General features: G+C 48.6%; 3 protein-coding genes across 3 annotated transcripts; all 3 read left to right on the top strand.

Moving 5' to 3' along the window:
• Window positions 1-1,069: 1,069 nt before the first annotated feature.
• On the top strand, window positions 1,070-1,999 carry LOC128854498 (olfactory receptor 14A16-like). The gene has a single exon (XM_054088061.1). The coding sequence runs from the start codon at window positions 1,070-1,072 to the stop codon at window positions 1,997-1,999; it is 930 nt and encodes a 309-aa protein (XP_053944036.1).
• Window positions 2,000-39,579: 37,580 nt separating this feature from the next.
• LOC104057256 (hydrocephalus-inducing protein homolog) lies at window positions 39,580-114,935 on the top strand. The gene is made up of 50 exons (XM_054088060.1): window positions 39,580-39,687; window positions 42,186-42,311; window positions 44,411-44,530; window positions 46,091-46,225; window positions 46,922-47,121; window positions 48,467-48,591; window positions 51,518-51,719; window positions 53,328-53,496; window positions 55,824-55,923; window positions 57,408-57,526; window positions 59,781-60,004; window positions 62,108-62,175; window positions 63,051-63,286; window positions 64,112-64,212; window positions 65,453-65,588; window positions 66,012-66,176; window positions 67,382-67,534; window positions 69,749-69,987; window positions 70,962-71,217; window positions 72,740-72,883; window positions 74,512-74,655; window positions 75,622-75,935; window positions 77,983-78,121; window positions 80,251-80,460; window positions 81,113-81,250; window positions 81,667-81,844; window positions 82,370-82,500; window positions 83,222-83,355; window positions 84,386-84,522; window positions 85,354-85,481; window positions 85,593-85,784; window positions 86,164-86,313; window positions 87,388-87,627; window positions 87,907-88,075; window positions 88,574-88,756; window positions 89,755-89,931; window positions 90,619-90,819; window positions 91,903-92,024; window positions 92,827-92,970; window positions 94,132-94,315; window positions 94,751-94,892; window positions 96,082-96,241; window positions 96,979-97,605; window positions 98,070-98,270; window positions 98,695-98,993; window positions 102,011-102,170; window positions 102,370-102,481; window positions 109,949-110,365; window positions 114,042-114,272; window positions 114,706-114,935. The coding sequence occupies exons 1-50, from the start codon at window positions 39,580-39,582 to the stop codon at window positions 114,933-114,935; spliced, it is 9,120 nt and encodes a 3,039-aa protein (XP_053944035.1).
• An 8,744-nt stretch (window positions 114,936-123,679) lies between these two features.
• LOC128854497 (olfactory receptor 14A16-like) lies at window positions 123,680-124,609 on the top strand. The gene has a single exon (XM_054088059.1). The coding sequence runs from the start codon at window positions 123,680-123,682 to the stop codon at window positions 124,607-124,609; it is 930 nt and encodes a 309-aa protein (XP_053944034.1).
• The last annotated feature ends 17,829 nt before the right edge of the window (window positions 124,610-142,438 follow it).

The raw sequence follows: 142,438 nt of genomic DNA, 5'->3' as shown, positions 1-142,438 counted from the left end.
GCTGTCAGTGTGCCCGGCTGCCTCTGCCCTGGACTCTTGCAGCCAGACTCTAACTCTGTTCCTCCCTGTTTTCCCCCATCTCTGTTCTTGCTGTTCTCTCATTCTTGCTGCCAGGCTCTCTGGGGATGGGAGTTGCAGCTGCAGAGTAACCCACTGATCTGGTGGCTCCTTTCCTGCAGTTGTGTCCATGGGAACCCATGTCCCATCTTTCCTGTAAGCTGTGGGGCTGAGGGCAATGCAGTCAGTGGGACTGGGGAAGGAGCTGAATCTCCCTTCATCAAATGCCATCATGAGGACACTTGACTCTCCTTGAGTTTTCCTTCCAAGCTGTGAGCTTTCCTTCAGGATGCAAACCTGTCCTATCACATCTTTGTGTTTCCCGAAAGCCCCATGGAGAAGAGACGCTATGAGGGAGAAAATGCTGCTGGGTTTGTGAACTGAAACGTGAGTGTCCTTGGCTGAAAGTGAGTGCTGAGACCTTAGGCAAGGGTGAGACATTGAGTGGTGTGAGGTGGATCTCTCTGCTCTCAGCTGGGCCTGGCAGCTTTTCAGGGTGACACAGGAGTGTGATCCCCCTCCATCCCAGAAAGGTGCAAGCCCAGGGCAGCTGGGAAGAAGAGCGAGGGACAGAGCAGCTCCCCTTCCTCTGCATTGAGCCACAGGCAATGCTTTCGCCTCGCAAGACTCCCTCTGTTCTCCCTGAGTGCAGCAGAGATGCTGAGGGTTTCTGACATCCAAGAAAATGACACCTCAGGGTGTCAGAAAGAGTTGTAAAACCCCAGCCTTCCCTCTGTTCCTCAGTGTCCCCTGTCCCCACCATCCCCATCACCCCCTGCTGCAGAGCAGGGCTGACTCCTTGCAGCCAGAGGGCAGAGGCCCTGCTCCTCCCGGCACATTTGACCAGCTCCAAGCAGGGCTCCAGCTGAAGGAAGGGCTGTGAGAGAAGGGAGAGGATGTGTGCATCAGGGGAGGGTAATGAGAAATGGCTGTGATTTTGTTCAGGAAATTCTTGCCTAACTTCTCACTGTCTTTTCCTCCTGTGACAGTGCCCCATGCCCAGAGGCAGCAGATGTCCAACAGCAGCTCCATCACACAGTTCCTCCTCCTGGCATTCACAGACACACGGGAGCTGCAGCTCTTGCACTTCTGGCTCTTCCTGGGCATCTACCTGGCTGCCCTCCTGGGCAACAGCCTCATCATCACCACCATCACCTGCGACCACCACCTCCACACTCCCATGTACTTCTTCCTCCTCAACCTCTCCCTCCTTGACATGGGCTCCATCTCCACCATTGTCCCCAAATCCATGGCCAATTCCTTCTGGGACACCAAGGCCATTTCCTATGGAGGATGTGTTGCCCAAGTCTTCCTGTATGTCTTTCTCATTACAGCAGAGTATTCTCTTCTCACCATCATGTCCTACGACCGCTACATTGCCATCTGCAAACCCCTGCACTACGGGACCCTCCTGGACAGCAGAGCTTGTGTCCACATGGCAGCAGCTGCCTGGGGCAGTTGTTTCCTCTATGCTCTGCTGCACACGGCCAATACTTTCTCCCTGCCCCTCTGCCAGGGCAATGCTGTGCATCAGTTCTTCTGTGAAATCCCCCAGATCCTTAAGCTCTCCTGCTCACACTCCTACCTGAGGGAAGCAGGGCTTCTTGTGGTCAGTTGCTTAGTAGCATTTGGCTGTTTTGTTTTCATTGTGGTGTCCTATGTGCAGATCTTCAGGGCCGTGCTGAGGATCCCCTCTGAGGAGGGACGCCACAAAGCCCTTTCCACGTGCCTCCCTCACCTGACCGTGGTTTCCCTGTTTCTCAGTACTGACATATTTACACACCTGAAGCCCCACTCCATCTCCTCCCCAACCCTGGACCTGGTGGTTTCAGTTCTGTACACGGTGGTGCCTCCAGCAGTGAACCCCCTCATCTACAGCTTGAGGAACCAGGAGCTTAGAGCTACCTTATGCCAACTGCCCCAATGCACGTGGTTTCACTGATAATAACCTGCCTTCCCTTCTCTGCTCCTTTCCCAGAGTTTATCTCAGGCTAGAGTCTGTTCTTTGCCCTTGTGATAATCCCACTCAGAGGTCATCTTCTGGGCTGGTGTTACTTGTCTTGAGGTTTTATCCAGTTGTGTCTGACCATGGCACAACACTGTACCAGATGTGACCTCCCCAAACTCAGCTCTTCAACAAAAGGGCATCTCCCAGGTGCGGTGCCTTAAGGCTGAGCTCTTCCTCCAGAGGTGCTGCCAATAAAATACCCAAGGAACTGGTCTTTGAAAGAGTCTTTTGTTCTTGTGCTCTCCTTTCATTTGGGAACCATTGGGTTCCACTGGATGAAAAGTCCTGTTTTTAGAAGTTCTTTTCTTGGTGTCTAGTGCAGTGGAGATGGTGCGTGGGCTCCCCATTACCTCCTCGGGCTGCTTCACGTATGACAGGACTGATGGCACATACTAGTCTCTTGCGAAAATGGGTTTGGAGGGGTGAGGAGAGGATGGGGACTCATCATCTGCCTTTGGTTGGGGGCGAATGGAGACTCAGAAGGTGAAACACCCTCAAAGGTGATGTTCCCCAAAAGTGAAGCACTGAATCGAGGTGTCCACAAACAAGGATTGTAAAGCACCAAGGGAGTGAGTGGGGACCCAGCAGGCAGAGGGAAGGGGGACTGGAGATATGCGGTAGCTGTCTGAGGAGGCCCAGGGGTCTCGTGCTGTCCTGGGCAGTGGGGCTGGTGGGGGCAGAGAAGAGGTCAAATGCAGCCGGGGATGAAGATCACCTACAACACGAGTGCAGGAGAGCCTGTGAGTGCCTGGCCTCTGTTTCCTTGTGTCATTACTGCAAGCAGCAGCTGATGTGCGAAAGCTGACAAGGGGGGGCTGGGAGCATTCATTAGAGCTTGGCGTTGTTCACCTTGAAGACCTTGGAAGCTGATAATGAAGGAGCCAGCTAGCAGAAGTTTACTGATGAGTAGGCATTGGAATGCAGAAAGCTGGTTGCATTTGGTTCAGGAGTTTGAAAACAGCCAGAGGAGACTGAGTCTGCGCAAAGTTCAAAAAGCAAAGTTCATCCCAAGCAAGACTTCCTACTTCATCCCTAAGACCCAGCTGATTCACAGAAGGCCATTATTCTTCTTTTCTTCCCATCCCCTGGTCAGATTTTGGGAAGAGAGGAAGCAAAAGCAGTTGAGCAGCCTGGTCTGACCTGAGCTCTGGCTCTGCTTCGAGGTGGGCTTTGGACTAGAGATCACTTGAGCTCTCTTATTCCCTAAGTTTTCCTATGCACAGAAGGTGTAGAGACCCACTTACTAGGCTGCCCTGAGCCTCCCCCAGCAGGCCAAAGTGTGCCCTCACACCTCACTCTGTGGGCCCCTAACTCCATCCTGGCAGACCTCCTCCAGATCCTCTCCAGTTTCTCCATTTTCCTTTTGAAATGTGAGACTCTTTGGGTCCTGCGGCATCGTCCTGGTGCCAGAAGAGTGAGGGCAGTGATTGTCTCCTTGGCACAGTGTCAGGAGTTGCTCACTCTGCTCAATTCCAGTGAGTGGCTGGGGGTGGGCAAGAACTTGCCAGGGGGACACAGACAGGACAGCTGACACCAGCTGACCAGAGGGAGATTCCATAGCATTAATGCCACAGTTAGTGATAAAACCTGTGGCAGAAGAAGAAAGAAATGGAGGATTTTATCGTTTAAGTATAAAACTTATATATGGTGGTGGTAGACTGGAAAGTGTCATTCTGCTTGAGGGAGGTGGCAAAAACAATGCAAAGGCATTGCAAAAACAATTTGCATTGGTTTTGGTTTTGGCTTATGTTGTTTTTTATCTTTTTTCTTTCACCTATTAAACTATTTTCAGCTCAGCCCACAAGTCAAAAAACATTTCTGTGGAGCAGCACAGGCAGAGACCTGGCCAGCTGAGGAATGCCGGGGAACCGGCTAGCCCAGAATGCTGCTGGTGGTTAGCTCTTTCTGCCGGGATCGCTTTCATTGCAAAAGGCAAATCTCGAATAGAAGAACACTGTACTGTAGATCCTTTGTCTGTGACTTTACGGTTCACAGCTAAACCTGTCTGTCTAACTAACAATGAGAAGTAACTTCTTTCCTAAAAGAGTGCTTGTGAATCACATCTCTTCTAGAACTGTCAATGTAAAATGCACAAAATGTTTAGGAATCTGTATAAGTATTGCTTTTTTAGGTGCGCAGCAATGTGCTCAGGAGAGACCTCCACCAATGCCGAGGCCTTTCAAAAGAGATTTTCTGAAGAAATATTGATCTTCTCCTGGAACTTCCTCAGCCTGGAAAAGAGAAGGCTCTGGGTAGGCCTTATAGCGGCCTTCCAGTACCTGAAGGGGGTCACAAGGAAAGCTGGGGAGGGACTTTTCGCAAGGGCATGGAGTGATAGGATGAGGGGCAATGGCTTTAAATTGGAAGGGAGAAAATTTAGATTAGACATTAGGAAGAAACTCTTCACAAAGAAGGTGGTGAGACCTTGGCCCAGGTTGCCATGATCATAAAATTTTCGCAGAAGATTGGGGTCATGGACACATTGGGTCATAGAATAGTTGAGTCATAGATGGGTCGGGTTGTAGAAGAGGCAGCTCATATAGGAGTTGGGTCATAGAAGAGTGATAGAGGAGACAGGTCATAGAAGGATCAGGTCACAGAAGGGCCGGGTTATAGAAGAGATGGGTCATAGAAGAGTTGAGTTGTCGAAGCATGGTGAGGCACAATCTGCTGAAGGGAAATCCAGTCCCCTTCTCTTTCAGAAATGCAGAAAAGGGTTCTGAGTGGACAAGGGAGAGGAAGAACCGTTAGTTCTCTAGCTCATCCTTTGGGCATTTCTGAAAGGGTCATGGGATGTGTGAGTGGTGCCAGTGGTCAGGGAGTTCCCCCAGTGACCATGACCTTTAGAAGATGATGCAGAGCAGCTTCACTGCGACATCATCCTGCTCACACTGCCTCTCGTGATGCTGGCCCTCCTGTCCCATAAACTGGTAAGGATGGTGTTCGCTCAAGTGACCTTTGACTTGATCCCCACCCACCACTGGATGCTCTACTCCAGAGTCCTGTCCTGAGTCACAGAGGCCCAGGAGACCTTGCTGGGGAAGACAGAGGCAAAGAGGACACAGACAATTCTATGATCAGACAGAGTTAAACCCAGACTTTTTTATCACCTGACTCTTCTGGGATCCGACCCTTCCATGACCCAACAGTTCTATGAGCCAACCCTTGTATTAACTGACCCTTCTATGATTGGACTCCTCTACAACTCCTCTGTGATCCCGACTCTTACATGAGCCATCTCTTGTATGACCAGACACTTCTGTGACCTGACTATTCTATGACTTGACCTTTCTATGTCTGGATGCTTCTATGACCCAACACTTCTATGATGTGACCTTTCTTTGGTGCAACACTTCTATGACCCTTCTATGACCCAACATTTCTGGGTACCTTCTATGACCAAACTCTTCTATGACCCATCTCTTCTATCACCCCACTGTTCTATGATCCCACTGTAACCCAAGACATCTAAAATCTAAACCTGCTGTGAACCAAGTCTTCTATGACCCAACTCTTCTCTGACCCTGTTATGGCATTCTATGACCCGACAACTCTAGGGATCTATGACCCAAATCTTCTGTGATCTACCTCCTTTATGATCCAAATACTTTATGGCCAAATCATTTTATGACCCAACACTTATATGACCCAGCACATCTATCAACTGATCCTTCCACGACTCTTCCATGATCCAGTTCTTCTATGACTTGATTGTTCCTTAACACTTCTATGCTCTAACTCTTCTATGACCAAACCCATCTAAAACCTAAAACTCTCAAACTTGTATGACTTGTCTCTTACAAGATCCAAATATTCTATCATCATTTTATGACCTTGATCTTCTACGACCCTAGACTTCTATGACCTGACTCTTCTCACATCCAAGTTTTCTGTTATTCTTTTATGACCCAACTCTTCTGCAACTGCATGGAGCTGTGGGAGAGCCTTGGCATCTCCCATAACTCTACAGGCCTGTGTTTGGGATTCCATGGAATAACTGCTCCCTATTTCATTCAACGGTGTGAGACTATTCATGACTCAAGTGTCTTTGTGGTTAAAGCCAGATGTGCCTTCCCAGGGCTGGAGATCAAGGCTTGGCCTTTCTGCTTCATCAGAGACAGGCTTTTCTCAGCGCTATTGCCTGCTGCAATCATGGCCTCTCGTTCTCAGCTCTAACAAGTCCCTGGGGAGGCTTTGTCAGGAATGATCCTCACTGAGACAAATTAATACTTCAAGATACATTGAGTTCTGCTTTAGACTTCTTGAGAGCTTTGCTCCATCTCTTTACAGCAACTGAGGTCCAAGGGCTCAGCAGCAATCCACCCTGGGTCTCATTAAAATAGAGAAAGCTGACCCTAACCCGTACGACCCTAACCCTAGCAGCTAACCCTAATGGTCTCCTAACTCTAACTCTAACACTTAACCCTTAACACCTAATGGCCCCGGCCCCAGCCCCAACGGCCACCTAACCCTAATCCCTAGCCTTAACAGCTCACCCTGATTCTAACGCCCCCCTAGCCCTAAAATTAACTCCTAACCACCTAACCCAACCTCAACGGCACCCCAAACCCCAACGGCACCCCAAACCCCAACCCTAATGGCCTGGACCCCCGACCCTGACCCTAAGCCCTGACCCCTAACTTTAATGGCACCCTAACCTCTAACCCTAGAGAGCCCCCAAACCTAACGGCTCCTAACCCCCAACCCTACTAGCCCCCAAACCTAAACCCTAATCGTAACCCAAACCCTAAAGACAATAACGACCCTCACCCCAATGACCCTAACCCCAACGACCCAACTCTAATCCTACCCCCTAACCTCTCACCACTAGCCCTAATCCCCAAACCAACACTCGCCCCAAACCCTAACAGCCTCTAACCCCAACTCCATAACCCTAACCCCCTATGCCAAACCCCTCATAACCCTAACGCCTAACCCCTAACACCTAACCAAAACACTAACCACCAAAGCCCCAGCAGCCCTAACCCCCAAACCCTACCTTTAAACCCCCAACCCTCAGCAGCCCCTACCTTTAACCCCCTGACCCCCTAACCAAAACCCCCAACCCCCTAACCAAAAACGTAACCCCCTAACCCCCAGTGGCCCTAACCAACACCCCACCCACCCCCAACTCCCCCACCTTCCCTAACCAAAACCCTAACTGCCTACTCCCAACCAAAACCCCAACCCCTAGCGGCCTCAACCCACAACCAAACCCCTAACCACCTACCCCCAACCCCCCCACCCAAAACCCCAACCCCCAGACCTAACTGTAAATCTTATGACCCTAACCCTAACAACCCCAAACCTTACCCCAACCCAATTGACCCGAACTCTAACCCTAACATTCTAGCCCCAACCCTAATGACCCTAACCCTAATAAACCTAACCCCAGCAACTCATTCCCCAAACCCCAAACCCTAACATCCCCAAACCCTGGCCCTGATGGCCCTAAACAACCCTAACAGAACCGTAGTCCTTACTCTAACGACCCTAACCTTTACCCAAACTTTAACCCCACCTTAACCCTAACAACCCTAACAGTTTAACCCTAATGACCCTAACAACCCTGACCATAACCCTAACCCCTAATAGGTTAGGCTCCACAGCTCCCCAGAAATGGCATTCCTGAGTGTTGGAAAATTTTACCCTTTCTCAAAAAAAAAAAAGACAAACAAAGAACGGGCCTAGCTCAGCCTGCACCCAAACATTGGTGATGAACATTGCCTTGCAGACTGGCTGGGATTGGCAAAAAAACCCTACCTGGGGTGAAAGAAATAACCTCCAGCTGGGTTTGGGTTTTTTTGTTCTATTGCCTGGAAAGCAAAACAAAAGTAAAAGGAAACAACAATAAGTGACACCCACTTCCACAGACCCAGACACCCCTTCTGCTACACACACCCACCCATGCACCCACCAAAACACTCCCCCAGAGACACGTTCAGACATACCAAATGCTTGCACACATGCATCAAGTGCTTCCTTCTAGGCACCAGGGGCTTGCTTGCTTGCATGCACCAAGGCCAGGCTTGCATCAAGTCCTTGCTCACACCAACCTCTTGCATCACATACTTGCTTACATGTAAACACCAAGGACCTGTTTGCTTGCATACAATTCATAACATCACGGGCCAGGAGCCAAGTCCTTGCTTTGGGGGCTTCCTTCAAGTCCTTGCTTTGGGACCATGCACCAAATACTTCCTGACATGCTTGCACACCCGCATCAAGTCCTTTCACCTAGGGCAGGTGGGCTGGCTGGCTTCCATCAAGGGCACACACCAAGGGTGGGCAGGCTGGCTGGCTTCTATCCAGTCTTGGCAGAAAGTGCTTGCTTGTATGCACACACCAAGGGCTTGCTGGCATCAAATGCACACACTAAAGGCTGTCTTGCTTACATGCCTGCATCAAACTCTGGCTTCAAGTGCTTGCATGCCTGCATTAAGTCTTTGCATCAGGTCCTTGCTTTAAGCATACACTCCAAGGGCGGTCCTGCTTGCACCAAGTCTTTGCCTCAAGTGGAAGCACCAAGGCCTGGCTTGCACACAAATGCTGGCTTTCCTTACACCAAGGGCTGGCTTGCCAGTACGTATCAAAGACTTATGTTCACCAAGGGCTGGCTTGCTTGCATGCATCTGACACTTGTGTTCCCTTGCCTATCCATCACCACCCTTCCCCACACAGATTATCCCCCTGAATCTGAAAAGCAATATTGAATGAGTCACCCTAATACTCAGCAATAGCTTAACAATTCCAGACATCTTGTTTCCATTTGGGAATAGCAACTATTTCACACTACAAGCAGGCAGAAAAAAAAGAATCAACAACCAAACCAAAATGTTAAGTCCCACACATACCATAAGTAACACCCTTGATTATAAACTGCTCTGCTACCACTCCAATGGCTTATCCCACACAGCCTTGATCATCCACCTGTAGAGCTGCACAGTCAGGCAGAAACTACTCTCCTCACCTGCTGCATCTATGTCTACTTGTTCAGCAGTGTACTCTATCACCTTAGACTACAAGTACTGAGCATATCGACATATTAAGCATAGAAACTTACTGATATACTTCTGTTGACAATTATTACTTTTGTGCCTCAGGCAGAGCAGCTCCAACCAGACAAATACATGGAACAACAGTGCACATAAGACCAATGACAACCCAGAGACAGAAAGAAAACTCTAAGGAGAATGACCCCCAGACCAGAGATGCCACAGGGCAGGACCACCTAGGGGTTGCAAGGAACACTCAATGGCAGTTCTGGAAAAGTGGGAGACCATGGACCCTTACAAAGGGATATGGCTGCAGGTGGGAGGATGCATATGCAAGAAGCCATGCCTAAAGGCCTTAGAATGTTGAGGATGCATGGGAGAAGTCCCAAAACAGGGGTTCAAGAAAATAGATGAATAATGATTGAGGATGCTGACGTGTCCTGCAATGCCTGTGCAACAGATGACTGAGCAGAAATTTCCAAAACTCAAGACCGATCCATGCTTTAAGACTGTGATGGAAGACGTGTGGTGCCCAATTGGCACCTTACCAATGAGAACAGACGTTTGGGACCATAGAGATAATGCCCAAGGCACACCCACGTGCCTTAAGCACAAAGACGACATCAAGACCCACAGAAGATTTAAGACACAAAAGTACATAGACTAAACACCACAAACACAGGCTGGAACTGCCCTGCCTGGTGCATGCTAGCTCTGGACTGAAAAATAAACCTCTCCCTATACCTGCACAAAGGTTACTCTTCCTGCACAGCCCTCCACCCTACACTAAATCCCCTCCCTACCATTCTCAACATTCTGCCCTCTTCCCAGCCCCACAACCCAGCCCCTCGACTTAACTTTCAGAGGGCTGAGGGCCTGAAGCTATTCTTGGCACAAAAAATCTCAAATCGCACTGTCTAACTGGAACAATCTTGGGTCACCAGCTTCTTCTTTATTATCATCTACAGGAACACCAAACAGACAACACACACAGGGCCAGTCAGCATCACACTGCTAAGTGCCAACACCTTGCACTACACCCCCAGCTAAATTGCAAAGGTGTTCTGCTCATCTGTTCTGTGCTTATTCAAGCATCAGATGCTGCAGACATTCACCTGGGGCAACTAGGATAGCCAGACAAATTACTGTTGTGCTTCTGAGAAATCAGTCTCATGCTCCTTCTCCCTACAACCCAGCTCACCTCAACTTCTCTTCCCATTGCAAAGGTGGCTGGCACAGCACCTGCGAAAACAAATATAAATGCTCAAGAGAGTTACTGTGTAGTACTTTGCTCTTATACATCAATTTGGACAACAACCTCCTCATATTCCAAACCATTTGTTGGCATGAAACTTCACTCCTCTGAGGCTGCATGTGGCATCTGCAAAGAGATGAGTTTAGATACTACCAAAATGCACAGGCTGTGCCCAGCAATTCCCATCTCCCGCTGTTACCTTGACCGCTCACCCGTCCAGCCTCCATCATTTTGTGCTGTTGTCTCGGGGCTTGTGCTCCACCTGTAACACACAAACAACAAGGGATGCATGTAACTTCATGGACTAAAACCAATGCTGCTCATATAGCCAGTAGTCACATCTTCCCACTGACACTACAGCTGACCCTCCTCAGTATGACACTCTACTCACAACTCTATCAGCAGCCTTTGGTGCACAGATCATCCCTCTGCATCTGAAAAACAGAATATCAAAGAAGTCACTCCAATGCTCAGTGACACCTTAACAGTTCCAGACCTCTCACTTCCACGTAGTAATACCATCTCTACTGCACACTACAGCCAAGCAGAGTAAATCCACAAACAAACCCAAACATTAAGCTCCACTCCCTTGGAATTTAAACTGCTTTGCTACCACTCCACTGGCTTCTCCCACACAGTTTTGGCCCCCACCTCTCCGTGGCTGCATAGCCAAGCAGAAACTACTCTCCTCACCTGCCGCATCTATGGCTACTTGTTCTGCAATGCAGACTACACCCCTAGACTGCAAGGTTTAGTCATATCAGCATATTAACCATAGAATCTTGCCATTATACCTCTACTGACTCTTATCATCCCTATGCATCAGGCAGAGCAGCTCCAAACAGACACAAATACACACAGAACAATACCACATGTAAGACCAATGTCATGAACCAGGGACAAAAGAAAACTTGCCATGAGAAGAATGCACCTGGACCAGACATGCTGTTGGGCAAGACTATGTACAGGACTACGAGAAAATTGATGGCCGCCCTGGAAAAGTGAAAGACCGTGGCTCGTTACAAAGAGATATGGCCACAACTGGGAGCATGAACGTGCAAGAAGCCCCATTTAAAGACCAAAAGACGCAGAAGATACACAGAAGAATTCCCAGAACAGGGATCTAAGAAAAAGGATGCCTAATGATCACAGATGTGACATAGGCTGCAACAACCTGCATCCCTCTCTTTTCCCCCACAATTTCCCTGGCCTGATCCCTGGAGTTCTACTTTTCTCTGCACCTGCAGGTGCATTGTTTTCCTTTCTCTCTTTCCATTCCTCTCTCTCCACCTATCCCTTTGTATTGTTCACTATTGCCATTCCAGTTTTTCCTTTCATTCTGTATCTAGACAGTCCCCTTTCCAGCTCCTCTTGCTATTTCTGATCCTTTTTGCTAATCCCTGCCCTTTTTTACAATCCTCTCTCTGCAGGGCTCTCAGTTCCTCTCTTTTTAATCCAGTGCCCTGTGCTTCTCAAACAAGTCAGCTCCCTTTTATGTACACATGTGGCTTTATAAGATTCCTATGCTGAAATTTTCTTCCAAGCTTCTGCTCAGACAAGTGTTGGTCAAATGATCTGTGCGTCAATATCTTCAGGATGTCTCAAACGGCAAAACTTTAGGGTATTTTCTTCACTTCCCTCCCTGCCTCAGCGCTCTGTAACTTAGAGGCACAGGACTGTAGCTGACTAGCTTTTTGTATATGCCTGGGATTCACAGATCCCTGCAGTCGGAGCCTGACTAATGATGTTGCAGCAGTGACCATATTGAGTTAGTTCTGTGAGAGGAAAGCGTGCAACTCAGCTGATATATGCAAAGACTGTGTCTGTACTTGGTGTAAATATAAGAGTTTCACAGCTTTTCCTCTTATGTCTGGGGTCTGCTTTTGTTTTTAGCTTCTCTATGACTGCTTTATTGTACCTGTCAGCCTGGACATTTTATCCTGATGACTAAAAGACATGGCTGTATGCGATGGTAAGACTGGTGGGTAAAGAGCAAGAAGAGGATCAATATCAAACAGTTGAAAATGCGCTTTAGTGTTTGCTGCTTCTTTTGCTGCTGAGAAATAGGATGGTCTCTTTGATTTTGCTACTGCATGAGACAGATCAAAGATGTTCAATTCTATCTAAATGGTGTATGAGAATATGATTATGTAATGCATATGGTATGTAACTTATGGATATGCTTCTGAGAACTGTATCTCAGTATGGAATAGAATATTCACTGTACTCTGGACAAGTTTTTAACAGGGGTTATTGGTATTAGTGGATAAATAATGTAGCCAGTTACCCTATATAATTTAATCAAGCCTGGCTGCGCTACTTATGTAAAAACTTCCATTAAAACACCCCAACATTATATTTAAGTCACTCAGTGGTAGCAGAGAGCTTGGCTCTCTCGCTCCACTGTACGTGCAGGGCATCGGGGCAGCAGTACCACATTTAGGTCACTCGGTGCCAACAGAGAGACAGGTTAACCAATTCTCGCTGCAGTAGCACATTTTGGTCACAGCAGAGAGCCAGGTTGGATGACTCGGGCTGCACTACCGCGTTTTGGTCATCCGGAGGCAGCAGAGAGCCGGGTTGGACAGTTCAGGCTGCAGTACCGCGTTTTGGTCACCCGGTGTCAGCAAAGAGCCAGGTTAATCGATTCAGGCTGCAGTACTGCGCATTTCAGTCACCTGGTAGCAGCGGAGAGCCTGGTTAATCGACTCAGGGTGCAATTCCACGTATTGGTCACCCCGTGGCTGCGGAGAGCCGGTCTGGGGGACTCGGGCTGCAGTACCGCGTTTCGGTCACCCAGTGGCAGCAGACACCCGGGTTAATCAATTCGGGCTGCAGAACCACTTTTCATTCACCCAGTGGCAGGAAGGGGCTGGTTTGGATGACTCGGGCTTCAGTACTGCATTTTGTTCACCTGCTGGCAGCAGAGAGCCGTTCTAATCGACTCGGCCTGCAGTAGAGTGTTTTGGTCACCTGGAGGCAGCAGAGAGCGGGATTGGAAGATTTTGGCTGCACGTTTTGGTCGCCCAGTGGCAGCAAAGAGCCAGGTTAATTAATTCTGGTTGGAGAACAACTCTTGGGTCACCCGTTGGTGGGGAAGAGCCGGGTTTGATGACTCGGGGTGCAGTAGTGTGTTTTGGAAACCCCATGGCAGCAGAGAGACGGGATGAATGACTCCGGATGCAGTACCGCCTTCTTGTCACCCAGTGGCAGCAGAGACCCGGGTTAATCAATTCGGGCTGCAGAACCACTTTTCTATCAGCGGGTGGCAGTAGAGATCTAGGTTAATATACTCAGGCTGCAGTATCGTGTTTCAGTCACCCGATAGCAGCTGAGAGCCAGGTTAATGGATTCAAGCTGTAGTAGCACGTGTTGGTCACCTGGTGGCAGCAGAGAGCCAGCTTAATCGACTCGGGCTGCAGTAGCGCCTTTGGGTCACCCGGTGGCAGCAGAGAGTCTGGTTGGACCACTCGGGCTGCAGTACAGCATTTCTGCCACCCAGTGGAAGCAGAGAGCCATTCTGATCAACCCGGGCTGCAGTACCTCGTTTCAGTCGCCCGGCGGCAGCAGAGACCCGGGTTAATCAATTCGGGCTGCAGAACCACTTTTCTATCACCCGGTGGCAGCAGAGAGCTTGGTTAATTGACTCGGGCTGCCGTAGCGGGTATTGGTCACCTGGTACAAGCAGAGAGCTGGGGTGATGGGAGGGAGCGGCCATCGGCCCCAGATAATAATGCTTTCTTCCTTCGCACACAAGTCCTTCTCTGTCTTTCCAGTCCCCCCCATCCTGGGATGTGACCCATCCAAATAAAAATGATAGGAGAATGTCCTTCAAATTAGTGGCAAAAGTTTTCACTTGTGCCCCTGAACGGAAACCATGAGGAAGGTTCGGACTTGCAGAGTGTAAGCAGCGTCACTGGACTAAGTTTTATAAATAACCAGTGAGAATCGTATTTATTTTAGTATATATTCTGTTATTTGTACATGATTAACAGTTATTTAATCCATACTGAATCTTACCAAATAGAAATGCTTTCCACTAAGATGTTCTCAATCACATTTGTGTGAAAGTTTGGCATAGAAAAGCAGCCCAGGCACCCTCCTAGTGTTAAAAAACACTATATCTAGCAATGTTTACAGAAAGGTGCAGCAAGAGGAACAATTCTTCCTGACTTTACCACTCAAAATTCTTTTACAGACAGACAGTGCTGCAGTGAGCACACGTGCTCTGGGTTTGTTTTAGGGGTCACAGGGCTTGTGTTGAGGTCTCTGGGCCCATTTTGGGGGTCTCTGTATCTGCTTTTTTGTGTGTCTGTTCCCATTTAGGGAACCACTGTTCTTATTTTTGGGGTCCTGAGGCTCCTGTTGGGAGACTCTGTGCCCATTTTTTGAGTCTGTGCCCATTTAAGGGACCTGGGATTTTGGGTCTCTGAGCCCGTTTTGTGTGTGCATTTTGAGGGGGCCTTAGGTTTGGGGTTTGGGTCTCTGGACTTGGTTTCAGCATCTCTGTGCCCATTGTTGTTGTCTCTGGGATCATTTTGTGGGTGTCTCTGCTCTTTCTTTGGGTCTCTGCTCCTATTTTTGTGCTCTCTGTTCATGCGCCACCCCAGGATCTCTATTAATAATAGATCTTACTGTTGTTCTTCTCTTGACTAGCACTTCTATGCTTCAGGCAGAGCAGCTCCAACCACACAGAAACACCCACAGATGAGCCTTGTCAGAAGAGATGGTGACCAAGAAATGGCCACGAGTGTTGTTGGGCTTCTGGAGCAGGAGTGCAGAGCCTTTGATATCTAGCAAGCTGTCAGCGTGAGAAAAATCTACATGGGTGGCAAAACCAAGAAGGCATGAAAACAATAACAGTAGTCATGAGGAGCTTAGAAAGATGTAGGACAAGGTCTGACAGGCAGTGGAAAAACCCAAAGTGCAGAAAGATTGTTTAAGGGGGATGTGTTGGATAAGCTTGGCCACAGACTTTGGATAAGCTAAAACCAAGAACTCCCCTCAAGAAAAGAAGAGCAAGGAGTAACAGCTATGTGGGCTACGTGCAAATGGCATAGCAACCATCTAGATAGGAGGAAACCTTGTTACTGTCTAAAGAAGCTAATGACCTGCAAAAAGAGTAGATATCTGTAGCTATGCAGCAATGCCAATTAGCTCATACAGCAATGGACTATAACCAATCAGCGTGAAACGCATCACTTGTTAAGTCATTTATAACTAGTATAAATATATGTTAAGAATACAATAAAATCAACACCTTGCTTGCATCAGGCTGTGTCCCGTCTCTCAATTGCGGCAGAAGGAGAAAATTATGCTGTGGAAATTTTTCTGAAGGGGACCGGTGTTGACATTTTTTTGTAAGGTATAAATATGAGCTTGTAACAATAAACTTGGTCTTAACTTGAAATGAATGCTGAGTCTGTGCATGTTAATAAGCCACAGGGCCTGGCTGAGTAAACAGCTCTGGATGGAAATCAGGAAAAAGAGGAAAATATACAAACTCTGGCAGAAGGGGCAAGTAATTCATGAGGGCTACAAAGATGAAGTGAGATTGTGGAGAGAAAAGAATCAGAAGGGCTTAGAACTTACCAGTTAGAACTTACATTGGCCCATTCTGTGAAAGATAATTAAAAAACCTTCTAAAAATACACCAATAACAAAAGAAGGACCAAGGAGTATCTCCACCCTTTACTGGATGCAGAGGGAACAATAGTGATGAAGGCTGAGGATAAGGTGCTTAAGGCCTTCTTTGCCTAAGTCTTTAATAGTAAGGTGAGATATTCCCTGGATACTCCACCTCACAAGACTGCAGGCAGGGAGGAAGAGCAGAACAAAGGTTCCCGATCCAAGTGGAAAGGGCTTGAGACCTACTAGGCAAATTAGATATTCATAAGTCTATGGGGCCAGAGGGAATTCACCCAACGGTGTTGAGAGCTGGCAGAAGTGCTTGCCAAACCTCTTTGCATCATCTACCAGCAGTCCTGGCTGACGGGTGAAATTCCATTGGACTGGAGGCTGGCAGATGTTGCACTCAATTACAGGAAGGGCTGGAGAGAGGATCTAGGAAACTACAGACCTGTCAGTCTGACTTCAGTGCAAGGGAAGGTCATGGAGCAGGTTATCTTGGGTACCACTTCACAGCACATACAGGACAACCGGGTGACCAGACCGACTCAGCATGGGTTTATGAAAGGCAGGTCCTGCCAAACTAACCTGATCGCCTTCTATGACAAGGTGACCCGCTTGATGGATGAGGGAAAACCTGTGGATATGGTGTACCTGGACTTTAGGAAAGCCCTCGACACAGTATCTCACAGTATTCTACTTGAGAAACTGGCTACCACTGGCCTGGAGAGGCATACCCTCTGCTGGGTTAGAAACTGGCTTGATGGCTGGGCCCAAAGAGTGGTAGTAAATGGTCTTAAACCCAGCAGAAGTGGTAACAAGTGGTGTTCCCCAGTGCTCAGTGCTGAGTCCAGTGCCGTTCAATATCTTTATCAACAACCTGGATGAGGGGGTTGAATGTACCCTTAGCATGTTTGTGGATGACACTAAAGTAGGAGGAAGTGTCAATCTCTTGGAGGGTAGGGAGGCTGTACAGAGGGATCTGAACAGGCTGGATCGATGGGCTGAGGCCAATGGGATGAGTGCAAGCATTCGGAACCTTAGAAACAGTGCCAAAGGCACAGGCTGTGTGTCTTGAGCACAAAGACCTGCAGAAGATTTAAAACACAGCAGACAGACTACATAAACTACAGAACAACACAGACACAGGCTGGAAATGCCCTGCCTTGCACATGCTAGCATTGGGCTGAAAAGTAACCTCCACTCACCTTTACCTGCTCTAAGGGGACTCTACTTGCATAGCCCTGGTCCTTCAACTTAGCTTTTGGAGTGGCAAGAGCCTGAAGCTGCCCTTGGCAGGAAAAGCTCAAATCACATGGCCTAACTGGAGCGATCCTACTGCCTCCCAGTTCCTCTTCATCATCTGCACGAAAACCAAACAGAAAACACACACAGTGCCAACAGTCAGCATCACACTGCTCAGTGCCAACATCTTGTACTACACCCACAGCCAAACTGCCAAGGCACTCTGCTCACCTGCTTCATGCTCACTCAAAATGTCAGACACTGCAGCTGTCATCACCTAACATAAGAAGAGAGAAAAAAATTAATGTTGCACTTGTGCAAAATTAGGTCTGTGCTCCTTCTCAATACTACCCAGCTCACCTCACATGCTCTTCCCTTTCCAAAGGCAGCCTGCATGGTACCTGCAAAACCAAAGATGAATGCTCAACTGAGTTGCTGTGTACTGCTTTGCTCTTAGACACCAATTTGGACAACAACCTCTTCACCTCTCAAATCATTTGTTGAAATGAGGCTTTGCCCCACTGAGGCTGCATGCAGCACCTACAAAAGAAGAGAGGTTCTTAGATACGACACAAATGCACAGGCTGTGCCCAGTGACTCCCATTCCCATTCCAATACCTTGACTGCTCGCCTGCCCAGCCTCCACCATCCTGTTATGCCATGATGAGGCACGCGCTCCACCTGTAGGAGGCAAATAGCAAAAGCTGCTTGTAACTTCATGGACTCTAAGACACCTGAACAATAACCATGACTTCAGGTAACTAACCATTGCTCTCGTTGACCAAGTCCACTCCAGTGCCTCTATGCCACATTAGCTGGTCATAGAGCCAGCGGTCACATCTTCCCACAGACACCACAACTGACTCAGCTCACTATGTCACTCTACCCTCCACTCCATCAGCAGCCTTTCACGCACAGGTCACCCCTCTGCTTCTGAAGAACACAATATCAAAGAAGTCACCCCAATGCTCAGTGACACCTTAACAGTTCCAGACCTCTCGCTTCCATTTAGCGATACCATCTCTACTGCACACTACAGCCAAGCAGAACAGATCCACAACCAAACCCAAACATTAATTCCCACACCCTTGGAATTTAAACTGCTTTGCTACCACTCCACTTGCTTCTCCCACACAGTTTTGGTCATCTCCTCTGTGGCAGCATAGCCAAGCAGAAACTACTCTCCTCACCCACTGCATCTATGGCTACTTGTTCTGCTGTGCAGTTTGCAGTGAAAGTGCTACCAGAGAAGTGATTAGCAAGCAGCATTCGGAGCAAAGAGCTTCTCTGTGGCAGATATTCAGACAGGTTTTGCTGGAGAGTCACAAATGAAGTAACTATACTACAGCGTTCTTCTATTCACGATCTGCAGTTTGCAATGAAAGCGCTACTGGGAAAAGGAACTAACAAGCAGCAGCATTCGGTGCAGGCAGCCTGCCTTTGGCTGCTATTCGTGAATGTTTCCATATTTGCAGCAGAGGTTACCTGAGCATATTCCAATCGCGGATGACCAATCAATACTAAAGCAGTCTCCTATCCGTGCTGTGCCCTTTGCAGTGAAAGTGCTACCAGAGAAGTGACTAAGAAGCAGCAGCATTCGAAGCAAGCAATTCGCTTGCCCAGATCATCATAGTCCTGCAGAAGATCTGCAATCTCCTCATCGAAGTGGTGGAGCCCCAGCACTGGCAGCAGCTCCAGCGGGAAGGGGCAGAGCAGCACCAAGCCACCACCATCTCCTCCCGCTGCCCTGAAGAAGGGGTAGACACGGGGCAGGTGTGGGACCCCCGCTGGGGTGACGTATAGAAACCCCAGCCAAGGGACCAGCAAAGCCCCCATGTAGGGCTGGATGAGGTTTGGAGCAGGCATGGGCTGCAGGCAATTGCCAGAGGCACCATCAGCTGGAGGATGGATGGGGACAGGAGGAGGCCCCCACGCTCCCCTCTGATGATGGTCCCTGCCTGCCTCTGTCTGTCTTAGACCCACACCTTCCTGAGTCCTGAGGACGTGATGAAGGGACTGCAAGGAGAAACTGAAGAGACCGTAGAGGGAATCAGACTGAGCATTTCTACCATAGAGAAGTTCTTCCGTCCTACAGCACTTATTTCACTCACCTGATTCCCACGTGCTCCCAGTGGGTAAAGGGGGTTGTGCGGGTTTGCCCGGCCCTGTATAACCCAGCTCTGCTTGCTGATGGCCCTTCTCCATTTCCAGGAGGAGCCACAGCTCTGGCAACTCCCTCCCTCCCTTGTGTTCAGGAGAATGGACTCCTTCTTGCAGAGGCTTCAGACTATTGAGGTACTATTACAGCCTTTCGGGGCACAGTGCTAGGCCCATGTGGGCTGCCCCTGCCCGGATGGTGCTGAGAGCGGCACAGTAACAAGCTATGCTCTGGCCCCAGAGTGGGCTGGGGCAGTGCTGCAGGTGAGGAGCAGAGGAGAGCTGGGAGCCCAACAGTGGTGCACTGGTTGGAGCACAGCAGCATCGTCCCCAGCGGGACACCTGTGCCCCAGTGCCCTTGGGGCCGGACAGGCGCCCCAAGACAGGCTGCAAAGCCTCTCAAGGAAGGATGCTCCTTGGGCACAGTGACCTCACAGGATGCAGCCCTGCACCAGTGCTGCAGCTCCTGCACCCACAGTGCCTGGACAGAAGGAGCCAGGCTTTACCACTGGGAATAGATGGGTGAGACGAAGGTTTGTGCTCACCAGGAGCTGTACCAGACAGCTACCGAGTTTCTGACGCTGGGGAAGGCAGAGCTGGAAGGAGTGAGGGGAAAAATCTTCAGGATCCAGACATTCCAGATCTACAAGGAGGTCTCAGAACTCATCAAGGCTTTTGTAGATTGCAAATACGATTCCTTGGATGCCATAGAAGGAGTGAGTGAATGCTGGTGCAGAAGGGTATGCATGTGCTAAATGCGTTGTTCCCTGAAAAGAGAGGAGCTGGGCAGGAATGTTGCATCTCTTAGCTTAAAGATAAGAGATATTCAGCTGCTTCCTCCTCTCCTTTCCTGGGATCCTGGCCATATTCTAGGAGGAGGGAGTGGGCAGTGAGCAGCTGGGGCCAGCTACCTTTTTAAAAATGGGCACAACATGCTGTTCTTATTGACCGGTCATAAACAATGTTGTATAGGTATATTAATCCAGCTCAAAAGAGTGGTTCTGTTTGTGTGTATGCGTGTGTGTGTTTAAAGCGCTTCAAACGTTTGTAAGATTTGCAAATTGGGTTTTGGTTACATTGAGCCTCTGTTTTGATTAATCTTAAAAATGTAACTCTGAAACCTTTCAATTTCAAACGTCCACTAAGCCGGCAAACAGGGAGATTTACCTGGGACCTTTGAAGTGAAAGGCTGCAGATGACAAGATTTTAAAATACATTAAAAAACAAAAATAGAAAAAAGAAAGAAAATATGAAATACAGAAAGAAAACCAGAAAAGAAAACGGAAAAAAATAGAAAAAAGAACGTAGAAAACAAAACAAAACAAAACAAAACAAAAAAAAAAGGAAAAAAACCCAGCCCTGTGGCTGTGTGTGTGAGTTCCCCCCCCCCCCCCAGCAACCCAGCATGCGGCGGAGGTGTGTGACAACAGTAAATGCTCCTGCTTGGATCTTCTTCACAGCCTCCTCAGTAAGAAGAGATTGAAAAGCACACAAGGTTTCGCTCCAAGCTTTTGGTCTTATTGGTAACGGTTTAAGTGGTTTGGTTAGTAGGTCATTCGAGTGTCACTTTGCAAAGTCTTTTTGTGTAACCTGGTGTTATTAATTCTGATTTTACTGGACAAATACAAGCTATGGTTTATATTACTTTCCTACCTGTGTATATCACCCAAAGCAGTTGTGTTACTTAATTAACACCATATCAAAGATTGTATTAGAGAAAATAGGCCTTCAAGTCGCACGTGGAAAAAATTCAAACCTGGAAATATTTTGAGTGGAAAATTTTGAATACCACAATTGAACCCCAGCAAGCCAAATTGCAAATAGTAGTTAAAACAATTTACAAAAGCTAAACCTTATTTGTGTATAACTAATGCAGAATTAAGTCCATTATTTGATCTTCTTAAGGGAGGACATGGCTTTAACAGCACCTCGAGTGATGCACAACAAATTTTGAGCAAAATTGGAAAAACCATTGCTCAGAAAAAAAAGCCCATAGACGACGTGATGGTCATCCAATGTGTGTTTTTGTTATTCTGTGTCAGGCATTTGCTGATCATAGACTTAAAGGACTGTTTCTTCACTCTTCAGTTACATCCTAATGACACTCAACGCTTTGCAAGGACCTGATTTGCGCTTTGAATGGACAGTATTGCCGCAGGGCATGAAAAATAGCTCCACTTTGTGTCAGTTGTTTGTGGATAATGCTTTAAGAGAAATAAGGCATGCATGGCCACAAACCATGATCTATCACTATATGGACGATATTCTTTTTGCACAGAACCAGCCATTTACCACTCAACAAGAGAAATATTTGGAGACACAACTAACCACACGTAAATTGATTATAGCAATGGAAAAAATTCAACGTTCCCCTGTTTGGAAATATCTAGGATGGAACATAACGAATTCTCAAGTACAACCACAAAAATTAACCTTTTGCACCTCGCTTACAACAGTTAATGATGCTCAACGACTTTTAGGACACCTGCAGTGGTTACGACCTATAGCAGGAATCACCACTGATGAACTAGATGTTTTGCGTCCTCTTTTAAAAGGAACTGATCCAGCACGGAAAATTACTTTAACAATCGAACAACGACAAATGATACAACGCCTTAGTGAAACTCTTGTCGACCGCACAGTGGACCGTATAGATCCCAACTTGCCTGTGGACCTCATAATTCTCCAAGAGCGATCCCAATTTATCGGAGCCCTTACTCAAAAAAAGAAAAAGGGGGAGATTAGAGTACTCGAATGGATCTTTACAATGGATGCATCATGATCTGAATGTAGTAACGGACTCCATGTATGATGCCAATATAGTGAATCGTGTAGAAGATGCTCGAATAAAAGAAATACACAATCAACGCTTGTTTGATTTAATTTGACAATTACAATCAGCTATCCGACAACGCACGTGCCCTTTTTGCATACTACATATTAGAAGTCATATGTGGACAGAAGGACTTGGAGAAGGAAATTATAGGGCAGATCAACTCGTATCTTTGGCCACACCACTGAGTGATTTTGTGAAGGCACGAGAAGGACATAATGCCTTTCACCAAAATGCACGAGAACTACATCGACAATTCAACATTACAATGGAGGAAGCAAAAGGAATTGTCCGCGCCTGCCCTACATGCAGTCATCATGGACCTGGTTTAGGGTTAGGTGTAAATCCAAGAGGTCTCAGATCTCAAGAATTATGGCAAATGGACGTGACCCATTTTGCTGCATTCGGTAGATGGAAATATGTACATGTCACCATAGACACTTATAGCAAATATATATGGGCCTCTGCGCAAACGAGTGAAAAGGCACTCCATGTTATAAGACACTTAACACAATGTTTTGCCATTATGGGAGTGCCTCAGGTGATAAAAACGGATAATGGTCCAGCATATACTAGCATGAGGGTTGACGATTTTTACAAACATGGGTAGTACGGCATACTACTGGTATTCCACACTCGCCCACAGGTCAAGCTATTATTGAAAGGGCTCATCAAACCCTAAAGCAGTATCTTCAAAAATTTATGGATCTATCTGATGTTCAAGAACAATTAGCAAAAACTCTCTTTGTTTTAAACCATCTATGTATATTTGGAGATCAGAAAGAACCATCAGCATGGATCCATAGTCATGATAGTGATGAGCAAAAGAATCCACCAATGTTTGTTATGTACAGAGATCTAACAACGGGAACCTGGATGGGGCCAGCTGAAGTAAAATACATGGGTAAAGGGTACATGTGTGTACTTACTCCCACAGGACCTAAATGGATTCCCAGTAAATGGACCAAAGCAGCAATAACTCAAGAAGTCAATGACCAACAGATGGATTCTTCCGACGAAAAAAGACAAGCAGAGGGTCAATGACAAACTCTTGTTGACTGTAAAACCTATTATTGAAAGGTTCTATCAAAAAGAGATTGACGACATAGTTGAAAGTTGCACATCTTTTGAAAATATTGTAAATGGGATAGAAGAATTAGCAACATTTAAAGTCAAGGGACCAGCTAAGCAGAACTGTCTTGGATGCAAAAAGCCACGATGTGTAGCATGGGTAGCTTTACAATGTGGAATGTGTAAAGAAATATTTTGGATAAGGCAAAAATTTTTTGAGAGCACTATGGTGTTCAACTTGTGAATTTAAATTTGGTTTTTATAATTGGCAGAGAGAGCTGCAGAGACAAACTAAATTACCTTTGTCCATTTCCATAGCCTTGTTTGAATCACCAGAACAAAAAATATTGGCCTTTTATCACTTTGAGGCTGAGGCCTGTGTAAGAAGGATTCAGGCTCAGTTAAGTTCAAAAATTTTAACTGAACTTATCTTAACTTTTAGTTAAGTTTAAAATTTTTAAATTTTAATTGCTTTATCACTCACACTGAGTTGTCCGCTTGCTTCCCTTGCCCATCGCATTTATAGTACAGACAGATGGGCATTCGAGAGTCACCTTGCCATTCATTCCCATCTTGGAAGGGATGTGTTTGGCTATTTCTGCTCCTGGAGCAGAGGGCAGGGTGTGGCAGGTATTTCTACACCCCAAAGCAGGGGGGTGGCATACTGGCTGTAGAGGAAAGACCAAGGGCTGCCAGCTGGCAAAGCGCGCAAACAAGAAGTTTCATTCATAAGGTATTCCTGTGAGTTCCCTAAAGACAATGTGGTTTAGAGAAGAGAAACAGCATCCTGAAGTGTTCTTCCTCTTGTGCCAGTATGATGGAGGATAGGGAATCCTGTCTGAACTTGAAACTCACTGAGCTGTTTAGCACCTTGCCAAATGCTCCTGGTTATCTTCCTTGGTCTGTTTTTACCCCAAGCGGACATCTGTGCTCCAGGTTTTATTTCTGTATTCCTGAGATTTACGGAGGACAGAGAATTGTGTTATTGATTGCAATTACAGATGTTCAGTACTGAGTACCAGATTATTGTCAGTGATGCATTCACAGAGCCCGGCTCTACATCAGCGACACCAGCAGTGTGGATGGTCCTGTTTCCCAGCCTTCTGACAGATTCCCCTTTCCAACCCAGCCAGGATATATTTTTAGCTTGCGGTTTTGCCAGGTCTTGCTGATGTTGGTTCTCAATTAACAAAGCCTATGGATGAGTTACAGTGTGTCTGGAACAAACAGCACAGCAGCGTCCTGATACCCATGAGGCACTTGCAAGCAAAACCCCCTGAACTTATGTCTCTGCATGTAACCTGTGGGCCTGTCACTGCAGTGGCTGTTGCAATGCTTTCAGGCGCTCCCTAGGAAGACTGGACACCACAGCCTTGTGCTTATAAAGAGGGTCTGGCTCTGGGGGTTAATTTCAGTAGGCATGCTCAGCGCTGTCCTGTCAGTGCATCCTCTGGGACTGGTTGGATGGTCCCTTTCCAGGTACTGCAGTGCTGCCCTAAAATGCGAGGAGAGACGCTGCTGGCATCGAAGGTAGCTTTGTTCACTTAGGCAAACTTGCATTTGGAAGCGTCCAGACTATCACTGCTCTTTCTTAGAAACTAAGGGTCTGTGCCTGGTACGTCTTTGTAATGGTGATGATTTGAGAACACAAACTGTTTTACAGACTTCGTGGTTTTGATGCTAAAGTAGCAGAGACACTACTCTCTGTAGTGTAGAGTACTGTAGTAGAGTAGGGAGGGCTTCCCCTTGTACTGTTGTCTTCTGAGTCTGTCAGTCTCATCGTCATTGGTGAAAAACTAGAAATGGCATTTGGGTTATATACGTTTTTCAGTTGCACTGAATGCACCATGAGAGAACAGTTTCTGCATGTGAAGGAATTTCCATATTCAGTGGACTATCAGAACATAATGTTTGATGCTCAGGGTTTGTAATCGGTTTTCTCTGCTATACATTGGGTACGAGTGGGTACTTTATTTTAGGCTCTGATTGCCTTTCTTTCTAGAAGTGGAATGGAGCCAGTACGTGGAACAGCAAAAGCAGTATGTAAAAACACAGCTTCACCCTTTTCTCTGCACTCGGCACTTATTTCTAAATAATGAACCCTTGTAGGCATTTTCCAAGCATGGACTTAATATATTTTCCAGTAAAACACAGAATATGTTGTAAATACAATGGATTGGATTCAGCACCATAGGAATGGAGAAATGCCATCATTTGCAATGTTCTCATGTCAATATTGGTATTTGTGCCGTTATATTTCACCCAGAATACGCTGGAATATTCCCTGTGTGGCTCTGTGTCACACAGGCACTGTGCGATCGTGTTTAGGTCTTTCACGTTCAAGATTTGCACAGTTGAACACAGCACTGTGCTCTGCAAGTATCTGTCTGCATCTGTCTGTCTGTACAGCTTCTGCTGTGCTTTTTGTTTCTGGCTATTCAAATGGTTTGGAGTGGACTTTTGCCATTTGCACACTATCACTCAGCTTTTGGTTTTCAAGACTACTTTTGCAGGATGCTTTTTGAAAAGGATAATAAACCCCACAGAGGAGTAGTTCTTCTTGAACTCGATGCTGTTTCCTCTTAGTTCCCCAGCGTGTGTTGAAGCATGATCTCATGTTCATAAACAAATAAACTGCAATATTTTTAAAAATATTTTTTAGCTGAAAATTGGCAGTTGCCTCTCCCCTTTGACTCCAAAGCTGTTATGAGCGTTGGACAGGCGTCCCTTGCTGAGCTGTTCTGGAGCAATGAGCTGATCTCAAGTGGGTGTGGTTCTTTCAGCCTCTTCTCATTAACCTCACTTACGCTGCTGTAGGTTTGGGCTTTGTTGTGAACAAATACAAATCACAACCAGGCTGGAAATGCCTCTTTCAGTCCCACGCGGAGGACACAGCACAGATGTTCAGAGTACAGCAGAGGTTCACTGTGGCTGCATTTGGGTAGTAGAGCTTGACTCTGTGTTTGAATATCTCGGCACAGGTTGATGTCTTCTCTGCACCAATGGCTCTCGTCCAACTTATTAAGGAACATAGATAATATTCTCATTAAAGACTAAAAAAACAGTGTTTGCTTCATATTTTTAGATCTTATACTGCACTCTGTCACTGAGAACTGCTGCAATGTGCACAAAACTTTATTTTTTTATGATTTAAGTTATGTGTTTTAACTTTACAATGAGTGTCTGCTCTGAAACTGCCCTGTAATGAGCAGTTCCAAGATGGGAAGAGAGAAGGGGAGCACCTTCTCAGCCTTAAAGTCATGTTGCAGTGTTCCTCATCTCCAGGACACAAAGCAGCAGCACTGCAGAAGCTGTTCATTGGTCTTCATTCATTTCATTAATTTTGCATTACAGATGAACCCAATTCTTACAGCAGAATTGAATTGGTGTGAGTGATGAACATTTTGTGGGGGGGAGAAACTGCCCAGCCAGAAAAAAAAGCATTACTGGAGCTTGGAAAATGGCATGGCTATTTCTGAATTTCTAGTCATGACAGTTCTAGATTCCTTCCTGTAATTCTGCAGTTTCATCAGTTGTAGGACACAAACTGCAGACAAGGCAGTAGGATTTGTTTAGCCATGCACTCTTTGAATTGTGTCCCTGTCCCTCATTGTTCTCAGGAATGCACCAGTATGTGTGTGGTGCATGAGCAGACATGACTGCTGAAAATGCTGTGATGCCGTGTGTTGCTGTGCAACTGATTGTGGTTTTGGCTCTGCAATGTGTAACTTTCTCTGGGGCAGCACTGGTCATCGCTCTGCAAGAGCAGGCACAGGGCTGGCACATTAAATGACGAGTCTGTCAGGTTGCAGAGATGAGAGAAGGCAGAGCATTCCTCCTGCTGAATAGAAAGGCTAGAGTTTTTTTCCAAGACTGAGAAATGTCTTCCTAGTGGGAACTTCTTCCCTCTCTCACTGCAGAAACGAAATTGGGTACATTTTTGGGAAAAGAACAAAATTAAATATTCCAGAAAAATACAGGAGTGGAAGATAAAACAGCTAAAACCTGTGAGTGCCTTTGCCCTCTCAAGCACGAGCCGGCTCAGTGAGAAGGCAATGGGTTGTAAAAGTTTTCTGTTTCTTATTCTTATGTATTCAAATGCCTTTTTTGAATTTGCGTCTATTCCTACTGATGTTTTATGGGTTTGGATGTGTTTTGTAAACCGTTTGTGTTCAAACAGATCTGTGAAGTACCTGTAAGGATTTCTGTCATTGTTATTGGAGTAATTTCATAGATGTTGATCTGGGTTCTGTTACCGATCAGGAAAAACGACGTCTATGAAACAACAAGGTATAAAATGTTGAAAGGCATTTCTTGCTTTTGCAAGTGAATGCAGACAGAAACAAAACCCGGAGTGGTGGGTCTGAAGGAGCGGTACTTGAAGGTCCAACTAATATGCAGTCATGCCCTTAGACCCTGGTTGTACCTGGACTAGTGTGTAATAAAACCAGCTATTGAACACATAAGCCTTTAAAGAACCAGCTGGCTTCAACAACTGGGAAGACCCAGATCTGTGTAAGGTTTCTGTTTCACTTTGTGTGTCAAAAGGACACCGTCAGCTGAGAACAGCGCAGGTTCTGCTGTCTGTAGTTAAACGACTGAATAGGATGAAGTTTGTAGAGGAGAAAATGCCATGTGGGCTGCCTGCAACACCCGATGGGAAAATTTCTACTGAAAGGAACTTTTGTCTTGCTGAGGGATTATAAAAAGTTTGATTCCTTTTAATGGTGCTGTGTCTGAAGCTGAATTCTGGCAAGAGAAACAACTCCCCCGACTCCTCAGTTGTGTCCTTCAAATGCTGCAAAATACAAACACTGACACTTGCATGCGTCTTTCTGGCACAGTGCCTTCTCCCTCAGACAGTCCGGAGCTGAACAATCAGTGTGAAAGTACTGGATCATATCGTGTTCTCCACACGTAGCTCCAGTCCTTTTGGAAGAAACCAGGGTTAGTCACACAAGTCTTTATGGAAGGGGCAAACCCAGCCTGAGGTTCTGAGTGCCCAAGGATGCTCTTTGCCCATAGGTGAGCAGGAATAGAACCAACATGAAATGGTTTGAGGGCTCCCAGAACATCTTCAGGACATCTCTCTTTTATGTCAGCAGCCGTTTTCACACAACTTCAGCCCACGCTGTGCTGCTCTTTACAGGATGGGGTGAGTGGTGCTGTCTTTGTCCCTGTGGGTTTAAATGTGTGTCAAACGTGCGTGTCCAATGATTCCCTGTTACACAGATGGCTGATCTAGTCAGAGCTCACGTGCCTGAAGAAGATAAAATAAAAGTGATGATGATCCAATCTTGCCAGGACTATGAGCCCATCAAGTAAGTGTTGATAATGTCCAATCTGTCCCTTCAAGGTGATGGAAAAATGGTAGAGATGTTTGTTTGAAGAGGACAGACATATACACATCTTTTCTTTTTTTTTTTTCCCCAGACCTTTTATTTACGTGAAGACACCTCTGTCATCAAATGCTTGGTTACGTTGTGGAAAACCTGGCCACTCCATAAGGAACAGCCCAGCTGATGGAGTAAGATTGTGGGGCACGGCTGAGGTCACTAAGCTTTGGATTTTCTCATCTGGGCAGGGAGGTAACAAATCCATAACCTATCCTGGTAAGAGCTGTGTCTCCTGGGATTGAGGCCAGAGGTTACACAGCAATGCTGCAGAGTCCTTCAAAATTCAGGGGAAACCTTGAATCTAGAAGTGTCAAGTTTTCTTTATTCCATAGGTCGTTCTGGGTCTTTCTGTGAGCTTTCATGGGGTTTTTAATCTATTTCCATATTCCTGGAAATTTGTCTGGTTTTAATTCTTTAATGACAGTTCAGGGTATTAGTGTTTCTTGTACAGCCAAGATGTTTCTGTTGACTTGTGTACTGAATATCTGCATGTTTTAATTACCCAAGTCTCTGGCTGAGTGTTGCTGCCATTGCACATCAGTCACTGACTGCAGATGCACGACGTATGACTTCAGCCTTCGTACAGAGATGGGGGATATCAGTCCCTCCAGGGACTGATTCAGGGCCCCCGATTCAGCTCTCGCTCTGAACTGCACTGTGGGGGAAGAGCGGATTTGTGTCTCTGCTCTGAGGGGAGGATGAGCTGAGGGATATTTCACCCTTAAGAATGTCACATTAAGCCAAGGAACTCGATTGAGTTTGAAACACTGCTCAGGCCTTGGGAACATCCTGTCTGTATTCATTCAGGAAAACAGGTCTTTCAGTCACGCAACCCTTGTGCTGGGTAAAGGGAGAGGATTAATGGCTTTTGCTGCTGACAGAAATCATTGAAATATTGTTTGCAGTGTGAGTCTTAAGACAAGATCTGTCCGCATTTCTGTTCTGATTAGGGCAGACATTTTGGGTCTGTTCCCAGAATTAAAAAGTGCACAGGAATTCCCAGGAGTTTCCTTAAGGAGATGGAGGATCCCAACACAAAGGGCGCTATGCTGACGAACACTGGGAAATATGTCATCCCAATCATGAATGCCTAAGTATGGAATTGATTGGACTGAGCAGAAAGGGAAGGAGAGAAACCATGTGCAAAAGTCTGAGTGGCAGTGCCACTGTGATTGGTGCCAGCGTCTGTAATTGCAGGGCAGGAAGCACTGGCGTTTTATCTTAACCTGGGACACCTTCTGATCTTACAGGCAAGGGGGCTGCTGTGGCTGCCCTGAGTGCTGAGAATTCTTTCTGCAAAACATGCCAGTGATGTTCACAGTGGAGTCGCTCTCTGGGAAAGCGCATTTTGCTTCTGGTTTGTGTTTCAAAGGCATCTTGCAAAATTTAACAAACAGCTATTGGACCGAGATTTCCTTACCCTCCAGCTTCTGTCAAATCCCACATGGAAACAGGCTGAACTGCTGTTGCTTCTACTCCATGCTAATTTCTCAGTTGATCCTCTGAGTGGGAGAGTTCTGCAGAGGGAAAATTGTTTTCTGCTCCCTCTTCTAGTGCTGTGGCTTTACAAAAGGAGGAGAAGGACTGCCTGTGTTTTCACGGGCTGATGTGGAGAGGGAAGAATTCCATCTATTCTCTTCCTTTGATAAATCCAGAGCTTGAAGAAGTTTTCCTTTACCTATCTTGAACCTTTTTCTTTTTTCCTTCCCCAACCCCTCGAGGGAAGCTTATGCCAGAGAGAAGAAGAAAAAGCCTCCCTTGTTACCGGTGGAGCCATCCTCCACCTCCTTAGATCCTCTTCCAGAGGAACAGCCGCCACTGACACTTCCTCCCCCTACCCTCCTGGCTGTCAGACCTCCTGCTGCTCCGGTGTGTGCCCCTGAACTTTCTCCACCTTCCTCTCAGTCAGTCAGACACTTGTTGGATGACAATGGAAGTTTTATTTCAACACATGCAGTAATTCTTTTATTTCAGCAGAGCTTGTTTTCCAAATGTTTGCATTTACTCCCAAGGTCTGTCCTGTCCAAAACCAACCGGCAGCGGCAGCACCAGTTCTTCCAGGTGCCCAAGGGCAATCCATGTCCACACCTGGTGAGTAACCATCACTGCAGGATTGCTGTAAAAACATGATCTTCAGTTCAACTGAATGAGATCTCTTTCTTTTTCCTCTTCCCAAAGCTCATCCCAAGCGAGGCAGGAGGAGGCACTCAGCAGGTAGAAGAGCAGGCTGGGAACTGTGAGTACCTACAGGCACTCACTCTGTTAACTGCTTGTAACCTGTGACAGGAGGCCGTAAGACAGAGCCTCTATCACAGCTGATTTACAAGGGAATAATTGTGCACAGAGGGTGGTGGAGAATGCAAGTGGTGATTAATTTTTAAATTGCTTAATTGGAATTGGCTTTTACAAAGGGGAATTGTGCTTGCAGTAAGAGTATTCAAACTGAACCTCCAGTGCAGGACTGAAAAAAGGACTCTGAAAAATGAAGGCTTTTTGAGGAAACTGTCATTACTTATAGAAACGACCTATAATTAAAGGATGAGATGGAAAGCCACCCCATTGAATAATGGATGAATAGGGCTGAAGATCTCCTGAGCAACAACTTGGTTGATACTAATTGAACAAATGGCTGGAAAAGTCAACACGGTTCTTTTATGAACATTTTGGATTTCTTCAATTCAGCCATATCAAACGGCCAAGCTGCCTTCTGTCCACTGGGGACTGAGGGGCCTGGTTTATCAGTTTATTGTGTTGTGGCTGATGCAAGCCAGGATAATATTGCCCTTCCTTAAATAGTAAGAGGACAATGGAGACGTAAAGAAGAGGAAATGTTTGGCTCAAGGAAGTTGTGTTGGTTTTCACTTTTTTTTATTCCAATAATGAATCAGGCTGCAGTTACATTAATATGTGTCTGACACAAGTGCAAATGACTCAGTCTTTTTCCCAAAATTATTTTGTTGCAGAGGGTGAACATGCCAAACTGAAACCTTTCCCTAAAAGTGGTAGGAATTCTAAACTGGTTTTGCTTAAACAGGATCTTCCCCTTTGGCCTTTGCAGGCAGGAGATAGATTGTCATATTGGCCAGTTGGGTTTTTTTTCTTGATGTCTTTTTGTAATAAAGGTCCAATTTATTTTGACGGGGAAACAAAGAAGTCCAAGCTTGACAAATTTACAAATGAGTTTGCTGAGGAACCAATGGAATATGAAAAGATTCCAAAGGCGTGGAGGTGTTCAGTTTCCAGGTAACTACTTTCTGTGTCCGTAACAGAGAGGCAGAGTTTCGGGAAGAATCAGGAGGAGCCCCACTCTGCCTTTTAACTGTGAGATGGAGTGGATGATCCAAGGGATTAGCAGGGATAGGTGTTTCCTATGGGGGTTGCCAGTTCAAACACGGCAGAGATGACGGTTGATGGAGAGTTAGAACATGGCAGCTGTTGTGAAGAAGCAGGCATCTTTTCTTCCTGAAGCTTCTCTGTACAACTGGCAGGAGCTGGAACCGGAATAGGGGCAGTTGCTGCATTTCCTGTGTCTCCCTATTCTGGTTGTGACCATGACCTCAAAGCGCTTTGGAGCAATCACATGAGAGAAATTGTCTTCATTTCCTTTTCTCACATGGTTCTCTGCTGCTCCGTCTTGTAAGCAGAAACTGAAATATTATCAAGTTCTTCAGTTGGCAGCGGCATTATGTCAGTAGCTGAGAGAAGCTTTGACAGAGGCGCATGGAGAGAATAAAAGAAAACTTGGGAGGCAAAAATTGAGGAGAGGGACTCTTTGGAACTAACTTTAATTTTTTGTGGGTTTTTGGTTTTTTTTTAAGGTCCAAGTCTCCCTCCAGTGCTTCATCTCACTCTAGAGGTTCATATTCCTTCTCTGAGTTCAGAACAGGTTCTTCCTGCAGTCACTCCTACTCAAAGAATCACAGAATCACCATGTTGGAAGGGACCCACTGGATCATCGAGTCCAACCCTTCCTAACACTCCCTAAACCATGTCCCTAAGCACTTCATCCACCCGTTCCTTAAACACCTCCAGGGAAGGCGACTCGACCACCTCTCTGGGCAGCTGTTCCAGTACCCAATGACTCTTTCTGTGAAGAATTTTTTTCTGATATCCAACCTGAACCTCCCCTGGCGGAGCTTCAGGCCATTCCCTCTTGTCCTGTCCTCTGTCACTTGGGAGAAGAGGCCAGCTCCCTCCTCTCCACAACCTCCTTTTAGGTAGTTGTAGAGAGTAATAGGGTCTCCCCTCAGCCTCCTCTTCTCCAGGCTAAACAACCCCAGCTCTCTCAGCCGCTCCTCGTAAGACTTGTTCTCCAGCCCCTTCACTCCTGAGCATTCAATCTCACTCCCACTCACCATCCCCGCCGTATCGTGGCAGGGGCAAAGGGAAGAGTCACAAATCCGGCTCGAGGTCCACGTCCCATGGTGATCCCCATTCAAGATTAAGGTCACCCTCTATAGAAGACACCATTCACGGCCAAGGTCACCCTTATAGAGAGGCCACTCTCACACTCAATGGACAAGACCTCAAGGAGAAGGACAGAGGGATTATTTTAACAGATACGCAGAAGTTCCACCACAATATGAAAGCTCAGAGGGGCAGAGCTGCTGAGTATAGAGATCCATTGTCAAAGGAAAGATACAGAGAATGGGAACTGAATGATATAGAACAGTATGAGCAGTTTTCCAAGGACTGGGCTGTTGGTGCTTGCCTTCACTCTCCTGTAACCCGCGAGAATTTTTCTCCACATTGGTTTTGACCACTTGGGACCAGACGAAAATATCTGCCATGTGCTTGGGGACATAGGCAGGATTCTTCAGGTGGGCAGAGACCCTGCTCTTTAATTCCAGTTGGTATAAGTTTATAACAGCTTTAATCTCAGTGATACAGGACACTTTTTTTTTTGTTTTGCATTTAATAAAAATATTATTATTCAGACGTTATTAATCAGGACCTGATTTCGAACAGCAAAAAACACACAATAGAAGGAAACCAAATTTGGTGTATTTTTAATTAGCTGTCTTGTGTATGACAAGATTTGTCAAGTCACTGGAAATCAGCTTGGTTGGCCAATGCAGTTGACAGCTTTTTGTACCTTTGTTTTCTTTCTCCTATTGGATGCATCAAAAACCTCAGGGAATGAATGGTAAGGAAAAATCTTGGTAGGTAAAAACAAAAAGAGGCAATAGTTATTAAAGACATAAAGCTAAGAGAATGCACAACAGCTGAGTTGCAGAAGTGCACCTGCTTGTTGCTTGACTGAGAAATAGTGGGCAGCTGACAGACTCAGGATGCAGCAAGGATGTTCCCTCTCCGTTGCTTAAGGTTTCTCACTGCTTGAAATGAGACTTGAGAGACTGCTATGGTTTGTTCCTCCCAGGGCTCCAAAGTAAGGTCTTTATCACTTCCTCATCACTTTGTGCCCCAGTGTTTTGGAGAAGGAAATAAATCTGAGGGCTTTGCAAGGCTCTTTGAAAGGGAAAAATAAATTGCTTTTTTGCTTGCATGAGCACAGGAAAGCACTGTGTCCAGGGAGGAACCAACGAGCCTCAGGAACTCTTTGAGAAGTCCCTCCTGAGACGCTGCAACTTTGCCTCCTGGGTCCCCAAGGGCTTGGTTGTGGGGGGCAGCAGAGGGGCTGGGGAGACACCATGCCCAGGGCTTGCTGCTGCCTGGGGGTGCCCCAGGGGTGGGGGTGGCCATGCTGGAGGTGTTGCTCTGTGCGGATCAGCCCTAGATGTGCTCACTTTGTGTTGGCCCCACATGAACCTGGATTTCTTGGGCCCCTTGGCTCAAGCCTGCATCCTTCTCATTTCCAGCAAGGGGAAAAGGTCCAGTTCAGGAACCACTTTGCCTGGAGAGCCCGAGCAGTGTGTCACACAGAAGGAAAATGGCAAGAATGGCAACTGAAAGAGTTTGGGCTGAAAAGGAAGCTCAAATCAGAAGCTGGCAGGACAACGCTGACTGGAATGAGACCCAAGTTCCTCGAGTCATCTGGAGGTTCTGCCATAGTTGGCAAGGTTTCTCACACGGGTCACCGAGGAGGGGAGGGTGTCAGAGAGAGAGGAGCATGGTGGAGTTTCCAAATGCCCAAGGCAGTGCCCAGATGCAGGACTGACATAAAACCCAGAGACAGCCACGTCCCTTGGGCTGGCAGAGCCAGGCTACCAGTGCAGGTGCAACCATGACACTCTCGGTGCTCACAAGCGCAGTCACTGTCAAGGATCCCCCGAGTTCTGGCATGGCCCCTCTGTTCCTCAGTGCCCCTTCCTGGATCCCAGCCCTCTTGCCCACCCTATCGGTCCCGTGCTCGCTGGCTGGTCCATCCTGGTGCTCCCTGCAAACAAGCAGCCCTCACACATTTCTCCCACAGGCACCCCACACTCGCCCATCTCCCCAGGGACCAGAACGGACTCTCTGCCTGCCTGACAGTCCAGCGCAGACCCCAGCCCCCCTAGAGCCCAACTGGGCCAGACTGAAGTTTGCTGGGGAACACACAAAAAGAAGTTAAAACAACTACAAAAAAATCCCCTGAAGTCAAAAGAAAAGAAAAATAAAATAAATCAAAACTATTCAAAACAAGTAGAAACAAGTCAAGTAAAAAAAAAAGTCAAAACAAGTCCACTGAATTCCAAACAAGGCCAGTGACTTGTTTTCAAGTCAAAAGAAGTCAAACCAAAATGAATCAAAACTCATCAAAACGAGTGAAAATGAATCAAATCAAGTCAAAACAAGTCAAAGCAAGTTGACAACATCCCACTAGATCAGGCTGCCCAAGGCCCATCCAGCCTGGCCTTGAAGACCTCCAGGGATGGGGCATCCACAACTGCCCTTGGCAACCTGTTCCAGGGTCTCACCACTCTCATGGTTAAGAAATTCTTCCTAATGTCTAGTCTAAATCTACCCTGTTCATACCCATTCCCCCTCGTCCTATGACCACAATCCTTTACGAACAGTCTCTCTAGAGCTTCTTGAAGCCCTGAACCTAATCAGTAGCTAAAGGTTCTGTCACCCTGATAGCTGGCAGGAATTACTGCCAAAAAAAAAAAAAAAAAAAAAAAAAAAGCCTGTTAGACTCATTTTGGAGTTCTAAAATGCAAGCATCCTTTATCAGGCCTGGGCAAGGTGCAGGAGTAGTCTCCATCAATCATGTATAGGGAGACAAAGGCTGAATACAAAATACTTCCCATGTAAGTGTATAGTTTTCCCCAGAAATCTTATGCATATTGTATTACTTTCCAAGGTCTAATTTTAATGTTATGAAACTCTGCAACAGTCAAAACTCTTGCTAATTTGTAGCTGGCTCCAGCTCTCTGCTTGACCTTGTATTTGAGATAAAAAATACTGTGAACAGAGGTGATAAGAGAAGAAGAAACATCTGTCCAGACAATGTTGGACAATGTCGGGGAAAACACTGTTATAAAGAAGGCATGCTATCAGAGGGACATTTTGTTTAACTTTCAAAAAAAACTACACCTGCTTAGATGAAACTTAACTGTACTTTCGCTTAAATCAAAATATTTTGCTTGTGAAGTTTCAAAATATTCGACATATTGTAGCACTTGGGATCCCTGTCCATCCAGGTTCCTGGGAAGGGCTGCATTTGGTCGCCCCATTGGCCTCGTCCCCAAACACTCCTGACCTCCTCAGCCCAGCCCAGTGCAGCAGTGGCAACGGAGACCCCAGCAGCAGGGAATTCCTGTGGGCTTAATGGAAAGAGGACGGGGCAGCAGGAGGATTCGCTGTTAATTCCTGTCAGGCTGGGGCAATGCAGCATGAATCCCAGCTGCTCTGCAGTACTGGGGAATCTCTTCCTTAGCTCGGGTTTCTGCATGACCTGGAGTTCCTGGAGTCTGCAGGACCCAAATGTATTGGAAACCGCTCTTGCTGCTGGGAGGGAACATTAGGAATATAATACTTGAGAGTTCCAAAGTGGCTCAGCCAGGAGATGCACAAACCCCCTGGTGTGGGAGAGGAGTTGCTGCAGCTCAGGATTCACCTTGGAACCAGATTGTCTTCCACAGACAGGCAGGCTCGGTGCTGAGAGGCTGCTTGCTGGCAGCTGAGAAAATCTGTTGTTTCCAGCCATGTCCTGCCAGCTGGGGGCTGAGGATGGGAAGGGGCCTGGAATGCCCTGGGTGTGCAGTGCTCCAAGTTCTGATTGTGCGTGGCTTTCTCCCTGGATTCTCTGAGCTGTTTTACTGACAGCATCAGTGATAGACCCACAGCAAAGGCTGCTGGGTAGCAAATCCTGGGCGAATCTTTCTTGGAAGCAGGCAAGTGGTTTGAGTTCTTTGGGAGCTTACCTTGAGACATTTCTGATCTTTGAGGTCATTTGTGTCACTGTGCAGAAGAAAGTGATGCAGGTTCACCAGCTGCTAAAAACCTGCACCTGAGGAAGAACAGACCCCACAGAAAGCATTGTTTAGAAAATCTATTGGATGTAATTTGACAGGAATGAAGCAGGGAAGCGCCAGGGCAGTGGCAAGGGAGCCGGGAGCTCTGGCACGACATGGCCGTTGGCGCAGCCATGTGAGGAGGTGCAGGGGGGTGGCCTCACTGCACAGCCAGGAAGGGAGTCCAGGGGGAATCGTTGCCCTCTCAGGAGCTGAGCTGGGGTGCCCACCCGGCGGAGAGCTGCATCCTCTGCGCTCACCACAGTGAGTGCAGCCACCCAGAGCAAGCTCCCAGGAAAACATGCAGCCACCCATGTCCCAGGCTGCAGGGAACGCCAGAGTGTGTCCCTGGGAACTGACAGCAGCGGACAGAGCGGCCCGGAGAGAAATAACAGGATGAGCTGCTGGGGCAGAGCGACCTGAGGAAGTAGAAAGTTTCAGGAGAACCAGTGAGACTGAGAGAGAAGGGCCGTGGAGCCCTGCTCTGCCCTCCCCAGCACATAAAGAGGAGCCGCCCCCAACACAAAGCCAGGATGAAGAGGATCCTCCCCCTCACTAAGGTGTGAGTTGGGGCAAATTCACACTCAGAGTGGCAGGAAAAGCCCGGCCTAGCCCACCTCGCTTTCCCAGCTTCCTCTACACAGCAGCTGTGAGGCCCTGGAGGTGGAAGGCCAGGCAACAGACGTGGATGACAGCCCATCTACCCCAGAGGTGTTGCCACGGTCAGACAGGCCCGACCCCCATACTATGGCCACCTCTACGGGGAAGAAAAGACAGGTTATAGTTGTAGAGGACTCCATTCCGAGGGGAACAGAGGGCCTGATATGCCAGGCAGACTCTCTCCTTAAGGAAGTCTGCTGCCTCCCTGGGTCCCAGGTTAAGGGCATCCCTGGGCTGTTCCTAGCCTGCTACAGCCCTGCACTATTGCCCATTCCTGCTCTTCCATGTGGGATCTTATGGAGCTGCAATGCACAGTCCAAAAGAAACTTCAGGGCCTTGGGACAGTTGGTAAGTTTGAGAGTCTGGCTGCTTGTGTTTTTACAAAATAGAAGTTTTAGCATTAAGATGGAGGGCCTTACTTAATTGAACTTGCAACACTCCTGCAAAATATGATTGCATAAGTTGTTTTTCAGCAAGAAATGGCTGAACAAGTGTTTTGGAGATGAGAAATATTATCTCCTGATACCTTTCTGGTACAGTACAAGATATGCTTAGGAATGTAAGAACTTATAAACAACAGATTGGGTAAAGAAATTTAATATATTAGAAGTAGCCTATTAATTGCCTTGTAATAGCTTTCTGATAGGCTGTAAATTTGGGGAGAGGGTGGTCTTGCCCTGAAAAGAAATGGTCTACAAACTTCTTTGGTTTTCGACAAAGGTTGAGAACTTTCCTGCTTGCCAAAAGGAGCTGCTCCCGCGATTGCAGTCACAAATAAATAAATGAATAATGTTGTTTCACACGTGCCTCAGTTTACCTATTCGACTTGTGAGCGATTCTCACATAAGGGAGCTGTGGTGAAGAGGAACAGATGTCATCTTCTTGGAGAGAGTTATTTCACACTTTGCAGCAGGTGGTTGGGAGCTCCCTGCTGGAGCTGTGTGGGCATTTGCAGCAGTCTGGGAGACCTGGGCTCTCACGACCTGTTCAGGCTCTCCCTTCCCTGCCCTGAGCTGGCAGGCACTGCGCTGGAGCAGAGTGGGGCACAGGCAGGAACCACTGCTCTGTGGGGACCTGGTGGGTGCTGAGCACCCCTCCGTGTCTGCCACTGCACTCCACAGCCCCGCCTCCCTCTCTGTGACCTCACTGTGCCGGGTGAGTTGGGGCAGGCTGAGGAGCACCATTGCCTCAGGAACCAGGTCAGTAGCCCAGTGGTGGTGGAGCTGCTTTGTGTGTGTCACAGAATCACAGAATCACAAGGTTGGAAAGGACCCATTGGATCATCGAGTCCAACCATTCGTGTCCGTCGTGACAGCCCCTCCTCCCTCTCTGTGACCTCACTGTGCCGGGTGAGTTGGGGCAGGCTGAGGAGCCCCGTTGCCTCAGGAACCAGGGCAGTAGCCCACTGGTGGTGGAGCTGCTTTGTGTGTGTCTGTCGTGACAGCCCCACCTCCCTCTCTGTGACCTCACTGTGCCGGGTGAGTTGGGGCAGGCTGAGGAGCCCCGTTGCCCCAGGAACCAGGGCAGTAGCCCACTGGTGGTGGAGCTGCTTTGTGTGTGTCCGTCGTGTCCCCGTGTGTCCCTTGCAGATTGGAAACATACAGAGCTCCGACTGCTTCAGGAGTGCACAGATTGCTTGTCACAGGTTGTCCGGCCTTGCTGCTTGGCTGAAAGGGTTGGGGAAATAACTCAGGGTTTTACTTCTATGAATCTTAACTCTGCAGCTTTAACATGGTCTGTTCATGAAACGGTGTGGGGAGGCCTCCTGTTCACATAGGAAGGATGCCAAAGCCTGGAGCCACAGGGGTATCCGATCTACCGTGAATGGTATTCTGGATTTTCAAAGTCCCATTATTGTTCTTTCCAGGTGACTGAGACATGGCCACTCGCAAGATCTGTCAGCCCATGGGGGCTGATCGATTCCAGAGCAAGGTGGCAGCACCTCGTGATCAGAAGCTGGTCAGAATGGCAGGGAAACCTGTAACTGTCAGTACCTCCTGTGTCCAGGTAGGAGCTGTGTTCAGGCTGTGTTCCTCCTCTGCCCACCCTTCCTGTTGTCTAGAAGCACTGGGAAGCTGGGTGCCGGCTACTATTTCTGTGCTGCTGTGCTTCTGTCAGAGTGCAGTGGGGTTTAGGCTGTGTGCTGCTTCAAGGCAAATCCAGAATCTTGCCTGAACGCGCCACTGGAGCAGTGCGGGAGAAAAATGGACAATATGCATATCAATGTGATCAAGGTATTGGAAAAATGGACAACACGGAGACCAATGTTATCAAAATGTTGACGCCTTTATTAAACCCAGATAGCATCTTATATATCTTTTCCCTGTGATCATGCAGCTAGTTCTAACAGTGATTGGTATACGTTTACGTATCTTAGCGACTGGATAATGCTTACTTGGTTAATTAGCTTTGCATATTTTACATGCTTTTCCCCTACGTTATCATGATTTCTACTTTTCTAACTTACACCTCCCTCTCAGCTTCTGGGCATACAGCCATAGCTTACTGTTGCTATCTGTTGTTTCCTCTTACCGCACTGTTCATGGTCCTTCAAGGGCACCGTGGCTTATGCTAACCCATAGTTAATAACATCTTTAGCTAATATATACAGTTTCTCCAACAACGTAAGCTGGATTGCTCACATGTCTGTTAAGGGCAAGATATTCTTCCACAGAGCAGAGTTAAATGAATGTCCTGGGCATTGATTTGGGAATGCTGGAGCATGAGCATGTGGCTCTTTCCATCCTCTGTGGGTGGGCAGTGATATCTCCTGTCCTGCCAGCAAACTCACCAGCGCTGCTCTGGCCGAACTGGCCTTCCATAAGCTGGGCATTTGGTGGGTGGCTCCAGCTCTCCCTGAAGATTTGGAGACTCGGCTGGTCTCAGATGGAATGGGTTCCAAAATGGTTATTATACCTCATCTCCTGTGTGGAGCACAGATCCAGCCCTGCAAACAGTAATGGAGGCAGGGCAATTCCTCTTACCCATCCCCAGTTGTCCCCTTTACTGACTGGAGTTCACTTGGCTAGTGCTGAGGCTCTGTCAACAAGATATCTCTGCATACTTCTGTAGGGGGAACAATGAGGCCAGAACAGAGAGAACATGTGCTAATTAAAAACAGTGAATGAAAACTTGGACCAGTTCCTTTCCACATAAGTCCTGGCACAAGGCTGCTTTCCTGCATTCCTCTAACTTACTCAGCAGTGACATCTCCATATGCATGTTGGATTTGAGCATTGTGCAAGGATTGAGTTAGGGGATTTCTGATGGCTCCTCCCCACTCTCTCCAAAGTTCACTGACTCAGTCCAGTGGAGGAGGAAACAAGCGTCCAAAAGGCAGTAATACCCCAAAGTGTCACATCAGATCATGAAGGAGACGATAATGGGACACAGCCACTTGGTTAGATCATCTGCATTCTGCTCTGTATCATTGATTTACCAAAATATTTCAGCAGAGACCTTAGGAGATTCTAGGATGATCCTAGCATCAGTGGCACTTCAACAAGCAGAGCCTTTCTGAACCAATTTCTGTAGCTCTTGCTGATGTTTTGTGTTTCAGATGACTCCTGCTGCTTCCATGAAAGAGAAGTCCCTCATTACCAAGCAGAGGCTGGCTGCCACTCAGGAGGTGAAGCTGCCCCAGATTACCCAGCTTCGAGACATGAGGGAAGCATCTCATCCCAAGGTAGCCTTCCTTTTTCCGTTTAGTGTGGCATTTGTAGAGGCTGCTGACTCAGTCCAGCAAAACTAAGAAGGAAACAAATGTCCAAAGAGCAGAGATACCCAGAAGTGTCACATCAGATCATGAAGGAGACGATAATGGGACACAGCCACTTGGTTAGATCATGTGCATTCTGCTCTGTGTCATTGATTTCCTGTTGTTAAATATTTCAGCAGAGAATTTAGGGGATTCCAGGATGATCCTAGTGTCAATGGCACTTCAACAAGCAAAGCCTTTCTGGACCAATTTCTGTAGCTCTTGCTGATGTTTTGTGTTTCAGATGACTCCTGCTGCTTCCATGAAAGAGAAGTCCCTCACTACCAAGCAGAGGCTGGCTGCCACTCAGGAGGTGAAGCTGTCCAAGGGCACCCAGCTTCGAGACATGAGGGAAGCATCTCATCCCAAGGTAGTCTTTCCCTGCCCTTCCTCTTGCTGTTTCGTGTGACATTTGTAGAGGCTGCTGACTCAGTCCAGCAAAACTAAGGAGGAAACAAATGTCCAAAGAGCAGAGATACTCAGAAGTGTCACATCGGATCATGAAGGAGAAGCTAATGGGACACAGCCACTTGTTTGGAGCATGTGCATTCTGCTCTGTATCATTGATTTCCTGCTGTTAAATATTTCAGCAGAGAACTTAGGGGATTCCAGGATGATCCTAGCATCTGACAATTTGCCTCTGACAAATTATCCATCAGTGGCACTTCAACAAGCAGAGCCTTTCTGAACCAATTTCTGTAGCTCTTGCTGATGTTTTGTGTTTCAGATGACTCCTGCTGCTTTCATGAAAGAGAAGTCCCTCACTACCAAGCAGAGGCTGGCTGCCACTCAGGAGGTGAAGCTGCCCCAGATTACCCAGCTTCGAGACATGAGGGAAGCATCTCATCCCAAGGTAGCCTTCCTTTTTCCGTTTAGTGTGGCATTTGTAGAGGCTGCTGACTCAGTCCAGCAAAACTAAGGAGGAAACAAATGTCCAAAGAGCAGAGATACCCAGAAGTGTTACATTGGATCATGAAGGAGACGATAATGGGACACAGCCACTTGGTTAGATCATCTGCATTCTGCTCTGTATCATTGATTTCCTGCTGTTAAATGTTTCAGCAGAGAATTTAGGGGATTCCAGGATGATCCTAGTGTCAATGGCACTTCAACAAGCAAAGCCTTTCTGAACCAATTTCTGTAGCTCTTGCTGATGTTTTGTGTTTCAGATGACTCCTGCTGTTTCTATGAAGGAGAAGTCCCTCACCAAGCAGAGGCTGGCTGCCACTCAGGAGGTGAAGCTGTCCAAGGGCACCCAGCTTCGAGACATGAGGGAACCATCTCATCCCAAGGTAGCCTTTCATTGCCCTTCCCCTTTCTGTTTGATGTGGCATTTGTAGAGAGTGTGTGCTTGTGACAGGCATGCCTCCAGCTCATTCAAACACCTCAGTGACTGGGTCCCCTTGTCCTTTCAAACTGCTGATGGCAGTGGATTCCTTCTGCAATCTGCTAGGGGAGAGGGAAAGCAGAAAGTTTTTCACCAGTCAGACGCTGAAGTCCTGCTCAACGCTAGACCAACATAAAAAACCTCAAGCTGGTGGGTCTTGCTGGAGTTAGCTCCCGTCTTAGCTACCATGGCTAAAGCATGGTGCTGTGGGAAGGCTGCAGCAGTACACACAATGGCACAGCCTTGCCATTTTCCATCCTCTTGCTGGAACAGCCGCCTCCCGCTTTGCTGTAGTCACTATCAAATGCCTGGAATTACGACTCCCTCAGGGGTGGCTGCATTGGTCTTTAAAGGCTGTGGGTGCTCTGGTAATCACTGAAGATTTAACAACACAGATTGCATTAATGTTTTGGGTTGTAACAACTTATGGGACCCTTAGAAAGTTGTTAGCTTTGCACGGTGTGGGATGCTGCCAGATACACAGGGGAATTGCCCTGGGCAGAGTGGAGTGGATGTGCTTTATCTGGATCAATGGTTTCTCAGATGTACGTTTAAAGCTACTTTTCTCACGTGACTGCTCAGTGTAGCTGATGGTCCAAACAGGTTGATGACTGAGCTGGGCTGCTGAGCAGAAAATTGCCAGCAAGAGACCTGTGAAACAAGGGTTAAAGGTTGCTCTAGATTGCATGGGACATTGGGAATGCATTAAACGAGCGCACAAGTAACTGGCAGTGTGCTGCAGCTGGTGGCTTCAGCATGACTGGGATCTCTGTGGAGGAGCAGGGGACTTTAGAGTGTGCCTTTAGAGTGGGAACAGCGCAGCTGGAAGTGGAGAGGCAAAGCAGAGAGGAATTTTCTCAGAGTAATGCCTCAGTCAATATTTGCTGTTAGCGTATATTTTCAGGCATGCTTCTGCAGTGGTATCAGAAAAAACAGCAGTCACAGAATGGAATAAATCATCTATTTAAAGCTCATGGAAAAGGAGATGCCAAGCCCACTCTTACTTGTAGCCTGGCTGTGAAGAGCTGAAGCTTATCACCAACCAGCACTGACCTCACTTATCCTTTCCCTAATGAGTGGGTTACCTCCTGGGGTGCCGATTCTAGGCTCTGTATCAAAAAAGCTATTGCGGGCCACGTGGGGCTTAGTGCCTCACTCTTGGAGTAAAGCTCATCCCAAAATTGTCTCCCATAGAGTCTCACGTAAGTTCTTGGGTTTCCCTTGCTCCATGGGTGCATGTGGCTCTTCCAGTAAGTGCTCTGGAGCTGTGTGACCACATCAATACAGAGCTCAGCTGGAGGTAATCATTGCCCCGTGTTTTTGAGAAGGAAACCTCTTAGAGAAATGCCTGCCAAAAGAGATTCTTAGTTTGAGCCTCCTTAAAGTGATCCAGAAACTGTTGATCAGCTCAGAACCCAGGTGGGTGGGCTCCTGTTTCCCCAGAATGAGCCAGGCAGATGTGCTCATCAAGGGACACTATTTCACAGATCATTCTTGGGGGTTTTGCTCATTAATCTTCCTCCCAGCAGCTGAACCTCTCACTGCTGTCTGTCTTGTGTCTCCAGTTCTCAATGGTTGACCTGGAACGAAGCTTGTTCCAGCCTCTCCCGTCGGAGGTTGTATTTCAGAGCTACGTCCCCCATGAGGTCTATGAAATGCCACTGGTTCTGAGGAATGTAGACAAGGTAAGTGTTGGGACGTGAAGGTTTGATATTACAGAATCACAGAACGGTTTCAGTTGGGAAAGACTTTTAAGATCATCAAGTCCAACCAGAAGTCCACCACTAGACCATGTCCCCAGGTGTGACTCATCTTTAAACACCTTGAGGGATGATGACTCAACCACCTCCCTGAGCAGCCTGTTCCAATGCTTGACAACCCTTCCAGTAATGAAATACCTCTTAATATCCAACCTAAATCTCCCCTAGTGCATCTTAAGGCCGTTTCCCCCCATCTTGTCATGAGTTACCAGGGAGAAGAGAGCCACTCCCACCTCGCTACAGCCTCCCTTTATGTCATTGTAAAGAGTGATAAGGTCTCCCCTCAGTGTCCTTTTCTACAGACTGAACAACCCCAGCTCCCTCAGCCACTCCTCATAAGTCTTGTGCTGGAAAAGAAGAGTGATGCCATCCCCATGCTGCACAGCACATCCAGAATAAAACGTATCACCATCTTTATTTTGAAGGTGGTTGTAATCTTCCCATGCTGTGGTTTCTCCCATGGTTTTGGCCATGCGTTCGTAGTTTCTTACCCAAAGGAGCTTCTCTGGTCACCATCCTTTCCCTTGAAAGCCCTGGATTGATGGGAATCTTGAGGGCTGTACAGTTCTTATCTGCTCTCATGCATTACTGGGAGTGGGGAGGAATGCCTAGAAATCTGGCTTGCCTGTGCTGGCAGCTGCCTGGCTTCCATCAATAGGCAGCAAGAGCCTCCGGAGGGCTGAGACTGGCTTTTAATAATGAAGCCATACTGAGTCAGCGTTAGTCATGTATCTCAAGGCAGAAGGTGCCCTTGAATCCCATAATTGATAGCCAGAGCCTGGTGGGGTCATCTGGTATTCCATGACTGCTCTCATCTTCTGCATCAGTCTTTCCCTGCAGAGTATCACACTTCTCCCTTGTTTCTTTACAGCCCCCTTGTAATTCCCTTAGCCTTTTCCTTTTTTTCTGGGGTTGTCTCTCTGTTCTCTTGTGTTCCTCCTTTTTCTCTTCTTCAGCTTGCTTCTACTCCCAGTAAGACCTCAGTGTCTGCAGTCTCCTTCTCTTGTTGCTCTTCCTGCATGGCCCTGTAGCACTGTGGCTTGACTGTCCCACTTACACCCAGTTTGTTAGAAGGGAATGTCTTCCTTGCCCCAGGATAACAAATAACTGTTCTACCTTCAGAGAATGCCAGAGGTCCCCTCTGGAGGTGTAACTGAATGGATGTGTGCAGACAGAAGCAAGCAGGTTCTTTGGGTTGGTTGATGATGTGGTTGTAACTCGATACTGCTGGTGTCTTCCCTGCTTGGGATACTGCCTCCCTTGCTTCCCTGCTGCTTCTGGCCTAGAGCAGTTTGCCCAGACAGAAGGGATTCAAGCCCACCCTTGTGTGGTCTGTACACGTACCTCTGGAGTGAAAGGTGCCAAGGGTGGAAGGGTGGAAGTGGAAGTGGAAGGGTAGCCAAGGAAGGAATTTGCCAGGGTGTGGCCAGGTCTCTTCTCATGTTTCTGCAAGTGCAAAATTATAGTTTCATGTCTTTCCTGTAGGTTCCTCGGCGTTTGAAGATTGTCATGGAGAGCTCACTGTATTTCAAACTAGACATCCCCAGTGGTGTGTGCCGTAAGGTAGCACCTGGCATGACTACTTCTTTTCACATCCTTTTCACCCCTGAGGAGAACAAGGTGAGCGTGGGTGCCCCAGGAGATTGATGGTGCCTTCAGTGGAAGCTGAACCTGCAGGGCTGGATTTAGAACAGGGCATGTGGTGTGGGTTTTGAGGGACTGTCCTGGTTTCAGTGGGGTGAGACTGGATCTAGAACTGGGGGAAAATCCTTCCCCATGGCAAAGATGATGTTCTCCTAGGCTGGAGGCTCTTAGATGTTTCACAAATAGATTTTTCATATTTCACCAGGGACTGACTGTCGACTGTTTATGTGACAAAGTCCTTTTGAACATGAACCTGAGCATCCCCTGCCATGTGACGTTGCCACGCTGCTGGTATTAGGAGCCAGTGCTGTGGCACAGCTGGGTCCTTAGTCGTGCCTTTATTAGTTGGCTGTGGGGACTGAAGCAGGTTCTTGTTACTGCTGTAGTCCCCCACTTAAAATGACTCTGGTTTGGTGTCTCAGAATCAAAGTATGAGTTAGTTTTGTCTGGTTCTGCAAGCTTGCTGTGAAAGCATGTGGATCCACAGAGTAGTTTCTTCCTTGTGAGTTAGCAGCCCTGTGCAAGCCCTGTTGCTGGAATGAAAGGTTATTAAGGTAAAATGTGCCATTGTGCTATTGAATGCTGTGGCTGGAATCCTAGAAACATTGTTTTTCCGTCTGCCATGGGGATGGCACTAAATGCCCAGTGATGAGACTGTTTCTTCCCCTGCAGGATTATTTCCACCAGCTCACCTGCATCACGGAACGGGGAATGTTTAATGTGCCTATTCGAGCTATAGGTGCTCGAGCTGTCCTAGATTTCCCTGACCGGCTGAACTTCTCCATCTGTCCAGTCAAGTACAGCACCCAGATGACTCTGCTAGTTCGCAATGTTGGTAATCGGGAGGCCCGCTACTGCATCAGCACTCAGAGGTAATAGAGCTCAACTCTTTTGTGCAAAACACTGTTGTGTGATGATATATGCAGTGCTACAGACTAGGGGAAGAGTGGCTAGAAAGCTGCGTGGAGAAGAAGGACCTGGGGGTGCTGGTTGATAGCGATGGAACATGAGCCAGCAGTGGCCCAGGTGGCCAAGAAAGCCAATGGCGTCTTGCCTTGTACCAGAAATGGTGTGGCCAGCAGTTCCAGGGAGGTGATTCTGCCCCTGTGTTCGGCACTGGTGAGACCGCACCTTGAGCACTATGTTCAGTTCTGGGCCCCTCACTACCAGAAGGATGTTGAGGCTCTGGAGCGTGTCCAGAGAAGAGCAATGAAGCTGATGAAGGGGCTGAGGAACAAGTCTTATGAGGAGCGGCTGAGGGAACTGGGGTTGTTTAGCCTTGATTCTATGGTATAGTTGGTAAACAGTAACAAAAAGGAACAAGAGCATCTGAGCTCTGTGTTGTCGTTCATGGCAATGGACAGGAAGTGGGTTCTGCAGTTCCTTACAGTGTTTTAAGCATGGTGCAACTGTTGACCAAACTCTGAAAGCTGCAGCAAAGCTTTATACTGCAATAACATATCTCCAAAACAGCATCCAGCAAGACTGATTCTGTTAGATTGAAGGCACCTCGGCTGCCTGTGGGCTGTCTGAGGTGCTGTGTGGCAGTGACAGCTCTGGGAGCTTGGCTCAGGCAAACCAAATGCTGTGTTCAGAAGTGGGCAAGCTGTGAGCTCGTGAAGGAGGCATTTTGGAATGTGTGAGCTGTTGTGTCTGTTTTAGCAAGTGCAACCAGAAATTAATCCCTTCGTAAAGGAGAGTCAGTAGCTCTGCTGCTGATTCTGGATGTTGTGCCTTTCTTCTGCTGACTGTGGTTTGATTGCTTCTTAGAATCATAGAATCATAGAATCACCAGGTTGGAAAAGACCTCTAGGATCATCAGGTCCAACCATTGCTGTTTGCCACTAAACCACATCCCTGAGCACCTCATCTACCTGTCTTTTAAATACCTCCAGGGATGGTGACTCAATCACCTCCCTGCACAGCCTCTGCTAGTGCTGGATGACCCCTTCTGTGAAAAACTTTATCCTGATATCCAGTCTGAACCTCCCCTGGTGGAACTTGAGTCCATTCCCCCTTGTCCTGTCCCCTGTCACTTGGGAGAAGAGGCCAGCACCCACCTCTCTACACCTCCTTTCAGGCAGTTGTAGAGAGCAATAAGGTCTCCCCTCAGCCTCCTCAAGGCTTGCATAAGTAAGTTGAAGGGAACTAGACTGCAAAAGGAATGTAGTCCCCAAGTCTCCCACAATAGTCTTGGTATCTCTCTTTGTGTTGCAGCCCTTTCTCTGTCAATCCCTCCATTGGGAACCTTGGAACAGGTGAAGCCACACGAGTAACAGTGGAGTTCCACCCACTGGAAACTGGGGATCATTCCGGGTCCCTGGAAGTTCACTATGACACGGGTAAGTTTCAGTGCCAGAAATGAGCAGATGAGAGGCAAAGGCTGAGTCCTCCTCTGTGTCCTGTGTCACTGTGTGCTGGCCCATCCCTGGGGACCCTGGTGTCAGCAGGGTGTTCTCCACCCAGCACCCCGGTGACAACCATCTGCCACCATTCCACACTGTCCCAGCTGACTTACTGTCCTCTCCAGGTATACCTCCCCATCCCAGCTTTGCCTCAAATAGCAGTGAAAATGATTGGTGATCAGAGGATTGTTAATGCAGATCCCCTGAAACAGGAATGAGGGTTTGGAATCCTGTTTTTCTGGGACTTGCTCAGTGCCAGAAGGAGGAATATGAATTCTCCATTGCAGTGTGCATACACATGTGAGGCATTTTCTTCCTGTACAATGCCATGTTTGCAGTGTAATGTGAGGAATGCATGTCTCTGTCAGACTCTTCCCAATGCTTGCTCTTTCTTACACATCTCCATTCCAAACACTGCTTTTCTGTTGTCTTGCCACAGACTCTTTTTCTGTGTCACCCTCTGCCCATGCTTCACAACATCAGCACTCAAAGAGCTAAGACTTGAGGCCTCTTGGGATTTGGCAGGAAGTGCTCACTGCCTCCTGAGATAGGTATAAAATTTGTAGCAGGGTGCCAGAAGCCAAGATCAGGCCACAGAAATGCTGTCAGCTTTGTGAGTCACTTGAAGGGAAACTTGAGAAAAACATATGGCGTGTTAAAATGCTTCCTTGGTTCAGCAGAGGTACCTCGTGACCCAGAATTAGACACTTTCTCCATTGCATCTGCTGTGCATTTTCTCTTGCCTGAAGGTTTGGTTTGTCCCTGCTCCTGGATGTTAGTCCTGGGAAGCATGATGTCCTAATCTAGGTGACACTGTGATGCTTGAGCCCAGTGATGAACATTTTGGTTGTCTCGAATTTGTACAAGCTATAAAATGGCTCCTATGTCTTCTAGATGCTCTTTACAGCCTTGTGAGTTATCTTACCTTTGTTTAATATTTGTCATTTTTTATGACATATTCCCAGAGAATGGTTTATACCCACTCTGAGAAGCTCGGGTAGTTGGATAACTCTTTTGAATGAACTAATGAAATTTCAGAGAAGAGAAGCGCAGAAAGTACCTCGCTTGTATGCATGTAGAGAATCTATATGATAAAATGCAGAGGGATAGATCTTTCCCTGGGGTAAATTAGTAGTGACACGGGAGTTTGGGGCTGTGGGGTTTATACTATGTGAATGAAAAGACGGAGTGAATTATCAGGGCCAGGATCTTCGTGGCTTGCATTGGAAACCTGGGTCTTGTTCTTACCAGACTGAAACACCTGGTTCCTCCGTGGTTGATCTTTGCCAAAATGATTTGCATGGATCAGCTGGAGCGATCAAACTGTCTTCTGGCTCTGAGGTGAGCAACCTCCCAGGAACTTGTGCAGCTGCCTGGGAGATGAACCCAGGATTCATTCCTGCCTGGCAGTGCAATGCTGCAGTTATTTTTAAGCGAATCATGAATTAAGAAGGAGAGTAAGGGAATAATAGAGGGACTGTCTCCCTAGCTTCAAAGCATGCAAATAAGGAAAAGGCTGCTGAGATTAAATGCTTTTTTTTCACTTTAGTGAAATGGGAACATTTAGTCAATCAGTCTTAAAAGCTGAATGAATGACTGTAGAGATCTACTATTTTAAGAGTGAGTCTTGCTTCATTCCCCAGCTCTCCCGTCCCAAGAAGGGGCTCTCTCTTCCCAGAACAAAGGTGATTCTGCTGAGTTGTCTCTCTTTGAACTTAAGGAGTCCATCCAGCATGTATCCATCTCTCTCCTTGTGTTGTTGCATGGAGGCCTTTTAAAAGCAGTTCTATCTGCTGGCTGCCTTGCAGGGAGGAGTTGCTGGGGGTGCTCCCCAGGCTTGACTGGGTTGCTGCATTTGTCAGCTGGAGCCAGCTCTGAGGCTTTAAGCACCACTTTACCAAAATGCTATTTCTAGGGAGTCAGAGTGGTGATGGCCTTCCCCAAAGTGTGTCTGGTTCTTGCTGTTTGCATCTAGGAAACACCTGCAACAGGAAGACTACAACATTTTGCAACATTTTAGTACTAAAGTTTGCTCTCAAATGATTCCCAGAAGTTATTTAGCTGGGAAGAATGAAGGCTAGAAAGCTCTGCAAATGAGGGATACTTTTCTGGAGGGATACTCCTGTTCTGGAGGCTGAAATAGTGGTGGTACTCCAGCAAGACTCAGTTCTGAGTTGATGTGCAGAACCAGAGGCTCTCTGCTTTCAGCTGGGTCTAAGGTGGGAACCAAAGCTGTCCTCACTGTGGTCTTTAAATAGCTTGGCAGCACTCAGTGTAGACTTGCACACGCAGGTGTGAGCAACAGGATCCAGGCTTGCAGGATAGTAATGGGCAGGTTGGTATGGGCCATGGCCCAGCAGTGTCATTTCAACACTTCTTCACAAACACAGCAAGTGAGGTCACTCCTTTTATAATGCAGTTAAATTCCCTTCTGTGCCTCATCTCGCTGTGTGCTGCTACTTCACTTGTTCCTCTGAACCTCCCTTTTTTGCCCATGCGCCCCTAGATGTCTTTGCTTGTCGGCAACAAGGGGTCAGGAAAGACACAGCACTGGTGGCAGGCCTGCAGGAGACTCTGGGCAAGCCTTGACTGACCTGGTAATCGTCTGTCACCTAAATGACCTCGATCCAGAATTCCCAGTGACCCGAGTGGGATGGCAACCCAAAGAAATGGGGTGCTTAAGATGGAGTCTGGGACATCCTCATGCTGCCCACATGCAGCTATCAGGATGTGATAATTGTACTGGTCTGTGGAACTGTTAATACTGCAAAGAGCCATAACGCATCCTCCTGCTACTGGTGGTTTGCTCTGCTCTAGTATCAGCAAGTGAGGTGAGCAAAGGTTCTCCCATGCTTTGTTCCAGGTGAAGCTATCCACACAAGCCTTTATGGAGTGGCTGTAGATGTAAACATTGGGCTGGATAGGAGCTCCTTGACAGTTGAGAAGACTTGCCCTACTCTGTCAAACTGCAGCACTGTGGTCCTCCATAATCGGAGTGAAATCACAGCCCACTTCCAGTGGAAGTCTTCTGCTACTCAGGAAAAGGAAGATCAGGAGAAGCTGAGGTTTGTTTGAAAGACTCATTTCAGTAAGATACTCTGCTGAAGGGTAATACCTTCGTCGAAGGTTATGGCTCAGGGGGTGTCAGTGATCTGGGTTGATTTAGGACAAGTATGATTTAGGACACCATCTGCGGTGTCAGGGGATGTCACTGAGCTCCAGGGTAGTGGAGCTCAACACTTCGCGTTCCGGTTCAACCCATGCTCCAGCTGAGGATGATGTTTTGGGGAGAAAGTTTGATTGCAGTGACTGTTTTGCAAAGTCGTGTTTTGTGGGAGCAGAGACCACTGAAGTCCAGAGATCCAGGGCTACAGAGGGTCCATGAGGCTGAGGAAATATCAGCAGTTGTTACCTGAGACTTAATGTAGCTACAGGAAACAGAGCTGTTGTGACAGTCACAGCAGTTGCTTCTGTTCTGGTTTTGATAATGCAGCAACTGCTTTCCCAGCAGGGTGCAGGATGGAGTCCTGTGGCCCAGATAGCAGAGGCCATCCTGCTGTGGGATATTGAATTGACTTCCACTGTCCTGGTTTCCAGCAGAATAAGGTGTTTCTTCCCTTCCTTAGAACCTGGAGAGAGTTTGGAGGTGAGGGGTTCTGTGGGGAAGGTAGGACAGCACAGGACAGGGAATGTCCATGACTGGAGTTCCTTTTTATCGGCATTTGAATTTAGCTGGGTGGTGATCGCTATACTGTTTATACTGCAGTGCCTCCATCTGTTGCTCTTGGAGCCTTCCACTCATCCCCCAGACGTGTCCCCTGCCAGGGGACTCTAGCGTGAACAGAGGACAGCAATGTGCCAGCTCAGAAGCATCTTCACTGGTGCTCCCTTCCCTTCTCTTGGTTGTGATCTTTAAATACTAGAATGATTTCTGCTACAAGTGCCAATTGTAGGAGAGATCAGCTGTGTCAAAGCTTTGCAGAGAAGGCCAAAAAGGAAAAAGAAAAGACGGATCAAGGCTAGACTTAAGGGTTTGGATGGAGAGGCGATTCTCCTTCCTTTCTCAGGGCCTCTCTTTTCGTGCATATAACCCCATTCATTTCACTGAGGTGATGAAATGCCTGAATTCATTCATCTGCTTTTCTTGTGCTCTGGTGGAAGGCAATATAGGGAAGATACAGTGTAGAGTTGACTTATCCCTGCAGGTCCAAAAGGGAAGATAAAAAGTGTGGTGCTGGTAACTTCCAGCAGAAATGCAGCTCTTTCTCCCCTTCCCAGTGAAGCATTGCAGTGGGTGCTCCTTGGTTTTCATCTGCCTCCTCTGAGCAGCTCTATGGTAGGAAAAGCCAGTTGAGGTTGTTGGTGGATTTTCCATCAGCTGTGGTGATGTCTTTGAGCCAGGTTGCTCTCTTTCATAAGAGAAAGCAGGTTGCTGCTGGCTTTCATAAAACGTCTTCTTAGCTTGTGAGCATGGGGTAAAGCTGCCCGCCATGCCAGCGCACAGCACATGGCAATCATGTCCATTTGGGACCCCGTGGCTCAGGGTTAGCCCCTTGCTGAGCTGCTGCTGTTCTTCCCTGAGTGCGTTGCTGCCCCTGTCCTTACACAACAGTGTCTGCAAAGATGCCGCTTGTTAAATGATCTGTGTGGTTTGTCTCTCCCCGTGACTTCAGGCTGTGCCACAGGCTGCAGAGGTCCAACGAGAACATGGAACTCTTTGACTGCACGGAGGACCCCATTCTCCGAGAACACCCTCCTCCTCTCTCTGCCACCTTCAAGAAGGCAAAAGTGCAGAGAGACCCCATGCTTTTCTCCGATGATGTTTTCACCATTGACCCAGTGGTAAGCAGTAGCTGAGAACCTCCCTTTCTTCTCTGCCTCCGCCCTGATGAGGTCAATTGGCACATCTTGCATCAGCTGTTTGGATGTCCTGAGAAAGAAGACTCTAGGTTTATCTTGTGGGGCTGGGAGAGCTTGTTGCAAAAAGCATTTTTGCAACAAAAACCTGGTGATTCTATGATTCTATGTCCTGAGATGAAGAATGCCTGCTGTGTGAGCTCTGCAAGATCCCTTCTCATCTCGAAGTAGACCCTAGAATAATCCCAACCACTTTTTTATTTGAAATAGGTGAAGCAGATTCCCCCCTCCCGCCTCGGAAGGGGATATTGTTCTCCTTTTGGTTTCTCCTGTAGACCCTGTAAGGCTGAGAGCCACCAATGTCAGCACAACAGCAGTTTCGCACCAGTGTAGCTAACAGCAGCATGATGTGACCGTGAGATTGTCAGAGCAGTAGGAATGTTGTAGGGCATTAGAGCTGATCAGTTGAGCATAAAGAGCATCCTGTGGTGTGTCAAAGCTGGTTTTGGAGTGTGTCCCAGCACTCCTGCTTTGCTACAGTTGGACCATGTATCCACAAGTAGCTTAACCTGCTCTTGAATTCCTGAAGTACATTAAGGCGAGGTCCTGAAGTCTGGCTGCCTGCAAAACTGAGTCCTGGTACTCCAGGTAATGATGTCCCTGCAGCATCTCTATGGGACCCAAAGGCTCTGATATCCAGCACACTGACTGCAGGTTGCAGGCTGATGTCACCAGTTTCCTTCCTCAAGTAAGTGTGGTGTCATGTAATAAGGCTTCATTTTCATCCAGTTGCTTTCTGGGTAGAAATATGAAATATATTTTATCGGGCAAATGTGTTTGCTCTAGGTTTTGAGGAGAATCCAAGTGACTTTATGCTTTCAGACTTCTCTTTTCTTCTTACTGTGGTGATGATGGTTTGTTTGTATTGTCAACAGTTTCTTCCACCTGTTCTTCCCTCTCTTCTGTTGACTCTGAGCAGACTGTGCCTTAGGGAATTATTTGCAGCTGCAGCCCAGTAATTCCCCATGTCACAGCTCTGTGATTTTTGTGGGGATAGTTCTTTGAGCTATAAGTGCTAGATTGATGAGAAGAGTTACAGTTATTTGATATTTATGCTGCAGAAGTGCCAGAGTCTCCCATTAGTTCAAGATTTCTGGAGAAGTCATTGAGGGTGCCCAGCAGTAAGCAGAGTTAAAGCCTCACACCTCTGACAGAAAAATAACTGTTCTTTTTGTCTCCTAAATTCCTCATTCCTGGTATAGGAACATTACAGTTGTCTGAGGTGCACATGCTTATGTCAACAATGCATGAAGAGGCTTTTGTAAGGCTAGAGATTGAGGGGATGCAAGTGGCGCCTTCTTTTAAACCAGCTGCAAGAAGCAATTGGAGGCTTTACAAACCAGGACTGTCTCCGAGACAGCAAGACTCTCAGGGGCTCAACACCAGCGCTGGGACTCTGTCTCAGAGAGAAGCTGAGAGAGAAGACCCTGAGGAAGCAGCAGACAGTTTGCACACACACTGCTAGCACAGCCATACTTAAATCTCTAAGCAAGAGTGTGACAAGGAAAAAAGAGATTTTTTGTTGAAAGAGATGTGGAGCTGTAAGCAAATCTCATCTCTTCTTGTTTGAGCATGTGTTCAGGGAACCAGGAATGTGTGCACCTTGCAGAGAAAAACAGCATGCATCTGACTCTCAACTCCTTTCTCAGGTCGTCTGTCAACTGGAAGAGCCTGCATGCTGGCTGACTGCTTATGGCGTGGGGCATGAGCAGCCATCAGCAGGATGGAGTCTGTTCTTCATTGATCCCCGACAGGAGGCCTTGTTCTGTTGGGAACTATTGTTCTACTGAGAACCTTGGCTCACTGGAGTGCATTATGTACTTATGTACATGTTCAAGGGAAGGGTGTAAGAGGCAGCTTCTTTGTAACTAAAGAATGGAAAAATCTATTTGATTTGCCAAATCTTTTCTGATCTGAGTCAAAGTGTTCATGTAGCCATAGTGACACAGGGATACAGTGGAAGGTTTGGAGGAGAAAGGTTCCTTAGACTGGTTGGTGACTGAAGAAATCCTGCTTGATTCGCTGGAGTGTAAGACAGTTTGGTTCCTTCACTATAGCCCAAATTTGACCAGGTGCCAGTAAAGGTAGGGGACTTAGAATTTTGCAGCTGCTTCCAAACTCTCTTATAAAATTTGTTGTCAGGTGTTACTGTCTTCTTGCTGTGCAATGATACTCTGAATAAAGGCTCCAGGGCTGGGGCCGAAAACAAGAAATGTAATGTTTGAAGATAAATGGTTTGCTTTCTGTTTTAGGAGGGAGATGTCTTGCCAAATTCTTCGATTGAAATTAATGTGATCTTTAAACCTCGAGAAGCTACAGTCTATCGAAGAGTGGTCTACTGCGAGGTCTCAGGTATGGCTCCTTCGTCTCCTGTCAGGCACTGGGAAGGCAAGGCGTGGTCTTCCAGCCCACTCTGCTCTAGGGTAATTGCTAGGAAGGGTCAGTGATGGCCGTGCTGGCTCATGCCCACTGTCCCTGTGGTTTTCTGGTAGCCTCCTGTCCAAGACCAACCCTCAGGATGCCTGACTACAAGCTTGGATCACTGATCCCAGAACAATCAAAGCATGGGTTTGCCAGCATTTGCTTTGCTGTTAGGTGTCTGTGAAGGCCAAAGAACTACAGAGACCAGCTTTAATGGACAAGCACTAAGCCCCAGTAGACCATTTTCCTCCAAGATGAGTCTTTATTATGTGGATACATCACCAGACTCCTGAGGCGGTGGGATATCACTGTTCTCCCAGAGCCCAGATCACCTCCCACTGCTCTGACGCTGCTGAGCACAGAGTGCTATTCATAAAGACTTGTGGTGATAGGACGAGGGAGGATGGGTATAGACTGGAGAGGGACAGTTTAGGCTAGACATTAGGAAGAATTTCTTCACTATGAGAGTGATGAGACACTGGCACAGGTTGCCCAGGGAAGCTGTGGCTGCCCCATCCCTGGAAGTGTTCAAGGCCAGGTTGGGCAGCCTGATCCAGTGGGATACCCCTGCCCATGACCGGGGGCTTGGAACTGGATGATCTTTAAGGTCCCTTCCAACCGTAACTATTCTATGATTCTATGATTCAATTATCATTGACCTACCTAGCTTATACCATCTTTGCCCCTACAAAGGTGATTGCTTTGCTGTGCTAACATGGAGCAGGAATGCTTACAATGAACTGTGTGGTTCAGGTTACCTTGTCCTTCATCTGTGTCTTTGCATGGTGCTACTATAGGTGGTTTTCAAGAGTGAGAGATGGCTGTCAAAATTCCTCCCAGGGAACATTATGGGGTTCCCCATTTGAGAGGAAGAAGTGTGAGGCCCATGGTCCTCCAGTAGCTCAGCTCCCGTTCTGGAGGGTGGAGAAATCACTAACCCAGCTGCCTTGTTTCTTTTCTTATTGCTCCGAGCTAACAGATACAAATGTGATGAAACTGATTTGTAAGTATACTGTAAGCACAGGATTTACTGGGCAAATGCTCCCTGCAGTAATTACATAGGTCTTGTGTTAACAAGCTGTCTTCCTGCTCACCAGCTGCAGTTATTGGAGCTGTGTCAGGAGAGCGTTGATAGAAAAGGTTGCTCCCAGGGGATTCCTCACTCAGTGCTGTGCTCCTGGCTCTGAGATTCTTACGCTGGTGATGGGGATGCCCTTCACTTTGCTGCAGGTATCTTCAGGGCTTGCGATGGGAGAGCTTTTTTGTTGCAGAGAAACAGGAAAACTATTTGTGGGCAAGCCTTGAGCTGGTCTCGGAGTTACAAGAAACAGAGCTGGGAGAATGATGTGTGTTTAGCAAGAAAAAATCCAGGATAACAGAAGGAATTATTGTACTAAACTGAAATCTCTCCCCAGGCCGTGAAACCAGTCTGCCCTTGTGCATCGAAGGGGAAGGCATAGAACCCCCGCTCCGTTTAAGCTTTGAGCAGCTGGACATCGGGAAAGTTCTTATTGGATCAACCAACAGCTATGAGGTGAGCAGTTAGGGGTTAACAGGAGTTGGGGTGGATCCTGATGGGCTCCCTAGGCCAGCCTCATGGACCTGCAGGATTTCTGGCAACTCGGGCAGTTTTTAGCAGGGAACAGTGACATAATAATCAAATCTGGGGTGTTCACAGAATGTGGATGCTTTTGATGGGGTCTGAAATGTGCGTGTATTGTTCGTGAAGACCTAATCCCTGCCTCTGGGCAGCCTCCCTTTGAGTTCAGCTTGGAGGCTTCATGCAAAAGAAATGCCTTGACATACAAAAGCAGCACTGGGTCCAAGAGCCACTTCAGCCTTGGTACAGCTCAGGCTTTAGAGTGAGAAAAGCATTTCTGCAAAGAGGCAAAGAAACCGTCTACATATTTGTACACACCCCTCCACTCTCAAGTCTTCTGCAATAAAAAACAAGATAGAGGAACTAGAAGAGGTAGAAAATGAGGCAGTACATCATTTCAAAAGCTTGACTGTGGCAGGGAAGGACACATGAAGGTGTTTTCTTACCAAAGCATTGTGCTCTGCATTTTTAACGCTGCTACTTTATTGATTCTCTCTGTACCAATTAATTATTTTCATTTCTTGGGAAAATGTGAGTAAGTAGGTAATGCTCTTAGTGCCACACTAAACAGCAAGACTGGAGGTAAACCTCAGCTCGGTGTACGGTCCCAGAGTACAATTTAGAACTAAGGTGTAAAAGAGATGAGAGGAGAGAGCAGTTTTCAAGTCAGCTTTGCAGACCTGGAGTATGGGAATATTTTCAACAGCAGCTGCAAGATTAAAAAAATCAGGAACATCTCTCTGCTTCTGTCTCAGCTTTTCTGACAGGTTTTGCAAGGACAAAAAAATAGAGAACAGAAATCCAAAGTAGAGAGATCAGCCCATGGAAATGGCAGGGTTTCCCTCTGCAGCAATGAGCAATGTCCCAGCTCTGCTCTGGGTGGGTTTGTTGGTGATACTGTGCAGGCAGATGTGGGCGTTCCTTGCCTGACATGAAAGAGGTGACTCTAAACAGTGCGTGAGCGTGTCATTGGCTCAAGGCAGCTGATTCCCAACTGTTTAACAAAACAGGCTTTGTTCTGAATTTGCAGTTTATTCTCACAGTGGTAAATTCATTTGTGGTGACTGTGCCTATTTAGGGAAGATAAATTCTTTGGAGCAGGTGGAGCTGCTCTGCATCTCCCACTCCTCCTTTGCTGACATGTCTGAGCAAAGACTGAGAAACTGTCACATTGAAGAAAAAGTAAAAGAAACCTGAATTACATCCTGTAGCAGAGCTGGCGGGTGCTCCTGAGGTGTCTGCTGCAGGCAGTGAACTTGTTAGCTGCAGTTGAAGCTGAACTGGTTCTGCCCTTGACAGGACCAGACTTACCTGGAGCAGAAGCCATTGTGGATGGGCCACAAATGAGGCTGCAGCCAGCCTTCAGGGCTCTTAGAGGCAGGGCTGCATTGACGGGGTGATGCTGAGCATGTCCTCTGCACTGCAAGTCAAAGCGGACTGCCCCATGTCAGTGGAATCATAGAATAACAAAATCATAGAATAGTTTGAGTTGGAAGGGAGCTTAAAGGTCATCTAGTTCTAAGCCCCCTGCCATGGGCAGGGACATCCCACTGGCTCAGGCTGCCCAAGGGCCCATCCGACCTGGCCTTGAACACCTCCAAGGATGGGGCATCCACAATTTCCCTGGGCAACCTGTGCCAGTGCCTCACCACTCTCATGGTAAAGAAATTCTTCCTAATGTCTAGTCTAAATCTGCCCCTCTCAAGTTTATACCCATTGCCCCTCGTCCTATCATCACAAGCCTTTGTGAACAGTTCCTCTCCAGCTTTCTTGTAGCCCCTTCAGGTACTGGAAGGTCACTATAAGGTCTCCTTGGAGCCTTCTTTTCTCCAGGCTGAACAAGCTCAACTCCCTCAGCCTGTCCTTGTATGAGAGGTGCTCCAGCCCTCTGATCATCTTTGTAGTCCTCCTCTGAACCTGTCCCAACAGCTCTATATCCTTCTTACACTGAGGATTCCAGAACTAGACACAGTACTCCAGATGAGGTCTCAAGTATTCCAGATGAGGTCTCAATAAACCCAGAGTGACCAAAGGCAGACCTCATCCTATTTCTATCTTCCTTGGCTTCAGCCAAGCAGCAGCACTCAGCCTCTTCTGCCTTTTGCAGATGTTGAGTGTTTAATTAAACGCAAGTCATACTTCTGTAGAAAGGAAGACTTAATGTATTTCTGTTTTCGTTTTCTTGTAGGTGATCCTGTTTAACAAGGGAGCCGTTGACGCTTCCTTCAGCTTGGTGCATCCAACTACAGCTCTGGCCTCCTGCTTTACCTTTGACCCCTGGGAGGGCATCATTTCACCAGATGGACTCCAAGTCATCAAGATCTCCTTCAGTTCCACTATCCTGGGGAAGTTCGAGAGAGCATTCAAGTTCAGAGTGAAGGGATCCCCTGAGTTTGTGACTTTGACTATCAGGTAAAGAGGAATATAGGAGCTCTGTGGGCACGTCTGTAGCCACCTCTGGGTAATAACCTCCCTCCAAACTCATTTTGTTTTGAAGCAGAGGGAACAAAGGTGTTGCCTATGGTCTTAGTGTGGGGTTGCTGGGATCAGAGCCGAGGCTTTTTAACCTTGACTCCAGTTTGAACCCTGCAATTTCATCAGCAAATGAAGTGTGAGGGGAAGTGACCGTGCCTCTGATGCTCTCAATACCCAGTGTAACTCTGAAAGTCTTGGGGAAGCAGCTTTGCCTTCATGGTTGAGACAGGCAACCCTTCTTGTAGATGGGCACAACATCAGCCAGCCTCCAGTCCAGTGAAACTTCCCCAGTCAGCGAGGACTGCTGGAAGATGATGGAAAGGGGTTTGGAAAGGACATCCGCCAGCTCCTTCAGTACTCTTGGTTGGATCCCCTCTGGCCCAATAGACTTGTGGGTGTCTAGCTGGGCAAGCAAGTCTCTAACCGCCTCCTCTTGGATCATAGGAGCCTCATTCTGCTCCTTTAACTCCTGGGTTTGTACACAGGGGGAACAAATTCCTGTACTATTAAAGACTGAGGCAAAGAAGGCATTAAGTACCTCAGCTTTGTCCTCATCACTTGTCACTGTTGTTCCTTCTGCATCCAATAGCAACTGAATATTCTCCCTAGTCCTCCTTTTCTTGTTGATGAATTTTTAGAAAGATTTTCTTTTCTTGTTGATAATTTGTAGAAGTTTTTTTTGTTGTCTTTCACAGACTTAGCCAATTTGATTTCTAGTTGGGCCTTAGCACTCCTGATTTTTTCCCTGCACGATCTCACTTCCTCCCTGTAGTCCACCCAAGACGCCTGTCCCTTCTTCCAAAGCTCATAGTTATTTCTCTTCTTTTTGATATCTCTGAAGATCTCCCTACTCAACCAAGCTGGCTTTTCCCCCCTGCCGGCTCCTTTTCCGGAACATGGGCATGGCTTGCTCTTGAGCTGCTAGGATTTCTTTTTTGAAGAGCGCCCAGCCCTCGTGGGCTCCCTTGTCCTTAAGGACTGTCTCCCATGGGACTTTGCTAACCAGCCTTCTGAACAGTCCAAAGTCTGCCCTCTGGAAGTTTAATGTGACTGTTTTGCTAATGCCCCTCTTCATCTCACCTAGAACTGAAAACGTTATCATCTCATGATCACTTTGTCCCAGGCGTCCTCCAACCGTCACATCCCCCACAAGGCCTTCTCTGTTCACAAACAGCAGGTCCAGGAGGGCACCCTCCCTTGTCGGCTCAAGGCTCCTTGATTTTTAACTAGGGTTAAAAACTAAGGTTCAACAGAAGTAGCATTGATTGGCATCAGCCGTGAAATAAATTAATGAATTGTGTGCAGTTCCAAGCACTGATTTCATTAGATGCTGGTGAGTTTGAGCTTGGAGTCTGGCTGCTGAATCGGAAGTATGGCTGAGAAGGTGTAGTGGGTTCAGGACGACCATGTTTGGTTTAAGATGTGTGTCACTCTTGGATATGAGCTGATGCCTCAGTGTCAAGCTGGTACTTTCCTCCAAGATTCACCTGGCCGCTGTGTAGAATGGTTGCTGCTCTTGTTGAGGTCAAGGGGTGTCTGTGTTCTTTCCTCAATTCATGTCTCAAATTCCTGCATGCCTAGTGATTGTGTGGATCAAGATCATCTGAGAAGATGGTGTTCGTGTACTCCATGGAAACACCAGTTCTAGCTAAGAAATACCAAAGCAGGGAACCTGCAGCTGGGGAGGCTGCTTACAGCAAGTCCACTTCTGTATGAACACCTCTCTGTCCATCACAGTACAGATGAGGAAACTGGAGCACGGAGCCATGATTTGTTCAGGCTCCTTCATGGGGCCAGCAGCAACCTGGGGTCAGACCCTGGCTGGCACAGTGCCCTCAGCCACATCAGCAGGTCTCAACTGCGGACTGCTTTGCCTGGGCTGCCTCCTATCCACACAGATGTCATGCTAAGTACAAGGGTGATGGGTTGATTTGAAACCCACTGTGGTTGTGAGGCCAGGTTTTATTGATCTGAGTGGTAATGCAAGCAGAAAGCATTGCCTGTCTCTAACCAAGCCAACGCCTATCTTTGTCCTCACAGGGGCTGTGTCATCGGACCAACTTTTCATTTCAATGTACCTTCCCTCGACTTCGGTGTTGTCTCCTTTGGTGAGTGTGCCCTGGGATGGGACCTCAAGTTGAGAGGTCTCTGTGTGAGCAACGTGGAGCACTGTGGCATGAGGGCATCTGTCAGTTGTGTTTCTTTGCAGCAGCCTTCAAGGTGTTAAACCAGGGCTGCTGATTGCTTAGGCAGTATTTGGCCATCATGAGATCAAATGGGACCAAAGGAATAGAAAGTCAACATGTCCTGGTGTTCCTTGTAGTCTGTCCAGGTCCAGCCTCCCACCCCTTGGCAACAGAATGACTGTGAAAGTCCCAGAGACTGCAGGAGAAAGGAGTTTATGCCACTCATGAGCCTGTAGCTACTCTGTGGGCTTGCCTACTGTGTAGTGGGCTGCAAGTTGCCTTGTGCTCAGACTGGCTGCCCCAACCAAGGAGATGTCCTTAAGGATCCTGCCTAGAGAAACAGCATTGGAGTGCATTGCATCATGCTGTAGTTCCGTATTTTGTCCATCCTTTATCTTGCTGTAGCTTCTCCTTGATGCCAATACACTACTTGTTCACACAGTTAACAGGGAATTTTATGGATTGAATGTTTGGAATAAGTGGTCTGTCTGGATGTACACTCATAAGTGAAAATTAATTGGTGCTGGTTTAGGGACGTATGAGAGAGCTCCTCAGTTAAAGAGAGAAAAAAATCTTGTGTGCAGCATTGCTAAGAGCGGGCATTGCCAAGGAAGTAATCTCTGTGGTCTGTATAAAAGGAAACTTCAGTGGCAATTCCTCGCTCAATTTCTCAAATTAGCTGTAATTCCTACTGAAAAGAGCTGAACTCCAAGCAGAGTTTTGTCGTAACGGGGTACTCACACTAGGAATCATGGGATAATTGGTGTCTAAGTTCATAACTTGGGTCATTTTCCCAGGCTTTCCTCGGACCCTGTCATGTTGCCTCAATAACACCTCCTCAGTACCCATGACCGTTGACCTTCGCATTCCTGGGGATGGCTCGGGAGAGCCCAGTGTCACCAGTTCTGTTCTGATGTTGGACAACACTCACCCATCCTGGAGAAGGGAAGATCAAGGGCACAGAAGACCAACCGAATTTACCATAACTCCCTGTAGAGGGACCATTCTCCCACAAGGATGCCTGGATATCCAGGTATGGAAACAGTCTGGCCATACATACTTCAGCAGGTCGAGCTGAACCTTTGCTAACGTATGAGAGGGTTTTAGTGCTGCTAGCATAACACAAGTAAGATATATGCACTAATATTAGGCTTTTCTTGGCTGGGCTACTCTGGGACATTTCTGAATGAGCACCATTTTGTCTCCAAAATTGTAAGCTGAAGGTCTGGTACTATTTTGTCAAGGACAGAAGCCATTCATGTGTTTTTTAGAGCTGCTTAGAGCGATTTCTTTGATTTACAGTAGGCAAAGGAAAGATGAAGACAGAAGGTGGCTGTTAAAGAGAGATGTGATTACATAAAGCAATTTGCTTTTCTTCTTGGTCTGATTTCAGCTCTCCCGCTGAGCAGAAGGAGCTGTATTCACAGCAGACGTCTCCAGCGCAGACTGGAAAAGCTCTGGTACCCATGAACTGCACAGCATCTGCTGGGCCACATTTTGCCCTCAGCTTGCAATTGTGAAGTTGAGCTCATTTTGTTGACAACAACAGTTTTCCTCAGGACTTACACTATTGTAGTCAAGATTAAAAGTTGGTCCCTTAATTTTAATAGTGTCGATTACAGTATTAGTCCAACTCTGCTTCGATTTAGCTCATATGTGCTCCGATAACTGCACAATGTATTTAACAAAGCAGACATTTTCAGAAGACTTTTATTATCCCAGGGACCGTGCTCTACACGTGGACCAGCAGAAGAATTAGGGAAAAATCATCCCTTTCCTTACCGTGGAAGGAGAACCTGAGGACACCATGCATTACTGGGGGCTTTTCAGAGTGATGGCTTCTCTTCTCTTCCACCAGGTCACCCTTTGTTCCAACACCGAGAAGACGTATGAGCTGGCACTTGTGGTGGACGTGGAGGGTGTTGGCAAGAATGTGTCAGCATTGCTCCTCACAGCCAGGTATCAGAGATTTCCTTGCAGCTAATCATCTCTCCTTGTGCACCCAACCACCAGCACACTGCCTTGCACGCAGTTTGCTGGCTCCAGCTTCCAACAAGAAGCACTCCCTAATGGGCCAGCTCTGCCCAACCAGATATGAGAACAGCAGTGCTTTGAAAGCAGCTTATATTGTGAAGCACTTAGGCTTACTGGATAGGCATGACCCTGAGCCTTCTTCTAAAGGGAACAGTAATTATATTCATTATTCACTCGTTTTTTGGTGCTTGAGGTGTAACAAATATCCAAAGGGCTGCCTGTCTCCTTCCTGCAAGTGCTGGACATGTGTTGGGTTGCAATCAAAATGCAAAACTTGTTTGGGATGCAGTGAGCCTACTGAAAGCTGGAGTATGGTTCAGTTAACAAAGGCACGTGCGAACGGGGAAGGGGCTTGTGGCAGGACTGGTGAGGGAAAAGTCAACGTAGGACATCACAAAGGGGAAAATAGCCCTTGGTTTAGAAGGTGAGGTCAGGTTTCTCTGCTTTCTCTCATTCCTTTGAGCATTAACGTTATCAGAGCTAAGCTAAACGTTTCTTCTGGCTGCAGCCAGGTTCAATCCTGTTGTGCTGCAGTGGGTATCTGTTTAATTACAAGAGAGATGAGTTTCCCTCTCCCAGGAATTGCTGTCCGGTCAGTGCCTGGGCTGCAGTTTTGTAAAACAAGTGCAGATGGGAACAGACAGTGTATGGACACAGGGGAATGGAACTAGGGGAGGGTGATCACCCACTTGCGTAAGGCAGGTGGTGTCTGGTGCCCTCCATCGCTGGAACAAGTGGCTGAGTTTTCAGGAAGGGCAACGGCACTGTGAAAGAGGAGAGAGTCATTTTTACTGAGATACTGGAGTCTTGCGTTCCCTGGGCCTTGGCGAGCACTGAGCCCTGGTGGAAAGGCTCCCTGAGAGCTCATGTCTTGCTGGAATTGTTGGGAGGGTCCTTGCAAGACTCGTGCAGCAAAGGTGCCCATCAGGCAACTCCGGCTCTGCCTGGGCACCTGGCAGTTTCTGTGACACTGAATCTCAGGGTTTTCCCCTCCTTTACAAGAAGTTATTGAGTAAGGAGTTACAGGTGGTTTATTGCCATAGGGGTATCAAATGTCTGTTTGGCAGTGACAAATGTGTTATGCTCTGTTTCATGCTGTTCAGGGGGTAAGCAAATTCTGCATTCTCTCGGTATCTCTAATTCCCTGTTGGTCATCTCTGCCTAGATGCATAGTTCCTGCACTGCGAGTGCTCAACCCTGTTGTGACGTTTGGACAGTGCTTCCTGAAAGTCCCCTATCAGCAGATGCTGACTCTTGTGAATGACAGCGATGTTCCAGGCTGCTACAGGGTTCTTCCTCAGGTTTGGCATTGCATCCACCTCCTGCCCTCAAATGTTATCGAGGGGGTTATTAGAGCAAAAATAAGAAGGGATTTGGCTAAGACCTTGGTGAATTATATTCAGGTTGACTCCCAAGTTCATATTCCTACCTGAATGTAAACTATTTAGGAATCAGTTTCTCTCCTAACCTTTAGGATGCTTTCATGCAGGAGAACTTAGAGGGCTGTGAAAAACTGCTGCAAGGAGGCTGCCAGTACAGAAGTGGGTATTTGTGGATGAAGCAGCTTCTGGACCTCCTCAGGGTGCTATGCCCAAGCTGATCTCTGTTTTGTGCCTTTCTACTTTCTCCTAAAGGTTTTTCTAAAATCTGTTAATGGCCACTCTGGTAGATGTCAAGAAGTTTAAAGTTTCCTCTGAAGCTGAGTTTGATTATGTCCCTTATAGGACCACAAGGATGCTGCTGCTGTGCGGTACTCCAGCTCCATGCCGTGCGGGATTATCCAACCTCACAGCTTGGTGGAGGTCCCATTTACACTGGAAGCCCAGACGATAGGAGAGCAGGACACTGTTGCTCATATTGCGGCATGTGGGAGTGAAGTATTCCCACTGGTGAGTGCTACAGGAGATGTGTCCTGTTGTGTGACTCGTTCTGGGGGGCGCAAGAGTGTGTAGGGATTCTTCCTGGGGAAAAGAGGCCTTGTAACACATGGCTGGTGTGGATAAGGACCAAGGGAATTCGTGTCATGAGCAACAGCCAGTTCATAGAGAATAGGAGGATGGTGTTCTCTTAGGTCTCCTTGCCTTCCTACTCCTGGAGGGATGAAATGTCCATCAGTGTGCATGGCTTCAGTTACTTAATTCACCTTAGTAGATTAATTTTGGCTCGCTCTTGCACCGTGTCCTGCCAAGGGATGAGTATTCTCCTGCTTCTCCTGTCTGAGCTGTCTAGTGATTCTGACAGCTGTTGCTGCTGTTTCTGGGTGTCAGAGAGCCTTGGAGGTTTGACGTCATGGAGGCTGTTTTCTTTTGTGGTTAAATTATGCTCTGTGCCCTCAGTGAATTGTGCTGTATCTTGGCAGTATTGGGAGTTTTGTCCATTCAGATCCCACTGAGGTGTTTGGAATCAATGAAATCCAGACAGACTGGATAAATTCTCCTATCTTTTTTTAATGATGTGAGGAGGTGGTTTAGCAAAGCGATTTGCATTCCTTCTCTATGGACTGTGCCGGTCCTGCAAGAACAAAACTTTTGGGTCTCAGACTGTCAAAACGAAAAACAAAATGCTGCTTGAACGATGTAATCAGTAATGTCTATTATTCATATCATACCAGGAGCACATGTAAGCATAATCAGCAGCAACTGACTGGCAAGATCTCTACTCTGAAGAACCTGCTTTGCTCCTGGCTTGTGTTGGTTTCCAGAGGGTTGGCTTTGAGGGTGTTAAAGAAGTGCCTCTCCAAGTGTGGCTGTGCAGCAGCAGAAGTCAGGGAGAATGGTTTGGGTCAAGGGAGAGCAGGAAAAGGGCTGGGAGCAGGCACACGGGAGGAAAAGAAGAGCTAACATGTGGAGGAGCTGTGGGAAAGCAAGTATGAGAATCTAGACTTCTTCATCTGCTGATAAGGGGGAGACTGTGGCTTTCAGATGGGATCACTCCAGGTCTCAGGCTTGCTCCAGGCCTTCTGTTTCAGGGTTACAACACTGCAAACTTCAAAGAGCTGTAATTATCCTTCAGTCTAGGAGTGCTCTTAGAGCTGTCTGACCTTTTTAAACTTCCCCTGTTCTTTTTGATGTCTCCTACATGCTTTCTGGAGCAGGAAATCCACTTGGTGAGCGTTGGAGAAGGACCAGTTGTCTACGTCCATCCGAGCAAGATAAATTTTGGCAGGATTCAAGTTCTACAGGATGTTTCCCAAACTCTCTACCTCTCCAATCAGACTCTCGCCCCTGCACCCTTCAGGGCAGAGATGGCAAGTATCTGTGGGCTATTTTCCTGCAAAAAAGACTGCTCCATAGCACCCCGTGACTTGATTTTTATATACAACATTTCCTGTCAGAAAGAAAGCAAACTGTTCCATTACAATGTGGCAAGAGGAGCCTGGCTCTGGGGGCATTTTTACCAGGAGCAGCCCTCAGTAAAACAGAGAGTTTGCCTGGATATTCGAGGAGGAATGAGCCTAGATAATTTTGACAAAGTTCTCCCTTTATTTTATAGAAGGTATTTAGCTCTGACAATCGTGCTTTTGGTGCTCTAGGAGATCAAGAGAACCCTGTAGCCCATTGCTCCTGACAGGGCACAGGTTTACCTCTGGTTTACCTGTTAACACCTGCTTTTGCTTTATGTCAGACTCCTGTTCACAACAGAGACCAGGAGAGGTATGACGCGGCAAAGTACAGCTGCATTTTTAATGCTGGATTCTGCTTCCTCTTCTTTTTTTTTTTTTTTTTTGTCTGGATTGTTGCCAGGCTGTGATAGATGGGCTTTGTCAGAGGGTAGACTTGAACATTCACCTTTGGAGCAGAGCTGTCAGGTCTCCTTTTCAAGTGAGCCACCCTGTGTCAGGACAATCAGAGGAAGAGTTGCACATTAATGTCAGTGAAAACCTGGCATCCACCAGCTTAGAATGAATGCGCTGGCTGGATGGCCCTCAGCTGATGGCAGCACAGTGGGTGTCATTGAGTCTTGGGCTCAGCTACACATGGGGTGCAAAGACAGCAGCACAGGGCAGGTGGGATCCTGTGTGGTCATTGAGTCCCCAGTGTTTACCCTGTGCCAACCACTTTCCTCCATCCCATTTTCATCTTGGTTTTTTTGAAGACTTTCTTTTGCAGGTCTAGAGGACAAGCGATATGGAGCTAAGTTTATTAACTTTGCCAGCACCTGGAATAATTTGGATGGCTTTGGGATGCTCCATGCTGGGATGCAGGCACACAGATCTGACCCGCTCTCCATGCAGGGTGCAGTCAGCCTAAGGATTTTTTGTAGCTGGGGTACCCACAACATGCTGCTGGACCCTGAATGCTCAGCCAGTTCTTGTTTCCCTGCCCTCCAGCTCCTCTTATCCTCACTATTAGCAGATTTTGGGGTTTGAGGTTATTATAATGCTTCCAAGTCGGTTTGGTTTTCTGATGCTCTTCTCCCTGGTCTGGCTGGTGTCCTGTTGGAGCTTGGTGCTGCCCACTTGACAGACAGAAACCCAAGCTAACGTCACGTGGATCAAGCACTCTCTTGGATCGTGTCAGGCCTCCAAAAGAAACCCCTTTTCTCTTACGGTATTGTGGTGTTTTGGATGAGTAGTGCCTGTTGTCTCAAACACGGCACTGAACTATGCTGGACACTTGGAAGGCATACATCTCCATCCCAGTGCATTTCGTGCTGGGGTTGAGGGGAGCATCACATGTATTTCCCTCTGCCTGTTGGAAGCTTACTCCCTGTGAATGTGATTTTGGATGGGCTAGTGTCCAGTACTCTTATTGATCCATCCACAGAGAGAGATCCATGAGAAACCTGAGGAAGAAAGTACTTGGGAAGCCGGGGCCGTGCCCACTGGGCACACAGCTTGCAGTTTTCTTTCTGCTTATTGCTTTACTGCCCTGCTATAAACATTTATAGCTGGATTTTCCGAAGCAGAGGGCACTGGGGCACCTCACTGCAGTTGCTGATCAGTGGGAGCAGAGCATATCAGTCCTCCAGGGACTGTTGAGAAGCACTGCCGAGCTCTTGGGTAAGAAGACTTTTGGGCTTTTGGTCAATCGGTTTTGTGGAGTTGTTCCTCAGGATCTCAACAGCATCCCTCAGCCATGTGGCTGCTGCGATGAGATTTTAGCAGTCCTGGCTTTGAGCCTGTATGCAAATCTGGCCACTGTTGGGAGGAAGCCAGGAGAGGTGAAGTAGCTTCTCTTAGCCCACATTCTAGAAGGGAGAATGGAGGGGGGATAACCTTCTCCTGAGGATGAGCATCCCTCAGGTTGAGCAAAATCGAGTTAATTAAGTGATTCTGTTAAAAGAGGGTAAAAATAAAGGCTGTAAAAGCTCCCACTTACATTTCCAGAGACTTTAGCTTAGATTTAGGGAAATTAACCCTTTGTTTTTTACCCTCATATCTTTAGTCCTTCCTCTTCCCGCGCCTCACAGGAAACCAGGGTCCATGGTTTCCCTCCTCAGTGTTTGGCTTGTCTTGCAGGTTGGCAAATGCTCACGCTGGAGGATTGAACCCAGTAACGGAGTGATTCCCCCCAACACTGAGCTGGCTGTGGCTGTCATAGCAAACTTGGATGACACTGAGATATTAAAAGACGAAGTGAAGGTGTTCATAGAAAACAGCCGTAGCTACATCATCTCCATCCAGGCTGTTGGCGCTGGTACCACGATTGTGACTGACAAACCCATTACTCCGGAGCTCAGCTTGGGGCCCCAGTTCAGGTAGAGTATGTCTCAGCTCCTGTTCCTGCTGTGGGCTCAGCAAGGAGGATTTTTGCTGTAGTCCTTCAGGCTCGTTCTCTTTCTGTGCTCGAGATCTTGGCTCCATTTCATTGACACTACAGGAATTCCATTAGAAAAATTTTATGGTCATGTGAAAGTTGTTAAGACATCCTCAAAAGGCACCAAAATGGAAACCAGTTGCTGTATCATCTCTCAATTGCCGTTAGTTTTAATGCATTTATTTCTTTACTTTTTTTTTTTTCCTCCAAGGATACAGCAGGTCTCAGAAGCCTCCAGCTGGAAAATGCTACATAAATAGCACTAGAACAAACGCATTTCCATTTGCAATAACAGTACTTGCTTTTTTACTGTCTATGGAGCATCATCCTGCAACAGCAGAAAACCTTGGCAGTAGCTTGTTAGCAACTCCTTGACTAAATTAATGGTGCTGTTTTATTTCTCCTCTGCCTGGGATTCCTGAAGGAGCAGCAGATTTTTTTTTTTTTTTGACTTGTGCCATCCCTCAGTTCACTCATTTTTATCAGGCTCCCCTATCAGGCTGCTCTTTATTAGACTTACTCTCTCCTCCTTTCTCCTGCTGGCTTTTCTCTCTGTCTTCTCCATCAACACAGCAGTGGCAAGCAAGGGTGGCTGCATGACCAGCTCTGAAAGGGAGAGGAGGAGAAGTCTGCTGAGGTTGGGCAGGATAAATTGAGTGTTAATTGAAAGAACTTAGGTGTAGGAGGGGATTCACTGATCCTGTGTCTGAAACCAGGCACATTCTTACAAGTGGGAGCAAAACGGTCTTTTCAAAGCTGCTCTTTGCCTTGGGTTGGAAACGTTTTGGAACAAGAATCTTCTCGAGGTGGCTCTTCCTTTTCCTTGTTGCAAGGAGGGTACTTAGTGCCCTGACACCTACATTTTTTAATAGAAATGGCAGCGCCTGTGACATTTTCCATCTGCTTCTTTTCTAGCCTGATTCCCTTCTGTTACCGCTTCAAGGTAACAAACAAAGGACGACACACCCATTTGCTCTATTGGACAATGGAAGGGTTTTCCACGTTTCGCCAGCGTCACCATCTCCCTGCCCTTGGTAGCACCAAGGCTGGAAATTCCTCCCAGAACTCCAAATCTACCTGCCCCGTCTTTAAGCCTCGACCGCTGAGGATGGAATTGATGCCAGGCAAGAGTATGGACGTGGTGCTGGAAGGCTTCTCCAGCACTCCAGAGGTGAGGTGCCCCACAGGAACTGATTCTTTCCCATTGGATCACCTCCACTGGGACTTCTTCAGCAGCCCCTTGACAGAGAAGCCTGAGAAGATGGGCAAGTGCTTTCTAGACACTGTTTTAATGACACAAGTTACCACAGCAGCAGAATTTGCTTTCCTTGCTGGCTACCATCAGTTGCTAAGGCTTTTTCATATTTCTATAGCTACTGTAAACAGAACTTGCTGATACTAAAATACAGGCTGAAGGGAGCATTGCTACTTCAGGGGCAGATGGCAGGTTACAAGGTGCCATGTGCTGAGGCAGAAAGGAAAGACAGAGTTTTAGGTTTAGGGAGTGTTAGGAATGGTTGGACTCGATGATCCAATGGGTCCTTTCCAACCTTGTGATTCTGTGATTCTGTGATTCTGTAAGCTCCTGCTGATAGTAGTGTTTTGGAGGGTATTTTAAAGGGTTGTCTTAGTGGTAGCTTGAGGGCACTTGATTACTCACCTAGCTGACTGTGAAGTGAATGTCCCTGTACAGTTCTGAGCTCCAGGGGGTTGCTGAAGAGGAGTAAAAGGTACCAGAAAGGAAATAAAATGGCCAGGGAACTGGTGAGGGTGTCCTGCCTGGAAAGCCAAAAGGGCTGAGTGCAACCAGCTCCTGCAGTCAAAGCCAAGACACCGGGAGTGGGCTTTGCACCTTCCTTTGGTCTGGAGAACTTAATGCTCTTCAGGCGGGTCAGAAGTCCAGCTCCCTGCATTGCATGTGCAACACAGGTGACTTTGAAAGCTGTAGGCTCTGAGGAAGAGTTGGGCTGAGGTACTGTACCAGAGGAAAGAGTGAGAAATGAAAGGAGTAATTTGGAGAAGTGAAACCACAAGAAGTCAGGAAAAGGTCTTGACTAGAATTGCATTCAGCTTGAGCAGAGGGTTTCCCTGTGAATCGCAAGATCTCTCTTTCCCAGGGAGATTTCTTTTAAGACTGACTCTAGGAGGGCACTGTTCATCCTAGGAATGAGTGATTCCACTTTCACTGGAAGGCAGGCTGGCTATTTGGGGTTTTTTCCGCATATCTTTTTCCACGAAGCTTCCAAGGGAAGGTTTGCTGCCATAGGTCCTTCTGCCATCTGTGTCCCTAAATCTAGTTATATATTTTTTAATCAGTTCCTGCAGCTTTCTGTAAGCATAATATAGCAATGGGGTACATCAAAACATTAATCATTTGGGGCAGTGATTATTATAGCTGTAGACAGCACATGGCTCACGAGTGAATTTGTGGATGTTAGGGTGTAGCTGTATGGGCATTTGAGTGCAGAATAAATAGGATGCAGCGTAAAAGGAAAGGGGGCTATTGAGGAAAGCAGTGGCTATAACTATATGGCAATAATACCTGCTGGTGGTTGATGGCCAAGGTCCCATGGTACAATTTCATCCAGGCTATCAGTATCCTTTATGCCCACAGTTGGGTGGTGAGCAAATGCGGCGTGTTTTCTGGATGCCCTGCTCACACCCACTGGGTGACAAGTGACTCTTACCCACAGGTGGTGAAAGAGCGGCTGTTGTGTCATGCTGTCGTGGGGAGCAAGACAGGAAAGGTGCAGATAATGCAGGTGGATGTCACATGTGAGTTCATTGCACCTGTTCTGCAAGTGTCCTCCAGAGAAGTCACTTTCCGGGTGGTGAAGGTAAGGCTCTGGATTGCGTACTGGCAGTTAAAAGCGTGACTGGTGACTGAAAGCCTGTGTGATGTGTGCACTTGTGTTCAAAGGAGGAAGTTAAACAGCTTCTGCAAGTCCCTGGGTCTTTGGTGGTTGATTTGAGTGGGACTGAGCTTTTGCCATTAGCATTCAGACAGCTATTTCGCTCCTCTGCAGCTAGGGACAGTCTTACCAGTTCTGTTCTGCCTTTCTTGATATGGAGACAGAATTGAGCTGCTGAGTGAGCCTAGGGCACAGGATGAGACGTGGGACCCATGAGTACAGCATGTGCTTTGCACAGCCACCTCGTGTGCTGGGACTGCAGGTGGGAGAGCAGATCGCTGCAGCTGAGCGATGCTAAACCCCTCCTGAGGTGCTTTGTAAAATCACTAGGGATGTTTTTAGAGATGGGACTGCTTTTTAACTTCATCTCGGTTTTACTTTGGTGACAGCTGCTCTGGCAAGGGGGATCATGGCCGTCTCTAGAGAGACACACTCATAGAGAGATGTTTTCAAGGATGCTCCAAGGCGCAGTGAAGTCTGTAGGGCAGCTGAGAAAAACTCAGCTCTGGATTCCTGTCAGTTCCTCAGGTTGATGAAGAAAACCTGTCATCTCTTGTTTCTCTTTGCTTTCTCTGCTGTTAAAGTGGATTTGCATTTCCCCAAGCCTCAACTTCTTCAAAGGACCTGCAGATGTCCCTCAGCTGCAGTAGTAACACCAATGCAGAGCCCTTCAGTCTCTGGAACCTGACTCCTGCATCACCTTTCCCTCTCCTGTGAGGCCTCTGAAAAAGAAAGACTATTTAATGGTTTAGCTTCTGTTGTTTTCAGGTCTCACCTCCATTCCTAGTCATACAGAGAAGCACAAAATCCTGTGAGCAGGCAGTTCAGGTTTAATTAGAAGTTTTTCAGCTATCCCTAATGTCTGCCTGTGGTCTGCTTGGTGCCATGCAGTCCAACTTATCAAGTGCTACAACACTGCAGCTGTTTGATATCAATACATGCAGAACTAGTTTTTCAAACACTCTCTGTTTTATACAGACCATGCAGGAAGCCCAGAGCATTGCATAAACAAGAAGAAACAGCTTATGCTGAGCTTAGCTTTGAGGCACGGAAGCCCTGTTACTGCCACAGGGGCAGCAGAAGTCATGTTGCTGCTGGACTGCTGAGGTTTCTGGCTGTCTGTGTATGCATGTAAAAGTTCAAAGCTAACCTTCGTCTACTACGGGCTACATGGTGATTGCGTGTCTCCTCTGACAAGAAGAAGAATATGAAATTGCTGTACAGGAGTGAAAATCATCTTGTGCCATTCTACACAAGAGAGGATAAAAACTAGAGACATGATCTGGGCTCACTTTCTGGTTTTGATATTGTTCAAGCAGCTGCCTCCTCTCAGAGTTCTATTCTCTCATCTGTGCCTGAGACTATTTCCCTGTTCCCCCAAGTGATGCTGTTGTTTCTAAACATGAAAAGCACCTGATATATTTAGAGGAAAAAAAACCTTCTAGAATGATGCAAACTAATAGAAATAGAGATGAAAAATTTGAAATGCATCAAAAAGGAAAGGAGGTCCATGGCCACTTTAGGATGTTTTCTCTCATCTTCTGTTTCTGTAGGGACCCAGTGACGTCCTGACTCTTCGGCACAAGCCTGTTTCTTTAAAAAGCCTCTCACTCCTGCCACTCAGCATTGTGTTGGCCTTAGAGCAACCATTCTTAATCTGCGATGCGGATGAGCAGCCCCTCCCTGCAGATGTTCAGGTGAGTAGCCATGGAGCTTCCTGCTGGTGGAGATTGAACAGGAGGAGCATGGTGGGTCATTTCTGTGGGGAGGCCCTCCAGCAGAGATGTTTATTTTTCGGTGTCGGCGGTAGACTGGCCTGGACTAAATCATAGAATCACAGATGGTTTGGGTTGGAAGGGACCTTAAATCCCATCCAGTTCCACTCCGCTGCCATGGGAAGGTTACCTTCCACTGGATTGGGTTGTTCATAGCCATATACAACATGGTCTTGAACACTAGAGTTGAAGCTGCCGAAGAAAAGTAAAGATCATCTGAACTGGGGAAACATCTTGGCTCTAACATGAAGAGAAAGGAGCAGGCAGCGGGGTCTGGGCAAGCCATGTGGTAAAGGTACCTCTTGGAAGACATCTCAGCACTACAGCAGCCATCTTCAGATAACCGCAAGAGCTGCTTGGTCTCTTTGAGGGCAGCTCTTCCTTCAGGAAGGCTGAGGAGCCTGGTGCCTGCCCTGTTGTTAGCGAAAGGTTTTGGACATAGACTCTACTAAATACATGTTGTTATAGGCATGGCCGCCACTGCTGTTCCATGCCGGTGACTGGCCCCAGCAAGGGTGGGGATGCAATGTCATTAGGCTTGTGTTGAGCAGGAGGCTAAAGGAGTTCCTCAGGAGGCAGGGCAAAAGTTCCTGGCTTGCCAGTGTGCTCATTTGATTATGTATTTATCACACAGCTTTTGTGGTCCCAGAATTCCGTAGAACAAGATTTATTTCCTTCTTGTACTGATGCAGAGCGCAGAGATGTGAGCCTGAGATTGTCTCAGACAAGAGTCTTGTGGTGCTTGCAGGCAGGCATGCTCTCTAGAGGAAATGAAGGATGAACTGAGAAGCCCACGTGGAGGTCCTGCTTTGAGCATTTACACGTTTTATGCCATCAGACCTTGGGAATTCATCACACTGGTGGTTAATACTCTTCATCTCCTTGCAGCACGTGAAGCTGGAGGCAGGGGAGGAACTTCATCTCTCCGTCAGATTTAACCCTGCTTACGAAGAGGGTCTGAATATCCGGAAGGTAGAGAAGACCCTGAAGATAAAGTTTCTTGAGCACCCTCATGAGGAGCAGGTCACGATTCGGGGAGAAGTCTACTTTCCGAATCTCCATATCCCAACCACAGCCCTGGACTTTGGCTGCATCTTGAATGACACTGAAAATGCACATTATATCGAGATGACCAATTGCAGCCCGCTTCCCGTGCGGTACCACTGGGTGTTCCTGACCAACAGCCCAGCAAGCCAAATGAGGTATCTGCACCTTTGCCCTTTCCTTAAAGCTTCTCTTCCTGATGTCCTGTTTGTTCCTTGCAAAGGCCAAGTGTGTTTTCTTTGGATCTGACAAATTGCTTTCAACTTTCCCTTGTGAAAAGAGCACGTCCCAGCTGTGGTCAGGGTAGATGCTCAGGGAGCAGGTGATCTCCACCAGTTTGATGCTGGGAAGGCGGCAATTTTCTCCAGCTAATCTGGGTCCATAAGACCGTACCAACCCCTTTTCACACAGCCCAGAACCTAGAATCCTGCTTTAGTGCTGGAGCTTTGAAGCCACACTTAGACACCTGGAAACCAGATCTATAGTGACCTCTTTTTTTTCCCTGCCAATGCAATTTGTTGTCATTTTAAGAACTTACGCAGGCACTGCCACTGGAATGATGTGCTGCTGTCCCAGCCTCTTGTTGGTTTGCTGTAACCTCAGTACTGGTTCCCTGGGAAAGCAAGCTGATGTGGAAAGCTGCTTTCTCAGACCTTTGTAGCCTTAGGCAAACACTACCTCGGTGAACTGAGTTTTCACCTGTGAAACTGCATGACACATTCGAAAACCAACTATGTATTCTCTTCCAGAGAAGAGCAACGAAGCTGGTGAAGGGGCTGGAGAACAAGTCTCATGATGAGCAGTCAAGGGAACGGGGGTTGTTTATCCTGGAGAAGGGGAGATCTTATTGCTCTCTACAACCGCCTGAAGGGAGGTTGTAGAGAGGTGGGTTCTGGCCTCTTCTCTCAAGTGACAGGGGACAGGACAGGGGGGAATGGCCTCAAGCTGTGACAGGGCACATTCAGACTGGATATCAGGAAAAAAATTTCACAGAAAGGGTCATCAGGCACTGGCAGAGGCTGCCCAGGGAGGAGATCGAGTCACCATCCCTGGAGGTATTTAAAAGATGGGTAGACAAGGTGCTCAGGGATATGGTTTAGTGGGAGATAGGAATGGTTTGACTTGATGATCCAAAAGTTCTTTTCCAACCTGGTGATTCTATGATTCTATGTTGGTCAAACTATAAACACAGTTCTGTTGGTAAAATGAGCCACTGAGCTGCTATGCTGAATCATTTGCCAAATTGGTCCTCAAGTGGTTGGGATTTAGAGACCACTGGGGAGGTGATAGTGCCCTCAGTAAGTGCCACATCAGTGGCACTTTGTTCCAGCAGAGCTGTTGCTCTTTTAGCATGAAGTGCTGTTGGAGCTGTTGTTTTGCAACCAGGGAATACCTGCTGCACAGCAGGGAGCTGGATCTTGTCATTGCAATTTGCAGTGTATTGGTAAAAAAAGTGACCAAATCTTTCTTCCCCAGGATCAGTGGGCTATTTAATTGTGAGTCTCTGCCTGGAGGTGCTCGATGTGTCTTTCCATGTTGCTGGTGACCTTGTGTGGCAAAAGTATCCAATGCTGGGCCCTGTGGATGCCCTGGAGTGGTGCTAGGCTCTCTCTGGCCAGGGCACAGACAGCTGTGGGATCCATTGCAGCTCCTGCCTGTTTGCACTTAGAGAAAAACACCAGCATTGCCGCTTGCTTGTAATGCCCCACAGCTGTGGGTAACTGTCAGTGGAAACAGTCAGGATAAATACTCAGCACAGCTGGAAAATTTCTGGCTTTGTGTGGGGAAGGCAAGGTCCACAGATGTGGGTGCATTCATGAGGACTGGGTGGGTCTGTAATGGCTTATTGCTGACTGGATCTGCCCCCCCCCCTCCCCCCATCTGTCTCACCAACTTGCACAATTTGTGTGAATTTTCCTTTCCTGCTGCAGTTTTTACCTCCACACAAGGTGTTAACCTCTGTGCTCTTCCATATCTCCTTGCAACCATTTGCCAGATGCTTGCACCACCACTACAGCAGCAGCATCCCTGGGCAGTCCCAGGCATTGACCTGCTCCATCCTGGCTTTGGAGCTGCAGGCTCAGACCCATACTGAGCTCACACCATCAGTGCCCACCCAGGGGCCACATCCTGCTCAGGAGCTGCTTGTGCAGGCTTTCATCCCTCCCACTGCAGGTCCACGATCAAAGTTATGTTCTTTTCCAGGTTCAGCCCTCCCGTGAGTCAATTTTTCATCAAACCCCAACCACCAAAGGAGGAGAAAGCCCAGTCAGAATGCTCAGCATCTGCAGAGGGCAGCTCCAAGGAAAGGAGTGTGGATGCAGATGACTCCTTGGAAGCAGAGGTACATTTTCTTCCACAGCTACAGACAGACTTGGCAGCACTGGACACGGGGTTTCTGCAGGGGAGAAATAGAATTGTTTAGGATAGTTTTGCTTGGAGAAGCCCACTCAGAATCACATACCTCTGTTGGATTTGGGAGGGTTTTTTGTTTCTGTTATTACAATATCATATGAGGCTTTTATCTGCATTGTGTGTTGCAAAGGCTCCCAGTGTCCTTTCTGTATGAAGCTATGCCAAGTACTGATCTCTGGGTACCGCCTTCTCAGCTCCAGCTAAAACCACCCTTTTTCACTTGTCTGCCTTCCCTCATGAGCCGGTGTTGCAGTGCCACAGAGCCGACTCTCACAGAACGGGATGTCATCCAGAGGGACCGGGACAGGCTGGAGAAGTGGGGCTGCGAAAACTTCATGAGGTTCAACAAGGCCAAGGGCAAGGTCCTACACCTGGGTCAGGGCAATCCCCATTTTCAGTACACGATGGCGGATGATGTGATTGAGAGCAGAGAAGGACTTGGGGTGCTGGTCAATGAGAAGCTCGACATGAGCCAGCAATGTGCACTCACATCCCAGAAGGCCAACAGTATCCTGGGCTGCATCCAAAGCAGCATGAGGGAGGTGCTTCCTGCTCCTCTGTTCCTCTCTTGTGAGACCTCATCTGGAGTACTGTGTCCAGTTCTGGAATCCTCAGCGTAATGTTAGAAACACTTATTCACTGGTAAAATATTGAAAAGGACAAAGTCTTCAAAGCAAAGTAAAATAAATATATTTATTTTACAATTCAGTGCTGAAACGGATGCCCTTCTAAAAAAGGCATGCAATCTTACAAAAGCAGTGGGTTTTAGACAAAGAACCATATAAATCCTCAAAGAATGCTCACTGGTTTTTGGAGTATCTGACCATGTCCAGAGACTTCCCTCAGGTTATCTCTTGACCTAAGACAACTACACCTTACAAGACAACTTAAGCATATCAATAAATTTTTGCAGCCCTGAGGCGGGTTATCTCTTGACCTAAAACCAGCTACATCTTGCTAGACAACTTAAGCATCATGCCTGGAGGTTGTCTGCATATTATCTCTTCATACAAGAAAGATTTATATGACAAGATAATTAAACATACAAAGCAGCTGCAGCAAAACATTAATCAATTCTCACAGAGGTCACATTCTTCAACTTTGAGATCAGTAACAAAGCTCTCATTTATAAATAGGGGTCGGAAGCCTCAGGGACAAGCTTCCTTCTGAAAGGTGGCACCTCTGAGATTAAACATGCACACTCAGCTGCTGCAAGACAAGAGAAACCTTCCGCAAAGTCCGGCTATGCTTCTTTCTTTGCCTTAACCGCTTTGCCTGAAGCCTGCCCCTCGGTGTGCTCTGCAGTGCCAGGCTGGGCAGAGGGGCAGTGCCGGAGCGGGCACCGCTCTCCCTGCTGGGCGGAGCTCGGGGCTGGCGCTGGCTATATATAGCCAGCTATATAGCCCTCAGTCCCACTGGTGGCCCTCAGTGCTGCTCCCAGAGCGGCTTCGTGCCCCTCCAAGCATTCCACACAGCACTGCTGAAGCAACTGGTCGTTGGAGGGGTCGTGTGGGTCGTGTCCCGGGGCTGACCGAGGACATTGACTGCATAGCAGATATGGAGGACATTATTCATCTCATCTCTAATCGGGTGGTTGATAGGAAATTTCTGCAGTAGATTTTGCTGTAGCATCTTGAGAGGGAACAGCCTGCAAGTCAGAGAGAGTGAAAAGCGTCAGGAGTCAGATGAGCTGGGCTGGAGTCCACAACTCAGCTCCAATGGCTTTCACCTCCAGGTCTCGTGTTTCTCTAGAAGCAGTCAAGGGTGTTTTTAAGGGAAAGTTCTGCAGCAGAGAGAATTTATTGCTGCCAGGAAACCTCCGAAATGACTTTAATGTAGTGTGTTAATTAATGCATGAATTGGTGAATATGGGAGAACATTTTTCATGTAGTTCCTCCCCAGGAAGGTGTAATGGATGGGAGATGACATGAGGATGATTTTGCCTGTGTTTAAGGAAGAGGCCTCTCCAGCAACATCTGTCCTTTGCTCCAGGCCATGGCTGCCCTTCTGAGTCAATTTTGATGCTTGACATCTTGATCTCTCCTCTCCTGCCTTCAGGTTTTTCACATCCTGCCGCTATACGGTGTGCTGCAGCCGAGTCAGAGCCAGCGGGTCGCGTTCACCTTCTTTGGCCGTGCAAACATTGTCGCCCACATCATGGCACTGTGCAGGGTGGAGGGAGGCCCAACCTACGAGGTTGCACTGAGCGGGGAGGCTTCACTTATCAACTACCTCCTGGACATCACAGAGATTGACTATGGGCTGCAGGTACCACATACTTCTCTTGGCAGAGGTCCTTGAAACCATCACCAGCGGGTCTAGGGCTCTCTCCCCTCCCAGCTACTTTGTTGGCTATATGGCTTGGAAGTACAACGTTTGAGGGATACGTCCTGTATCCAAGCTGTTTTTTAGTGGCCATCCCCACCCCCCTCTTCAAAGTAACTGACACTGACTCTTTGGGTAGGGAGGATCCCAGTGCCCATCTCCAGAGGAATGTGTTCCCAAGACACTGATCTGCTCCTAAAGCCTGAGGCCCGAAGAGATGGTTTTTCTCCACATGCTTTGCATGTGGGTGCCTTTTCTGTAATGCCTTAATGCCATCTTCTTTGTTTCAGCTGCTAGAGCACACTTTAAAGTGCAGAGAACTTGTATCCTCTTGGGTTTCTTTATCCCTGATCTTCATGGGGTTGGTTTTGCCCCTCTGCGTGCTGCCATAAAGACCTGTTCCTGTGTAGGGCAATGAGGCACCTACAGCTGTGGGTTCCCCAGGTTAAGCTGGGTGATCTGAGCACCCCCATCTCCTCTGCCCCTGCTTCTCTTCCGTGTTGTGTTCATTTGCTCTCATCCCAGTGAAAGCAGAAGGAGTTTCCCAGCATCAGCCCTGTGTCTGTAACTCCCCACTCCTCTGTGCTCTCTTCAGCTGTTTAACAAGGTTGCAGAAGCAGAGGTCACCCTGCGGAACAATGGGAAGGTGGGATTCACCTACGCGGTGTTAAACCCCAGTGTGGCCACTGCAGACTGCCCACAGCCCCGTGAGCCCATGGTCCTCCCCAGCACGGTGAGTACGGAGGATGCACAAGTAGTTAACCACAGCCCCGTGTCCGGCTGCCCAGGAGGGACTGTAGGGGAAAAAACCAGGGGAAAATAAACAGAAAAAGAAAATGAAAAAAAAACCCTGATAAGTAGTGGGAGAGGGAAGGCTGTAAGCAATCGCTGCTGGGGGCAGAGGGGACCAAGATAGCACAGTCCTAACAGTCCTACTAGGTCTGCGCTGGGGGAATGCATCCCTGCCAGTCCTCTGAAGGACGTGCTGCATCCTGGTGTAGGAGACCTTGGTTTTTGATACAAGAAAGCTAGAAGGTGGTGTTGTCTGATACTTTCTCAGAGTTGCCTTCTCTTCTCAGAGTGTCTGTCATCAGAGCCATCCCTCCACCAGTCCCTCTTTGGTGCATTCCTCTTCTTCTATGTCTGCAGGGTTACCTTGGACCTGGCAAAGAGCAAGTGCTGAAGGTCTACTACCTGCCAGGAGTGCCTGGAGTCTTCTTCAGGACTTTCCAAGTCCAAGTGGGTTACCTGGAGCCAGAAGAGATCTCCCTGAAAGGAGAGGGAAACTTTCCCAGGTTCTCCTTGGACCTCCCCAGGAATATCAAAGGTGAGCACTGCCTGTCTGCTCCCCCAGAAGGTCCTCTGTTCCCCACCCCACCTGCTCCATGTCTTCCATCCCCAGGGCAGCTCACACCCACTCCACCAAGCCTGCAGGTTTCGGGGCTGCCAGACCAACACTCAGCCCTCTGGTTGCTTCCTGAGTCTCTGGCAGATGAGCCTGTGGGCTTTGCCCCAGGAACCATCCTGCAGAGCTTGCCAGTGTATCTGTTGGAGTCCTGGAAAGGTGATGGCTAGATAGAAATGCTCAGGAAAGCTTTAATAGAGGCTGTCAGGGATTTTGGCAGGGTTGGATTTGCATGACATTGCAGGGGATGAGATGCTTCTTTGTGGAGAGGAAGACTGAAGGGGAGTGGACCTCAGGATTCAGAGGGGAGCAGCAGGGTCCACTTGCGATACATCGTTCAAGTAATGTGTTCTTGGGAGAAGCCAGTGTTGGGAGAATGGGGCTTCCAGCTCAAACAGGAATGGCACTGTGCACATGCTTCTATTTGAGGATGTTTTCTTCCTTCAGGAAATGAAAAATACGAGAAGGTCCTCAAGGAGGCAAAAGAAAAGATGGAACAAGACAACCAGAGAGACCAAGCAAATGTTCTGGGAGAGGCTCTGGCTGCGGAGGCACCAACAGACGGCTCAGACACCATGGTGAGAACAGCTGCTGCCCTGTTTGGCACATGCCACCCTCCCTCTGGGTCATTTGGTCCCCTTGCAGCCCAGAGCAGGCTTCCCAGCGTCCTGCTGGCGCTTGGGACCTCCTTGCCTGCACCTGGCTCAGCACTGCCCTAGGAGCTGCCCACCTCTGGCAGGTGTCCTCCTATAGCCACACCAGTTTCCCCACTGCCCCAGGGAGAGATCCTAAAGGCTATGCTCAAGTGATTGAGTGTATGGTAGTCTGTGATGGAGATGCACGTCCCCGCTGGGATATTTGTTGCTCACAGTCCAACCCCTGCCAGGTATACAGAGCATAATACCAGCAGCCTCACTGCACCCTGGGATTATGCTGTTAATGTTCATCTCCAAGAGCTTTGTTGTGGTTCCATTTTCAAGAGGGATTCTGTCCAAGCTGCTTTGGTATTGGCTGGGGGCAGGCAAATAACTTGGAGCTCTGGAAGGTTCCTGGCTTGTCTGTCTGTTTGTCTGTTTGCCAGATAAGCTTCCGTAAGAATCACTGGGCAGGTGAAGAGGCTGGAGTTCTTTTCCCTTGAGATAAGGCAGAGAGAGTAGAAGGTGTCACAGGCACTGACTAGTGAAACAGGAGGACCCCATTACCCCTCTCAACAGGAGCAGGGTGGGATCCTCTTTAAGAGACCATCCTGTGCTCTGGGAAGGATCCTTGTTAACCAGGCACTGTCTTTCCTTTCCTCAGTTGGAGCCTTGGCTACAGATGCGGATGGAGGACTTGCTACTAGAGGAACATGCCCTGGAGCAGCAGAAAGCTCTGGCCTCCAATGCCCCAGAGGACAGTGGCTTTGACCAGCATGCTCACTGGAGGCTTCTTGAGTAAGTAGGGAATGCCGTACCCTGTCTCCATGTGGCCTGAGGGTGACACCCAGCAGTGCCCCTGTGCTCCTGAGACCTCCTTGTGTCTGCGTCTGCAGAGCTGGGGACTTCAGAAAGGAGCTGATCCTGACAGCTTTGACATGCTCCTTGTGAGTGGATGAGTGTCCTCACTTCCACAGTGCCACCTGGAGCTTTGGTGCTCAGCTCCCCAGAGATGCTGGGTTCTGCTCTTCTTGCTGAGGGCAGGGCAGTGCAGACCATCAGGGCCTTCCAGATAGCACAGACACTACCTCTGCTGACCAGCTCTGAAAAAGGCAACTGTTTGAAAAAGACATCTTTTTTCCACCTAGCAGACCACACTAAGTCAAAAGGGCAGGGGATCACACAGGTTGACAGACCCTTGACAGACCCAAAATCGGATGGCTTGAATGTTGGTGGGCCTGCAGGGCTTTCCTTGGTAACTTGGCCTTCCCTTTGCTCTGTCATGATGAGGCACGGGCACGGTGGGCTCCAGGAAGAAGATGCTCTGCAAAACAAATTAATTGATGTGCTTTCCCGAGTAGGATTGCTCTGGAAAAGGACCTTCCCAGGAATCCTGTAGGTGTTAATGACTGCATTTACTGTTTCTGCTTTGGGGACAGATCTGGTTGCAGAGCAATGAAGATTTCCTCTGCGGGCAAATCCTATTACAAGGTCCTGAGCCAATTTCAGGCTTAGCCTGTTCACCAGGCTTAGCAGTTTCATTGAGACCAGTGGAGGTCCAGGGAACTTATCTAGGATGGATTTTTGTAGCAGAAGAACTGTGACCCGTATCCATTTTGAAGTGATTTTATTTTAAGGTCCCATGGGTAGGTGGTAAAACCTTGGACCCGTATGTCCCCATGACTTACCATGTGGCCTTGGGTTTCACAGATATGAGTTGAGTTTTTACAGCAGTGAATAGAAACAAATCCACTATATTTGCTTCCTCCGTTTGCTTGGAAATGTATCCAGCCTGTGGTTTAAGGACTGTCCTTATTCCTTCTTTCAGAGCTGAGCTGCCTGAGTACATCTTGGACTTTGGCTACGTCATTCCTGGTAGCATCCACACGCACACTGTGACGGTCACCAATACTGGGCATTTCCCTGTGTCCTTCCACATTGGTGGAAGGGTCCTGCGTGGCACAGGTAACCGCTACTGATGAGACTTCACTGGGGCTTGAAGGAGTTGTCTCTGACAGATTAGCTTAAGGCACTGGACATGGGGAGTTTTTTGTCTTTGTTTGTGTAGCTTTTTCCTTCTTGAGGCCCTCTGCTTGGTGCTTTAGAGATGGAGTTCTCCTGGGCAGCAGTGCCCAGAGATTGGGCCTGCCTGTGACTGCCGTAACACTTTATTGTGGGGCTGGATTGGGAGACCGACTTGGTCAGCATTTTCTACTCTTCACTACCATGAGCATCACCTACCTTTCCTCATGCGCTCTGTGGGCTTGTGTTGCAAACAGATGGACCATTAGTGGTTGGGAAGTGCTTTGTTTAAAGTTCATAATGTTATGGCACTTCAGCTCAGAAGTGGCACTTTATTGAGAGAACAGCCTCCGAGGTCCTCAGTTGTACTGAACAAGGCTTCCAAACCAGGCCTCAAGCTGAGGCTACAGCACCACCAAGCAGTGACTTGCTGTGTCTGAAGGGTGGTCAAGTGTCTCCTCTAAGTTGTTTTCCAGGGAGCACTTTGGCACGGAGGAATCTTAGCTGGAAATTCTCCTTTGGAGAGTTCTGTGCATTCTTCCTTGGGATACCTGATGAAGGAATTGCTGGAGTCTCTCAGCTGATAGGTTTCCTTTTTTTACCATGTGGGACCCTTTTTCCTTGTGCTGGGACAAGGGAGAAAGAGTGGCGTTCTTCTCCACAGGTGCAAAGGGTCCTTCAGAGCTCCCAGCCGGGACACCCATGGCCTTAACATGCACGTGACATGCTCATGTTGATTGTGTGGCTCAGCTGCTTTATCTTCCTCTGTTCAAGGTTTCAGTGTGAAGCCAAACCGCATAGAGGACCTGCCCTGCTGCAAGACTCAGACATTTGAAGTATGCTTTGACCTAGGAAGTGCCAACCTGCCTCTGGGAGAAGTGGACAGGCTCCTGCCCATCAAGGTACCACCTGCTTCCTCAGATCCCTGTGCCTGCACTCCCTCTCAGGGCAGGTGGCAGGTTAGGGACAGCAGCAGATGTCGCCTGGGCTCTCAGCTGGATTCTCTTCACTAGGTAGCAGAAGGCCCCACGTTTCACATCCGCCTCCGTGCCAACGTGACTCTGCCATCTCTCTGCCTCTCCAAGGACAGCCTGGAGTTCTCCGCTGTCCAGTGTGGGCAGTGCCAGGAAGAAACTGTCCAGTTCCATAATCAGCTGGAGGTTCCCTGTACATGGTTCCTCACCATCAATGAGCCTGTTAAGAAGGTAAGCATAGATAATGTCTAACATGTAACTTCTTGGTTGATTTTTCTTTGCCTCTTTTGCCTTTTCTGCCCCTGCGGCTGCTTCAGCACTTGGGCCACAGCTCATTCAAGGATGCTTTTGAGGGTTCAGCGCAAGGCTGGTTCACACCTGGACGTGTTCCTGAGCTGGTGCCTCACTTCTCTGCCACCTTCACCCATTCCTCCTCTTCTGAGAGCAGTGCCTCCCCATCTGCTCACTCTCCAGTTCTAGGCTAGTGGTGGCTGGAGCTGCTTTGGATGTGGGTGCTCTCAGCACCATGGCAGTATCTCAGAGCACTACGGGAATTGAGGGTCTGTCCTCCCAGACCAAGGAGACGTCACAGTATGTTTTTTGTGCTCAGGTGGACAAACAAGTGCGAGGGACTGTGCGTCGGAAGATGCTCCAGGAGCCAAATAGCAAGCCCCATGTTTTCACAGCGCTGCCCTCAGCTGGAGTCCTCTCACCAGGACAGCGATGCAACGTGCGAATCAGGTTTTCGCCCACAGAAGAGGTGAGATTGGTGGTTATCATCCCCAGGAGGTCTGGCAGGGCAGTGTGGTAATGAGAGCCCAGCACAGGGAGCCGGAGATGAGTCTGCCATCCCATGGAGCTTTCTGCAAGCCCCATACCCACTGTGCCTCCGTTTCCCCTGGAGCACTGTCTTCTGAGAGGCACTTTGAAATCCCCATGGGGAGCTTGCACGGAGAGCATCAGGGCACTGCAGTCTGGCTCCCTCTCTGCACGTGGTGGAAAGTCTGCTCACCCTTGCCTGGGTGTGTTTGCAGGCTGCAGTGCCTTTGTGCAGAGCAGCTGGCACCCTCACAGGGCATGATAACCTTGGAAGGACTGAGCTAAGCTAATCCTGCTGCTGGTACCAGCGGAGAAAATAGCCACCAGACACCTTTCTGGGCATGGCAGGACAGTCACCTGTAGTGGTTTGCTGCCAGCAGTCCCCGTGGCTCTGGCACAGCCTGCCCGCACACTGCCAAGTAGTTTTAGAGTCAGCATAAATGATGGAGCAAGCATTCCCGAAGGCAGTTTGCATGGAGCCATGGTGATTTGAAAACTGGTAGTGTGTAACAGTGTGGCCACAAGGGCTTCTGTGTTTTGCAACAGTCCCAGGGATGTTTTAATTGCTAGTAGAGATGTGTCTTGTCTCTGGCTTTGACCAGGCAAGGACTGAGCAGACAGGAAGGGCCTTACTTCTATCCAGTGAGACCTCATCTACCTCTTCCATGTAGCTGATGTTTGCCTGATGAAGCAGTGCCAGGACTGTGTCTGGGCAACGTAACCCTGAGGACCTTGCTCCAGAGCATTGCACTCCCTCATAACTAGGTGGAAACATCTGATAGACAAATTTAGATCATCCAATACCCAAATATCCAGTTACACTTGACACTAGGACTTGTCTCAGTTACTTGGAGCCAGCATGCAGATGCTGTAGCCCCTGCTATAAGTAAATATCTGTTTTCCATTCACTTTGGTGGTACTAATAACTGCCCTGATCTTGGGGCAAGGGTTGATTTTGAGACCCTGTCACGTGGAACTTTACAGAAATGAGCTTTCTACACTTCTCTCTTTTCAGAAGTCGTACAAAAACATCCTGAAGATTAACATTTCCCAGAGCAGCCAGCATCTCCAGCTGCTGGTCTCGGGGCATGGGCTGAAGCCACAGCTGGAGTTCTGCCCCAAAGTGCTTGAGCTGGGACCATTGCTGCCAGACGGCCATGGGGTGGAGGGGACAGTGGTGGTGAAGAACCCGTGCAAGTTCCCCATTGAGTTTTACTCACTGGAGTTTGACAAGGAGTACCTTGCCGAGGAGCAGGTGAGAGGGAAGGTCTGGTCCCATGGGCATGCTGCTGTAGCTTCGCAGTGCTCCAGTGTTCCCAGGCTAATGTCAGGGAGATGGAGGCATCTTCCGGACAAAGTCTGGTGATGTTTCAAGGTCAGCCAAGCTCTGCTGGCAGGCTGTGGAGGGGCTTGAATAGTTTGTGTTGTTGGGATGAAGGAATGCAGGAACAGATAGGTTGGCTGGGGAGTCTGTTAATGCAATGAAGGTCAAGAAACACGTCCTGTGTATGGTTTCTCTTCCCCCTGCGCACAGATCCTGCGAATGCTGAAGGAATACAATTCCCAAAACACCTTGTTGCTACCTCCACGCGCCCCGGGTGAGAAGCTGCCCGTAGAGGTGCTGGAGTACTATGAGGACCAGAAGAGGCTGCAAGATGAGCAGGCAAAGTCCGGGACGGTGGAACCAGCAGGCCAGGCCAACGGTGAGGCTTTGGCATTTGGACTATCCTGGGTGTGGACACAGCAGGGAGTTGAGTCCACGCACCCTAACCTTGACCTTGGTCTCCATGGAAGGCCCGTGCTTTTAGCAGCCACCCATTCCCCAGCGTGGTGGAGGAATTCCCAGATGAAACACACATCCTCTGCCAGCCCTAAGCACAGCCAAAGCTCATACCTGGCTGAGGAAATAATCAGGGTGTCCCCTTGTGTCCCTCAACGACAAGTAGGATGGAATGAGTTCTTCAGCCAGCAGGACCAGGTCCAATATCGGTAGCTATTTTATATTTGCTCCTTCACAGCAACAAAAGCACAAGCTCAGAATTTCCGTGAGGGCAGAAATAGCCTGGAGAGGCCTTGGGAGTCTCTCTGCTTGGGAATTTTTCCGTCTTTTGCATGTGGCCATGCAAAGTGGCAAATGGCAAAGAGCAGATTGCCTAGAGGTGTTCACCCACTTCTTCTCTCCCCGTGTCCTTCCTCCTCAGGAAACTTCGAAGGCACCCAGTCTCTGTCAGATGAAGGAAGAAAGCCCTCTGCTGGGATTATTCACAACATCTCATTCCATAGCTCAATCACTCCTTCCCTCGTTTTTGGTGAAAACCAGTCCAATAAGGTGGACTGTAAACCTGAATGTGGAAAAAAGGAGAGAGTTATTGAGAAAAGACACAAGAGGGCCAATAACCCTAAGCTTTTCACTTCTTTCATGTCCATTGTGGCAAAAGGGCCTTGGTGAAGGACTTCGGTGTCACCTCCATCACTTCACTGCAGCCCAGTGTCACTTTCATTCCTACAGGCCCTGAATACACTCTTCTATAAGTCATTTTTGGGCCCTGGCAGAGGCTGCCCAGGGAGGTGGTTGAATCCCCATCCCTGGAGGTATTTAAAAGATGGGTAGATGAGGTGCTCAGGGACATGGTATAGTGAGAGATAGGAATGGTTGGACTCGATGATCCAAGTTGGGACTTTTCCAACCTGGTGATTGTATGATTCTGTGATTCTATGATCTGTGGAATCCTGAGAAGAGTCTGGGGCAGGGACAAGTGAGAGGCTAGAGAGGTTTTCCCCAGCTTTGTCAAAGGAGCACTTTTTTAACCCAGGAGCTGGTGGGATCAGGGCGATACTATTCCCTTTCCTAGGCAGTGCCCTCTGTGGCACTGCAAACTGAGATGACTTTCAGGGACCCCTTAAGGGCAGAGCTTGGAGCTCTCTGAAAATGCTGTGGAAAGTGTTATGGTGAATTCAGAGCTCACCCATCTCTATATTCCTAAAGCACCCAGGCTTTGGATAATCACTTGGTCCCCAAATGGAGGCTATCCCTTGGGACTGTGTAAAATGCCTGGTCCTGCCTGTCCAGCCGCTTACCCAACAAGACTTGGGACAAAACTCTCATGAGGACCATGTTGACAATTGGTGGAAGGAGGTTTGGCCCAGTCCTTTTAGGTATTGCCAGATGCTTGTTCTTTCCTCCTGCCACCCATCTACTCTGACCAGGCACCTTCACCAATATCTAGGGCAGACCCTGGTCTGCACGAGCCTGAAGGAAGGGCATGGTGAGAACTTGAGTGTGATGTTGGTTTCAGCAGAGTCTCCTCTTGCAGGGTCTGAGGGGATGGGGAGGGTGATCAGGGTCACAGGTAGGCAGGACGCTGACTCTTTACCCGGTTCTACACAGCAGAGCATTGGCAAAGCACTGCCAGCAGTGTGGAGGCTGCAGGAGAACAGGATGACAGCCCTGTCTACAGAGCCATCGCCCGCCACCTTGGCATTGATATCTCTGCAGAAGGTCGTGCAGCCCAAAAACGCAGAGGAATTGTCGTCATTATCCATGGGGCACCCCTCACAGGTATGTGAGCTACAGCCCTTGGCTGCAAGGAGGGAGAGGAATTGGGTGGACCATGGCACTTTGTTGATGAGTCCAAGTGAAGTAGACCACTAGGCTCTCATTCCCCAAAACAGGATGGTCCCTGTTGTCTTGTGGGACCACACTGCCTATGGTCCCAAGGAGGTGGTTGAGTCCCCATCCCTGGAGGTATTTAAAAGATGGGTAGACAAGGTGCTCAGGGACATAGTTTAGTAGCAGATAGGGACAGTTGGACTCGATGATCCAAGAGGTCTTTTCCAACCTGGTGATTCTATGATTCTGTCATTCTATGTTGCCTTGTGGGAGCTGTTTCTTACCCCTCCTGACCCCCAACCATGCCCAGATGTTGCCTTGGACAGCGCCGACCAACACAGGCTGGAGAATAGTCAGAGTAGTGGTGGGACGAGGCTCAAAACCTGGCCCAGAGTTGAGGTCACCACAAGGGACAAAGTCCTCAGCTGAACACGAGGTGGAGACGACCCACTTGGCTTTAGAGTTCAAAATTTGTAGCCATGTTCAAGCTCCCTCCCTCATGGCCTTCCCTACAGGGGCACTTCTGGCTGTCCTTGAGAATTTGAAATCCCATATGGGGGTTTTTCAGAGCCTGTTTTGAAAACATCTCATGTACAAGTGTCACCAAACAGTCATCCTCTCTCTTTCTTTCTCAAGGAAAGACCTCAGCAGCGACAGCCCTTTCCAAGTACTATGGCGCTGCCTGCTTGTCCATTGACGCCGTGGTGAAAGAAGCCATGTCAGACAGGAGAAGCTTGGCAGGGCTCCGTGCACGGGAGCTGTGCATGGCGGCTGCCTTGGAGCAGAGCTACAAGGAGACAGAGAATGCCGGTAAGGAAAGACGCTGGACCCAGAGCAGTGCTTTGGAAACCTACCAGGCCCATCAACTTTTGCTTGTTCCAGAGAAGTCTGACTACCCTTGGGTCTCTTAGGGAGCATGGGTGCAGCATGTAGAAATGCAAAGCCCTTTCATAAAGCATCTCTGGTTATTGGAAAGCAGCCTCTGTTTGAAGGGCTCGGGCAGGGGTACGATTCCTGCCCTGCACATCTTGGCACATGTTCCTTTTTCTAGGAGTGATGAAACACACCTGTATCTATCTCAGAGGCTTTAATATTTCCTGAAAGCTGAATCCACCTTGCTCCTCACGGTTATCCAGCAGAACTGCTGCCCATTTTGATGGGAAAAGACCCTCTCAAGTAGCTCATTGAGTGCCAGATGGCTGACTTTGAGTGTGGCTTCACAAACATGAGATGAAGGGAAGAATGAACTCTCTGGGGACTGCAGATGAGCTCTTTTCTCCAGAGATTTTTCCTGTACATGCTATCAGGTCACACAGCTAGTGCATGTTTTGTGATTCTCCATGCGAGACCAGAGACTTATAGGAAACTTCACTGGCAGCTGGTACCCTGGTCTGTGCAGGGTGAGGCCAGACCTTGGCTCTGGTGGGAGAAGTTTTGCATCGCTCAGCTTTGAACCCGGTTGTGTTGGCAGCTGGTGGAGTGGAAGAAGGGTCTGGGGCCTGAGTGGGGTTATCCCGCATGGAGGATTTGGCACCAGCAGAGATGGCTGATAGAGCTGGGGCAGGGCTGCCTGTTATGGTCTTTGTGTGAGAAAGCAGGATGGGTGCAAGGTATGGAAACTGATGGTCCTGGAGGACAAATCCTTGGTTTGATCCACAAGAGAGCTACCATGCAAATGGTGTCACTGGCACGCACGTTTGTTAGGAGGGACATGGGGCTGTGCATTGAAAGCTCTGTGGCTTTAAAACAGCAGCTGATGGTGTGCTTTACTGTGCCACTAAGAGAAGCAAGTGCAGCTGGGGGATGCGTGCTGCATCCCTGTCAAAGCACAGGGTTGTGCCCAATGGGGAGAAAGGTGCCTGCTTGCTCCCCAAAGCACAGGACCATCGAGCTCAGCTGAGCCATCTGTCCCCTCCGCAGGTGAAAGTGCAGATGTCTCCACCCGCCGCAAGTCCACTGTAGGGAGCAAGCGCAGCATGCAGGTGAGCCAGTCCGGCTTCAAACGGAAAGAGAGCCTGCGGCCAACCAGACCCCGAGTCCAGGTGAGCACTGCAGCAGGCAAGAGGAAGAGAGATGGGCACACATCCCACTCTTAGAAACAGCATAAAATAGATACAGCAGGCTCCCAGGGAAGCCCAGTTATCTCTGGTTAATGCACAAGACCTTTCTGTTGCCTTTGAGAACCATAGAATCACAGAATGGTTTGGGTTGGAAGGGACAGTTAAAGGTCATCAGGTCCATCCGCTGCAGTGAGCAGGGACATCTCAATCAGGTTGCTCAGAGCCCCATACAATCTGACCTTGAGTGATTCCAGGGATGGGGCGTCTACCACCTCTCTGGGCAACCCGTTCCAGTGTTTCACCACCCTCAGCATAAATAAAAAGTCTTTTCTGGTCTGAATCTCCTCTCCTTGAGGAGATTCAGCCCTTCTCTTGTTTCTACAGCCCTTACAAAAAGTGAAGGGACTGCTTACAGTGGAGACTCCGTGTCACCCAGATCCTGGTGCAGGGCTGTATCGTGCAGAGAGCCAGCTGAGCAGGCTGGGGATGGGGTGGGGTGGGAACCAAACCACTTGCTCCAGCAGAACTCTACTGGGTCTTGCAGTTTGTCGTCACAGTGTAGTCTTGGCTAATGTGGCTGCAGGATGCTGCACCGGGAGCTTACAAGCTTGTCTGTGATGGCCAAGAGACGTGACCCCCGCCCAGGGCTGTCCCCTGATGCTGCTGGCCTGCAGTTCTGGTCTGATCTCCCACTAGTGAGAGAACCCAGCTCTAAACCCAGCAATTAGAATTGTTGAGGGGCTTCCAAAGTATTTTATTTCTTTTGTGGTGTTCAATATTGTAGGGGTCTCAGTCCATCTTTCCACTTCTCTGCATTCCTGCACCACGACGGCTGAGCATCAGTGGAAGCACAGCAGGAGAGACGGGCTTTATGAGCTGTGTGCTGCCTGAGGACTTGCTGGTGGCCATCCTCTCTGAAAGGCTGAAGGTACGTGGGCTGGGGGCCAGTAATACATTCCTGCTACCTTCGAGACAGTCAGCAAGGTGCCTATCTTCTTTGGAGAGAAAAGGATCTACATCTACTGTTGGAAAAGTCCTGAGCTGTGTGCAGGGATCCTTGGGTGAAGCTGTATTGGGAGCGTAGAATCACAGAATCATAGAATAGTTTGGGGTGGAAGGGACCTTAAAGATTGTCTAGTTCCAACCCCCCTGCCATGGGCAGGGACATCCCACTAAAGCAAGCTGCTCAAGGCCCATCCAACCTGGCCTTGAACACCTCCAGGGATGGGGCAGCCACAGCTTCCCTGGGCAACCTGGGCCACTGTCTCACCACTCTCATGGGGAAGAAATACTTCCTAATGTCCAGCCTAACTCTGCCCCTCTCCAGTTTATACCCATTCCCCCTCATCTTATCCCCACAAGCCTTTGTGAACAGACCCTCTCCAGCTTTCTTGTAGCCCCTTCAGGTCCTGGAAGGTCTCTATAAGGTCTCCTCTGAGCCTTCTCTTCTCTAGGCTGAACAAGCCCAACTCTCTCAGCCTGCCCTCGTTTGGGAGGTGCTCCAGCCCTCTGATCATCTTTGTAGCCTCCTCTGGACCCATTCCAGCAGCTCCATATCCTTTTTCTGTTGAGAATTCCAGAACTGGATACAGGACTCCAGATGAGGTCTCCCAAGAGTGGAACAGGGGCAGAATCCCCTCCCTCGCCCTGTTGGCCACGCTTCTTTGGATGCCGCCCAGGACACAGTTGGCCTTCTGGGCTGTGAGCGCACACTGCCGGCTCGTGTCGAGCTTCTCATCGACCAGCACCCCCAAATCCTTCTCTGCAGGGCTGCTCTCAATCACATAGTCCCCCATGGTGTACTGAAAACGGGGATTGCCCCGACCCAGGTTTAGGGCCTTGCCCTTGGCATTGTTGAACCTCACAAGGTTCTCACAGCCCCACTTCTCCAGGCTGTCCAGGTCCCTCTGGATGATATCCCATCCTTCCGGTGTGGCAACTGAACCACTCAGCTTGCTGTCATCACCAAGGGAAAGAGCAAAGCTGATGCACTTGGAGCAACGATGGCTGATGTCCTTTGACATTTGGATTTGCTGACCAGCTGCGATGTGATAGCTGACTTACTCTTTCCATTTGACTTTATCCTCAGCTGAGTGACTGCTACCAGGGAGTGGTGTTTGACAGCCTCGAGACACTCTTTGCACGCAACATGGCATCTGCTCTCCTCTGCCTGCTTAAAGCTGTCGGAAATCGACCTCATATCTATTTTGTGAACCTGTCCCAGGATTATGCTTCTTGGAAAGCCAGGGAGACAGCGATGAAAGAGCAGAAAGGTGAGGCTCTTCACTGCCTTGCCTCTCAATTATTCTCTCTCAAGCCCTCAAGCTTTCCCATGTGTATTTCTGTTTCCAGCAGAGCTTGCAGGAAATGTTTTTATTAATTCTTCAACCTTCGACATCAGTGTAGGCAGCACTCGGCTCATGATTGCTTACAGCTGAGGCTGTAAGGCTGACCTTACTCTCTAGCATTAGAGCTTGGGCAAGCCATATGGCTCATTAATTAACCACCAGCCAGCTGTCCACAACATTGGTGCATGTGAGCCAGGCAAGGACAGGAGCTCGCTGACTGGTGAAAGTTTGGGGAATGATTTGAATTTGGCTATGAGCTCCCCAGTATCTCCTGATAGGATGATGGGCTGGGTCAGGGCAGAGCTGTGAATCCTCACAGCCTGTAGTCACTAACAGTTTCTCCTCTGGTCTGTGCTGAAGAACGGGAGCAGGAAGAAGCTACCAGGAGGGAGAAAGAACGTCTCTGGAAGGTGAACGAGGAAGAATATGACGCCCTCACTGAGGAGGAGAAAACTCAGCTTAATAACAACATACGACAAGTTCAACGTGAGAGGAAAAAGAGGTCTGTAAGCCTTCCAAGGGTAAATCACCAAGACAGTATCCCTGAAGGGTTTCCCTGCTCCAGAGACCTTGGTTGAGCTCAGAGAGGTTACAGAGCAACAAGGCCACAAGTGTCTATGACAAGTGGCACAAAGATGGCTGGTTCCACCTCCATGGTTCCCAGCAGAGGAAGGATGAGAACATCTTCCCTCTGTTTTAGTGGCAAGCCCTCTGATTTAGACACTGGCTGCGGGGAGCTGGGCTCTGTGCTGGCCTTGCCACTGTGCTTCTGAGTGTCTCTAAGTTAGTGGATTGTCACCTGCAACCCCTTCTTCACCAAACCAGATGGACTGTGGTGTCAGTAGGTATGAGGTGCAGCGGTGCTAGCTTGGTTTAGATACCAGTCCTGCCATAGGTGAAGTCTTCCCAGAGTTTTCCTTACTGACACCAGCCATAAAAGCTGATGTCTCTTAGGCTCCCCTTCAGCTACACCAGCAGGTGAGCCTGGGAGAAGCTCTGGTCCAGCGAAGAAGCCCAGTTAAGGAGGATGGATAGGACAAGTGTGAAACTGGGATGGGGACCTGCTTAGAGCAAGTGTGTGTTTCAGCACTTCTTTCAGCCCCGGCTGAAATTTTTTGCCCTTGGATGAGATCACTAGGGCTGCTTTAAACTATGATTTCCAGGACAGTGAGCACAAGATTCTCACTTGGTTTTTCAGAGCCTGTTTTGCAGGAGGGCATTTACTGCAGCCTTTGTTTTCCCATCGATGTGATTATTCTCACTAAGGAGCAGACCCTGCAGGGAGAAGAAGGGCTGGAAAAGCCAAGTATTGGTGCAGGGATAAGTAGGGGTTAGTGATGTGCAAGCTGATTTGTGCTGGGAACTCAGAGAGGGCTTCAGGCATCGGTGCAGAGAGAAGGTGGAGCCATCTTCAGTGGTGTGTTGGAGATGTGCAGGTGGACCTTCTTCGAGAAGTCACACAATTGAGACCTGATGACAGCAAGGCTTAGAATTGGCTGGCCCTGGAGGTCCCCTCTCACCTTTCCTCAATGAGGGTGTTGCCAATCTCCCCAGGTTGAGGGAAGTCCATAGAGAGATGGTCTAAGAGTTCTGCCTGGCCTTAGGGTCAATAGTGAAGTGCAGGACCAGCTGGGATTGCAGCGAGCCCAGATGGTGACTCTTGGGGATATTTCCTGTTTGGCTTTCTCAAGGGAGATAGAGCAACTGGCTCAAGAGCTCAAGGAAAAGCAGCAGCAGGAGCTCAAAGGCTTGGAGGAAGAGCTGAGCACATCCTCTAAGGCGGAGAAGAAGCGACTTGGAAAAGACAAAAATACTGCTTTGAGGAGTGAAAGCCAGCCTGGAGAGAAGCAGGTGGGTGATCAGAAGAGCCCTGGGGATCTTTCCACTGAGCTGTACCATACCCTGAGAAGCCAGCAGCCCCAGTGCTGGGGACGAGTACCTGGCCATGAGTAACATATAGGACCATCCTGGGAAACAACAGCTTGAGTTGGATCATGCCGCTGCTTCACCAGGAGTGTTTTCTCATGGATTTGTGGGAGCTGCTCTTCTAGAATCATGCTGCCTTTGAGTCATAGCTTCCCCTAATTCCATGTATCCACTGTGAAGCCCTACACAGTTTTAGTCCAGCATTTCTCTCGGCTCTGCACATGACTTAAGATCTCTGAACCATGACCCATCTGGGATGTGGTGCCTTCTACATGTTTGGCAGGAGATCCCACCAGGCCTTAGATATTCTTACCAAGTAGACTTCTCAAACAGTCAGCCCACCACAGGAATGCTCAGCATACCAGAAAAGAGCCCAGAGAACTGCAGAGGAGTAAGGAGGTGTCTGAAGTTCCCTGTTTGGGTTGGGAAATTGTTCTGTTTCTCAGCTGGTTTGCAGGACTCCTCATCAATCTGACATTGGGGAGTGTGGTTTCAGGTAAGCTACACTGGCTACCAGCTGTGTGCTGAACTGGGAGTTGTAGAGCAATGAGCACAGGTCTCGAACAAGGCCGAGGCTGCTATTGCAGACCTTGTTACTGTCCTACAGCATTTGCGTTGATGCTTTGAAATGCTCACTGCTTTTTTCTGCTTCTCCTGCCCAGAACATGAACTCACCCACCAGCATCGTGTCCCCCGGCATCCAGCCTAGTGTCAACGAATGGGTAAAAAAGAAGGGATCTGTAAAGGAGGACCCAAGCTGTGTTTCAAGTGACAAGGAAGTTACAAAGCAGCGGGGCAAGGTTCCCCTGATCGCTGCCTGCCCGGCAGTGGGTGTGGAACCTGCAGACCCAGGACTGTGGGAAACTGAAAATGAGGCCTTGAGTGACAGCGAGAAGAACTTGGCCCTGAGGTTTAAGATCTACGAGGCATCGCAGAAGGGCATTGCACATATTTTGTCATCCTGGGACAGAGCTCAGGGTATCCTGCTGTCCCCTCTGAGGCACGCAGAAGACCATCTCAAACAGTTATACATCTCCAGGAGCTGGATGGATAGAAAAAAGGCAAGGCCAGAGAAGGTGTGCGGAGAGAAAAGGCACCAGGACAAGAAGTGGCTGGGAAAACTGAGGACTCTTAAGGAGTCCAAGTTATCTGTTCTGAAAGAGGAAATTATGGAAGAGTCATCCATAGGCCAAGATGGCAGAGTGCCCTGCGTGGAGATGCAGGTGCTGAATACAGAAGATGTGACTAGGAAGATCCTAGAGAGTGGCAAGTTGCCAGCTGCAGAGCAGGTAAAGCCCTGTGAGGGTCAGATGCTGAGCTTGCCATGGTCTTCACCCTGGTGTGTCCTACCAGATGATGGCAGCACAGGCCACTAATTATATTCCACAATGATTCCACAGCAGCCAGGTGGCTGGGGAGGTTCTCAGCAACCCTCATACAGTGGGAAAGAGGGAGTGCTTTCTGTAGAAGCATCCTGGGTTTTCAGTTTCCCAGTCTGGAAATCATGAAAAATGGTCCCAAGGACGGGGCAGATCATGGTCATTGTTTCCTTCAGATGAGCCACTCAAGGGAGGGGTTTCTCTCTAGGTCCCACCTGTAGGTCCTAGCACTGCTCTAGAGCTGCCAGCCCCATTGGACACTAAAAAAGCACTGTACTCTATATGAAAAAAAAAATGCCAAAAGCTCAGTGCCTTTAACGAGTGTGAGGATGAAGGGGACGGGAGTATAAACAGGGTTTTCTCTTATGCTTTAGATCCTGGATGAACTGGGTCTGGGTCCCTCAGGGCCTCCTGTTCCCGCTACTGCTTTTTACTCTGTGGTCCATTACCCAGAGAAGCGGATGGCCCCTGCAGCAGAAGCCGTCAAGCACTTCTTCTTTGTTGCATCAGAAGAGGCCACTGTGGAAGGCAAAAAGAAGCGTACCTCAAGTCACTCGCGTTTGCTCACAGTGAAGGTACAAGAGATGAGGCTGTATGGGGAACACAGTGGTGAGGAGGGTGGAGAAGGATCGCTGTGGATGGGCAGTGAAAATGTGACAGGGTCCTGTGTCTGCAGGCATCCCTTTTGACTGTCCAAAAGAGACAGCTCTGCTTGAGACACAAGTTCTGTAAGGTGAGAGAAAGGGTCACCTAAAGCCCGCAACATCCCTTGAGGAGAGGGTCCTCAGTGAAGAGAGGGTCCTGGATGAGGAGGTGTTGTGGGCAAAACAAAGTCCAATAAGGAAGATCAAATCCCTGGGTGGATGTGAAACCAGTAGAGGCAGGTTATGTATTTATTCTCTCTTGTATTGGTTAAGAGAGACACAGCTTTCTTTCCAGAATGAGGATGTCTCAGAGCAGGTCTCACCTCTTCCTTTTCTCTCTCCCCTTGGTGTGAAGAAGTCAGAGGAGCTGGCCACCCTGACCAGGGGCAGGTTGAAGGAGCAGAAAGCTTTGCACGGCCCGAAGACTTCCAGGAACAGACTGAGCCCCAGCCAGGGCAGGATCCACTATCGTGGATCCACAAGTTCCCTCAAGGTGAAGAAAAGTGGTGTGCACATGGTCCCATGCTCAGAGAGACCTGCCAGGTGGATTGTACCTGCCCATGGTGAAGTGGAACTGAAGGTCCGCTTCAGCTCCACAGAGCCAGGTCAGTTTGATCAAATGCTACATTTTGAAATCGTGGGGACAAAGCATCGGTACGAGCTGCAGTGCAGGGGCACCTGCCTACCTGTATCCCACCATCAGCCAGGACCCACAGTAAAGCTGGCTCTTCCCCTGCGGAAACATTCTTAGAAGCTGGAGGCCACGATGTTTTTAAAGGACCTTGAACGGCAAGATAAGAGAGAGTTGGACATAGGAATGAGAAGAATTAGCAGCACACACAGAGTAGAAGAAAGAAAACAAGGCTAAAGAAAATGCAAGCTATGATGATCATGTAGAAGAGCATGTAAATATGCACAGAGTCAGTCAAACAATTGTTTAGAATAGGCACGCGGACATTAGTAATGAACCAATAATATTGTAAGCTTGAGCGCATGAACAGTCAAGAAAACCTATTATAAGTTTAGCCTTCTGGTTAATAAAGGTTCTTCGATTTGCACTCTGAATCCGTTATCTTCAATCTCCTCATTCTTTCTGAACTCAGAGCCAATACTGCCTCTTGTACCCCAGTGAACTTCTGACTTGGACTGAGAGTGCTGCCTGAGCTGCCCAGCATCCCTTCCCATGCTAGGAGCTGGGAACCAATACTGCTCTCTCCAGCACCAAGAAGGAATATGGCTTTCTGACCAGGTTTTCTACTTGGAGCATCTCACAGCTCCTCATTCCCTATTTTTTCTGCCCCGGGTGATTTTTTAAAGGATTTTGAGCTCTACAGGTAGACTGTACGAGCAGTTACTCTGCTGATGCTTTGTAAGCCATTAATTAGTCATTGTAGCTGCTGACATTTTTCTGGTTTTGACTTTGCTCTTCTTTTGTTTGTTTCATATCGGAAGCACAGTTCTTGTCACCATGGGAGCTCAGGAGAGCTGGTGGCATTTGGACCTCTCAAGGAAATTAAATTCAAAGAGTTTAAAAAGCAAAAGAGGATCTTTAGCCAGGCTGCTGAATGGTCTGGGGTGGGGAGGGGAGGGGGGGGGGGGTGTCTGTTTGCTTTTTTAACCCCTGAACTCCAAATTCTTATTCACAGCTGAGAGAAAGGACATTTGTTAAATTTAGCATTCCTCTTGGGAATTGATCCTTTCTATTTCCTTCCCCAAAACTTTGACCTCACCCATGAAATACAGGGCAGTCTCATGACCTTTTTTGAAAGAGGTACAGAATCACAGAATCACAGAATCACAGAATCACAAGGTTGGAAAGGACCCATTGGATCATCGAGTCCAACCATTCCTAACACTCCCTAAACCATGTCCCTAAGTACTTCATCCACCCGTTCCTTAAACACCTCCAGGGAAGGCGACTCGACCACCTCCCTGGGCAGCCTGTTCCAGTACCCAATGACTCTTACTGTGAAGAATTTTTTTCTGATATCCAACCTGAACCTCCCCTGACGGAGCTTCAGGCCATTCCCTCTAGTCCTGTCCCCTGTCACTCGGGAGAAGAGGCCAGCTCCCTCCTCTCCACAACCTCCTTTCAGGTAGTTGTAGAGAGTAATAAGGTCTCCCCTCAGCCTCCTCTTCTCCAGGCTAAACAACCCCAGCTCTCTCAGCCGCTCCTCATAAGACTTCTTCTCCAGCCCCTTCACCAGCTTCGTTGCTCTTCTCTGGACACGCTCCAGAGCCTCAACATCCTTCTTGTGGTGAGGGGCCCAGAACTGAACACAGTACTCGAGATGCGGTCTCACCAGTGCCGAGTACAGAGGGAGAATAACCTCCCTGGACCTGCTGGTGACCCCATTTCTGATACAAGCCAAGATTCCATTGGCCTTCTTGGCCACCTGGGCACACTGCTGGCTCATGTTCAGTCGGCTGTCAACCAGCACCCCCAGGTCCTTCTCTTCCGTTCAGCTCTCCAGCCATTCTTCCCCCAGTCTGTAGCGCTGCATAGGGTTGTTGTGCCCCAAGTGCAGGACCCGGCATTTGGCCTTGTTAAACCTCATCCCATTGGTCTCAGCCCAGCGGTCCAGCCTGTTCAGATCCCTTTGCAGAGCCTCCCTACCCTCCAGCAGATCGACACTTCCTCCCAGCTTAGTGTCATCTGCAAACTTGCTAAGGGTGCACTCGATGCCTTCATCCAGGTCATTGATAAAGACATTGAACAGAGCTGGACCCAGTACTGAGCCCTGAGGAACTCCACTTGTGACTGGCCTCCAGCTGGAGTTAACTCCATTGACCACCACTCTCTGGGCCCGGCCATCCAACCAGTTTTCAACCCAGGAGAGTGTGCGCCTGTCCAGGCCAGAGGCTGACAGTTTCTGAAGCAGAATGCTGTGAGAAACTGTGTCAAAGGCTTTACTGAAGTCCAAGAAGACTACATCCACAGCCTTTCCCCCATCCAGTAGTTGAGTGATTTTGTCATAGAAGGTGATCAGGTTAGTTTGGCAAGATCTGCCTTTTGTAAACCCATGTTGACTGGGCCTGATCAGCCGGTTCTCTTGCGTGTGCTTCATGATAGCACTCAAGATTACCTGTTCCATGACTTTCCCTGGCACTGAGGTGAGACTGACAGGCCTGTAGTTCCCCGGATCCTCTCTGCAACCCTTCTTGTATATGGGCACAACATCAGCCAGCCTCCAGTCTAGTGGAACTTCCCCAGTCAGCCAGGACCTCTGGAAGATGATGGATAGGGGTTTGGAAAGGACATCCGCCAGTTCCTTCAATACTCTTGGGTGGATCCCATCCGGCCCCATAGACTTGTGGGCGTCTTTTCAAAAGTATTTTTTTATGCCCTGCAGGGAAGGAAACTAAACAATAGAGAGGTAAAGAAGACATGTGCCTGCCATACTTTAGTTTTTCCAAGCGCCTTTGAATTTGTTTTTTGCAAAACACTTGTTAAGTGGCTTGTGCATCATCACGCTTCTGGGCTGGAGGCACCAAGTGAAGGGGTGTGCATTAAATTAATGCAAGGATGAACACACACATGCAACATCCTCCTGAAAAGGATCCTTGTTCTTAGCCTTGGTTTCACAACACAGCCTCCTACAGACGAGACATGGGGCTTTCCATGTGTGATAAAGGCAACAGTCTGCAGCCTTTTCCCCTTTCATGGACAGGTACCAGGTGCAGCACTGTCCCAACAACTGTGAGAAGATAACCATCCTCAATGTCACATCCTGGGAAGAAGAAGTACAGTTCTTCTTTGACCATGATCGCAAAATGGAAACATTTCATTTAGACCCTTCCAGCATGAGGCTGAAACCTAAGGAGAAGCAGGTAGGAGAAGACGGGCAGGAACCTGCAGAAAAGTCATTCTTCCTGCTCATTGAATGCTCTTCTCTATTTCTTTTTGCAGGGATGGAGCTAGGAGCTAAGCATTTGGGCGTACCCCACTTCAGCTGGGCTTGTGGAAGACGACCTCATGTGCTAGGTTAAAGATAACCCCAAGCCAGTGGTCTTCTGCCTGTGCTGCTAGGAGCTGTGGGTGGAGCTGGAGGTCAGCCCCACAAAGGTGCACTTCAACAGGTGCCACTTTACACCACAGGTCAGTCATCCTGCGGCTGTTCTTCTGGGCAGCAGCACTGTCAGTGAGGTCCCCTTCAGCTTCTCTTAGAATCATAGAATCACCAGGTTGGAAAAGACCTCTTGGATCATCAAGTCCAACCGTTACCTATCTGCCACTAAACCATGTCCCTGAGCACCTCATCTACCCATCTTTTAAACCACTTCAGGGATGGTGAATACACCCCCTCCTTGGGCAGACACTACCAGGGCCCAATGACCCCTTCTGTGAAAATTTTTTTCCCTGATATCCAGTCTGAACCTGCCCTGGTGGAGCTTGAGGTCATTCCTTCTTGTCCTGTCCCCTGTCTGCTGGGAGAAGAGGCCAACACTCACCTCTCTACAACCCCCGTTCAGGCAGTTACAGAGAGCAATAAGGTCTCCCCTCAGCCTCCTCTTCTCCAGGCTAAACAAGCCCAGGTCCCTCAGCCGCTCTTCGTAAGACTTGTTCTCCAGCCCCTTCACGAGCTTTGTTGCTCTCCTCTGGACACGCTCCAGAGCCTCAACATCCTTCTTCTAGCGAGGGGCCCCAAACTGAACACAGGATTCAAGGCCTCACCGGTGCCGAGTCCAGGGGCAGAATCATCTCCCTGGCCCTCCTGTCCACACCATTTCTGTTCTCCCCTTTCAGAGCCATGTAGGGCAACAGTGACCGATGCAGGAGCAGAGCCTTTGAGATCAGGACAGGTCTTGGCAGACTGCTCTTCAGAGCTGACGCTTGGAGCCTGCCAGGGGCTGCGTGGGGCTTCTCCTGTGGCCAGCCTGAGTCTGACATCTGGTTTGGGTTGAGGGGAGTCAAGCCCCAGATTCCCTGCCCAGAGGGAGGGAGGGAGGGAGGGAAGGAGGTAAGATACTGTAGTAACAAAACATTCCTGCCCAGCTCCTCTCTCTTTCACACAACACGATTCTACCAATAACGAAACACTTTCTCAGACTGTTATGTATTACCCTCTGTCCCCTATTTTCCCAAATTACATTCTGTTTACAATGATAACACACAATCACCAATATCAGCAGTAGTCTCATTGTCAACAGATTCTCTTCCGTTTGTGAAAATCCATCAATGTTCACGCTGATCTTCATATCCATACCAGGCTTTGTGTGTAGTGTCCTCTCTCTTTTCTGCCAAAGGCACTGTCTTTGGCTTTCTTTGTCCCCTTCTCTCCTGCTTAAGGAGTCTTAAATTGCACAGAAGCAGCTTCTTCATGCAGCATTTGGGGATGAAAGCTCCAAAGACCAACTGCTTATGCTAACGCTTGCTTTTTGTTATGAGGGCAAGTGAACCCTGGAACAAGTTTGTCCAGAGAGGTAGTGGAGTCTCCATCTGTGGAGATTGCCAAAACCCACTGGACACAATCCTGGGCAATCTGCTCTAGGTGACCCTGCCCAAACAGGGGCTTGGACTAGATCATTTCGGTAGGTCTTTTCCAAGTTCAACCATTCTGTGATTCGTGTCAGCCACAGACTACTTGGCCTGTCCTCTCCTCCTGGGTGGTCCTCTTGGAACAGAGGAGGCCATCTCTCGCATCAAGGTCTGCTATGGCACGTGTCTCCACCTCTCAACACCTACTGGGTTGCAGCCAATAGCGGAGCTAAAAGTCCTTATCCGCAAACACAGAGGCCAACCCAGTCATGCCCTTGAGCGTAGTAGGAGGCGCTTGGCCAGTCTCAGTCCTTTCCCCTGGCTGTCAATTCAGCAATTCGCCTGCCTCGTGCTGTAACAAGTCCCTACCATGTCAAAGCCTAAGCAATTTGCATTAGCAGAACAACTACAACAGGGTGCAGGAGTGCGTTGAAGGTGATAGTGGTCATGGTTAATAAATAGATCTGGCCAGAGAGGATCTGCAAAATGAAATTCTACACTATCAAGTTATTTTCTCACCTAGCACTCAGTTGCAGGGACATTCTAACTTTAAAAAGAATAGAGTTACTTAGATGAAACTTAACTCTACTTTAGCTTAAGTCAAACGTTCCACTTCTGTAATAGTAAGACTTCTTATATCAAATCCCTCCTTGTCTTTTTGGACCTTTCTGTCCTGGTCTGAAGGTCCACACCGTCCTTCTTCTCACAGGATTACACGCAAGGCAGAGTAACACCAATGTTGTTTATCTACCCCTTTTCTAGAAACACCATCCTTTTCAAAGCTACGCATTTTAAACAACTTATTACCAAAAAAGATGATCCTTATTATGACGATGATTAACACTACAGTTTGCAACAAGGAAACAAGACAGCGATATTCCACTTATATGACTTAAAAATTTATCCTGCCAATTGTTTTGTGCATCCTCTCTAAGATCCCGAGCTTGTCAGGAAGCGGACTTGACTGAATTTGTTCTATCTGCTTATTAAGATCTTCTGTGACATTTGGGATACAGATGCCACAATAATCTGTGTCCAATTTCAGATATCCACAGACTCCGTGCTCTCGGCCACCAATAACTCTAAACCCAGGTGGTGTTGCAACACTGCCTTCGCGTTTCCAACAGCTGCAGGCATTAACATTTCTTGTACAGGTGACAAACCCATACTGATAGGGTTTGGGGTTATACTACCATACAAGGAATGGTCTCCATTTAGCTACTGGCTCGTTAACATGGGTGATTTATACAGAAAATCATAGCCTCTGATAATAGATACGCTGGAAGCACACGTATCCGAGTCATTAGATGCAGTCTGATTATAATGTTTATATATTTGCATGTAGTCCTAAAACATCCTTTCTCTGGCGTTAAAGCAAACATCGCTCATCTTAAGGGCATCATCTCGGTATAAGAATCCCAGCCCCCTTTCCAAAATTTGGGCTTCCAAATCTACCAATTGCCCTTTCCCATCAGACACTCCAGGGAGTCCAGGGAGCCGAGCACGGACCCGTTTGTGTTTACCCCCAGGGCCACAACGGGGTAAACCTTTTCGATGCGAGCCTCAGCCACGGTCAGGGTGTGGGTGATGCATTGAGGACCTGGTTGGGGTGAAGCTTATGGGCCTCCACCAGGCTTGGAGCTGCTGCTCCTTCTCCGTGACTGCATCCCACACAATCTTTCAGGAGGATGCCGTTGTCACTGTCTCTCGGGATACCTGCGAGGACACTGCACCAACATCGGCCTGGATGCAACTGAGAGCATGAGAGACATTTTGTTCGATGCCCAGCACTGGCAAGAGCACCTGGTAGTCTTTTCCACCTAGGAGTTAATGATTGTGAGTGCCAGGCCCTGATCTACACCTGATCCCCAGGCTGGACCAGATGTGCTGGTGTATCAAGCTCTAGGGATTTGTGACCCGTCACAAATTTCTGCAGATCCTGGAGACTCTTTCCTAAAGATATCAAATAGTTATTAATGTCCACATTCCCTTTCAGAGTGATATCTCCTGGGACTTCAGGTTTTTTGATAAAACTGTATTGTCTTTCCCTTTGGCTATTACTTCAGCCAGTTCAGGAGGGCCTTTTGGCTTTTAACCCCGAACTGTGGCCCCATCATCAAGGCTGGTGGATGGAAACCCTTTATCTCCATGAATGGTGGTGACTGAGGTGGATAGCCTCCTTCTCACTCGTTTTTTCTCTCTTTTGCTGAGATGTGAAGGGGGAGGGGGATGAGACCAGGCTAGTTGGGAGTGAGCCTGGAAGTGGGACTCCAGTGACTGAGAGATGGTGTGCTGGAGAGGACCGTCAGTACATCAGCTCAGAGCAAGTGGGAGCGACTACACGTGGGGACAGGAAGGATGAAGCTGGCACTGCAGCATTAGTTATTCTAAGGACCAGTCAATTAGGAATGGACTCTATTCCCTTTACGAGGGCTGAAGGTTTGTCAGCCCAGCTGAAGTGCATTTACACCAATGCACACAGCATGGGCAATGAGAAGGAGGAGTTGGAAGCTGTTGTAGGGCAAGGTGACTACGATGTCATTGCCATCACAGAAACGTGGTGGGATGACTTGTATAACTGGAGTGCAGCCATCGGGGGGTATAAATACTTCAGGGAGGACGGGAAGGGTAGGAGAGGAGGCAGGGTAGCCCTCTATGTTAGAGAGTGCTTTGATACCCTTGAGCTGGATTATGGTGAGGAAGGGACTGAGTGCCTGTGCGTTAAAATCAGAGGAGCCCACAAGAAGGCAGGCATTGTGATGGGAGTCTGCTACAGACCACCCAGCCAAGAGGTGGCAGCTGATGAGCTCTTCTATAAACAGCTGGGATAGTGTCTAGATCGCTACTTTTTGTCCTTGTTGGAGATTTCAATCTTCCTGACGTCTGCTGGAAGTGCAATACAGCAGAAAGGAAACAGTCTAGGAGGTTCCTGGAGTGTGTGGAAGACAACTTCCTCACGCAACTGGTGAGTGAGCTGACAAGGGAGGATGCCCTCCTGGACCTGCTGTTTGTGACCAGAGAAGGCCTTGTGGGGAATGTGATGATTGGAGGACGCCTGGGACAAAGCGATCATGGGATGATAGGGTTTTCAGTTCTAGGTGAGATGAAGAAGGGGATTTAACAGTCATGTTAAACTTCCAGAGGGCAGACTTCGGAGTGTTCAGAAGGCTGGTTGGCAAAGTCCCATGGGAGACAGTCCTTAAGGGCAAGGGAGCCCACGAGGGTTGGGCGCTCTTCAAAAATGAAATCCTAGCAGCTCAAGAGTTCATGTTCCGGAAAAGGAGCCCGGCGGGGGAAAAAGCCAGCTTGGTTGAGTAGGGAGATCTTCAGAGATATCAAAAGAAGAGGAATATCTATGAGCTTTGGAAGAAAGGACAGGCGTCTTGGGTGGAATACAAGGAGGAAGAGAGATCGTGCAGGGACAAAATCAGGAGGGCTAAGGCCCAACTAGAAATTAAACTGGCTAAGTCTGTGAAAGAAAATAAAAAATCTTTCTACAATTACATTAACAAGAAAAGGAGGACTAGGGAGAATATTCAGTCCCTATTGCATACAGAAGTAGCAACAGTGACAGGGGATGGGGACAAGGATGAGGTACTTAATGCCTTCTTTGCCTCAGTCTTTAATAGCAAGGAAAGTTGTTCCCCCTGTGTACAAACCCAGGAGTCAAAGGAGCAGAATGAGGCTCCCATGATCCAAGAGGAGGCGGTTAGAGACTTGCTTGCCCAGCTAGACACCCACAGGTCTATGGGGCCGGAGGGGATCCACCCAAGAGTATTGAAGGAGCTGGCGGATGTCCTTTCCAAATCCCTTTCCATCATCTTCCAGCAGTCCTGGCTGACTGGGGAAGTTCCACTAGACTGGAGGCTGGCTGATGTTGTGCCCGTCTACAAGAAGAGTTGCAGGGAGGATCCAGGGAACTACAGGCCTGTCAGTCTGACCTCAGTGCCAGGGAAAGTCATGGAACAGGTGATCTTGAGTGCTATCATGAAGCACATGCAAGAGAACTGGCTGATCATGCCCAGTCAACACGGGCTCACAAAAGGCAGGTCTTGCCAAACTAACCTGATCGCCTTCTATGACAAAGTGACTCGACTACTGGATGAGCGAAAGGCTGAGGATGTAGTCTTCTTGGACTTCAAGAAAGTCTTTGACACAGTTTCTCACAGCATTCTGCTTCAGAAACTGTCAGCCTCTGGCCTGGACAGGCGCACAATCTCCTGGGTTGAAAATTGGTTGGATGGCCCAGAGAGTGGTGGTCAATGGAGTCAACTCCAGCTGGAGGACAGTCACAAGTGGGGTTCCCCAGGGCTCAGTACTGGGTCCAGCCCTGTTCAGTGTCTTTATCAATGACCTGGATGAAGGCATTGAGTGCACACTCAGCAAGTTTGCAGATGGCACTAAGCTGGGAGGAAGTGTGGATCTGATGGAGGGTAGGGATGCTCTGCAAAGGAACCTGAACAGGCTGGACTGCTGGGCCGAGACCAATGGGATGAGGTTAAACAAGGCCAAATGCCGGGTCCTGCACTTGGGGACGCAACAACCCTGTGCAGTACTACAGATTAGGAGAAGTCTGGCTAGAAAGCTGCCTAGAGGAGAAGGACCTGGGGGTGTTGGTTGACAGCCGACTGAACGTGAGCCAGCAGTGTGCCCAGGTGGCCAAGAAGGCCAATGGCATCTTGGCTTGGATCAGAAAAGGTATGACCAGCAGGTCCAGTCTGGTTATTCTCCCTCTGTACTCGGCACTGGTGAGACCGCACCTTGAGTACTGTGTTCAGTTCTGAGCCCCTCACCTGAACAAGGATGAGGCTCTGGAGCGTGTCCAGAGAAGAGCAACAAAGCTGGTGAAGGGGCTGGAGAACAAGTCTTATGAGGAGCAGCTGAGAGAGCTGGGGTTGTTTAGCCTGGAGAAGAGGAGGCTGAGGGGAGACCTTATTGCTCTCTACAACTACCTGAAAGGAGGTTATGGAGAGGAGGGAGCTGGCCTTTTCTCCCAAGTGACAGGGGCAGGACAAAAGGGAATGGCCTCAAGCTCCACCAGGAGAGGTTCAGACTTGACATCAGGAAAAAATTTTCACGGAAAGAGTCATTGGGCACTGGAACAGGCTGCCCAGGGAGGGGGTTGAGTCACCTTCCCTGGAGGTGTTTAAGGCATGTGTGAATGTCGTACTGAGAGGCATGGTTTCGGGATTGTTAGGAATGGTTGGACTCGATCCAGTGTATCCTTTCCAACCTAGTGATTCTATGATTCTATGATACATAGATTTCTTTTCACAAATCTTATTAAGACGTTTGTTTTGAGGATCACCTCTGAGTCTTTGTTGTTAAATCCATGGTGTAAACCTGATAAGGAATGGGATGACCAGGCGCCAGTTTAGTCAGGTGGGATTTGATACGGATGCTGATGTGCAGTGGCCATCAGACCTCCCCCGGCCATTGGACAAGGCTGCGCAGTTTGAAAGTGCGATGGCAGCGTGCGCCCCTCAGTGCAGAGCACAGCAGGGCGGGAGGGGGGCGGCCATGGTGCTGCTGCTGCTGCCGCTGCTGCCGCTGCTGCTGATGCTGGTGCTGGTGCTGCCCCTAGACCACACGCCCGACACCGATAAGCCAGGAGCGCAGCTGCCCGGTGGCCCCTGGGCACCCATTGGCTGCCCCCGCGCACCTCAAGCCTTGATTGGCTGCGCCCTCACACGCCCCACGCGTGCCCTGCGGGGTCACCCTTCCCCCAGCCCTGTTTCCCCCCTCCTTCCTCCCTCTCCCCATCCCTCAGCTCCCCCTCATCCCTCTCATCCCCCTAACATCTTCCTATTTCCCCCCGTTCCCTTTGGGCTCTCTCAGCCCTGGCCATCCTTTATTCCACTCTTCCCCCATCACCCTCTTCTCCCCTCTCATTCTCCTCATACCCCCCTGTGTTCTTTTTCATTCCCTTTTTCCCCTCTATCCCCCTTTTCTGCCCCTCGTCTCCCTTTCTGCCCTGTCATCCCCGTTCCTGGCCCCCCTTTCTACCCCCTCGACCCCGTTCTCCCCCTCTCGTCCCCTGTTCTCCCCCCTCATCCCCATTCTCCTCTCTCATCCCCCTTTCTCATCTCCCTCTCTCCTCTCATCCCCCTCTCCCCCTCTCTGCCCGCAGTGACCCTGTCCTGCTGCCGCCCGGACCAGTTCCAGGGCGAGCCCAGCGCTCCCGGCTTCCACCGGCAGTGGCTCTGCCATGGGCATCCCGACTGCACCAGTGGTGAGGACGAGCGTGGCTGTGGGATGGTGACCCCAGCAGAGACCGAGCCCGAGGACAGATGGGTGACCCCCGATGAGCCGGGCTTCAAGGACACCCAAGTGACCCCAAGGAGCCGAGCCCTGAGGGCACCCAGGTCACCCTGCTACTTAGCGGGGGCTGTGATCTGCCCGTCGCAGGTGCAGGTGTGGGGCTGCAGGTGGCTGGCAGGCATGGCGGGGCAGCGAAAGAGCCCAGCTGTTCTCAGGCAGATGAACCTCTGCCAGTCGAGGAAACTGCGCTCAGCCACAGCTCGCTTGGGCAGGGAAACACCTTGGGGTCAGCCCCACCGTGAACTTCCTCCCAGGCTCCTTCGGGAAGTGGCTTTGAAGTGCCTTCTTCCAGAACATGCCAATTCTGGCTGCTTCCTTCCCACAGCCAGTTGGACGCCTGGAGCCTCTTTCTGTCCCTTCTGAGCTCCTTTGATCATAGTATCATAGTAGTTTGGATTGGAAGGGACCTTAAAGATCATCTAGTTCCAATCCCTCTGCCTATGGGCAGGGACAATCCCACTGGCTCAGGCTGCCTAAGGCCCATCCAACCTGGCCTTGAACAACTCCAGGATGGGGCAGCCACAGCTTCCCTGGGCAACACTGGGCCAGGGCCTCAACACTCTCATGGTGAAGTAATTCTTCCTAATGTCCAGTCTAAATCTGCCCCTCTCCAGTTTATACCCATTACCCCTCGTCCTAATCCCCACAAGCCTTTATGAACAGGCACCTCTCCAGCTTTCTTGTAGCCCCTTCAGGTCCTGGAAGGTCGTTATAAGTTCTCCTCTGAAGCCTTCTCTTTCTCCAGGCTGAACAGGCCCAACTCTCACAGCCTGTCCTCAGTAGGGAAGGTGTTCCAGCCCTCCGATCATCTTTGTAGCCTCCTTTGGACTGTTTCCATCTCCTTCTTACGTTGAGGATTCCAGAACTGGATACAGTATTCCAGATGAGGTCTCCCAAGAGAGGAATAGAGGGGCAGAATCACTTCCTTCGCCCTGCTGGCCACGCTGCTTTTGATGCAGCCCAGGACACGGTTGCCTTCTGGGCTGCGAGCACACATTGCCGGCTCATGTTGAGCTTCTCATCGACCAGCACCCCAAGTCCTTCTCTGCAGGGCTGTTCTCAATCACATCATCCTCCATCGTGTACTGAAAATGGGGGTTGCCCTGACCCAGGTTTACGACCTTACACTTGGCCTTGTTGAACCTCATGAGGTTCTCCCAGCCTCACTTCTCCAGCCTGTCAAGGTCCCTCTGGATGACATCCTGTCCTTCCAGTGTGGCAACTATACCACTCAGCTTGCTGTCATCCACAAACTTGCTGAGGGTGCACTCAATCTCACTGCCAATATCATTGATAAAGATATAAAAGAGCACCGGTCCTAGTACAGACCCCACTTGTCATGGACTTTGAGCCATTGACTACTACTCTCTGAATGCGACCATCCAACTAGTTTCTTATCCACCTTACCATCCACCCATCAAATCCATATCTCTCCAATTTAGAGGGAAGGATGTTGTGGGGGACTATGTCAAAGGCTTTACAGAAGTCTAGATAGGTCACACCCGTCAGTTTACCCATGTCCACTGCTGCAGTTACCCCGTCATAGAAAACCACAAGTTGGTCAGACAGGACTTGCCCTGGTGAAGCCGCACTGCTGCCTCCTCTCCTTCGGCTTATGGTTGTTTCTCCTTTGAACACTGATGCCAATAAGGAAACACCTCTTATTAATCAGTTGTTTGTTTTGTGTGCAAGCATCTATCCTCCGAGGTAGTACAAGCAAAAGCCAACAGTTTCCAAACAGGGAATTCTTGGAGGAAAGGGAAATTGGAAGCACTGAGTTGTCTCCACCTCCCCTCTCTTTGGCCAATCTAAGCTGACAGAACCGAAAGGTCAGTGTGTTTGAATTCTGTTCCAGCCTAAAGCACACCGATGGTGGACTGCTGGTGTGCCAAGAAACTTGCAGAAGGATCCCACTCCTCTGGAGAAGAAGGTGGATGTTCCCAGACAACCTCAGGAGCCATGCCTACCTACAACTGCATCACAGAACTTGTCAAGGGAGGCTGAAAGGGTCGGGGTAGAGAGAGGTTCAAGGCAGGGTGGGGTGGGGAGGCGAGGGGAGGCTTCATTTGGAGAAAAACATTCACAGCCTTTAACAAGGTAAGTCTCTGAAGGCAAAATAATGCAGGTGTTCTTCCTGGGTGAACCACAGCCTGTGGGATCTCTCAGGAGGGCTCTCTCAGTTTCTGCAGTGGAGAGAAAAAGGATGGGCTTTGGAGCAGGGCTTCCCTGCTGCACGGTCAGAGGGACAGGGGCATGGCAGCTGCCTTCACCCAGGGATGTCTGGAGGGGCGTGCAGCTGAGGGTGCACTCAGGGGTGCCCTGGGCTGTCCTTGAGATCCGGGTCCCTGCCCACCAGGCTCTGAGTACGGGCAGGGACTCTGCTGTCTGCCCAGGGGCAGCTCAGCCTGCGCGGGGACCTCCCCATGCTGGTACAAAGAGAAGCTGTGGGGGCAAAAAGCAACTCCTGGAAGGAGAGAGTCTTTATGCTCTAAAGAGGGTCTTGGGTGAGTCAGAGCTGCTCACGTTCCCCATCATCCCAGGACATTTCTGAGTGGACATTTCAAGAGGAAAGGTCAAGGCAGGGATTACTGTTACAGATAAGGAGCTTTCCTGAATCTGTCATTTCGGTTTCCTGCTCTGGGGAATTGGGGGAGAAATGGGAAAAAAAAAGAGGCTCTCATTCTTGAACAAGAGACTGAGACTCCTGAGCTGTAATGGTGAGTGACCAGTAGGTCTGGTAGGAGCTCCTCCACTGCCTGTGGACAGCACCAGGATCACCTCTGCTGGACACAGCAGGGTTCTTCTGTCCTGCCGTGTTTAATCTGCAAACAGGAACCACACCCAGGCAGTGCCCTGCAAACAGGCAGGTTTGTGTAGGGGAGTCCCAACACAGTGTTGGGATGGGGTTTTATGAGCACTGACGGGGAAAAGACAGGGGGCAGGGAAACACCTCTCAGGGTGAGAATCTCCAGGCAGCTGGGATAGGATCAGGGAATTAGAGGAAATCTGAAACAAGAAAAGTGGGAGGACAGACTTGAGAAAACTCCATGGGATTCCCTCCAGTGCAGCCCCTTCCTCTGAGCAAGCCCCCTGACTCCTCTCCCACCCAGCAAAGCCTCTGCCCTCAGGGCTCTGGGCTCCAAGGCTGAACCCCCTCCTCTGCAGCCACAGCTCCAGTGCCCTCTCCAGAGCCCAGGGGCTGAGAGCAACTGCCCGGCAAGGTTGGTGTCTCGGAGGGGGCGAGCACAGCTGGGGAAGGGGAATGCTGTGGGCACACCCAAGTGCCTCTGCCCTGGCCTCTCACAGCCAGACCCTCACTCTTCTTCCCTGTTAATCCTCCCTGTCTCTGTTCTTGCTGTTCTCTCATTCTTGCTGCCAGGCTCTCTGGGGATGGGAGTTGCAGCTGCAGAGTCACCCACTGATTTGGTGGCTCCTTTCCTGCAGTTGTGTCCATGGGAACCCATGTCCCAGCTTTCCTGTAAGCTGTGGGGCTGAGGGCAATGCAGTCAGTGGGGCTGGGGGAAGGACCTGAATCTCCCTTCATCATATGCCATCATGAGAACACTTGACTCTCCTTGAGGTCTCCTTCAAGCTGGAGCTTTCCTCAACGATGAACAACCTGTCTATCAAATGTTTGTTTTTTCTTGAAAGCCGCATGGAGAAATGCAGAGATGCTACCAAAGAGAAACTGCTGCAGGGTTTGTGAACTGAGCCGTGTGTGTCCTGGTCTGAGAGTGGGGTGCTGAGACCTTAGGCAAGGGTAAGACATTGAGGGATGTGAGGTGGATCTCTCTGCTCTGAACACAGTGTTTTGAGCAGTGGGCAGGCAAATGAGAAATGGCTTTGATTTTGTTAAGAGAAATCTCCCCTAACTTGTCACTGTCTTTTTCTCCTTGTTTCAGTTCTTCAATATGTAGAGCCAGCAAATGTCCACACCAGTTCCATCACCCAGTTCCTCCTCTGGCATTCACAGACACACGGGAGCTGCAGCTCTTTGCACTTCTGGCTCTTCTGGGCTTCTACTGCTGCCCTCTTTGGCAATGGCCTCATCATCACCACCATTGCCTGTGACCACCATCTCCACACCCCCATGTACTTCTTCCTCCTCAACCTCTCCCTCCTTGGTCTGGATTGTATCCTACTACTATTGTTCCATGGCCATGGCCAATTCCCTCTGGAACCACCAAGGGTATCTCCTGTGCAGGATGTATTGCAGAATCCTTTCTATTTGTCTTTTTCATTACAACAGAATTTTGTATTCTCAAAATCATGTCCTATGACCGCAAACCCCTGCACTACGGGACCCTCCTGGGCAGCAGAGCTTGTGTCCACATGGCAGCAGCTGCCTGGGGCAGTTGTTTCCTCTATGCTCTGCTGCACGTGGCAAATACATTTTCGCTGTCCCTCTGTCAGGGCAATGCTCTGCAACCAGTTTTTCTGTGAAATCTCCCAGATCCTCAAGCTCTCCTGCTCACAACTTCCTACCTCAGAGAGGTTTTGGCTCTTGTGGTCAGTTCCTTAGTAGGATTTGCCCGTTTGGTTTTCACTGTGGTGTCCTATGTGCAGATCTTTCAGGCCGTGCTGAGGATCCCTCTGAGCAGGACGGCACGTGCCTCCCTCACCTGGCCGTGGTCTCCCTGTTTCTCAATATTGGCTTTTTTTGGCTACTGAAGTCCCCCTCCAATTCCTCCCTATCTCTGAATATGGTCATGTCATTTCTGTACTCGATGGTGCCTCAAGCAGTTAACTCTCTCATCTACAGCTTGGGGAACCAGGAGCTCAAGGATGCCATGTAGAAACTCTTGGCTGGACTTATAAGCATCACTGATCTGTCCACCTTCTTCTGCCTGTCACTCACAAAGAAATGCAGTGCAAGAAACATCCTTCTTTGGGAGCTGGTGTGGTTTGATTTGGTTTCCAGTTTTTCTTCATTATGATCATGTTTTCCAAAAAGAAATTGCCATTATTCCTCCTACTCCTGTGTCACTGTCTCCTTGTCTTGTGTGTTCCACGGACTGTGTAAACAAGGAGCCATGCTCTCTGTGTGCACAAAGAAAATAAAGGCCCTGCAGGCACCCATTTGTCCATGATCCTTCTCCAAGACTTTAGAGTGGCAGTGGCACCTCTAGAGGTGGAGAAGAAAAGACCCCCCAGCACAGCAGCAATGCCAGGGAGCCCCAACAGGGAGCTCTTCTAGAGCTGCCTTCTGGTACTCCATGATCTCCTTCCCAGCCCTTAGGAGCGCTGTGAGCTTGGTCCCACTCCTGCAGTGGTGGCCGTGCTGTCCTCACAGGCAGGATGGGCAATGGGCACATCTGTGACAGGACTGATGCCCATGGGGTTGCTGTGGAGGCCTGTGGGACAGACAGAGCCTCAAGATCACTTCACTTTGAGCAACAACGTCCCTGGAACTGCCCGAGTGCAGCACTGGGATGTGCTTCCTTGGACTGAGGTCCTCAGTGTCTTTTCCTCATGGTGTGGGACATCTCAGATGAGAGCAGAGCAGGGTGACCAGCCACAGCTCTGGAGTGGCGGCAGGAGAACAGAGACACTGTGACTGCTGCTGTGTGGCTGCTGCGGGAGCAAGGGGAAGCTCTATCTCTGACCACCCTGCGTGTGAGATGGAGGCACAACGTGTCCCAGTTCAGTCCCCCGCTGGGGTGGCAGCAAAAAATGGGCAGTGGATCCTTCCCCTTCCTAGGTTAATTAGGAGGGGGAATCAGGAAAAGAAAAGAAGATCTGAAGGTCAAAATAAAAAGATGGATTTACTAAAAACAATGAATCTCACCACTATTTCCTATCAGAAAACACTTACGCTAACGCTCATGCTGGTGCAAGGCCTTGTTTTAGTACCAGTAGTAATTGTAGAACCATAGAATCACAGCATGGAAATCATGGAAATGGTTTGGTTGGAAGTAACCTTAGAGATCAGCCAGATCCAAACTTTTTGTCATGGGCAGGGACACTTTCCACTGGATCAGGTTTCTTACAGCTTCATCCAACCTGGCCTTGAACTTCTTGGTACTAAAAACTAATAGTGATTTATCTATAATGATTATCAAGGCATACAGCCCAGTTATAGATGGCCCACCAGCAGCAATTTTCTCTTGACACCCTGGGGAAGGTGCCCCATGAAAATCATCCCCAATGAGTCTCACACACCGACCATTTCCATGTCTGTCTGCGCCTCCCAAACCTGAGGAGGGATTTTTGCCAGATAGTCCTTCCTATCCTCATCTTTGCTCTCTGATACCAAGCTCCGACATCATTATTAATAAAAAGGGAACCCTTCTGCTACTGACATTTGTTGCACACCAGTCCCTCAGCTCTTGCCACTGCTGGGCTCTCAGCCAAGCCTTTCTCACACAGTTTCCAACCACAATCAGATGCTCATAGAATCATAGATTCACTAGGTTAGAAAAGACCTCTTGGATCCTCGAGTTCCTATCATTCCTATCAACAACTACAAACCATGTCCCTGAGCACCATATGTACCAGTCTTTTAAATACCTCCGGGGTGGTGACTCCACCACCTCCCTGGGCAGCTTCTGCCAGTGCCCAAAGACCCTTCCTATGAAAATCTTTTCTGATGTCTAGCCTGAACCTCCTCTGGCACATCTTGAGGCCATTCCCCCTTGTCCTGTCCCCTGTTCCCTAGGAGAAGAGGCCAGCTCACTCCTCTCCACAACCTCCTTTCAGGTAGTTGTAGAGAGCAATAAGGTATTGCCCCAGGCTCCTCTAACTGATGCAAGCTCACCCCCTCTGATGAGCATGACCCTGTTTGGGTGCTCCTGGCAGTGGTGCTCCCAGAAGACTCTAAATCTCCTGTGGTGGCTTAGAGGACCGCCCCCCCCTCACCCTGTGTCAACCACCACATACAAGCCTGGGCTTGCTGCAGTCTGGACCCACCTGCTGAGCTCCTTCTGGGGTTCCTGGGCTTTCCCTGCTCTTTTAACTGCCCCTCCACCTCGATATAGTGCCTGGCTGCAGCACTCACCATATCTGATGCGGAACCGAGCCAGTTAGGAAGTCCTGCACCCATTTACCACCTGGGTCAGGTAGTCCCAGCTCAATTTCACACCTGGGGCAGGAATTCTCTTCCCTGCTTTGCACCTGAACAGGAAGTTCAACCCCCATTTCATAGAATCATAGAGTAGTTAAGGTTGGAAGGGACCTTCAAGATCATCTAGTTCCAACTCACGGCCATGGGTAGGGACACCTCCCACTGGATCGGGTTGCCCAAGGACCATCCAACCTGCCCTTCAACACCTCCAGGGATGGGGCAGCCACAGCTTCCCTGGGCAACATGTTCCAGTGTCTCACCACTCTCATGATGAAGAAATTCTTCCTAATGTCTAGTCTAAATCTGCCTCTCTCCTGATTTACGCCATTTCAGTTCTGATTTACGGTTTCAGTCTCTGACCCTGCTCTGATGTGGGTGCATCTTCCTCCATTTTTTCCTTTAGAGTGCCTCGCTGCACAGCTGAGAGCATCTATGGGCCTTCATGGCCCAACCAGCATCTCCTGGGGCCTTCACCCACCCCTCAGCCTACAGCTCAGGAGACCATTGAAGCCAGGCCTGAGTTTCTTCACTAGCTTCATCTGAGCTGTAGGTGTGTGGGTCTGCAGACACAGACATGTCAGGTCAGATTTTTGGTGAGAGGAAGCAAAAGCAGGTGAGGTTTTAGGGCCCCAATGACTGAAAGCGGGAGCTGAGCCATCAATAGGAAATTACCTTAAGACAAAGCTTGTTGAGATCTGTTCTCTTGCTTTCTTGGAGGCCTTATATCTTCTGCAGGAACCTGAAGGCCTTGTATTCCATCCACCTCCTTTTCTTTTAGCATTTCATTTGACCATACCCAAGTCATTGTGTTTGATTTCTGTTTCCAGCCTAAAGTACCCCATGGGCCGGAGATGTACCAGGACACTGGCAGAAGGGTTCCACTGCTCTCAACAAGAAGGCGGATGTTCCCAGGAATCTGAAGAGCCATGGCCGACCATTAGCGGTGTCCACAGAAATGGTCAAGTGCCTCATCTCTGTTTTTCTAATGGGGGCTTAAATGTTTGTTTCCTGTTTGAAATCTCTGTGGATGCTGACATTGACTGAGCACCCTGGTGTGACCTCAGAGCTGGCCCTGCTTGGAGCTGGGCATTGGACTCGAGATCACCTAAACTTCCTTGCCCACAGAATAGTTCTTTGATCAAATGTAGAGACTTTCATCTCCATCTTTATCTCTTCTTGTTGGAGACATGGTCAACGCACATGTTCCTGGAAGGGCTGGTGGGAAAGAGACTGTCAGGAGTCTCTAGTCCAGCCTCCCAGATCACCCGAGGAGACACTGCACCAATGATTATTGGAAAATTTCTATAAACTGAAAACATATAAAATGTAGATTTAAAATAAATAAATAAATATTTTTCTTAGGTGCACTTTGAAATCTTCCTCTTTAACCCCACTGAGAAGTGACTCCCATGAGCTGTAAAAGGCTTGGAGACCTGAAGAAACCTCCAGGAGGAGAAAGAACTTGTTAAGGCTTTCTGTATTTAATGAGACCCAAGTTGGGTTGCTGCTGAGTCCTTGGACCTCAGCTGCTGAGAGGAGATGGAGCAAAGCTTTCAGAAGTCAAAGGCAGAATCAGTGTATCTTGAAGTATTAATTGGTCTCAGTGAGGATTATTCCTGACAAAGCCTCCCCAGGGACTCATTAGAGATGAGAATTGGAGGCCATGATTGCAGCAGGCAAAGGCGCTGTGCAGGCAGCTGTGATGCTGAGAAAAGGCTGGGTTTGCTTGATGAAGCAGAAAGGTCAAGCCCTGAGTCCTAGGCCTGGAAAGGCAGATCTGTCTTTGACTACAATTATACTTGTGTCATGAATATTCTCACACTGTTGAATCAAATTGGGAGCAGTTATTCCATGGAATCCCAAACACAGACCTGTAGAGCTATGTTAGGTACCAAGGCTCTCCTACAGCTCCATGCAGTTGCAGAAGAGCTCGGTCATAGAAGGGTAGCGTCATAGAAGAGTTACAGAAAACTTGGGGGTGTGATGAGTTAGGTTGTAGAATTGTTGGGTTGTAGAAGGTTCATAGCAGAGCTGGGTCATAGAAGTCTCAGGTCATAGAAGAATGGAGGTCATAAAATGATGATAGAATATTTGGATCTTGCAAGAGACAAGTCATAACAAGTGTGAGAGTTTATTTCGGTTTTAGATGGGTTTGGTCATAGAAGAGTTAGGCCGTAGAAGTGTTAAGGAACAATCAAGTCATCGAAGAATCGGGTCATGGAAGAGTCATGGAAGGATCAGTTCATAGATGTGCCGGGTCATATAAGAGTTGAGTCATAGAATGATTTGGTCATAAAGTATTTGGATCATAAAGGAGGTAGATCACAGAAGATTTGGGTCGTAGAAGATTCCTAGAGTTGTCGGGTCATAGAACACCATAACAGGGTCAGAGAAGAGTTGGGTCATAGAAGACTTGGTTCACAGCAGGTTTAGGTTTTAGAAGACTCAGGTTGTAGAGGGGTCATAGAAGAGTGGGGCAACAGGAGAGTTGGGTCATGGAAGAGTTTGGTCATAGAAGGTACCTAGAAATGTTGGATCATAAAAGGTCATAGAAGCGTTGTGTCAAAGTAGGTCACATCATAGAAGTGTCTGGTGATAGAAGCATCCAGACATAGAAGGGTCTAGTCATAGAATAGTCAGGTCACAGAAGTGTCTGGTCATACAAGAGATGACTCATGTAAGAGTCGGGGTCACAGAGGAGTTGCAGAGGAGTCCAATCATAGAAGGGTCAGTTAATACAAGGGTTGGTACATAGAACTGTTGGTTCATGGAAGGGTCAGATCCCAGAAGAGTCAGGTGATAAAAAAGTCTTGTTTTAACTCTGTCTGATCATAGAATTGTTGAGGAATGGATGATTCCTGTCATAGAAGAGTAATAAAAAAATTGTGCTATAGAAAGTTGCATCATAGAAGATTCAGAGAACATTTGGGTCATGGAAGGTCATAGAAGGCTTACATCATAGAAAGGCCTCGTCATATAAGAGATGGGTCACAGAAGAGTCAGGTTATACATGAGATGGGTCATAGAGGAGTAAGAGAAGAGTTCAGTCATAAAAGGGTCGGGTCATAGAAGATTCGGGTCACAGAATACTTGAGTCACAGAAGTGTGAGAGTTCATTTGGGTAATAGAAGGATTGGATTACAGAAGCATCATAGAAGGGTCAGGTCATAGAAGTTCCAGATCATACCAGGTTGGGGCCATAAAAGGGGTGGGTCATAGATTATTCTGATCATTGAAGAGTCAGGTCATGGAAGGATCATAAGAAACAACCTGCCCAAGGAAATCCAGTCCCCTTTTATTCAGACACCCAGGAAGGGATCCAAGTGTATAAGTGGATGAGGACTTGGGCACAGCCATTCACTCCCTTGCTCATCCGTTGGCCATTCCTAAAAAGGGCATAGAAAAGGGCACTTTGGTTCATAGAAGGGCTGGGTTATAGAAAGCTCAAGTCATTGAAGGGTCTAATCAAGGTCTGGGGCACAGCCATTCACTCCTCTGCTCATCCATTGGCCACTCCTGAGAAGGACATGCAATGTATGAGTGGTGCCAGTGCTCAGGGAGTTCCCACAGACTCCTTGACCTCTGGAAGATGACAGAGAGTGGCCTCACTGTGACATTGTCCTGCTCACTCAACTCCCTGGGAAGCTGCCCCTCCTGTCCCATAGACGGGGAAGAATGGTGGTTTCTCAAGTGATCCCTGACTTGATCCCCACCCACTGCTGGCTGATCTCCTCCAGAGTTCTGCCCTGAGTCACACAGGCCTGGGAGACCTTGCTGAAGAAGACGGAGGCAAAGAGGACACAGGGAATCTCAGAAGTGTCTCTAACCACTCTTCCTAAACCCAGCAGTGCCCACACAGGGTCTTTGTTTCTTCCATAACTATTCCTGAAACACTAGACACTCATCATGGGTCCCTTGAATGGCCTTTCACGTTGAGATTGGGGTTCATTATAGGCCCTTGTGGTGCTTGCACGATGCTGTCCTCGAAGCCCATCTCTCATGAGCTCTGTGACCATGTCACAGCTCTGTCTCCCACAGGAACGGCTCCAGCTCCTCCTGCCTGTGCCCCTGGCTGAGGGCATGGCTGTCCAGTGGGGCTGAAGTCCTGCAGCTGTGGCACCAGGCAAGCTCATCCTGCCAGAAGGAAACCTGGGATGTCCAACACCCTCTGTGTGCAAAGGCTTTGCTCAGATCAGAGACATGGCTGGGACAGGAGAGAGCTGAGTGTCTTTCTAGTCCCAGGTCTAAAGACCCAGGATCAAATGCCTTAATTCAATTAATGGTACACATCTTCCCAGCTTGGAGAAATGAGATCATTCCTTGTCACCTTCCTGCTGTCCTGTCTAAAGATGAGACAAGAAAAGTGATTCTTGTGCCCAGCTGTTTTTCTAACAGGAGCAATGACACTGCAGGACAGAAGTGTCTCTGCCCAGGGGAGGGAGGGAACATCAAGGATGGCTTCAGCCTGTTTCTCAGCAGGTTCCCCTGGAGCCCCAGAGACACCACAAGGCAGCTCCGAGGCGGGGAGGGAAAGGGCTGCCTTGGGATGCTGAGCTGGGCTGGGCTCCTGGCATGGAGGGAGTTGGTGGCAAGTGGGCAGTGCTGCAAAGAGCCGGCTCTGTCCAGGAGCATCTCCTCTGCAAAGCCCAGCAGGGCTGAGGGCACTGCCTGCAGCAGTGAGGGGAGAGGAGGGAAGCAGAGAGAGGTGAAAAGCAGGATGGGGTGGCAGGAGAGGGGAGGCTTCATTTGGAGAAAAACATTCGCAGCCTTTATCAAGGTGAGTCTCTGCAGGCAAAACAATGCAGGTGCTGTTCCTGGGTGAATCACAGTCTGTGGAATCTGTCAGGAGGGCTCTCACAGTTTCTCCATTGGAGAGAAAAAGGATGAGCTTTGGAGCGAGGTCATCACCATTAGCACCTCCACTGGACACAGCAGGGTTCTTCTGTCCTGCCATGTTCAACTTGCAAACAGGAACCCGCACCCAGGCAGTGCCCTGCAAACAGGCAGGTTTGTGTAGGGGAGTGCACACAGGTTGGGATGGGGTTAGTGAGCACTGACAGGGAAAAGACAGGGGGCACAGGGAAACACCTCTCAGGGTGAGAATCTCCAAACGGCTGGGATAGGATCAGGGAATTAGAGGAAACTAAAACCAGAAAAGTGAGACTTGAGGAAAGGAGACTTGAGAAAACTCCATGGGATCCCCTCCAGTGCAGCCCCTTCCTCTGAGCAAGCCCCCTGACTCCTCTCCCACCCAGCAAAGCCTCTGCCCTCAGGGCTCTGGGCTCCAAGGCTGAACCCCCTCCTCTGCAGCCACAGCTCCAGTGCCCTCTCCAGAGCCCAGGGGCTGAGAGCAACTGCCCGGCAAGGTTGGTGTCTGGGAGGGGGTGAGCACAGCTGGGGAAGAGGAACGCTGTCAGTGTGCCCGGCTGCCTCTGCCCTGGACTCTTGCAGCCAGACTCTAACTCTGTTCTTCCCCGTTTTCCCCCATCTCTGTTCTTGCTGTTCTCTCATTCTTGCTGCCAGGCTCTCTGGGGATGGGAGTTGCAGCTGCAGAGTCACCCACTGATCTGGTGGCTCTTTTCCTGCAGTTGTGTCCATGGGAACCCATGTCCCATCTTTCCTGTAAGCTGTGGGGCTGAGGGCAATGCAGTCAGTGGGACTGGGGAAGGACCTGAATCTCCCTTCATCAAATGCCATCACGAGGACACTTGACTCTCCTTGAGTTTTCCTTCCAAGCTGTGAGCTTTCCTCCAGGATGCAACCTGTCCTATTGCATCTTTGTGTTTCCTGAAAGCCCCATGGAGAAGATATGCTATGAGAGAGACAATGCTGCTGGGTTTGTGAACTGAGACATGTGTGTCCTGGGCTGAAAGTGGGTGCTGAGACCTTAGGAAAAGATGAGACATTGAGTGGTGTGAGGTGGATCTCTCTGCTCTCAGCACTGCCTCGAGGCTTTTCAGGGTGACACAGGAGTGTGATCCCCCTCCATCCCAGAAAGGTGCAAGCCCAGGGCAGCTGGGAAGAAGAGCGAGGGACAGAGCAGCTCCCCTCCCTCTGCATTGAGCCACAGGCAATGCTGTTGCCTCGCAGGACTCCCTCTGTTCTCCCTGAGTGTAGCGAAGATGCTGAGGGTTTCTGACATCCAAGAAAATGACACCTCAGGGTGTCAGAAAGAGTTGTAAAACCCCAGCCTTCCCTCTGCTCCTCAGTGTCCCCTGTCCCCACCATCCCCATCACCCCCTGCTGCAGAGCAGGGCTGACTCCTTGCAGCCAGAGGGCAGAGGCCCTGCTCCTCCCGGCACATTTGACCAGCTCCAAGCAGGGCTCCAGCTGAAGGAAGGGCTGTGAGAGAAGGGAGAGGATGTGTGCATCAGGGGAGGGGAATGAGAAATGGCTGTGATTTTGTTCAGGAAATTCTTGCCTAACTTCTCACTGTCTTTTCCTCCTGTGACAGTGCCCCATGCCCAGAGGCAGCAGATGTCCAACAGCAGCTCCATCACACAGTTCCTCCTCCTGGCATTCACAGACACACGGGAGCTGCAGCTCTTGCACTTCTGGCTCTTCCTGGGCATCTACCTGGCTGCCCTCCTGGGCAACAGCCTCATCATCACCACCATCACCTGCGACCACCACCTCCACACTCCCATGTACTTCTTCCTCCTCAACCTCTCCCTCCTTGACCTGGGCTCCATCTCCACCATTGTCCCCAAATCCATGGCCAATTCCTTCTGGGACACCAAGGCCATTTCCTATGGAGGATGTGTTGCCCAAGTCTTCCTGTATGTCTTTCTCATTACAGCAGAGTATTCTCTTCTCACCATCATGTCCTACGACCGCTATGTTGCCATCTGCAAACCCCTGCACTACGGGACCCTCCTGGACAGCAGAGCTTGTGTCCACATGGCAGCAGCTGCCTGGGGCAGTTGTTTCCTCTATGCTCTGCTGCACACGGCCAATACTTTCTCCCTGCCCCTCTGCCAGGGCAATGCTGTGCATCAGTTCTTCTGTGAAATCCCCCAGATCCTTAAGCTCTCCTGCTCACACTCCTACCTGAGGGAAGCAGGGCTTCTTGTGGTCAGTTGCTTAGTAGCATTTGGCTGTTTTGTTTTCATTGTGGTGTCCTATGTGCAGATCTTCAGGGCCGTGCTGAGGATCCCCTCTGAGGAGGGACGCCACAAAGCCCTTTCCACGTGCCTCCCTCACCTGACCGTGGTTTCCCTGTTTCTCAGTACTGACATATTTACACACCTGAAGCCCCACTCCATCTCCTCCCCAACCCTGGACCTGGTGGTTTCAGTTCTGTACACGGTGGTGCCTCCAGCAGTGAACCCCCTCATCTACAGCTTGAGGAACCAGGAGCTTAGAGCTACCTTATGCCAACTGCCCCAATGCACGTGGTTTCACTGATAATAACCTGCCTCCCCTTCTCTGCTCCTTTCCCAGAGTTTATCTCAGGCTAGAGTCTGTTCTTTGCCCTTGTGATAATCCCACTCAGAGATCATCTTCTGGGCTGGTGTTACTTGTCTTGAGGTTTTATCCAGTTGTGTCTGACCATGGCACAACACTGTACCAGATGTGACCTCCCCAAACTCAGCTCTTCAACAAAAGGGCATCTCCCAGGTGCGGTGCCTTAAGGCTGAGCTCTTCCTCCAGAGGTGCTGCCAATAAAATACCCAAGGAACTGGTCTTTGAAAGAGTCTTTTGTTCTTGTGCTCTCCTTTCATTTGGGAACCATTGGGTTCCACTGGATGAAAAGTTCTGGTTTTAGAAGTTCTTTTCTTGGTGTCCAGTGCAGTGGAGATGGTGCGTGGGCTCCCCATTACCTCCTCGGGCTGCTTCACGTATGACAGGACTGATGGCACATACTAGTCTCTTGCGAAAATGGGTTTGGAGGGGTGAGGAGAGGATGGGGACTCATCATCTGCCTTTGGTTGGGGGCGAATGGAGACTCAGAAGGTGAAACACCCTCAAAGGTGATGTTCCCCAAAAGTGAAGCACTGAATCAAGGTGTCCACAAACAAGGATTGTAAAGCACCATGGGAGTGAGTGGGGACCCAGCAGGCAGAGGGAAGGGGGACTGGAGATATGCGGTAGCTGTCTGAGGAGGCCCAGGGATCTCGTGCTGTCCTGGGCAGTGGGGCTGGTGGGGGCAGAGAAGAGGTCAAATGCAGCCGGGGATGAGGATCACCTACAACACGAGTGCAGGAGAGCCTGTGAGTGCCTGGCCTCTGTTTCCTTGTGTCATTACTGCAAGCAGCAGCTGATGTGCGAAAGCAGACAAGGGGGGGCTGGGAGCATTCATTAGAGCTTGGCGTTGTTCGCCTTGAAGACCTTGGAAGCTGATAATGAAGGAGCCAGCTAGCAGAAGTTTATTGATGAGTAGGCATTGGAATGCAGAAAGCTGGTTGCATTTGGTTCAGGAGTTTGAAAACAGCCAGAGGAGACTGAGTCTGCGCAAAGTTCAAAAAGAAATATATTCATCCCAAGCAAGACTTCCTACTTCATCCCTAAGACCCAGCTGATTCACAGAAGGCCATTATTCTTCTTTTCTTCTCATCCCCTGGTCAGATTTTGGGAAGAGAGGAAGCAAAAGCAGTTGAGCAGCCTGGTCTGACCTGAGCTCTGGCTCTGCTTCGAGTTGGGGTTTGGACTAGAGATCACTTGAGCTCTCTTATTCCCTAAGTTTTCCTATGCACAGAAGGTGTAGAGACCCACTTACTAGGCTGCCCTGAGCCTCCCCCAGCAGGCCAAAGTGTGCCCTCACACCTCACTCTGTGGGCCCCTAACTCCATCCTGGCAGACCTCCTCCAGATCCTCTCCAGTTTCTCCATTTTCCTTTTGAAATGTGAGACTCTTTGGGTCCTGCGGCATCGTCCTGGTGCCAGAAGAGTGAGGGCAGTGATTGTCTCCTTGGCACAGTGTCAGGAGTTGCTCACTCTGCTCAATTCCAGTGAGTGGCTGGGGGTGGGCAAGAACTTGCCAGGGGGACACAGACAGGACAGCTGACACCAGCTGACCAGAGGGAGATTCCATAGCATTAATGCCACAGTTAGTGATAAAACCTGTGGCAGAAGAAGAAAGAAATGGAGGATTTTATCGTTTAAGTATAAAACTTATATATGGTGGTGGTAGACTGGAAAGTGTCATTCTGCTTGAGGGAGGTGGCAAAAAACAATGCAAAGGCATTGCAAAAACAATTTGCATTGGTTTTGGTTTTGGCTTATGTTGTTTTTTATCTTTTTTCTTTCACCTATTAAACTATTTTCAGCTCAGCCCACAAGTCAAAAAACATTTCTGTGGAGCAGCACAGGCAGAGACCTGGCCAGCTGAGGAATGCCGGGGAACCGGCTAGCCCAGAATGCTGCTGGTGGTTAGCTCTTTCTGCCGGGATCGCTTTCATTGCAAAAGGCAAATCTCGAATAGAAGAACACTGTACTGTAGATCCTTTGTCTGTGACTTTACGGTTCACAGCTAAACCTGTCTGTCTAACTAACAATGAGAAGTAACTTCTTTCCTGAAAGAGTGCTTGTGAATCACATCTCTTCTAGAACTGTCAATGTAAAATGCACAAAATGTTTAGGAATCTGTATAAGTATTGCTTTTTTAGGTGCGCAGCAATGTGCTCAGGAGAGACCTGATGTCACAGTAAGGCCACTCTGCACCATCTTCCATAGGCCATGGAGACTGGGGGAACTCCCTGAGCACTGGCACCACTCACACATTACATGTCCTTTCTGGGAATGGCCAAAGGATGAGCAGGGGAGAGAATGGCTGCGCCCCAGACCTTGTCCACTTGGAGCCCTTTCCTGGGCATCTGAATAAGAGGGGGACTGGATTTCTCGTGGGCAGATTATTTCTTACCATCCTTCTGTGACCTGACTCTTCAAGGACCTGAATAAGCTATGACCTGGCCCTTTAGTTTCCCAAACCTGGTATGACCTGGAACTTCTATGACCTGACTCTTGCATGACCCCTCTGTTATCCAACCCTTCTATTACCCAAATGAACCCTCATGCTTCTTGACTCAAATATTCTATGACCCAAATCTTCTATGACCCAATCCTTCTATGAACCTTCTGTCACTGGACTATTCTCTTACTCCTCTATGACCCATCTCACATATAACCTGACTCTTCTGTGATCCATCTCTTATATGATGAGGCCCTTCTATGATGTAAGCCTTCTATGACCTTCTATGACCCAGCTGTTCTCTGAATCTTCTATGATGCAACTTTCTATGACAATTTCTTATGACTCTTCTATGATATGAATCATCTATTCTGCAACAATTCTATGATCAGACAGAGTTAAAAACAGACTTTTTTATCACCTGACTCTTCTGGGTTCCAACCCTTCCATGACCCAACAGTTCTATGAGCCAACCCTTGTATTAACTGACCCTTCTATGATCTGACTCCTCCACAACTCCTCTCTCACCCCGACTCTTACATGAGCCATCTCTTGTATCACCCAACACTTCTGTGACCTGACTCTTCTATGACTTGACCCTTCTATCATCCTTCTATGTCTGGATGTTTCTATGATCTGACACTTCTATGACGCGACCTTTCTTTGGTGCAACACTTATGTGACCTTCCATGACCCAACATTTCTGGGTACCTTCTATGACCAAACTCTTCTATGACCCATCTCTTCTATCACCCCACTGTTCTATGATCCCACTGTAACCCAAGACATCTAAAACCTAAACCTGCTGTGAACCAAGTCTTCTATGACCCAACTCTTCTCTGACCCTGTTATGGCATTCTATGACCCGACAACTCTAGGGATCTATGACCCAAATCTTCTGTGATCTACCTCCTTTATGATCCAAATACTTTATGACCAAATCATTTTATGACCCAACTCTTATATGACCCGGCACATCTATGAACTGATCCTTCCATGACTCTTCCATGACCCGATTCTTCGATGACTTGATTGTTCCTTAACACTTCTACGGCCTAACTCTTCTATGACCAAACCCATCTAAAACCTAAAACTCTCAAACTTGTATGACTTGTCTCTTACAAGATCCAAATATTCTATCATCATTTTATGACCTTGATCTTCTATGACCTGAGACTTCTACGACCCTAGACTTCTATGACCTGACTCTTCTCACATCCAAGTTTTCTGTTATTCTTTTATGACCCAACTCTTCTGCAACTGCATGGAGCTGTGGGAGAGCCTTGGCATCTCCCATAACTCTACAGGCCTGTGTTTGGGATTCCATGGAATAACTGCTCCCTATTTCATTCAACGGTGTGAGACTATTCATGACTCAAGTGTCTTTGTGGTTAAAGCCAGATGTGCCTTCCCAGGGCTGGAGATCAAGGCTTGGCCTTTCTGCTTCATCAGAGACAGGCTTTTCTCAGCGCTATTGCCTGCTGCAATCATGGCCTCTCGTTCTCAGCTCTAACAAGTCCCTGGGGAGGCTTTGTCAGGAATGATCCTCACTGAGACAAATTAATACTTCAAGATACATTGAGTTCTGCTTTAGACTTCTTGAGAGCTTTGCTCCATCTCTTTACAGCAACTGAGGTCCAAGGGCTCAGCAGCAATCCACCCTGGGTCTCATTAAAATAGAGAAAGCTGACCCTAACCCGTACGACCCTAACTCTAACAGCTAACCCTAATGGTCTCCTAACTCTAACTCTAACACCTAACCCTTAACACCTAATGGCCCCGGCCCCAGCCCCAACGGCCACCTAACCCTAATCCCTAGCCTTAACAGCTCACCCTGATTCTAACGCCCCCCTAGCCCTAAAATTAACTCCTAACCACCTAATCCAACCTCAACGGCACCCCAAACCCCAACGGCACCCCAAACCCCAACCCTAATGGCCTGGACCCCCGACCCTGACCCTAAGCCCTGACCCCTAACTTTAATGGCACCCTAACCTCTAACCCTAGAGAGCCCCCAAACCTAACGGCTCCTAACCCCCAACCCTACTAGCCCCCAACCTTAAACCCTAATCGTAACCCAAACCCTAAAGACAATAATGACCCTCACCCCAATGACCCTAACCCCAACGACCCAACTCTAATCCTACCCCCTAACCTCTCACCACTAGCCCTAATCCCCAAACCAACACTCGCCCCAAACCCTAACGGCCTCTAACCCCAACTCCATAACCCTAACCCCCTATGCCAAACCCCTCATAACCCTAACGCCTAACCCCTAACACCTAACCAAAACACTAACCACCAAACCCCCAGCAGCCCTAACCCCCAAACCCTACCTTTAAACCCCCAACCCTCAGCAGCCCCTACCTTTAACCCCCTGACCCCCTAACCAAAACCCCCAACCCCCTAACCAAAAACGTAACCCCCTAACCCCCAGTGGCCCTAACCAACACCCCACCCCCCCCCAACTCCCCCACCTTCCCTAACCAAAACCCTAACCGCCTACTCCCAACCAAAACCCCAACCCCTAGCGGCCTCAACCCACAACCAAAACCCTAACCACCTACCCCCAACCCCCCCACCCAAAACCCCAACCCCCAGACCTAACTGTAAATCTTATGACCCTAACCCTAACAACCCCAAACCTTACCCCAACCCAATTGACCCGAACTCTAACCCTAACATTCTAGCCCCAACCCTAATGACCCTAACCCTAATAAACCTAACCCTAGCAACTCATTCCCCAAACCCCAAACCCTAACATCCCCAAACACTGGTCCTGATGGACCTAAACAACCCTAACAGAACTGTAGTCCTTACCCTAACGACCCTAACCTTTACCCAAACTTTAACCCCACCTTAACCCTAACAACCCTAACAGTTTAACCCAAATGACCCTAACAACCCTGACCATAACCCTAACCCCTAATAGGTTAGGCTCCACAGCTCCCCAGAAATGGCATTCCTGAGTGTTGGAAAATTTTATCCTTTCTCAAAAAAAAAAAAAAAAAAAAAAACAAACAAAAAACGGGCCTAGCTCAGCCTGCACCCAAACATTGGTGATGAACATTGCCTTGCAGACTGGCTGGGATTGGCAAAAAAACCCTACCTGGGGGGAAAGAAATATCCTCCAGCTGGGTTTGGGTTTTTTTGTTCTATTGCCTGGAAAGCAAAACAAAAGTAAAAGGAAACAACAATAAGTGACACCCACTTCCACAGACCCAGACACCCCTTCTGCTACACACACCCACCCATGCACCCACCAAAACACTCCCCCAGAGACACGTTCAGACATATCAAATGCTTGCACACATGTATCAAGTGCTTCCTTCTAGGCACCAGGGGCTTGCTTGCTTGCATGCACCAAGGCCAGGCTTGCATCAAGTCCTTGCTCACACCAACCTCTTGCATCACATACTTGCTTACATGTAAACACCAAGGACCTGTTTGCTTGCATACAATTCATAACATCACGGGCCAGGAGCCAAGTCCTTGCTTTGGGGGCTTCCTTCAAGTCCTTGCTTTGGGACCATGCACCAAATACTTCCTGACATGCTTACACACCCGCATCAAGTCCTTTCACCTAGGGCAGGTGGGCTGGCTGGCTTCCATCAAGGGCACACACCAAGGGTGGGCAGGCTGGCTGCCTTCTATCCAGCCTTGGCAGAAAGTGCTTGCTTGTATGCACACACCAAGGGCTTGCTGGCATCAAATGCACACACTAAAGGCTGTCTTGCTTACATGCCTGCATCAAACTCTGGCATCAAGTGCTTGCTTGCATGCTTCTGTCAAGGGCTGGCATCAAGTGCTTGCATGCCTGCATTAAGTCTTTGCATCAGGTCCTTGCTTTAAGCATACACTCCAAGGGCGGTCCTGCTTGCACCAAGTCTTTGCCTCAAGTGGAAGCACCAAGGCCTGGCTTGCACACAAATGCTGGCTTTCCTTACACCAAGGGCTGGCTTGCCGGTACGTATCAAAGACTTATGTTCACCAAGGGCTGGCTCGCTTGCATGCATCCGACACTTGTGTTCCCCTTGCCTATCCATCACCACCCTTCCCCACACAGATTATCCCCCTGAATCTGAAAAGCAATATTGAATGAGTCACCCTAATACTCAGCAATAGCTTAACAATTCCAGACATCTTGTTTCCATTTGGGAATAGCAACTATTTCATACTACAAGCAGGCAGAAAAAAAAGAATCAACAACCAAACCAAAATGTTAAGTCCCACACATACCATAAGTAACACCCTTGATTATAAACTGCTCTGCTACCACTCCAATGGCTTATCCCACACAGCCTTGATCATCCACCTGTAGAGCTGCACAGTCAGGCAGAAACTACTCTCCTCACCTGCTGCATCTATGTCTACTTGTTCAGCAGTGTACTCTATCACCTTAGACTACAAGTACTGAGCATATCAACATATTAAGCATAGAAACTTACTGATATACTTCTGTTGACAATTATTACTTTTGTGCCTCAGGCAGAGCAGCTCCAACCAGACAAATACATGGAACAACAGTGCACATAAGACCAATGACAACCCAGAGACAGAAAGAAAACTCTAAGGAGAATGACCCCCAGACCAGAGATGCCACAGGGCAGGACCACCTAGGGGTTGCAAGGAACACTCAATGGCAGTTCTGGAAAAGTGGGAGACCATGGACCCTTACAAAGGGATATGGCTGCAGATGGGAGGATGCATATGCAAGAAGCCATGCCTAAAGGCCTTAGAATGTTGAGGATGCATGGGAGAAGTCCCAAAACAGGGGTTCAAGAAAATAGATGAATAATGATTGAGGATGCTGACGTGTCCTGCAATGCCTGTGCAACAGATGACTGAGCAGAAATTTCCAAAACTCAAGACCGATCCATGCTTTAAGACTGTGATGGAAGACGTGTGGTGCCCAATTGGCACCTTACCAATGAGAACAGACGTTTGGGACCATAGAGATAATGCCCAAGGCACACCCACGTGCCTTAAGCACAAAGACGACATCAAGACCCACAGAAGATTTAAGACACAAAAGTACATAGACTAAACACCACAAACACAGGCTGGAACTGCCCTGCCTGGTGCATGCTAGCTCTGGACTGAAAAATAAACCTCTCCCTATACCTGCACAAAGGTTACTCTTCCTGCACAGCCCTCCACCCTACACTAAATCCCCTCCCTACCATTCTCAACATTCTGCCCTCTTCCCAGCCCCACAACCCAGCCCCTCGACTTAACTTTCAGAGGGCTGAGGGCCTGAAGCTATTCTTGGCACAAAAAATCTCAAATCGCACTGTCTAACTGGAACAATCTTGGGTCACCAGCTTCTTCTTTATTATCATCTACAGGAAAACCAAACAGACAACACACACAGGGCCAGTCAGCATCACACTGCTAAGTGCCAACACCTTGCACTACACCCCCAGCTAAATTGCAAAGGTGTTCTGCTCATCTGTTCTGTGCTTATTCAAGCATCAGAGGCTGCAGACATTCACCTGGGGCAACTAGGATAGCCAGACAAATTACTGTTGTGCTTCTGAAAATCAGTCTCATGCTCCTTCTCCCTACAACCCAGCTCACCTCAACTTCTCTTCCCATTGCAAAGGTGGCCGGCACAGCACCTGCAAAACCAAATATAAATGCTCAAGAGAGTTACTGTGTAGTACTTTGCTCTTATACATCAATTTGGACAACAACCTCCTCATATTCCAAACCATTTGTTGGCATGAAACTTCACTCCTCTGAGGCTGCATGTGGCATCTGCAAAGAGATGAGTTTAGATACTACCAAAATGCACAGGCTGTGCCCAGCAATTCCTATCTCCCGCTGTTACCTTGACCGCTCACCCGTCCAGCCTCCATCATTTTGTGCTGTTGTCTCGGGGCTTGTGCTCCACCTGTAACACACAAACAACAAGGGATGCATGTAACTTCATGGACTAAAACCAATGCTGCTCATATAGCCAGTAGTCACATCTTCCCACTGACACTACAGCTGACCCTCCTCAGTATGACACTCTACTCACAACTCTATCAGCAGCCTTTGGTGCACAGATCATCCCTCTGCATCTGAAAAACAGAATATCAAAGAAGTCACTCCAATGCTCAGTGACACCTTAACAGTTCCAGACCTCTCACTTCCACGTAGTAATACCATCTCTACTGCACACTACAGCCAAGCAGAGTAAATCCACAAACAAACCCAAACATTAAGCTCCACTCCCTTGGAATTTAAACTGCTTTGCTACCACTCCACTGGCTTCTCCCACACAGTTTTGGCCCCCACCTCTCCGTGGCTGCATAGCCAAGCAGAAACTACTCTCCTCACCTGCCGCATCTATGGCTACTTGTTCTGCAATGCAGACTACACCCCTAGACTGCAAGGTTTAGTCATATCAGCATATTAACCATAGAATCTTGCCATTATACCTCTACTGACTCTTATCATCCCTATGCATCAGGCAGAGCAGCTCCAACCAGACACAAATACACACAGAACAATACCGCATGTAAGACCAATGTCATGAACCAGGGACAAAAGAAAAATTGCCATGAGAAGAATGCACCTGGACCAGACATGCTGTTGGGCAAGACTATGTACAGGACTACGAGAAAATTGATGGCCGCCCTGGAAAAGTGAAAGACCGTGGCTCGTTACAAAGAGATATGGCCACAACTGGGAGCATGAACATGCAAGAAGCCCCATTTAAAGACCAAAAGACGCAGAAGATACACAGAAGAATTCCCAGAACAGGGATCTAAGAAAAAGGATGCCTAATGATCACAGATGTGACATAGGCTGCAACAACCTGCATCCCTCTCTTTTCCCCCACAATTTCCCTGGCCTGATCCCTGGAGTTCTACTTTTCTCTGCACCTGCAGGTGCATTGTTTTCCTTTCTCTCTTTCCATTCCTCTCTCTCCACCTATCCCTTTGTATTGTTCACTATTGCCATTCCAGTTTTTCCTTTCATTCTGTATCTAGACAGTCCCCTTTCCAGCTCCTCTTGCTATTTCTGATCCTTTTTGCTAATCCCTGCCCTTTTTTACAATCCTCTCTCTGCAGGGCTCTCAGTTCCTCTCTTTTTAATCCAGTGCCCTGTGCTTCTCAAACAAGTCAGCTCCCTTTTATGTACACATGTGGCTTTATAAGATTCCTATGCTGAAATTTTCTTCCAAGCTTCTGCTCAGACAAGTGTTGCTCAAATGATCTGTGCATCAATATCTTCAGGATGTCTCAAATAGCAAAACTTTAGGGTATTTTCTTCACTTCCCTCCCCGCCTCAGCGCTCTGTAACTTAGAGGCACAGGACTGTAGCTGACTTGCTTTTTGTATATGCCTGGGATTCACAGATCCCTGCAGTCGGAGCCTGACTAATGATGTTGCAGCAGTGACCATATTGAGTTAGTTCTGTGAGAGGAAAGGGTGCAACTCAGCTGATATATGCAAAGACTGTGTCTGTACTTGGTGTAAATATAAGAGTTTCACAGCTTTTCCTCTTATGTCTGGGGTCTGCTTTTGTTTTTAGCTTCTCTATGACTGCTTTATTGTACCTGTCAGCCTGGACATTTTATCCTGATGACTAAAAGACATGGCTGTATGCGATGGTAAGACTGGTGGGTAAAGAGCAAGAAGAGGATCAATATCAAACAGTTGAAAATGCGCTTTAGTGTTTGCTGCTTCTTTTGCTGCTGAGAAATAGGATGGTCTCTTTGAATTTGCTACTGCATGAGACAGATCAAAGATGTTCAATTCTATCTAAATGGTGTATGAGAATATGATTATGTAATGCATATGGTATGTAACTTATGGATATGCTTCTGAGAACTGTATCTCAGTATGGAATAGAATATTCACTGTACTCTGGACAAGTTTTTAACAGGGGTTATTGGTATTAGTGGATAAATAATGTAGCCAGTTACCCTATATAATTTAATCAAGCCTGGCCGTGCTACTTATGTAAAAACTTCCATTAAAACCCCAACATTATATTTAAGTCACTCAGTGGTAGCAGAGAGCTTGGCTCTCTCGCTCCACTGTACGTGCAGGGCATCGGGGCAGCAGTACCACATTTAGGTCACTCGGTGCCAACAGAGAGACAGGTTAACCAATTCTCGCTGCAGTAGCACATTTCGGTCACAGCGGAGAGCCAGGTTGGATGACTCGGGCTGCACTACCGCGTTTTGGTCATCCTGTGTCAGCAAAGAGCCAGGTTAATCGATTCAGGCTGCAGTACCGCGCATTTCAGTCACCTGGTAGCAGCGGAGAGCCTGGTTAATAGACTCAGGGTGCAATTCCACGTATTGGTCACCCCGTGGCTGCGGAGAGCCGGTCTGGGGGACTCGGGCTGCAGTACCGCGTTTCGGTCACCCAGTGGCAGCAGAGATCCGGGTTAATCAATTCGGGCTGCAGAACCACTTTTCATTCACCCAGTGGCAGGAAGGGGCTGGTTTCGATGACTCAGGTTTCACTACTGCATTTTGTTCACCTGCTGGCAGCAGAGAGCCGTTCTAATCGACTCGGCCTGCAGTAGAGTGTTTTGGTCACCTGGAGGCAGCAGAGAGCGGGATTGGAAGATTTTGGCTGCACGTTATGGTCGCCCAGTGGCAGCAAAGAACCAGGTTAATTAATTCTGGTTGGAGAACAACTCTTGGGTCACCCGTTGGTGGGGAAGAGCCGGGTTTGATGACTCGGGGTGCAGTAGTGTGTTTTGGAAACCCCATGGCAGCAGAGAGACTGGATGAATGACTCCAGATGCAGTACCGCCTTCTTGTCACCCGGTGGCAGCAGAGACCCGGGTTAATCAATTCGGGCTGCAGAACCACTTTTCTATCAGCGGGTGGCAGCAGAGATCTAGGTTAATATACTCAGGCTGCAGTATCGTGTTTCAGTCACCCGATAGCAGCTGAGAGCCAGGTTAATGGATTCAAGCTGTAGTAGCACGTGTTGGTCACCTGGTGGCAGCAGAGAGCCAGCTTAATCGACTCGGGCTGCAGTAGCGCCTTTGGGTCACCCGGTGGCAGCAGAGAGTCTGGTTGGACCACTCGGGCTGCAGTACAGCATTTCTGCCACCCAGTGGAAGCAGAGAGCCATTCTGATCAACCCGGGCTGCAGTACCGCGTTTCAGTCGCCCGGCGGCAGCAGAGACCCGGGTTAATCAATTCGGGCTGCAGAACCACTTTTCTATCACCCGGTGGCAGCAGAGAGCTTGGTTAATTGACTCGGGCTGCCGTAGCGGGTATTGGTCACCTGGTACAAGCAGAGAGCTGGGGTGATGGGAGGGAGCGGCCATCGGCCCCAGATAATAATGCTTTCTTCCTTCGCACACAAGTCCTTCTCTGTCTTTCCAGTCCCCCCCATCCTGGGATGTGACCCATCCAAATAAAAATGATAGGAGAATGTCCTTCAAATTAGTGGCAAAAGTTTTCACTTGTGCCCCTGAACGGAAACCATGAGGAAGGTTCGGACTTGCAGAGTGTAAGCAGCGTCACTGGACTAAGTTTTATAAATAACCAGTGAGAATCGTATTTATTTTAGTATATATTCTGTTATTTGTACATGATTAACAGTTATTTAATCCATACTGAATCTTACCAAATAGAAATGCTTTCCACTAAGATGTTCTCAATCACGTTTGTGTGAAAGTTTGGCATAGAAAAGCAGCCCAGGCACCCTCCTAGTGTTAAAAAACACTATATCTAGCAATGTTTACAGAAAGGTGCAGCAAGAGGAACAATTCTTCCTGACTTTACCACTCAAAATTCTTTTACAGACAGGCAGTGCTGCAGTGAGCACACGTGCTCTGGGTTTGTTTTAGGGGTCACAGGGCTTGTGTTGGGGTCTCTGGGCCCATTTTGGGGGTCTCTGTATCTGCTTTTTTGTGTGTCTGTTCCCATTTAGGGAACCACTGTTCTTATTTTTGGGGTCCTGAGGCTCCTGTTGGGGGGCTCTGTGCCCATTTTTTGAGTCTGTGCCCATTTAAGGGACCTGGGGTTTTGGGTCTCTGAGCCCATTTTGGGGTTCTCTGTGTGCATTTTGAGGGGGCCTTAGGTTTGGGGTTTGGGTCTCTGGACTTGGTTTCAGCATCTCTGTGCCCATTGTTGTTGTCTCTGGGATCATTTTGTGGGTGTCTCTGCTCTTTCTTTGGGTCTCTGCTCCTATTTTTGTGCTCTCTGTTCATGCGCCACCCCAGGATCTCTATTAATAATAGGATCTTACTGTTGTTCTTCTCTTGACTAGCACTTCTATGCTTCAGGCAGAGCAGCTCCAACCACACAGAAACACCCACAGATGAGCCTTGTCAGAAGAGATGGTGACCAAGAAATGGCCACGAGTGTTGTTGGGCTTCTGGAGCAGGAGTGCAGAGCCTTTGATATCTAGCAAGCTGTCAGCGTGAGAAAAATCTACATGGGTGGCAAAACCAAGAAGGCATGAAAACAATAACAGTAGTCATGAGGAGCTTAGAAAGATGTAGGACAAGGTCTGACAGGCAGTGGAAAAACCCAAAGTGCAGAAAGATTGTTTAAGGGGGATGTGTTGGATAAGCTTGGCCACAGACTTTGGATAAGCTAAAACCAAGAACTCCCCTCAAGAAAAGAAGAGCAAGGAGTAACAGCTATGTGGGCTACGTGCAAATGGCATAGCAACCATCTAGATAGGAGGAAACCTTGTTACTGTCTAAAGAAGCTAATGACCTGCAAAAAGAGTAGATAGCTGTAGCTATGCAGCAATGCCAATTAGCTCATACAGCAATGGACTATAACCAATCAGCGTGAAACGCATCACTTGTTAAGTCATTTATAACTAGTATAAATATATGTTAAGAATACAATAAAATCGACACCTTGCTTGCATCAGGCTGTGTCCCGTCTCTCAATTGCGGCAGAAGGAGAAAATTATGCTGTGGAAATTTTTCTGAAGGGGACCGGTGTTGACATTTTTTGTAAGGTATAAATATGAGCTTGTAACAATAAACTTGGTCTTAACTTGAAATGAATGCTGAGTCTGTGCATGTTAATACGCCACAAGGCCTGACTGAGTAAACAGCTCTGGATGGAAATCAGGAAAAAGAGGAAAATATACAAACTCTGGCAGAAGGGGCAAGTAACTCATGAGGGCTACAAAGATGAAGTGAGATTGTGTAGAGAAAAGAATCAGAAGGGCTTAGAACTTAACAGTTAGAACTTACATTGGCCCATTCTGTGAAAGATAATTAAAAAACCTTCTAAAAATACACCAATAACAAAAGAAGGACCAAGGAGTATCTCCACCCTTTACTGGATGCAGAGGGAACAATAGTGATGAAGGCTGAGGATAAGGTGCTTAAGGCCTTCTTTGCCTAAGTCTTTAATAGTAAGGTGAGATATTCCCTGGATACTCCACCTCACGAGACTGCAGGCAGGGAGGAAAAGCAGAACAAAGGTTCCCGATCCAAGTGGAAAGGGCTTGAGACCTACTAGGCAAATTAGATATTCATAAGTCTATGGGGCCAGAGGGAATTCACCCAACGGTGTTGAGAGCTGGCAGAAGTGCTTGCCAAACCTCTTTGCATCATCTACCAGCAGTCCTGGCTGACGGGTGAAATTCCATTGGACTGGAGGCTGGCAGATGTTGCACTCAATTACAAGAAGGGCTGGAGAGAGGATCTAGGAAACTACAGACCTGTCAGTCTGACTTCAGTGCAAGGGAAGGTCATGGAGCAGGTTATCTTGGGTACCACTTCACAGCACATACAGGACAACCGGGTGACCAGACCGACTCAGCATGGGTTTATGAAAGGCAGGTCCTGCCAAACTAACCTGATCGCCTTCTATGACAAGGTGACCCGCTTGATGGATGAGGGAAAACCTGTGGATATGGTGTACCTGGACTTTAGGAAAGCCCTCGACACAGTATCTCACAGTATTCTACTTGAGAAACTGGCTACCACTGGCCTGGAGAGGCATACCCTCTGCTGGGTTAGAAACTGGCTTGATGGCTGGGCCCAAAGAGTGGTGGTAAATGGACTTAAACCCAGCAGAAGTGGTAACAAGTGGTGTTCCCCAGTGCTCAGTGCTGAGTCCAGTGCCGTTCAATATCTTTATCAACAACCTGGATGAGGGGGTTGAATGTACCCTTAGCATGTTTGTGGATGACACTAAAGTAGGAGGAAGTGTCAATCTCTTGGAGGGTAGGGAGGCTGTACAGAGGGATCTGAACAGGCTGGATCGATGGGCTGAGGCCAATGGGATGAGTGCAAGCATTCGGAACCTTAGAAACAGTGCCAAAGGCACAGGCTGTGTGTCTTGAGCACAAAGACCTGCAGAAGATTTAAAACACAGCAGACAGACTACATAAACTACAGAACAACACAGACACAGGCTGGAAATGCCCTGCCTTGCACATGCTAGCATTGGGCTGAAAAGTAACCTCCACTCACCTTTACCTGCTCTAAGGGGACTCTACTTGCATAGCCCTGGTCCTTCAACTTAGCTTTTGGAGTGGCAAGAGCCTGAAGCTGCCCTTGGCAGGAAAAGCTCAAATCACATGGCCTAACCGGAGCGATCCTACCGCCTCCCAGTTCCTCTTCATCATCTGCACGAAAACCAAACAGAAAACACACACAGTGCCAACAGTCAGCATCACACTGCTCAGTGCCAACATCTTGTACTACACCCACAGCCAAACTGCCAAGGCACTCTGCTCACCTGCTTCAAGCTCACTCAAAATGTCAGACACTGCAGCTGTCATCACCTAACATAAGAAGAGAGAAAAAATTAATGTTGCACTTGTGCAAAATTAGGTCTGTGCTCCTTCTCAATACTACCCAGCTCACCTCACATGCTCTTCCCTTTCCAAAGGCAGCCTGCATGGTACCTGCAAAACCAAAGATGAATGCTCAACTGAGTTGCTGTGTACTGCTTTGCTCCTAGACACCAATTTGGACAACAACCTCTTCACCTCTCAAATCATTTGTTGAAATGAGGCTTTGCCCCACTGAGGCTGCATGCAGCACCTACAAAAGAAGAGAGGTTCTTAGATACGACACAAATGCACAGGCTGTGCCCAGTGACTCCCATTCCCATTCCAATACCTTGACTGCTCGCCTGCCCAGCCTCCACCATCCTGTTATGCCATGATGAGGCACGCGCTCCACCTGTAGGAGGCAAACAGCAAAAGCTGCTTGTAACTTCATGGACTCTAAGACACCTGAACAATAACCATGACTTCAGGTAACTAACCATTGCTCTCGTTGACCAAGTCCACTCCAGTGCCTCTATGCCACATTAGCTGGTCATAGAGCCAGCGGTCACATCTTCCCACAGACACCACAACTGACTCAGCTCACTATGTCACTCTATCCTCCACTCCATCAGCAGCCTTTCACGCACAGGTCACCCCTCTGCTTCTGAAGAACACAATATCAAAGAAGTCACCCCAACGCTCAGTGACACCTTAACAGTTCCAGACCTCTCGCTTCCATTTAGCGATACCATCTCTACTGCACACTACAGCCAAGCAGAACAGATCCACAACCAAACCCAAACATTAATTCCCACACCCTTGGCATTTAAACTGCTTTGCTACCACTCCACTTGCTTCTCCCACACAGTTTTGGTCATCTCCTCTGTGGCAGCATAGCCAAGCAGAAACTACTCTCCTCACCCACTGCATCTATGGCTACTTGTTCTGCTGTGCAGTTTGCAGTGAAAGTGCTACCAGAGAAGTGATTAGCAAGCAGCATTCGGAGCAAAGAGCTTCTCTGTGGCAGATATTCAGACAGGTTTTGCTGGAGAGTCACAAATGAAGTAACTATACTACAGCGTTCTTCTATTCACGATCTGCAGTTTGCAATGAAAGCGCTACTGGGAAAAGGAACTAACAAGCAGCAGCATTCGGTGCAGGCAGCCTGCCTTTGGCTGCTATTCGTGAATGTTTCCATATTTGCAGCAGAGGTTACCTGAGCATATTCCAATCGCGGATGACCAATCAATACTAAAGCAGTCTCCTATCCGTGCTGTGCCCTTTGCAGTGAAAGTGCTACCAGAGAAGTGACTAAGAAGCAGCAGCATTCGAAGCAAGCAATTCGCTTGCCCAGATCATCATAGTCCTGCAGAAGATCTGCAATCTCCTCATCGAAGTGGTGGAGCCCCAGCACTGGCAGCAGCTCCAGCGGGAAGGGGCAGAGCAGCACCAAGCCACCACCATCTCCTCCCGCTGCCCTGAAGAAGGGGTAGACACGGGGCAGGTGTGGGACCCCAACTGGGGTGACGTATAGAAACCCCAGCCAAGGGACCAGCAAAGCCCCCATGTAGGGCTGGATGAGGTTTGGAGCAGGCATGGGCTGCAGGCAATTGCCAGAGGCACCGTCAGCTGGAGGATGGATGGGGACAGGAGGAGGCCCCCACGCTCCCCTCTGATGATGGTCCCTGCCTGCCTCTGTCTGTCTTAGACCCACACCTTCCTGAGTCCTGAGGACGTGATGAAGGGACTGCAAGGAGAAACTGAAGAGACCGTAGAGGGAATCAGACTGAGCATTTCTACCATAGAGAAGTTCTTCCGTCCTACAGCACTTATTTCACTCACCTGATTCCCACGTGCTCCCAGTGGGTAAAGGGGGTTGTGCGGGTTTGCCCGGCCCTGTATAACCCTGCTCTGCTTGCTGATGGCCCTTCTCCACTTCCAGGAGGAGCCACAGCTCTGGCAACTCCCTCCCTCCCTTGTGTTCAGGAGAATGGACTCCTTCTTGCAGAGGCTTCAGACTATTGAGGTACTATTACAGCCTTTCGGGGCACAGTGCTAGGCCCATGTGGGCTGCCCCTGCCCGGATGGTGCCGAGAGCGGCACAGTAACAAGCTATGCTCTGGCCCCAGAGTGGGCTGGGGCAGTGGTGCAGGTGAGGAGCAGAGGAGAGCTGGGAGCCCAACAGTGGTGCACTGGTTGGAGCACAGCAGCATCGTCCCCAGCGGGACACCTGTGCCCCAGTGCCCTTGGGGCCAGACAGGCGCCCCAAGACAGGCTGCAAAGCCTCTCAAGGAAGGATGCTCCTTGGGCACAGTGACCTCACAGGATGCAGCCCTGCACCAGTGCTGCAGCTCCTGCACCCACAGTGCCTGGACAGAAGGAGCCAGGCTTTACCACTGGGAATAGATGGGTGAGACGAAGGTTTGTGCTCACCAGGAGCTGTACCAGACAGCTACCGAGTTTCTGACGCTAGGGAAGGCAGAGCTGGAAGGAGTGAGGGGAAAAATCTTCAGGATCCAGACATTCCAGATCTACAAGGAGGTCTCAGAACTCATCAAGGCTTTTGTAGATTGCAAATACGATTCCTTGGATGCCATAGAAGGAG

Source organism: Cuculus canorus, chromosome 25, assembly GCF_017976375.1.
Source record: "Cuculus canorus isolate bCucCan1 chromosome 25, bCucCan1.pri, whole genome shotgun sequence".
NCBI lineage: Eukaryota > Metazoa > Chordata > Aves > Cuculiformes > Cuculidae > Cuculus > Cuculus canorus.
The sequence above is the reverse complement of the archived record's forward strand: the minus strand, read 5'-3'. Positions and strand labels throughout refer to the sequence as shown.

Excerpts from the sequence above, each read along its gene's own strand:
- LOC128854498 (XM_054088061.1), top strand. The coding sequence starts at position 1,070 with ATGTCCAACAGCAGCTCCATCACACAGTTCCTCCTCCTGGCATTCACA.
- LOC104057256 (XM_054088060.1), top strand. The coding sequence starts at position 39,580 with ATGGCCACTCGCAAGATCTGTCAGCCCATGGGGGCTGATCGATTCCAG. Across the intron at positions 85,482-85,592 it reads ACAGGCTCCTGCCCATCAAG|GTAGCAGAAGGCCCCACGTT; the intron begins GTACCACCTGCT and ends TCTCTTCACTAG. Across the intron at positions 86,314-87,387 it reads GGTTTTCGCCCACAGAAGAG|AAGTCGTACAAAAACATCCT; the intron begins GTGAGATTGGTG and ends CTCTCTTTTCAG.
- LOC128854497 (XM_054088059.1), top strand. The coding sequence starts at position 123,680 with ATGTCCAACAGCAGCTCCATCACACAGTTCCTCCTCCTGGCATTCACA.